At 38.1% G+C, this 121,896-nt stretch overlaps 9 protein-coding genes across 11 annotated transcripts; 2 read left to right on the top strand and 7 right to left on the bottom strand.

Moving 5' to 3' along the window:
* Nucleotides 1–4,495: 4,495 nt before the first annotated feature.
* LOC123878646 (protein ANTAGONIST OF LIKE HETEROCHROMATIN PROTEIN 1-like) lies at nucleotides 4,496–21,340 on the top strand. Its single transcript, XM_045925960.1, has 4 exons — nucleotides 4,496–4,908; nucleotides 17,266–18,970; nucleotides 19,812–20,210; nucleotides 20,381–21,340. The coding sequence occupies exons 2-4, from the start codon at nucleotides 18,681–18,683 to the stop codon at nucleotides 20,691–20,693; spliced, it is 1,002 nt and encodes a 333-aa protein (XP_045781916.1). The 5' UTR covers nucleotides 4,496–4,908; nucleotides 17,266–18,680; the 3' UTR covers nucleotides 20,694–21,340.
* Nucleotides 4,951–14,198, bottom strand: LOC123878728. Its single transcript, XM_045926041.1, has 2 exons — nucleotides 11,879–14,198; nucleotides 4,951–6,489 (listed from the first exon to the last, which is right to left on the bottom strand). Exons 1-2 carry the CDS (start codon nucleotides 13,718–13,720, stop codon nucleotides 6,196–6,198), a joined length of 2,136 nt encoding a protein of 711 aa, XP_045781997.1. The 5' UTR covers nucleotides 13,721–14,198; the 3' UTR covers nucleotides 4,951–6,195.
* A 3,151-nt stretch (nucleotides 21,341–24,491) lies between the features above and the next one.
* LOC123878417 lies at nucleotides 24,492–59,860 on the bottom strand. The gene is made up of 3 exons (XM_045925598.1): nucleotides 59,849–59,860; nucleotides 41,408–42,360; nucleotides 24,492–24,650 (listed from the first exon to the last, which is right to left on the bottom strand). Exons 2-3 carry the CDS (start codon nucleotides 42,164–42,166, stop codon nucleotides 24,492–24,494), a joined length of 918 nt encoding a protein of 305 aa, XP_045781554.1. The 5' UTR covers nucleotides 42,167–42,360; nucleotides 59,849–59,860.
* On the bottom strand, nucleotides 49,076–50,898 carry LOC123878416 (protein ANTAGONIST OF LIKE HETEROCHROMATIN PROTEIN 1-like). Its single transcript, XM_045925597.1, has 2 exons — nucleotides 50,138–50,898; nucleotides 49,076–49,424 (listed from the first exon to the last, which is right to left on the bottom strand). Exons 1-2 carry the CDS (start codon nucleotides 50,422–50,424, stop codon nucleotides 49,076–49,078), a joined length of 636 nt encoding a protein of 211 aa, XP_045781553.1. The 5' UTR covers nucleotides 50,425–50,898.
* On the bottom strand, nucleotides 55,162–57,733 carry LOC123878628 (protein ALP1-like). Of its 3 annotated transcripts, none has more exons than XM_045925937.1 (3): nucleotides 57,278–57,733; nucleotides 55,902–56,678; nucleotides 55,162–55,547 (listed from the first exon to the last, which is right to left on the bottom strand). In XM_045925937.1, the coding sequence occupies exons 1-2, from the start codon at nucleotides 57,731–57,733 to the stop codon at nucleotides 55,905–55,907; spliced, it is 1,230 nt and encodes a 409-aa protein (XP_045781893.1). In that variant the 3' UTR covers nucleotides 55,162–55,547; nucleotides 55,902–55,904. The 3 variants fall into 3 exon arrangements, with proteins under 3 accessions (XP_045781893.1, XP_045781895.1, XP_045781892.1); XM_045925939.1 differs by lacking the exon at nucleotides 55,162–55,547 and having other exon boundaries at nucleotides 55,768–56,274; nucleotides 56,373–56,678; XM_045925936.1 differs by lacking the exon at nucleotides 55,162–55,547 and having other exon boundaries at nucleotides 55,768–56,678.
* Nucleotides 55,434–57,278, top strand: LOC123878655. The gene is made up of 2 exons (XM_045925968.1): nucleotides 55,434–55,766; nucleotides 56,708–57,278. The coding sequence occupies exons 1-2, from the start codon at nucleotides 55,434–55,436 to the stop codon at nucleotides 57,224–57,226; spliced, it is 852 nt and encodes a 283-aa protein (XP_045781924.1). The 3' UTR covers nucleotides 57,227–57,278.
* A 10,944-nt stretch (nucleotides 59,861–70,804) lies between the features above and the next one.
* On the bottom strand, nucleotides 70,805–73,373 carry LOC123878606. The gene has a single exon (XM_045925905.1). It carries the CDS (start codon nucleotides 73,117–73,119, stop codon nucleotides 71,143–71,145), a length of 1,977 nt encoding a protein of 658 aa, XP_045781861.1. The 5' UTR covers nucleotides 73,120–73,373; the 3' UTR covers nucleotides 70,805–71,142.
* A 17,325-nt stretch (nucleotides 73,374–90,698) lies between these two features.
* LOC123878647 lies at nucleotides 90,699–97,496 on the bottom strand. Its single transcript, XM_045925961.1, has 11 exons — nucleotides 96,871–97,496; nucleotides 95,198–96,604; nucleotides 94,031–94,087; nucleotides 93,580–93,663; nucleotides 93,355–93,507; nucleotides 92,963–93,105; nucleotides 92,641–92,724; nucleotides 92,492–92,570; nucleotides 92,037–92,140; nucleotides 91,909–91,965; nucleotides 90,699–91,834 (listed from the first exon to the last, which is right to left on the bottom strand). Exons 3-11 carry the CDS (start codon nucleotides 94,078–94,080, stop codon nucleotides 91,671–91,673), a joined length of 918 nt encoding a protein of 305 aa, XP_045781917.1. The 5' UTR covers nucleotides 94,081–94,087; nucleotides 95,198–96,604; nucleotides 96,871–97,496; the 3' UTR covers nucleotides 90,699–91,670.
* A 12,818-nt stretch (nucleotides 97,497–110,314) lies between these two features.
* LOC123878414 lies at nucleotides 110,315–113,831 on the bottom strand. The gene is given in 3 exon segments (XM_045925596.1): nucleotides 110,315–110,338; nucleotides 112,622–113,288; nucleotides 113,290–113,831. Coding segments are annotated over 3 exon segments (981 nt in total). The 5' UTR covers nucleotides 113,580–113,831.
* Nucleotides 113,832–121,896: the final 8,065 nt, after the last annotated feature.

The following is a 121,896-nucleotide window of genomic DNA, read 5'->3' as shown; positions in this document are numbered from 1 at the left end:
ATACCTACTAATTTATGTATTGATAATTTTGGAATATTACTTATTTACCTCACATTGCCTTATTTTTAATGATATTATCTAAATGTATTTTAATTTCTTGCGTTTTTTTTACTACGTCCATGTTCAAATTCGTATCTAAATTTTTTATAAAATGGCGCCGGCGGAGAAAAATTTTATTTTTCGGCGGCAAAGTTTTTTTTTTCTGAATATAAGGAACTTTCCAGCAAACGTGCCTTTTCACGAGTGTCTTTTCGCTTAAGTCACCAGATAAAAAAAATCAAAAGAAAAAACCGACTTAAAAAACAACAAGCACTACAAAGTAAAAAATATTTTTTGTTTCTACACGTGTAATGTATGTATGAAGTCGAGCGAGCATAATAAAAGAAACTAGATATTAGTCATAGTTAGAGTAGTATTTCTGGCCTTGATTTTTCTGACACAACTCGGTATAAATGAGATATTAATCATTTTTGGGTTCAAAGTCAACTCGTAAGCGTTTCTCGAACTTTTTTTTTTTTTTTTTTTATTCACTATAGGTAAGCGCTTGACCACAATCACACCTGATGGAAAGTGATGATGTGGTCTAAGATGGGACGCGTTTACCTAGAAGGTGCCTATTCACTCTTGTTTTAAAGATACCCGGATTGTAATTGGTAGGAAACACAGATCGCGGAAGAGTATTCCAAACCTTAGCCATGCGTATGAGGAATGAAGACGCAAAACGTTTCGTGCGTGTAGATGGAATGTCAACGACATAAGGATGGAAACTCGCCCGACGTCTTGCGGTTCGGTGGTAAAATGGTGAAGGGGGGACAAGATCGAAAAATTCCTGTGCACACTCTCCGAAATATATCCTATACCTCTTCCCAACTTTGCACCGTTGTCTTGATTCCTTGCCACCAGACGCCTGCCTCTTTTAGTAGCAGAGGGATTTGATCTAAGGCTGTCTGATCGTTGATATTTTCGGAACGTTTGAAAATATCAATGGCGGACAAGAAGGCTTCTACGACTTCTGAGCCTTTATTGCAATTGTGCGAGTACTTGCAGTGCAGTACCTAATTATTTAATCTAATTAAGTTATTGTGTAAGATTAAGTTATTGTGCCCGGCAGTATTAAGCCGGGAAGAGCTGTGCTGCGGAGCGGTGGTACGTCGAATAGCCCGCGGTGGTGGCGATCGTGTATCGCGATCCGATACTCGAGGGCTTGCATAAACAGATGGAGCGTCCTGCGCGATCTGTCGAGCGGTGGCGTTATTACGCCAGACGGCATTGAAAAAAGATAGACTTAAAAAAAAAAAAATTGCATGATTAATCAAAAACTATTATGTATAAAAATCTTTTTTAGAATATACAGGTAAAGCCCTTTCATATGATATACCACTTGGTATAGTTATCTTACTCTGAAAATTGAAAATAGTAATTATTTGTTCATGAAAACATTTTTTTTTTGTCATAATATAACCACAAATTCACGGTTTTCGGATTTTTCCCTTTCCTTGTGCTATAAGACATACCTAACTGCCAAACAGATTCAAAAGTAAGATTGAACCAAGGGCTAGTGCTTATTTAGTACAATGGTTCAGCCTGGCAATTCACATGTTTGGCATCATGCCCATGAATGATCACTTGGACGGTGATATTTATTTTGTAATTATTATAAATATAAATTTTTCTGGTATGTATGTGTACATAAGGCAGGTAAGGTATTTTGCATGTTAATGTTTCAATAAATCATATGTTATTTACCTCTATACCAACTTCTGGCACATCTATCAGACCTGTAGCAGACTGAGATCCTATAATAGTAAGGACCCGCTGCTCCAGCTCTGATAAAAATTGCCTAGAGCCTGGTCCACCACTAGGGTTGCCAACTCAGTTGATCAGAAATCCGGGAGGTGAAAAAACTTAATGAAAAAAAAATGTTTTATTTAAAGTTATATTTTCTTTTTCGTTATAATATTTGACGTTCAACCAGTTCACATCAAAGCTACTATGCTTTCTCTCTTTTTCGGCAGTGTTTTCTGCGTTGAGCTTTCCGAATCCAACAATACGCTTTATTTAGATTAACAGGAAAACAGTATCCGGATTCGCATACAAAATTTACAATACAAAATGCGTACGGAAATCTGGCTGTGATTACGCAACTTAAAGGCGCGAAATTGCCGACCGGTCCGTGCGTACCTATGTGTCTGGACTGACTGTTTTTTATATTTACAAAGTATTTTGTGACTGACTGACACTGACGGACAAGCTGTGCGTGCAGCGCCAGCGGGTAGGTAGCGGGGGCGGGCGAAGTGGAGCACAGTGTGGCGCTCGCGCCCCACCCGCCTCGCCACACACTGGTCATTCGCCAGTCCGGGAGATTTTAGCTGCGTTCCTGGAGCTGGGAGATTTTAAAATCTAATGCCTTCTATCCGGAAGTATCCCGGAATTCCGGGAGAGTTGGCAACCCTATCCACCACCCGTACCTATGGCTGCTTGGTGTATTTTCGCAGCCTTGCGTTTAGTATTGTTTTAGAAGTCACTCTACACCTATTTACATGCAAAGCACATGAAACATAAACGCAAACATATACAAATCGTGCATAAAATAGTAGCTGTAAATTAAAATGGTTAAGATTAGGTACGTATGTTGCATCATGCATGGATTGAAAACAATATGAAGTATAAGACGTCTGAACTAAGAGTAGAAAAGCTAAGTCTATTTTTTCTATCTGTTACTTGAAAACAACTAAATCTTAGTCCTACAAAATCCACTACAATATAACTAACTTATAATACCATATTTCTATAAGGGCCGAAAAGGGCTCGCAAAAAGGAAGGTTGCGTAGGTCAGTCTCGAGAAGCTGGCCCCGCAGTGGTCACCAGAACGGAGGCGCTTGGTTGCCTGTTCGTACTCAGAAGTGTACCTCACGGCTACTTGTACGTAATGAACGGCAATTTCAGTCGGCTATAGCCGTCATTGGCGTGTGGGGCACGTTTTGGTTTGTCGGCTATAGCCGTCGGTGGCGTTGAAAAGGTTAAACTTATAGAACTCTAAACTTATGTCACTTAACAAGGAATTTTAAGGCTTATCCTATGTACATATTGTTTTAACATATACTAATATACTTATTTATTTAATTACGATATATTTAAACTAACTATGCGCGCGGGCACAACTTGATGGAGAAAGAGAGCAGGCTGTTCCGCACCAACAGTTGCCCCCCGCGACGCTGCTCCGCGCGGGCTGCGGGGGGCGGCTCCGCCTTCCCCGCTGTCTTCACGTTGTCCCGAACATCTACATTATACGTTGAATCGATTAATGATCAAATACAAATCGCTATAAGGGCCTCGACGCATATTACTATTGTTTTAAATAAATATAAAATTCTTTATTTCACATTTCCTTTGAACAAGTTGTGTTCACTTGTCATCGTTGTTGGCAAACAATTGAGGGGTACAAAAGCAGCATCTTGTACAACTTTTGGCTTGACTCTCCACACTCAAACTCCTGCCCACAATTCAAACTATTGCTCTCAAACTCTTCTACAATCATAAAACTTCCATTATTCGTATTTGGCTCTATCAAAAGAGCTGAACTTTACATTTTTGTCGCATTAATGTAGGTATATCAAAAAACTTTACCACGGCACGTGCGCTCACCAGACACTACCAGTATTTTCAATTTATGGATTTTTCCATGCATCATAGGACACTAGTCAAGGCCTGATGGGAACCATGTGAATTTCCATCAGATCCTCACGTAGATTGCGCTAACCAAAGACGATACAAGAACATGTCTAATTGCGTCTCCGTCAACATTTTCTGGCGTAGGATTGTTAACTTCTTGTGGCATATTGTATGTAGCCATTGTATCTTCACACATCATATACATGTTGATTATATTGTGCAGGACTGCACAAGCATTTACCAATTTCCCGGCTTTTATGGGCTGATAATGTAACTTTGTCATCAAGCAGCGCCACCTTGATTTTAAAAAAACAAAACACCGTTCAATGGTGTTGCGTGCACTGCAGTGGATTCTAGTATACAATTCTTCTGGGGTTCCATTATGTAGCCATTGTACCTTCACACAACATATACATGTTGATTATATTGTGCAGGACCGCACAAGCATTCACCAATTTTCCGGCTTTTATGGGCTGATAATGTAACTTTGTCATCAAGCAGCGCCACCTTGATTTTAAAACTACAAAACACCGTTCAATAGCGTTGCGTGCACTGCAGTGGATTCTAGTATACAATTCTTCTGGGGTTCCATCAGCTATATGGGCAATTAAAATAATAGAATAGAATTATTATTTATAAAAATAAACTTTTACAAGTGCTTTTGAATCGTCGATGAATCTACCACTGGTTTGAAATGCCCTTCCTGCTGAGAAGAACCAGCAAGAAACTCGGCGGTTGCCATTTTCAAAAATTGCTTACAATAAATAAAACTGTGCTATGTATGCAGTGTGTCCACAATATAATAGGCCTTTATTTCCCAATAAGTACTTGTTCACGTTGGAAAGCGCGGGCGCGGCGGCGGGTGCGGGCCCGGAGAAGTGGCGAGTTCGTGTTCACATTAGCCGCCAGGCGTTTGCGCGAGTGTGACGTGTTGTCAGAGATTGTAAACATGGACGACGATCTTTTATTTTTAACCGAAAATTCATATCTAAAGTGGGAGATGTTAAAAATTAGAATTGGTGTGCACGAAATTAATAAAGAAAGAGAACAGTATGGTGAATTTCATACTTTATATAGTAATTTGAGAGAACATCCTTCAAGATTTTTTGGATATACCAGGATGACAGTCAACTGTTTTGATTACATATTGGATTCAATAAGGAGTGAGATTTCAAAAGTAGACACAAATTTTCATAAAAGCATAAAACCCGAAGAAAGACTATTTGTAACTATAAGGTGAGTTTAAAAAAAAAAGAATTTTCGTAGTTAATTATATTTAAAGTTTAATTTTCATAATTTGATGTGTTATATTCGTAACTATTGTAACTATGGTAAGCCTGGGACGTGAAACTATTCATTTCATTCATAACAACTTCTGTAATTTTGTTTCTCGTACGTAATTTTTGCATAGGAGTAAACTCCTTCATGTACGGCAACAGACTTTTAAAAAATAACAGGTCTTCGCAATCTTGTTCTTGCCTTTCGCTGCTTTGCGACAGTTTAATTTGTAATAATTCCAACTTTTTCTTCTCTAATTCCATGAATTCCTGTCTTACATCTTGTGCACATTTACGTTTGGTGCTCGTATATTGTGTACTTGTAGATGAACCAGCTATTGACTGGGGAGTTGGGGACCGTTCATTATTATCACTACAGTTTCCATCAGCAGTTTCATCTAAATTGCCTTCATTTAATTCTGGGGTAGGGGAGACCGGGGATGGTTGACTAACTTTTGACTTAAGCTCGTATATCTCTGATGTTAAAGTGAATATAACAAAAATAGCAGTTGATACAGATAGAAGAACTATTCAGGTACCTAAAATACTAATCTATAACCTATATATTTATCATTATAATATTTATTTAGTCGATTTTCTAAACCCCTGACGCTTGGTCAACCTACCCCATGTTCGGGGTAAGTTGACCATAGGCATGGGGTAGGTTGACCTAGGCAGTAATTAGTGTAAATAAAGAGGATTAGTATACAATAAAACATTAAAATGTACTAAATGATAGAAACTTTTTATTTAATTATAAACAAACTTAAATTTGAGATCCATTCTCGGTTAATAAAGAACTTTACTAAAGGTGACTTTTTAAACTATTAAAAAAACTAAAATTAACAATTCTTGAGGGATTAATTTTTGTACTTTCTGTTTCAACCATAATTGTAACTTGAATTATTCTAATAAATCGCTAATCACAGATAAAATTGCTTTTATAAAAATATTATTCAACATACATAAACTTGTGAGTATCTAATATTATAAACTAATAATAAAACAGAAAACTTCTTTTCTAAATTAACTTATTTATGAAAATAGAACAATCAGTCTCATATTAGAGTTTTTAAGTATATCTGCTAACAAAATATTATAATCTTTAAAATAGTGATTATCATTAGCCACTTTAATATTTACCAAAATATAAGATTTATTTTCTAAAACTTAACCTAACTATGAATAGAACCTGTCTCATGTTATCTAGTTTTAGTAAAGATCTATCTAAAATCAGACCGTCATATCAGTCTTCTAAATCAGAATTACAATTCTTACATTCATACAATATCAAATTACCTTTTGCACATTTAGAATGAGCCCATAATTTACACGTAATGCACTGAATCCACTCTTCACCAGGTTTACTGGCTGAATAGGATTCGGTACATTCTAGACAAATCGCGTCATCATCGTCGCTTATTTCTGAAAGATCATCGTTATTCTTAGTTTTCTTTCCCTTCCCCTTTCCTTTACCTTTGCCCTTGCCTGTTCCCTTGTTTTTTCCTTTTATTTTTGGGGTATTTTTTTCTTTTTTCATCTTTGTTGGGTCACTTATTACTGATTCAATTAAACTCAGACTTCACCGTAGATCATGTATTTAATTTACATAGCAACAACAGAGCTTATCTACTTATAAACTATGTACATGACCAACCGAGTTGGTAGGCGCCAACCAACTGCCCGACTCTGCCGCGCGCAGGCGGCTCATTCCATTTTACTTACATCAGCCCTTTTAGTCCCCCACAATATTCCCCCCTTTTAAAAAAAAAAAAAAAAAAATTTTTGTTTCTACAACACACAAAAAATTTTTATATAGTGATTTCAAACATTACTACTGAGCTCACAGGTCGCTTTGTTGCTGACTACGCGCCACTTGGAATGTAGATCGCTATAATTGTAAACAAAGGCTTCACATTACGGTCACTTGATGTGGGACTAAAAGTTACACGCGCCTAACCGACTTGGCACAATAAGTGGTACTCAACACTATTAACACATAACAATAAATTTTCTTCAAAACTTGTAACGTTCTTTTATTTCCTAGATACCTGTAAGGGCCATGCTAGGGTTTTATATTTTACGACACATTCCTACATCTACAACACATTACGAAATACGAGCTCCGCTTATTACACATATTCCACTAATACGTTTGGTTCTGCGTGACACCCGGTAGGGTGGATTGGATTCTTACTGTCGGGACCTCCAATCCGACACTAGCAGCCTCTTTACGTAGCCACTTCCCAATCTTTTTCCTGATTTGGTTCCTTACACCATAGCAGTAGATTATACATAAAAATATCGTTACAGTGCCCAGCAATGCAAACAGCAAGTTAATTTTTGATTCTAAGTTTCCGTTATTCGACACGGTCTGTTCAATAGCCACATTATTCTGGTTCCTTTCCTCTTTACTCTGACCGTAACCCATTGTTGCTCTCGCTAATAGATACGTATATGTACTGTAACTACTTAACAAATGATTTCTATATTATTTAATTAATTAATATATACTACTTGTTACATATTCTGCTCACGTTCGACCTAATTACTGTGTTGCATCTGCTTTACGTTACTGCGTAATATAAAAATATACAATAAAAATACACCATTATTTTTCTGTATTGCCTAACTCATTACTCAGCAAACCGCACTGGTCTAATTATTCTACGGCCGCTACGTGAGGTCTTTGGCGGCATGCAGTTTTCTACCTTATCACTTGGCGTTATAATCGGTTCCTTATACTCACAACGCTCGTCAACCTCGTCGTTTAATATGAATGCAGGCTTCAGTCTGTCTATTGATATATATAACTCCCTATTAGGTAGCTGAATTAAAAAACATTTTTTGTTCCTCTTGATTAACTGGTACGGACCTTGGTACGTGGGTGTTAATGGCTTCCGTACCGCATCATTCCTTACAAACACATGCGTACACTTGTGTAACTCGGGGTGGCAAAACGTCTCTTTAGGATCGGTGCCTTTCCGAGTTACGGGGTTAAAACTATGCAACGTCTTGCGTAATCTGTCCACGAATGTGTACGGGTCATTACCTTTGTACGACGAACTTTCCGCGAAAAAATCGCCAGGTAACCTGATATCATGCCCGTACACCATTTGCGCCGCACTTACCCCTGAATCACTCCTGCATGCTGCTCGGAGACCTAGTAAAACTGTTGGCAACTCCTGTACCCAACACTCGCTACGAATCATTCTTGCTGTAATTGCTGTTTTGAGAGACCTATGCCACCTCTCAACCAACCCATTACTTTGTGGGTGATACGGGGTTGTCCTGATACGTTGCACCCCCATTAATTTCATGAGATTCTGGAACACTTCCGCTTCAAACTGCCTGCCCTGGTCCGAAGTCAGCCATTTTGTTCCCCCGAACCTGCTGCACCACCCTGTATATATTACCTCGGCTACCGTCTCCGCTGTAATGTCCTTGATGGGCAACGCTTCCGGCCATCGTGTGTACCTGTCGACGATGGTAAGTAGGTATCTGTATCCATCTTGTGATGTCGGTAGGGGCCCAACTATATCGACATGTATATGATCGAACCTCTGGCATGGTGGAAAAGACTCTAATTTTGAAAGTGTGTGCCGACTCACCTTGACCTTCTGGCATTCAATGCACGCTTTTGCCCAAGACCTGACATCCCTATTCATATCTTTCCACACGAACCGTTGTGCTACCATCTTGAGGGTTGCCTTAACTCCGGGGTGACTTATATTATGAACCGCTTCAAAAACATGCCTCCTGAACTTCCCTGTTATGTATGGCCTAATACGGTTCCCTGTTACATCACAATAAATGCCTTTACTAACGTTAGGTATGCTAACACGTTCCAACTTAAGACTGCTTACATTGCAATCGTTTCGTAACCGCATGACCTCATCGCTTACCTCCTGGTCCCTAGCTAATTCCTCGTAATCGATTACCGTTGGGAAAACAATGGTCTCTATTCTCGATAATGCGTCCGCGACCGGGTTCTGATTTCCGGTGATATGTTGTATATCGCTGGTAAATTCGCTAATATACAACAATTGCCTGACTCTCCTTGGGGTCTCTTTTTCTGAACTTACTTTAGTTAGTGCAAAAGTTAACGGTTTATGATCCGTAAATACTGTCAGTTGCCGTCCCTCGATCATATTCTTAAAATGTGTGATAGCCATGTAGATCGCTAGTAACTCTCGATCGTACGTGCTATACTTGCGTTGCGCATCGGATAGTCGCTTGGAAAAATAGCCTAAGGGCTTCCACACACTGTTGACTTTCTGTTGCAACACCGCGCCTACACACGTATCTGACGCGTCTGTCATGAGCGCTAAAGGAACGTTAGAAATTGGGTGCGACAATGTAACGGCGCTTTTGAGGCTTAACTTACATTGTTCGAATGCTTTCTCTGCCTCGCTGTTCCAATTGATTTTTGTCTTATCGTGCTTTTTCGCGTTATGCAGAAAACTATTAAGATGCGCATGGTGTTGAGCTGCATTTGGTAAATGAGACCTGTAGAAATTTACCATTCCTAAAAATCGTCGGAGCTGTTCAATATTTTCGGGCTTAGGGTAGTCTGCGATCGCCTTAATTTTATCGGGCAACGGACTGATGCCCTCTCGGGTTACCGCGTATCCTAAGAATTCTATTTCGTTGCGACCAAACGAACACTTGCTCGCGTTTATTGTAATGCCTACTCTATCGAAACGCTCACAAATTAACCTAACATGCTCTCTATGAATTTCTTCCGTTTCACTCGCTATAATGACGTCATCGATGTAACAAAACAACGCCGATTTTTCGCCGGCTGTTCCCTTGATGTATTCGATCCCTTGCAAAACTGTATGGTCCATGAATCTCTGAAACGTCTGTGCCGCATTTCTTAAGCCAAAGGTCATGCGAGGGAATTCGAATAAACCAAATGGGGTAATGATCGCCGTTTTCTCTATATCTTCCGGGTTAACTAAAATATTGTGGAAGGCTCTATTAACATCAATTTTAGAAAAAAAATTCTTACCTGTTAAACAGTACGTGAAGTCCTGTAGTCTCGGTACTGGGTAGCGGTCTGGTTTCGTTATCGCGTTGAGGCGTCTGTAGTCACCGCAAGGACGGATTTGCCCGTCTTTCTTCGGAACCACGTGTAGCGGACTGGCCCACTCGCTCTTTGATGGGCGGCATATACCTATTTCCTGCATTTTTCTAAACTCTTCTTTAACTAACCTATATCTATCTGGGGGCAACGGTCTCGCTTTAGCATAAACAGGCGGGCCGGAGGTCTCTATATAATGGTACACATTATGCTCAGCCTGGTCTAAGTTCTCCTTAAAATTAAGTGGTTTAGTAATGTTGGGGAAAGTGGACAGAATATCATGATATTGCATTTTACTATCGAATGTACTAATCGACGCATCGTTACACTTAACTAGCGGTCCTGCTACCGTTAACCCTGTGACTTTGTCAATTATTTTCTTTGAGCTAAGGTCTACTATAAGCTGGAAATGGCTCAAGAAATCTGCACCCAATATTGGTTGACTTACGTTCGCAATTACAAAACTCCACTTAAATGCTCTTCTTAAACACAAATTTAACTCTAAAGTTATTGTCCCAAATGTTTTTATCTCTGAGCCGTTCGCAGCGAACAACTTATATGACTCACTGTTTTTAATATATTGTTTACTCACTTTTGAGGCTGGAATCACACTAATATTAGCCCCTGTGTCCACCAAAAAACGTAAAGCATTTTTCACATCAAATACACTGAGACGGTGATTGTCCAAAACAGCGACAGAACTCTGCGTCTCACCTGAGCCTGCCGCGCCTAGTTTTCCGACCTGCCCTTCCAACTGCACGGCTGCTCGCACCTTTTCGCTCTGGATCCGAACTTGTAGTGGAAGTGACATAACCAATCCGGACTAGCTGGGCTCCGCCTTGGCGAGCCTGCCCTGGTCGGTCTGCCTCTTGAGCTGGATCGACCTCTGGGAAATCCTCGATTACCCCTGCTCCTACCGACTTCCTCACGTAGCGCCGCTATCTCTGTCATCATTTTGTTTATCTGTTGCATCACCTCACTGCCCGTCCTTTCCGGTGTCTCGCTGCTTACCGCTGCCGTCTCTCCTGTGATTGGCTGCATATTCTCCATCACTTTGTCTGCGATGGCGGCTAGGTTGTCTACTTGTTGGTCTTGACTAGCTGCGAGCACTGTCTTCACGGGTACCGGCAGTCTTGTTATCCATAGATTCTTCACCGTCTCATCGCTAGCCTTGCTGTTTCTTGCCAGCTCCTTCATCCTGCGCAGGAGCTGTGATGGTTTTTGAGTGCCCAAATCTAACTCTCCAACCAGTCTCTGGAATTGTCGCTCCGGTGACTCCTCATAAACTTGTAAAAGCCGTTCTTTTAACACTTGGTATTTATTTGTTTCAGGTGGGCTGTAAATGATATCAGCTACCTGCTGAAGCGCCTCGCGATTTAATTTCGATACAACCAACTGGAAACGGCACTCGTCTCCCTGCTTCTGAGGGGCTATGGTCGCCTCAAATTGGGCGAACCAAAGTCTAGGCATCTCTCTCCAAAACTCGGGTATTCTTGCCGACACAGAGATACTTGCCATACCTTCTTCCACTTTCATAACCTGCGGCGCACCCTTCTGAGGCGAGCCTATCGGGTTCATTGTGCTTGAATTACCGTACGACGACCAGGTTGCGCTTTGTTCAGCTGCGGGGTCACCACTGTTGGGTCACTTATTACTGATTCAATTAAACTCAGACTTCACCGTAGATCATGTATTTAATTTACATAGCAACAACAGAGCTTATCTACTTATAAACTATGTACATGACCAACCGAGTTGGTAGGCGCCAACCAACTGCCCGACTCTGCCGCGCGCAGGCGGCTCATTCCATTTTACTTACATCAGCCCTTTTAGTCCCCCACATCTTTTTTAAAGTATCCTTCCGTATTTGCTTCATTTTGTTTTCAAGAAGATTTTCTTTCTCAGGAGTGTCTGTATATATGGTGCTTCTACGTTTTCGTATGTTTATTCTACTTCCTAATCGTGGTGCTGCTTTCGGAAAAGGTCTAATCTCTTCAGGTGAAAGAAAACTTTGATTGGATTCAGGTGGAGGTGGTGTTACACATGGGTGTGGTTCGATATGTGGAAGTATATCTTGATTAAATCCAGGTGGTGGTGGAGTTTCAAATGGGCATGCATCAATATCTGACTGATGTATGTTCTCTATTTCTGGTTCTTCTTGTACGTGTTCTTCATCGAGAATAGAAGGTGATTCGCAAACGGTACTAGATGACCTTGATCTTTCGGGCAATATAGGAACCATTAGATTAGCAGAACCACTGCCTGAATTTGATGGAAGTTCTACAACTTGAGGTAAAGTAACCGATGAATTTGTTTGAGAGGTTTGTGGAACAGTATTTCCAATGTCTAAATTATTTTGCGAATTTGATGGACCTGCTACCGCACTACCAGCGGTTGAGGATCTAGCGTCATGTGCGTCTGGTAATGGCCTATCAGTAACAAAGGCTCCACTAAATTCAGACTCAGGAAATATATTTTCATTAAGCGGCGAAATACCGGTGACTCTGAATCCAGACTGTATATTGTCGATTGTAGCCGCCATTGGCAGAGATATTTTTAACAATTCCGGAATATCGTAAATTGTGATGGTTTTTCCAGGGTGAGTAGCTAGCCAGTTGTCGCTGGCTTTATTGTAATATTTCTTGAGAGGTCCGTAAACGCTTCTGTCCAGTGGTTGTAGTTTGTGGCTACAATGAGGGGGGAATGACAAAACTGTAATCCCATTGTTTTTGAAATAATCCAGCACCTCGATTGATAAATGTGAGTCGTGGTTGTCCAAGAGCAGAAGAATAGGCTTTTCTTTACTGGGTTTCACGTGTTTCACAAAATGCTTTGCGTATTTTATGAAATTTTCTTCTTTCATCCACCCAGATGGGTTAGCGTCACCTTCTGAACCTATAGGACCCGCATTAAGAAAATGCTCCTTGAAATGTACTCTTGGAAAAACAAAAAACGGGGGAACCATGTTGCCGAGAGCTGAAATTGCTACTGCAATTGTCACTAAAGTGCCTCTTTCAGCCGAAGTCATTTTACCCAAATTTTTAATACCCCGGCGAGCTATGACTCTATTAGGCACATGGACTGTTGTAAGTCCCGTCTCATCAACATTCCAAATATCACCTGGGCTTAGATTTAATCGTTCGTAAACTGTTTTCAAGTTAACAAAGAACTCACTTACATTTTGTTTGTTGAACGACGTAGCTCTAGACAGGCTTGTAGGTTGAGGTGATCTTATTGATAACGAGGGATGACGTTTTAAGAAATTACCAAGCCAATCTTCGCCAGCCATTAATTTTGTATTCCAAGATTCAGGTACAGTTTTATTATTCTTTTTTGCGTATTCAAATGCAAACTTGCGTGTCTCATACGGTGTTAATCCATAGTAAATGTCAGCAGCCGTCTTCAAATAAGCTACCAGTTTATTTTCTTCGTCATCGCTAAATACCTGCCTATTTTTTATGTACCCCGCCGTGTCCAGGGTCAAATCAGCTTTCCCGAGGTTCGGACAACTTTCTAGTTTTTGTTTAAGTTTAGTCACATAACGATGCAACGTTTTGTATGGAATTTGGTATTTCTTTGATGTGGCGTTGATGCTATTATTATCGAAGATTACTGCGTGGCAAGCTCTTTCTATGATATCTTTTGGTACATCACCCCTTTCAGATTTTCTTTTGTACGTCCTCATTTTCTGTAAAAATACAACTGAAATTTAGTATGTGAAAGAAGACTATGATAGTGTTTACATTGATGATGCACATTAACCATTAGCCCACACAATTCTTTAAATAAATGATAAAATGTTATACTTATTATAAAGGGGTTGGTTGACCAATTAGTCTACCTACCCCGAACAAAATTAGTCAACCAACCCCTGACGCCATTTTGAATTTCACCTGCGTATCATATGCAAACTGTGGCACTAACATGGAAGCAATACTGTGTAATATAGAATAAAATTATCATATTTACATTTGGCATAACAACAGCATTGTTTCTAACAGATCCAAAGACACAATAACAAAAAAAGTACGAACGAAAAAAGTTACTTACCGAGACCAAAAATACAACATGTGATGCCACTCACGAACGCCACGCGACTGCGGCGGCTCACTTCACACAAGTTAGCGGGTCGTAGGGAGGCAGCGTCGCTCGTGATTGGTTGATGAAAAACACGTGATGGTGGCGAGTTATTGTTGTTTAGTCTACCTGCCCCTATAGCCAACCATCCCCGGTCTCCCCTAACGTCATCTTTTATAAACTGCATCATTTGAAAATATGGCCACATTGAAGTGTTTTGATCAGTTCCAGCATCTCCAGAACGAGAAACCGGAATTTTTTTAAACTCTTTCATAAATTGGTCCCGAATATTCTTCCATTTTTTAACCCCCGACCCAAAAAGAGGGGTGTTATAAGTTTGACGTGTGTATCTGTGTATCTGTGTATCTGTGTGTCTGTGTATCTGTGTATCTGTGTATCTGTGTATCTGTGTATCTGTGTATCTGTGTATCTGTCTGTGGCCTCGTAGCGCCTAAACGAATGAACCGATTTTAATTTAGTTTTTTTTGTTTGAAAGGTGGCTTGATCGAGAGTGTTCTTAGCTATAATCCAAAAAAATTGGTTCAGCCATTTGGAAGTTATCAGCTCTTTTCTGGTTTTCTTATTACTTTTATCCCAGGACCACCAGAGGTTACGTATTTTCTGACACAGGAAATATGTACGATTGAGTAGTGTTAGTAAGTACTAAGAAAGCATGCCTAGCCTACGTGCTAGCTTGCTTAGACGGCCAATTTTCAGGTATCTGATAATCAAGGTACATAAAAACATTACTTATCTCACGTAAATTCGCCAAACTGATTTTTACGTATATTTTAGGCAATATCCTTAAAAATATGTCGCCAATACTCCCAGACACTTCCTGCGTCGGCCGTATTGCTTTGCAGACGCTTTAAAGCTCCCAAAATAAGTAATTACTTAACTGCACGTAAATTCTGATGCTCCATTTTTATATATGTCCACCAGACAACTATTTTAAAACCTTTTACAAGAAGACAGACCGATCCAGAGGGCCAATCATCCCCTAAATTCAATTTTAATGCCTCAGCTGTGGGTTTGAGCGCGAGGGCATCATTATCTACGCGCATGAGACTGAGTAAGACATGTATTAGGATATATTGACTTCTCTCTCACTCTCTTATAGTTTACTTATGTCAATTAATTATTAATATTAAAAAAAATCTGCTAAAAATTTAAAAAATTGGAGAATTTACGTGAGGTAAGTAATGTTTTTATGTACCTTGATTACCTGATACCTAAAAATTGGCCGTCTAAGCAAGCTAGCAGGTCTGTAGGCATGCGTTCTTAGTACATACTAACACTACTCAATCGTCCACATTTCGTTCGTCAGAAAATACGTGACGGCTGGTGGCCCTGGGATCTTTCACTATTGTAACAGAGGTTCATAATATTATGTCAATTGGCAAATGTCAAGTTGTCAAGATGGACGTTGCCTAGATACATAATTATTTATTTGAAAATAATGTTTTGGAAAACTCCGATACTTTGGATCGTAGGCGCGGAGTTTCTAATTTATAAAATATTATAATCACAGTTAAACGAGAAAACATCAATTCAATTATAATATCCAACAGTCAACCAAAGGCCACGAACAATCAACCCAAACCCAAACCATAGTCAAACTATTTTTAGGGTTCAGTAGGTATCTGTAGAAAAAAAAGATGTTGTAGGTAGCCTCGACTGTTGTAGTCGCGTAGGTGTGCATGGCACCATTAAATATCGTAGGAGGCGATGACCCTCCGCGCGGCTGAGTTTCCCGCATCGTAGTCGCTTTGTCGCGCAGGTTTGGATGATGCATTAGGCGCACCTTCTTTTTATTTTATCTGCTTGAACTCAGCTTATTTACTTTGACAAAATACGTTTAAAATTCATCATCATCAGGATCAACCCATCGCCGGCTCACTACTGAGCACAAGTCTCCTCTCAGAATGAGAAGCTACCACACTGGCCAAGCACGTATTGGCACACCTCACGCACCTTTGAGGGAGCATTATGGCCAACTCTCAAGCATGCAGGTTTCCTGACGGTGTTTTCCTTCACCACTTCGTTGTCTGTCTGTGTGTCATCTTTCAAGAGAATCAAAACTTATAAATTGGGTACTTCCCGTTTACGTAGAATCATGAAAGGCAGGTAGCAATATCTTATAGCCCAAGCACTCTACTCCTGTGGCCCAAGTAAAGAGAAAAATCCGACAACTGAATTGTCATTACATTAAAAAAAAACTTGTACGGAACTCTTCATGTGTGAGGCAGACTCGCACTTGACCGGTTTTTGATAGTTATCTCAAATAAAAATTTGACATGCAATAACAAATAAAATGAAATACAAGCCACTTTATTCCTTATTTCATCGGGTGAAAGTTGATTTCAATTTAATCGTAGGTATATCTTGAAAAGCGAACTATTATACGACTACGTAAAATGGGTACATTTTTAAAGCAACGATATGTTAGAAACAGATATTTCGTTTTGGTCGTGTTAAACTATGTGAGTCATTCAGATAATTCTTGATTTAGTGATGTTCGGTCAAAAATATTTCATGGAACGTATAATTAACATAACATTGATGTTATTTTTGAAGAGATATTAGCTGCCTTATTGGATTTATATTATTATAGAAATTGGGTTTTAGAATGGCACAAATAAACGGTAATTTATGAATAAAGTTTAAAAAGCGTGAAATAAAAATTAAATTAAAAATTTAAAAAACCCCCGACACATAAACCTCTAAAAAGTAAAAAAATAATAGGTAAATATGTATGGGCCCTTTAAGAATAGTATAAATAGTAAAGTTTAATCCAAGCGCTCGTTGCGTCGGGGGACCGCTAAAGACTATTCTTTCTACAACAGATGACTTTCATAGTTTATGATAGGTAGCGGTCCCCTGGCGCAACGAGCGCTTGGATAAAACTTTACTATTTATACTATTCTTAAAGGGCCCATACATATTTACCTATTATTTTTTTACTTTTTAGAGGTTTATGTGTCGGGGGTTTTTTAAATTTTTAATTTAATTTTTATTTCTTAAAGCCTTTTCTATAAAAATTAAATATTGTTTAGTGTTGATGCCTTATATAATTTTAGTAGGTATATAAAGTAATTAGTATAGACATATTTAAATTTTACGTAATAATTGTATTTTTTTTATATGTTTCAGATATCTTTCCACTGGGTTGGCATTTCGATCTTTGGCTTATAGCTTTCGTTTGGGTGTTAGTACAGTGTCTGAGATTGTTTATAGTACCTGTGAAGCTATTTGGAAAAAAAATTTGAATGTCCACATGCCACTGCCATCTGAAGACCAGCTTAAGCATATTTCTTCAGATTTTGAGAAAATGTGGAACTTTCCTAACTGCATTGGCAGCTTAGATGGTAAACATTGTAGAATTAAACGACCTAAACGATCAGGATCGGCATTTTTTAACTACAAGCATTATTTCTCTATTGTTTTGCAAGCTGTGGCTGATGCGAACAAAAGATTTTTAACTATTGAAGTGGGAGGTAGAGGAAAGCAAAGCGACGGCGGTACATTCAACGCCTCGTCCCTGAACCGGTTACTCGAAAGAGGCGCATTCAATATTCCAGAACCAAGAACATTACCCAATTCTAATATTACAGCTCCATATGTTATAGTAGCCGATGAAGCTTATCCTCTTAAAGAGTATCTTATGCGTCCATATCCACAAAGAACATTGAATCAAGAGAGAGAACATTTTAATAATAGATTGTCAAGAGCGAGAAAAACCGTGGAGTGTGCATTTGGAATTTTATGCAATAAATGGCGAGTTTTGTTAAAACCTATTGAAACTGATGTTAAACATGCACGCCTGATTATCAAAACCGCTTGCTTATTGCATAATATTGTAATTGATATAGATGGTTACAATTTCAATGATGAGTTAACAACTGAAACTCAGCACCAAAGGCGACAAACTGGAAGAAACAACAATCCATCAAATCGAGCTAAACAAATTCGGAGTTTATTCACGAAATATTTTTGGGAGAACAATCGTTTAATATATACGTCGCCATCTTTGTAATATATTTTTGTATCTTTTGTAGTCTGTCATAATATTCCTTTAGAAAAATAAAAAGTTAAAAATAGGTACCCACAATATTTCATTTACTCACCCTCCATTTCAGGAAACAATTCCGCAATTTCCTTCCATAGCTTATTGAGAATATTTCTGTTCATATGATGCCTGTGTTTGCTTTGCCAAATCGGAGTTCTAGCCTGAACAGCACTAATAAACTCTTCTGTATTGAAAGACATGATGGAGACGTGCTACCGTTTCTAGCGACAAGTTCATACTGGTTGAACTTACCTGACGTCGCGAGTGAATCGCGCGCTCCGCCGCTAGTTCGACGTAAACACACACAAACATCTCACGCGTTTGATATTGCCGCGAGCGGCGCGCGCGCGCCAGTCGCTAGCTTGCCCGCTACTTAGAGCTAGTTCAGACATGGCGGATTCCGCGCGGATGCAAATCGCGCGGTTCTAAACGCAAGTGTTCAGACAGGCGCGGATGTACATGCGGAGTGCCGTTATTCGCATAGGGTGACAGTCCAATCATGGAAGTCGAAGAAGCAATATGTGTGTACTTGTTGCTCCGTAAAAAAGAAAGAAAGAAGAAACGGCAGTATTGGGTGCATCCAATATTACGCGATCGGTTTACTCATGGTCAGTTTCAGACTTTATATCCAAAATTAAGAAGTTTTGAACCAAAATTCTTCAATTATTTGAGAATGTCGATAAATTCATTTGATGAATTATTAGAAATGATGAGTAAACAAATTGAATCTAATGATACCCATATGAGGTCAAGCGTGTCCCCAGAAGAAAAACTCGTGATCACATTAAGGTAAGATATTTATTTTATACGTCAGAATATATATTTTGTACTATAGAAGACTGTGAATCGTCAGTGCTATTGCATGATAAAGGCGATGGAGACTCTCCTGGTACTATTGTAGAATATCCAGTGAAATATCCTTGTGGGTTTGAATATTGTTGGTTTTGCCAAAATACTGCATTAGGCGTGTTTTGCTGGCTCGTGATATGAATAGGCGATGGTAATTTCTGCCCTTTCTGTATTACCTGGAGCAATTCAATTTTAGTAGCCAATCGTTTATTTTCTGGAACTTTCTTTAACTCTTTATACAATGACATGCAAAAAAGTTTATCATCATCATCTTGCTTTGACATACTTTCTTGTATTTGTCTTTGTATTTTATCTCTTGATTCAATACTATTTTCTAATATGTTAGCCAATCGCTCTTCTGAAGTAATTTTAGTTTTCTTCCTTTTATTGGGTACCGGTTGTATTTCACGTGCATTTACAAAATTATCTAGCTTTTGGTCAATGTTCCGAATTTCTTCATTTTTGGCTTCATCTATGTTTGTGATAGTTTCTTTGTTTTCTATCGTCTTCTGAAGAAAAGAAAGCCGGTCGAAATACATGTATTTTGAACCTTTACATGCACCAGAACCAGAAGGAATTGATTTGCCTTTCTTGAATTCCTTATTATAAGCATCACGGATGTTCTTCCATTTTTTTTGTAATGATACACCTGGAACAGAAATCACTATCTTTAACAAATATAAATACAGTAGCGGTTAGGTAATTCAAGACACTCATTATGCTTTAACTAGCGGACCCGGCAGACTTTCAAAACGATACAGATTAATATTTTATTTTTCAGATATCTGGGTACTGGTTGTTCCTTTGGAGAACTACATTACAACTTTCGTCTTGGCAAATCTACAATCACAGGAATTGTCCGTGAAGTATGTGAAACTCTGTGGGAAAAAGTCACAAAAAACGTCATGCCTGAACCCAGCGAAGATATATGGAAGAAAATAGCTAAAGATTTTGAAAAATATGCAAATTTTCCCAATTGCATAGGCGCCATAGATGGCAAGCATATAAGGATTACAAAACCCAAAGATTCGGGTTCTTTGTATTATAATTACAAAACTTTTTTTTCCATAGTACTGTTGGCACTTTGTGATAGTAACTATTGTTTTACTTTCATAGATATCGGATCTTACGGAAAAAGTAGTGATTCTGCAATTTTTAAAAATTCAGCATTTTATAAAAGGTTAATAGAAAAGTCATTACACATACCAAAACCTAAACCAATATCTGAAACAGATCCTAAACCATTGCCATACGTCATAGTTGGCGATGAAGCGTTTGGTTTATCCGAAAATGTAATGCGACCCTATGCAGGTAAAGGGCTATCATATGAAAAAAAATATTTAATTACAGGTTATCAAGAGCTCGACGTTTTATTGAATGCACTTTCGGAATTCTGGCAAACAAGTGGCGCATTTTTCATAGGCCTATAAACGTGAATATAGACTTTGCCGAAGACATAATAAAGGCCTGTTGCGTGCTACACAATTTTGTTAGAACTAGAGATGGTATACAGTATGAAGATACTTTACATACTGCGCCAATGAGTAATCTTATTACATTACATGCAGGAAGGGGTACACCATCATCATTAAACATTAGAGACAAATATGCTAATTACTTTGTGAATGAGGGTCGTGTAGAATGGCAAGACACGAAAATATGAAATTAAAATTGTTACAGTTCGCGCCAAATAACTAAACTCAAGATGGCGCGTCGCGTTGGTGGGTTGTACATATTACAGTTAATAGCTATACGTTACTGTGGTAACGTGATAGTTTTCCCGCGCTCGTTACGTACCGCCAAACAACGTTATACACATTTCAGTTATTTGGGGTGGACTGTCTATTACAAAACATGTAAACTACCCTGGTAAAATGTATAATTAAATGTCTACTGACCAAAAAGAACCTTCTTTTCCAAAGAATCCTCATTTTCTCCAAAAATCTCCACCAGCTCCTGCCAAGCTCCGTTTTTAATCGTTTTGTTAGAATATTCTGCACATTGGATGTTCCACAAAGCAGGTCTTTTTTCCACCTCATCGATGAATAGCTCGGTGTCGAAGCGATCCATTGTCACCGTCCGATACGCGCGGCTTCCGCGGAGCAACTGAACGCCCTCTAGGTACGTCAAGTAAATAAAACCGAGCGGCGACCGCGCGAATTCATTTTCTCGGTTGAGCCGCGCGGATTGTCAATCCGTGCGGACAGGTATGAACGATTTGTAAGGCGCTAATGTAATTAGGATCCGCGCGGTTCAACCGCGCGATTTGCATCCGCGCGGAATCCGCCATGTCTGAACTAGCTCTTAGACCGCACGTGCGTTTCGTATGTGAACACTTGGATATTACGCCATATTATGTTTGATATTTCGTGACCGCGCCCGCCACCGCGCCCGCGAGTCAACGTGAATGACTACTAAGACACTTACACTTTTTCTTATACATAGTTGTTAGTTAAAAAAATGCCTTTATCGTCTAATAATTTTTCCAAATACATTGATGATTATTTCATGTTACAATTTATTTATTTTACGTCATTTTATTTATAAATTCTTAATAATCAAAACAATATCAATTCACAGTATCAGTTCATTTATCGTCATAGTGAAAAATAATATTTAATGTCAAAATTTATGTTTAAATATTTTAGTCACTTTTATAATAGTACATAGTAATTCACGTATTAGTCGCCTCAATGGCGTCGGCCTCCTCCAAATCTCTCCAAAATCCAAATAATCTATAATAGTAATAATTAATTATAAGCTAGTTACATTAGGGCGGCTGCAGGGGGTGCGAAAGGAAACACCAGTTCCTTATCCTAATTTTATTACTAATTTAAACTATTATAAACTAACTATTACATAAAATAATCCTAATTGCTCCGCCGATTAGTGGCGGAGGCTTCTAAAGCTAATTGTGATGTGTTCGTGCCCAGTCCTCGCGCATGGTGACCGTCAATTTTGCTGCGTCAGGCGTCAGGTTACGCGGCGACTGTGGGAACGGTTTTAGCAGGCACGTCTAACGTTGCGGCCTGACTATGCCTGCGTAACAAGCTTTGCATTGTGATCAAAACAACAGTAAAAAAATACATATTGTGTCATTATTTCCTCTCTTTTATGTATATTTGATAGAAATTGTATATATTTTTGGATAACAGTCCTGGAGTTAAGGGCATTTGTCACCTCCTCTAAGCACATGCTTAATGAGGATTGGCCCATATAATTATAATGAGACACTGCTCCATTAGCGTAGGAAGCTAAAGTCTTATTAACTAATACAGAGTAAATAATAGAAATTAATTTAAACATTAATAAATAATAATTGATATAATTTAGATCAACATTTGCTTCAAAGTTTACGGCTGTACTCTCTGACTTGGCAGAAATAGTGGAGCCAAGTCATTGTAAAATAATTCGAAACATTATTTATTTAAACGAAATGTTTACAAATTCTGCATCTGGTAGAGATCTCAGATTCTAGTTTTCTCTAATTTCTCTTCTGCTCTGTATAAGGGCACGCTTTTTCAACCTTTACGGCTTTACTCCTCTGACTTGGCACAAATAGTGGTGCCAAGTAAAGTAATTCGAAACATTATTTATTTAACCGAAAAATGTTTACAAATTCTGCATCTGGTAGAGATCTCAGATTCAAGTTTTCTCTCTCTCGGTTCTCTTCTGCTCTGTACTAGTGGTGTCAAAAAATAATTTATCTATAATACATATTCAATATAAAAAAATATTCAGGATATTAGATTTTCAATAAACCCCATATTTAATACAAAATATAGTAATTTTTAAAGCCTCGTGAAATTTAAAAGCAATTTCTAATAGAAAATGTATTCATTTTCTATTAGAAATTGCTTTTAAATTTCACGAGGCGTTTGCCAAAGATAGACCGTCTACCGATCTACGTCACACGATATCAATATGGTTGCGAATATCATACTCATTCGCGATAAAATGCGTGATAATCGCTACGCGTTAGTTTTTTATTCGTTTGGAATATTGCCCCTCGGTAGTTTTACTTATCAAATAGATTCTTTCGATTTTGCTATTCAATCAGGACAGTAGATTTATTTATTTGTGAACTTGGTTGTGGGTAATACTGAATGTAAATAATATCATATTTCGTTATCGGAGTTGATTTTATCACAGATTAGGTTAGTTACTTCATATATTTCGCGCGTTTGTTATTATAGGTTAAGTACGTAAATTGTATTGGTCTTTTTGGAAATGTGTGTGTTTGTGTGGTCTCATGATGGAACCGGGTGGGCATAGTGATTATATCCAGGGTCTCATGATGGAACTGGGAGGTAGCCATAGGAACCGAGTGTCTGTTATAGCTCCGGCGTGCTTGGGTTATTGGATTTTTGTATTAGTTTTAGCCGTGATGAAGGCTAAAATAAAAGCTCGTTATTTAAACGATTTTTAAATAGGTAACTGGGTAAACTTATCTACTTTTTGTACCTTCTTGACATTTCTTTATCATTCCAATTGTTTTTAATTTTACATAATTAGGTAGGTAGATATAGATAGGTACCTAGGTATTTAGAGTAAAATTATTACCATATACTATACGTCTTTCGGGATTTCTTTATTGTCATGCTTTTTAGGGTTCCGTATCTGAACCTGAAGGGTGCTAACAAGGAATACAGAATCTTTTATTTATTTTTGTGAAGCTTGTAGGTACTTATTGAAGTAAAGATTTACAAGTGCCTTTGAAATTTGTATATATGTTGTGTATTTGTATATGTGTTGTGTATATGTTGTTTGTTTGTTGTGTTGTTTTTGTTTGTATTTGTAATTTGTTGTTTTGTTGTGTTTGGGTGTTAGGTACATACTATTTTTATTACTTGAGTGTTATTGAAATAGAGACCCGTGCTCAGTAGTGCGCCGGCGATGAGTTCTCACTTCTTTTTGATGATTCTTATAAAAAAATTAATGAAAAGAAATAATTTAAGTATAAAAATACAAAATAAAAAAAAAATTATTATTTGTTTTTTTAAAGTGATATAATATATTATTTCTACAGAACCTCCTCCGACACCTCCCAGACGTCGCTTTTAAGGTGGTAATCTGTATAATGGTTCGCTAGGGGTGAAAGCAACAGAAAAACAGGTGCAAGCGATTCTCGACCTTATTGACGGTAACGAGAAAGTTGTTATTTTGTCATATTCTTGCTCAGTATCATTCATAGAGTGCTAATATGTGGATTTCTGAAATATGTCAATAAGGTTGAAAATCGTTTGCATGCAAGTTTCTGCTTGCGGCTTTTTTTTTGATAGTTAATATATTTTAACGTAAAAAATATTCAATATTTTTCTGTAACAAACATTAATATTATGATATAGGAATCTAACCATATTTGACACCTCTACTCTGTACGCACCTAGGGTGGGCGAAGCAATTCCTTGCTGACTGACCATATAACTGGCAGCGGTGGCATTGGCCCAATCTGCCGCGGTTATGAGGGGACTATTTTGAGCCCAGTCAGGCGACACATCGATGTTATGTTGTGGACTTTCTTGCCCTCGGAGGTAAGGTCGAGAGTAACCAGCACCATCTCATAGAGAACTTTGGTCCTAGGATGGTACATCCTATGGACTTCTTGGACTGGCAGCCCCTGGAAAAGGAGGTCTGCCTTAATGAGCTCCTTGGGAAGGCCGCGGATGACGTGCCCGTGAACTTAGCAGAGCATATGCCAGCAGATCAAAAATAAAAAGGAGTTCCCTTCGCATGCAGAAGAGTTCTATAGTTCCTGATACTTTTTAAAGATAGTTCTGGCGTTTTTACTAAAAAAATCGCAGTTGAAATAATGCTCTGCTAACTTCCGGTAGCAGATCATTTTCGAGCAAAGCGAAAAAAAAAGAGTTCTCTGTACGCACGTATCTCAGTTCTATAGTTCCTCATACTTTATAATGATAGTTCTGGCATATAAACCTAAAAAAAGTCAAATGAAAAAATCAATAAATTTTCAAATTTAGTCATCATAAGTAATTTTAAAAAATTCTAGCAGCTAGAACTCTAATCTCAGAACCTAAAACTCTACGATTTCTTATAGCTCATTAACTAAGCTATAAAATAAAGCTATTAATTAGCCCAGAACTCACAAAGAAGTCCCAGCAGAGCATAGAAGAATAGTTATAAACAATAAATTTTCAAACTTCACACCAAAAGTTGTTAAAAAATTTCCAGCTGCTAGAACTCTCATCTCAGGGGCTAGAACTCCTCGATTTATTAAAGATTATTAACATAGCTATAAAATAAAGCTATAAACTAGCCCAGAACTCTCAAAAAAGTGCCAGCAGAGCATACAAGAAGAGTCATGATACACTAATTTTCAAACTTATTATCATACGCCATAAAAAAAATCTAGCTACTAGAACTCTGATCTCAGAGGCTAGAACTCCTCGATTTCTTAAATACTATTGACAAAGCTATAAAACAAAGCCATTGAATAGCCCAGAACTCTCAAAAAAGTGCCAGCAGAGCATACAAGAAGAGTCATAAACGATAAATTTTCAAACTAAAAAATCAAAAGTTACTAAAAAATTTTCAGCTGCTAGAACTCTCATCTCAGGGGCTAGAACTCCTCGATTTCTTAAATATTATTGACAAAGCTATAAAACAAAGCCATTAACTTGCCCAGAACTCTCAAAAAACAGCCAGCAGAGCATACAAGAAGAGTCATAAACGATAAATTTTCAAACTTAAAAATCACAAGTTACTAAAAAATTTCCAGCTGCTAGAACTCTCTTCTCAGGGGCTAGAACTCCTCGATTTATTAAAGATTATTAACATAGCTATAAAATAAAGCTATAAACTAGCCCAGAACTCTCAAAAAAGTGCCAGCAGAGCATACAAGAAGAGTCATGATACACTAATTTTCAAACTTATTATCATACGCCATAAAAAAAATCTAGCTACTAGAACTCTGATCTCAGAGGCTAGAACTCCTCGATTTCTTAAATATTATTGACAAAGCTATAAAACAAAGCCATTAACTTGCCCAGAACTCTCAAAAAACAGCCAGCAGAGCATACAAGAAGAGTCACAAATGATAAATTTTCAAACTTAAAAATCACAAGTTACTAAAAAATTTCCAGCTGCTAGAACTCTCATCTCAGGGGCTAGAACTCCTCGATTTCTTTAAGATTATTAACAAAGCTATCAAACAAAGCCATTAACTAGACCAGAACTCTCAAAAAAGTGCCAGCAGAGCATACAAGAATAGTCATGATACACTAATTTTCAAACTTATTATCATACGCCATGAAAAAAATTCCAGCTGCTAGAACTCTGATCTCAGAGGCTAGAACTCCTCGATTTCTTAAATATTATTGACAAAGCTATAAAACGAAGCCAACAACTAAACCAGAACTCTCAAAAAAGTGGCAGCAGAGCATATAAGAAGAGTCATAAACGATAAATTTTCAAACTTAAAAGTCAAGAGTTACTAAAAAATTTCCAGCTGCTAGAACTCTCATCTCAGGGGCTAGAACTCCTCGATTTCTTAAAGATTATTAACATACCTATTGAACAAAGCAATTAACTAGAACAGAACTCTCAAAAAAGTGCCAGCAGAGCATACAAGAAGAGTCATGATGCACTAATTTCCAAACTTATTATCATACGCCATGAAAAAAATTATAGCTGCTAGAACTCTGATCTCAGAGGCTAGAACTCCTCGATTTCTTAAATATTATTGACAAAGCTATAAAACGAAGCCATCAACTAAACCAGAACTCTCAAAAAAGTGCCAGCAGAGCATACAAGAAGAGTCATAAACGATAAATTTTCAAACTTAAAAATCACAAGTTACTAAAAAATTTCCAGCTGCTAGAACTCTCATCTCAGGGGCTAGAACTCCTCGATTTCTTTAATATTATTAACATACCTATTGAACAAAGCCATTAACTAGAACAGAACTCTCAAAAAAGTGCCAGCAGAGCATACAAGAAGAGTCATGATGCACTAATTTTCAAACTTATTATCATACGCCATGAAAAAAATTCCAGCTGCTAGAACTCTGATCTCAGAGGCTAGAACTCCTCGATTTCTTAAATATTATTGACAAAGCTATAAAACGAAGCCAACAACTAAACCAGAACTCTCAAAAAAGTGGCAGCAGAGCATATAAGAAGAGTCATAAACGATAAATTTTCAAACTTAAAAGTCAAGAGTTACTAAAAAATTTCCAGCTGCTAGAACTCTCATCTCAGGGGCTAGAACTCCTCGATTTCTTAAAGATTATTAACATACCTATTGAACAAAGCCATTAACTAGAACAGAACTCTCAAAAAAGTGCCAGCAGAGCATACAAGAAGAGTCATGATGCACTAATTTCCAAACTTATTATCATACGCCTTGAAAAAAATTATAGCTGCTAGAACTCTGATCTCAGAGGCTAGAACTCCTCGATTTCTTAAATATTATTAACAAAGCTATTAAACGAAGCCATCAACTAAACCAGAACTCTCAAAAAAGTGCCAGCAGAGCATACAAGAAGAGTCATAAACGATAAATTTTCAAACTTAAAAATCACAAGTTACTAAAAAATTTCCAGCTGCTAGAACTCTCATCTCAGGGGCTAGAACTCCTCGATTTCTTTAATATTATTAACATACCTATTGAACAAAGCCATTAACTAGAACAGAACTCTCAAAAAAGTGCCAGCAGAGCATACAAGAAGAGTCATGATGCACTAATTTTCAAACTTATTATCATACGCCATGAAAAAAATTCCAGCTGCTAGAACTCTGATGTCAGAGGCTAGAACTCCTCGATTTCTTAAATATTATTGACAAAGCTATAAAACAAAGCCATCAACTAAACCAGAACTCTCAAAAAAGTGCCAGCAGAGCATACAAGAAGAGTCATAAACGATAAATTTTCAAACTTAAAAATCACAAGTTACTAAAAAATTTCCAGCTGCTAGAAATCTCATCTCAGGGGCTAGAACTCCTCGATTTATTAAAGATTATTAACATAGCTATAAAATAAAGCTATAAACTAGCCCAGAACTCTCAAAAAAGTGCCAGCAGAGCATACAAGAAGAGTCATGATGCACTAATTTTCAAACTTATTATCATACGCCATGAAAAAAATTCCAGCTGCTAGAACTCTGATCTCAGAGGCTAGAACTCCTCGATTTCTTAAATATTATTGACAAAGCTATAAAACGAAGCCAACAACTAAACCAGAACTCTCAAAAAAGTGCCAGCAGAGCATACAAGAAGAGTCATAAACGATAAATTTTCAAACTTAAAAGTCAAGAGTTACTAAAAAATTTCCAGCTGCTAGAACTCTCATCTCAGGGGCTAGAACTCCTCGATTTCTTAAAGATTATTAACATACCTATTGAACAAAGCCATTAACTAGAACAGAACTCTCAAAAAAGTGCCAGCAGAGCATACAAGAAGAGTCATGATGCACTAATTTCCAAACTTATTATCATACGCCATGAAAAAAATTCCAGCTGCTAGAACTCTGATCTCAGAGGCTAGAACTCCTCGATTTCTTAAATATTATTGACAAAGCTATAAAACGAAGCCATTATCTAGACCAGAACTCTCAAAAAAGTGCCAGCAGAGCATACAAGAAGAGTCATAAACGATAAATTTTCAAACTTAAAAATCACAAGTTACTAAAAAATTTCCAGCTGCTAGAACTCTCATCTCAGGGGCTAGAACTCCTCGATTTCTTTAAGATTATTAACGTACCTATTGAACAAAGCCATTAACTAGAACAGAACTCTCAAAAAAGTGCCAGCAGAGCATACAAGAAGAGTCATGTTGCACTAATTTTCAAACTTATTATCATACGCCATGAAAAAAATTCCAGCTGCTAGAACTCTGATCTCAGAGGCTAGAACTCCTCGATTTCTTAAATATTATTGACAAAGCTATAAAACGAAGCCAACAACTAAACCAGAACTCTCAAAAAAGTGCCAGCAGAGCATACAAGAAGAGTCATAAACGATAAATTTTCAAACTTAAAAGTCAAGAGTTACTAAAAAATTTCCAGCTGCTAGAACTCTCATCTCAGGGGCTAGAACTCCTCGATTTCTTAAAGATTATTAACATACCTATTGAACAAAGCCATTAACTAGAACAGAACTCTCAAAAAAGTGCCAGCAGAGCATACAAGAAGAGTCATGTTGCACTAATTTTCAAACTTATTATCATACGCCATGAAAAAAATTCCAGCTGCTAGAACTCTGATCTCAGAGGCTAGAACTCCTCGATTTCTTAAATATTATTGACAAAGCTATAAAACGAAGCCATTATCTAGACCAGAACTCTCAAAAAGTGCCAGCAGAGCATACAAGAAGAGTCATAAACGATAAATTTTCAAACTTAAAAGTCACAAGTTACTAAAAAATTTCCAGCTGCTAGAACTCTCATCTCAGGGGCTAGAACTCCTCGATTTCTTAAAGATTATTAACATACCTATTGAACAAAGCCATTAACTAGAACAGAACTCTCAAAAAAGTGCCAGCAGAGCATACAAGAAGAGTCATGATGCACTAATTTCCAAACTTATTATCATACGCCATGAAAAAAATTATAGCTGCTTGAACTCTGATCTCAGAGGCTAGAACTCCTCGATTTCTTAAATATTATTGACAAAGCTATAAAACGAAGCCATTATCTAGACCAGAACTCTCAAAAAAGTGCCAGCAGAGCATACAAGAAGAGTCATAAACGATAAATTTTCAAACTTAAAAATCACAAGTTACTAAAAAATTTCCAGCTGCTAGAACTCTCATCTCAGGGGCTAGAACTCCTCGATTTCTTTAATATTATTAACATACCTATTGAACAAAGCCATTAACTAGAACAGAACTCTCAAAAAAGTGCCAGCAGAGCATACAAGAAGAGTCATGTTGCACTAATTTTCAAACTTATTATCATACGCCATGAAAAAAATTCCAGCTGCTAGAACTCTGATCTCAGAGGCTAGAACTCCTCGATTTCTTAAATATTATTGACAAAGCTATAAAACGAAGCCATTATCTAGACCAGAACTCTCAAAAAGTGCCAGCAGAGCATACAAGAAGAGTCATAAACGATAAATTTTCAAACTTAAAAGTCACAAGTTACTAAAAAATTTCCAGCTGCTAGAACTCTCATCTCAGGGGCTAGAACTCCTCGATTTCTTAAAGATTATTAACATACCTATTGAACAAAGCCATAAACTAGACCAGAACTCTCAAAAAAGTGCCAGCAGAGCATACAAGAAGAGTCATGATGCACTAATTTTCAAACTTATTATCATACGCCATGAAAAAAATTCCAGCTGCTAGAACTCTGATCTCAGAGGCTAGAACTCCTCGATTTCTTAAATATTATTGACAAAGCTATAAAACAAAGCCATTGACTAGTCCAGAACTCTCAAAAAAGTGCCAGCAGAGCATACAAGAAGAGTCATAAACGATAAATTTTCAAACTTAAAAGTCAAGAGTTACTAAAAAAATTCCAGCTGCTAGAACTCTCATCTCAGGGGCTAGAACTCCTCGATTTCTTAAAGATTATTAACATACCTATTGAACAAAGCCATTAACTAGAACAGAACTCTCAAAAAAGTGCCAGCAGAGCATACAAGAAGAGTCATGATGCACTAATTTCCAAACTTATTATCATACGCCATGAAAAAAATTATAGCTGCTAGAACTCTGATCTCAGAGGCTAGAACTCCTCGATTTCTTAAATATTATTGACAAAGCTATAAAACGAAGCCATTAACTAGACCAGAACTCTCAAAAAAGTGCCAGCAGAGCATACAAGAAGAGTCATAAACGATAAATTTTCAAACTTAAAAATCACAAGTTACTAAAAAATTTCCAGCTGCTAGAACTCTCATCTCAGGGGCTAGAACTCCTCGATTTCTTAAAGATTATTAACATAGCTATTGAACAAAGCCATTACCTAGACAAGAACTCTCAAAAAAGTGCCAGCAGAGCATACAAGAAGAGTCATGATGCACTAATTTTCAAACTTATTATCATACGCCATGAAAAAAATTCCAGCTGCTAGAACTCTGATGTCAGAGGCTAGAACTCCTCGATTTCTTAATATTATTGACAAAGCTATAAAACGAAGCCATCAACTAAACCAGAACTCTCAAAAAAGTGCCAGCAGAGCATACAAGAAGAGTCACAAATGATAAATTTTCAAACTTAAAAATCACAAGTTACTAAAAAATTTCCAGCTGCTAGAACTCTCATCTCAGGAGCTAGAACTCCTCGATTTCTTTAAGATTATTAACATACCTATTGAACAAAGCCATTAACTAGAACAGAACTCTCAAAAAAGTGCCAGCAGAGCATACAAGAAGAGTCATGATGCACTAATTTTCAAACTTATTATCATACGCAATGAAAAAACTCCAGCTGCTAGAACTTTGATGTCAGAGGCTAGAACTCCTCGATTTCTTAAATATTATTAACAAAGCTATAAAACGAAGCCATCAACTAAACCAGAACTCTCAAAAAAGTGCCAGCAGAGCATACAAGAAGAGTCATAAACGATAAATTTTCAAACTTAAAAATCACAAGTTACTAAAAAATTTCCAGCTGCTAGAACTCTCATCTCAGGGGCTAGAACTCCTCGATTTCTTTAAGATTATTAACATACCTATTGAACAAAGCCATTAACTAGAACAGAACTCTCAAAAAAGTGCCAGCAGAGCATACAAGAAGAGTCATGATGCACTAATTTTCAAACTTATTATCATACGCCATGAAAAAAATTCCAGCTGCTAGAACTCTGATCTCAGAGGCTAGAACTCCTCGATTTCTTAAATATTATTGACAAAGCTATAAAACGAAGCCATTAACTAGACCAGAACTCTCAAAAAAGTGCCAGCAGAGCATACAAGAAGAGTCATAAACGATAAATTTTCAAACTTAAAAGTCACAAGTTACTAAAAAATTTCCAGCTGCAAGAACTCTCATCTCAGGGGCTAGAACTCCTCGATTTCTTTAAGATTATTAACATACCTATTGAACAAAGCCATTAACTAGACCAGAACTCTCAAAAAAGTGCCAGCAGAGCATACAAGAAGAGTCATGATGCACTAACTTTCAAACTTATTATCATACGCCATGAAAAAAATTCCAGCTGCTAGAACTCTGATCTCAGAGGCTAGAACTCCTCGATTTCTTAAATATTATTGATAAAGCTATAAAATAAAGCCATTAACTAGACCAGAACTCTCAAAAAAGTGCCAGCAGAGCATACAAGAAGAGTCATGATGCACTAATTTTCAAACTTATTATCATACGCCATGAAAAAAATTCCAGCTGCTAGAACTCTGATCTCAGAGGCTAGAACTCCTCGATTTCTTAAATATTATTGACAAAGCTATAAAACGAAGCCATTAACTAGACCAGAACTCTCAAAAAAGTGCCAGCAGAGCATACAAGAAGAGTCATAAACGATAAATTTTCAAACTTAAAAGTCACAAGTTACTAAAAAATTTCCAGCTGCTAGAACTCTCATCTCAGGGGCTAGAACTCCTCGATTTCTTAAAGATTATTGACAAAGCTATAAAACGAAGCCATCAACTAGACCAGAACTCTCAAAAAAGTGCCAGCAGAGCATACAAGAAGAGCCATAAACGATAAATTTTCAAACTTAAAAGTCACAAGTTACTAAAAAATTTCCAGCTGCTAGAACTCTCATCTCAGGGGCTAGAACTCCTTTATTTCTTAAATATTATTGACAAAGCTATAAAACGAAGCCATCAACTAAACCAGAACTCTCAAAAAAGTGGCAGCAGAGCATATAAGAAGAGTCATAAACGATAAATTTTCAAACTTAAAAATCACAAGTTACTAAAAAATTTCCAGCTGCTAGAACTCTCATGTCAGGGGCAAGAACTCCTCGATTTCTTAAAGATTGTTAACATACCTATTGAACAAAGCCATTAACTAGAACAGAACTCTCAAAAAAGTGCCAGCAGAGCATACAAGAAGAGTCATAAACGATATGTTTATGACTCTTTTTGTATGCTCTGCTATTATTATGTTGTATTCTGCTATTATTATGTTATTATGTTGTAAAAAAGTGCCAGCAGCTCTTTCTCTCTCTGCTGCACTCTCTCTCTCTCTCTCTCTCTGCTCTCTTCTCTGCTGGCACTTTTTTGAGAGTTCTGGGCAAGTTAATGGCTTTGTTTTATAGCTTTGTCAATAATATTTAAGAAATCGAGGAGTTCTAGCCTCTGAGATCAGAGTTCTAGTAGCTAGATTTTTTTTATGGCGTATGACAATAAGTTTGAAAATTAGTGTATCATGACTCTTCTTGTATGCTCTACTGGCACTTTTTTGAGAGTTCTGGTCTAGTTTATGGCTTTGTTTAATAGCTATGTTAATAATCTTAAAGAAATCGAGGAGTTCTAGCCCCTGAGATGAGAGTTCTAGCAGCTGGAAATTTTTTAGTAACTTGTGACTTTTAAGTTTGAAAATTTATCGTTTATGACTCTTCTTGTATGCTCTGCTGGCACTTTTTTGAGAGTTCTGGTCTAGTTAATGGCTTCGTTTTATAGCTTTGTCAATAATATTTAAGAAATCGAGGAGTTCTAGCCTCTGAGATCAGAGTTCTAGCAGCTGGAATTTTTTCCATGGCGTATGATAATAAGTTTGAAAATTAGTGCATCATGACTCTTCTTGTATGCTCTGCTGGCACTTTTTTGAAAGTTCTTGTCTAGTAAATGGCTTTGCTCAATAGGTATCATAATAATCTTTAAGAAATCGAGGAGTTCTAGCCCCTGAGATGAGAGTTCTAGCAGCTGGAAATTTTTTAGTTACTTTTGATTTTTAAGTTTGAAAATTTATCGTTTATGACTCTTCTTGTATGCTCTGCTGGCACTTTTTTGAGAGTTCTGGTCTAGTTAATGGCTTTATTTTATAGCTTTGTCAATAATATTTAAGAAATCGAGGAGTTCTAGCCTCTGACATCAGAGTTCTAGCAGCTGGAATTTTTTTCATGGCGTATGATAATAAGTTTGAAAATTAGTGCATCATGACTCTTCTTGTATGCTCTACTGGCACTTTTTTGAGAGTTCTGGTCTAGTTTATGGCTTTGTTTAATAGCTATGTTAATAATCTTAAAGAAATCGAGGAGTTCTAGCCCCTGAGATGAGAGTTCTAGCAGCTGGAAATTTTTTAGTAACTTGTGACTTTTAAGTTTGAAAATTTATCGTTTATGACTCTTCTTGTATGCTCTGCTGGCACTTTTTTGAGAGTTCTGGTCTAGTTAATGGCTTCGTTTTATAGCTTTGTCAATCATATTTAAGAAATCGAGGAGTTCTAGCCTCTGAGATCAGAGTTCTAGCAGCTGGAATTTTTTTCATGGCGTATGATAATAAGTTTGAAAATTAGTGCATCATGACTCTTCTTGTATGCTCTGCTGGCACTTTTTTGAGAGTTCTGGTCTAGTTTATGGCTTTGTTTAATAGCTATGTTAATCATCTTAAAGAAATCGAGGAGTTCTAGCCCCTGAGATGAGAGTTCTAGCAGCTGAAATTTTTTTAGTAACTTTTGATTTTTAAGTTTGAAAATTTATCGTTTATGACTCTTCTTGTATGCTCTGCTGGCACTTTTTTGAGAGTTCTGGTCTAGTTAATGGCTTTATTTTATAGCTTTGTCAATAATATTTAAGAAATCGAGGAGTTCTAGCCTCTGACATCAGAGTTCTAGCAGCTGGAATTTTTTTCATGGCGTATGATAATAAGTTTGAAAATTAGTGCATCATGACTCTTCTTGTATGCTCTGCTGGCACTTTTTTGAGAGTTCTTGTCTAGTTAATGGCTTTGTTCAATAGGTATGTTAATAATCTTTAAGAAATCGAGGAGTTCTAGCCCCTGAGATGAGAGTTCTAGCAGCTGGAAATTTTTTAGTAACTTGTGATTTTTAAGTTTGAAAATTTATCGTTTATGACTCTTCTTATATGCTCTGCTGCCTTTTTTTGAGAGTTCTGGTTTAGTTGATGGCTTCGTTTTATAGCTTTGTCAATAATATTTAAGAAATCGAGGAGTTCTAGCCCCTGAGATGAGAGTTCTAGCAGCTGGAAATTTTTTAGTAACTTGTGACTTTTAAGTTTGAAAATTTATCGTTTATGACTCTTCTTGTATGCTCTGCTGGCACTTTTTTGAGAGTTCTGGTCGAGTTAATGGCTTTGTTTTATAGCTTTGTCAATAATCTTAAAGAAATCGAGGAGTTCTAGCCCCTGAGATGAGAGTTCTAGCAGCTGGAAATTTTTTAGTAACTTGTGACTTTTAAGTTTGAAAATTTATCGTTTATGGCTCTTCTTGTATGCTCTGCTGGCACTTTTTTGAGAGTTCTGGTCTAGTTGATGGCTTCGTTTTATAGCTTTGTCAATAATCTTTAAGAAATCGAGGAGTTCTAGCCCCTGAGATGAGAGTTCTAGCAGCTGGAAATTTTTTAGTAACTTGTGACTTTTAAGTTTGAAAATTTATCGTTTATGACTCTTCTTGTATGCTCTGCTGGCACTTTTTTGAGAGTTCTGGTCTAGTTAATGGCTTCGTTTTATAGCTTTGTCAATAATATTTAAGAAATCGAGGAGTTCTAGCCTCTGAGATCAGAGTTCTAGCAGCTGGAATTTTTTTCATGGCGTATGATAATAAGTTTGAAAATTAGTGCATCATGACTCTTCTTGTATGCTCTGCTGGCACTTTTTTGAGAGTTCTGGTCTAGTTTATGGCTTTGTTTAATAGCTATGTTAATAATCTTAAAGAAATCGAGGAGTTCTAGCCCCTGAGATTAGAGTTCTAGCAGCTGGAATTTTTTTAGTAACTTGTGATTTTTAAGTTTGAAAATTTATCGTGTATGACTCTTCTTGTATGCTCTGCTGGCACTTTTTTGAGAGTTCTGGTTTAGTTGATGGCTTCGTTTTATAGCTTTGTCAATAATATTAAGAAATCGATGAGTTCTAGCCTCTGACATCAAAGTTCTAGCAGCTGGAGTTTTTTCATGGCGTATGATAATAAGTTTGAAAATTAGTGCATCATGACTCTTCTTGTATGCTCTGCTGGCACTTTTTTGAGAGTTCTTGTCTAGTCAATGGCTTTGTTCAATAGGTATGTTAATAATCTTAAAGAAATCGAGGAGTTCTAGTCCCTGAGATGAGAGTTCTAGCAGCTGGAATTTTTTTAGTAACTTGTGACTTTTAAGTTTGAAAATTTATCGTTTATGGCTCTTCTTGTATGCTCTGCTGGCACTTTTTTGAGAGTTCTGGTCTAGTTGATGGCTTCGTTTTATAGCTTTGTCAATAATCTTTAAGAAATCGAGGAGTTCTAGCCCCTGAGATGAGAGTTCTAGCAGCTGGAAATTTTTTAGTAACTTGTGACTTTTAAGTTTGAAAATTTATCGTTTATGACTCTTCTTGTATGCTCTGCTGGCACTTTTTTGAGAGTTCTGGTCTAGTTAATGGCTTCGTTTTATAGCTTTGTCAATAATATTTAAGAAATCGAGGAGTTCTAGCCTCTGAGATCAGAGTTCTAGCAGCTGGAATTTTTTTCATGGCGTATGATAATAAGTTTGAAAATTAGTGCATCATGACTCTTCTTGTATGCTCTGCTGGCACTTTTTTGAGAGTTCTGTTCTAGTTAATGGCTTTGTTCAATAGGTATGTTAATAATCTTAAAGAAATCGAGGAGTTCTAGCCCCTGAGATGAGAGTTCTAGCAGCTGGAAATTTTTTAGTAACTTGTGATTTTTAAGTTTGAAAATTTATCGTTTATGACTCTTCTTGTATGCTCTGCTGGCACTTTTTTGAGAGTTCTGGTTTAGTTGATGGCTTCGTTTTATAGCTTTGTTAATAATATTTAAGAAATCGAGGAGTTCTAGCCTCTGACATCAAAGTTCTAGCAGCTGGAGTTTTTTCATGGCGTATGATAATAAGTTTGAAAATTAGTGCATCATGACTCTTCTTGTATGCTCTGCTGGCTGTTTTTTGAGAGTTCTGGGCAAGTTTATGGCTTTGTTCAATAGGTATGTTAATAATCTTAAAGAAATCGAGGAGTTCTAGCCCCTGAGATGAGAGTTCTAGCAGCTGGAAATTTTTTAGTAACTTGTGTTTTTTAAGTTTGAAAATTTATCGTTTATGGCTCTTCTTGTATGCTCTGCTGGCACTTTTTTGAGAGTTCTGGTCTAGTTGATGGCTTCGTTTTATAGCTTTGTCAATAATCTTTAAGAAATCGAGGAGTTCTAGCCCCTGAGATGAGAGTTCTAGCAGCTGGAAATTTTTTAGTAACTTGTGACTTTTAAGTTTGAAAATTTATCGTTTATGACTCTTCTTGTATGCTCTGCTGGCACTTTTTTGAGAGTTCTGGTCTAGTTAATGGCTTCGTTTTATAGCTTTGTCAATAATATTTAAGAAATCGAGGAGTTCTAGCCTCTGAGATCAGAGTTCTAGCAGCTGGAATTTTTTTCATGGCGTATGATAATAAGTTTGAAAATTAGTGCATCATGACTCTTCTTGTATGCTCTGCTGGCACTTTTTTGAGAGTTCTGGTCTAGTTTATGGCTTTGTTTAATAGCTATGTTAATAATCTTAAAGAAATCGAGGAGTTCTAGCCCCTGAGATTAGAGTTCTAGCAGCTGGAATTTTTTTAGTAACTTGTGATTTTTAAGTTTGAAAATTTATCGTGTATGACTCTTCTTGTATGCTCTGCTGGCACTTTTTTGAGAGTTCTGTTCTAGTTAATGGCTTTGTTCAATAGGTATGTTAACAATCTTTAAGAAATCGAGGAGTTCTTGCCCCTGACATGAGAGTTCTAGCAGCTGGAAATTTTTTAGTAACTTGTGATTTTTAAGTTTGAAAATTTATCGTTTATGACTCTTCTTATATGCTCTGCTGCCACTTTTTTGAGAGTTCTGGTTTAGTTGATGGCTTCGTTTTATAGCTTTGTCAATAATATTTAAGAAATAAAGGAGTTCTAGCCCCTGAGATGAGAGTTCTAGCAGCTGGAAATTTTTTAGTAACTTGTGACTTTTAAGTTTGAAAATTTATCGTTTATGGCTCTTCTTGTATGCTCTGCTGGCACTTTTTTGAGAGTTCTGGTCTAGTTGATGGCTTCGTTTTATAGCTTTGTCAATAATCTTTAAGAAATCGAGGAGTTCTAGCCCCTGAGATGAGAGTTCTAGCAGCTGGAAATTTTTTAGTAACTTGTGACTTTTAAGTTTGAAAATTTATCGTTTATGACTCTTCTTGTATGCTCTGCTGGCACTTTTTTGAGAGTTCTGGTCTAGTTAATGGCTTCGTTTTATAGCTTTGTCAATAATATTTAAGAAATCGAGGAGTTCTAGCCTCTGAGATCAGAGTTCTAGCAGCTGGAATTTTTTTCATGGCGTATGATAATAAGTTTGAAAATTAGTGCATCATGACTCTTCTTGTATGCTCTGCTGGCACTTTTTTGAGAGTTCTGTTCTAGTTAATGGCTTTGTTCAATAGGTATGTTAATAATCTTAAAGAAATCGAGGAGTTCTAGCCCCTGAGATGAGAGTTCTAGCAGCTGGAAATTTTTTAGTAACTTGTGATTTTTAAGTTTGAAAATTTATCGTTTATGACTCTTCTTGTATGCTCTGCTGGCACTTTTTTGAGAGTTCTGGTTTAGTTGATGGCTTCGTTTTATAGCTTTGTTAATAATATTTAAGAAATCGAGGAGTTCTAGCCTCTGACATCAAAGTTCTAGCAGCTGGAGTTTTTTCATGGCGTATGATAATAAGTTTGAAAATTAGTGCATCATGACTCTTCTTGTATGCTCTGCTGGCTGTTTTTTGAGAGTTCTGGGCAAGTTTATGGCTTTGTTCAATAGGTATGTTAATAATCTTAAAGAAATCGAGGAGTTCTAGCCCCTGAGATGAGAGTTCTAGCAGCTGGAAATTTTTTAGTAACTTGTGTTTTTTAAGTTTGAAAATTTATCGTTTATGACTCTTCTTGTATGCTCTGCTGGCACTTTTTTGAGAGTTCTGGGCTAGTCAATGGCTTTGTTTTATAGCTTTGTCAATAATATTTAAGAAATCGAGGAGTTCTAGCCTCTGAGATCAGAGCTCTAGCAGCTAGAATTTTTACATGGCTTCTGATAATAAGTTTGAGAATTAGTGTATCATGACTCTTCTTGTATGCTCTGCTGGCACTTTTTTGAGAGTTCTGGGCTAGTTTATGCCTTTATTTCTTAGCTTTGTTTATAATCTTTAAGAAATCGAGGAGTTCTAGCCCCTGAGAAGAGAGTTCTAGCAGCTGGAAATTTTTTAGTAACTTGTGATTTTTAAGTTTGAAAATTTATCATTTATGACTCTTCTTGTATGCTCTGCTGGCTGTTTTTTGAGAGTTCTGGGCAAGTTAATGGCTTTGTTTTATAGCTTTGTCAATAATATTTAAGAAATCGAGGAGTTCTAGCCTCTGAGATCAGAGTTCTAGTAGCTAGATTTTTTTTATGGCGTATGATAATAAGTTTGAAAATTAGTGTATCATGACTCTTCTTGTATGCTCTGCTGGCACTTTTTTGAGAGTACTGGGCTAGTTTATAGCTTTTTTTTATAGCTATGTTAATAATCTTTAATGAAATGAGGAGATCCGCAGGAGAACCAAGGTCACTGACATAGCCCAAACTATTAGCAAGCTGAAGTGGCAGTGGGCAGGCCATGCTTGTCGTAGAGGCGATGGCCGTTGGAGCCGGAAAGTCCTCGAGTGGAGACCGCGTTTAAGCAAACGTAGTGTGGGACGCCCTCCAGCACGATGGACCGATGATATTAAGCGGCTGGCGGGAAGTGGCTGGATGAGGAAGGCTGAGGACCGGGTGTGGTGGCGCTCTTTAGGGAAGGCCTATGTCCAGCAGTGGACGTCCACAGGCTGATGATGATGATGATGATGAATAATCTTTAATAAATCGAGGAGTTCTAATCCCTGAGAAGAGAGTTCTAGCAGCTGGAAATTTTTTAGTAACTTGTGATTTTTAAGTTTGAAAATTTATCGTTTATGACTCTTCTTGTATGCTCTGCTGGCTGTTTTTTGAGAGTTCTGGGCAAGTTAATGGCTTTGTTTTATAGCTTTGTCAATAATATTTAAGAAATCGAGGAGTTCTAGCCCCTGAGATGAGAGTTCTAGCAGCTGAAAATTTTTTAGTAACTTTTGATTTTTTAGTTTGAAAATTTATCGTTTATGACTCTTCTTGTATGCTCTGCTGGCACTTTTTTGAGAGTTCTGGGCTAGTCAATGGCTTTGTTTTATAGCTTTGTCAATAATATTTAAGAAATCGAGGAGTTCTAGCCTCTGAGATCAGAGCTCTAGCAGCTAGAATTTTTTTCATGGCTTTTGATAATAAGTTTGAGAATTAGTGTATCATGACTCTTCTTGTATGCTCTGCTGGCACTTTTTTGAGAGTTCTGGGCTAGTTTATGCCTTTATTTCTTAGCTTTGTTTATAATCTTTAAGAAATCGAGGAGTTTTAGCCCCTGAGAAGAGAGTTCTAGCAGCTGGAAATTTTTTAGTAACTTGTGATTTTTAAGTTTGAAAATTTATCATTTGTGACTCTTCTTGTATGCTCTGCTGGCTGTTTTTTGAGAGTTCTGGGCAAGTTAATGGCTTTGTTTTATAGCTTTGTCAATAATATTTAAGAAATCGAGGAGTTCTAGCCTCTGAGATCAGAGTTCTAGTAGCTAGATTTTTTTTATGGCGTATGATAATAAGTTTGAAAATTAGTGTATCATGACTCTTCTTGTATGCTCTGCTGGCACTTTTTTGAGAATTCTGGGCTAGTTTATAGCTTTATTTTATAGCTATGTTAATAATCTTTAATAAATCGAGGAGTTCTAGCCCCTGAGATGAGAGTTCTAGCAGCTGGAAATTTTTTAACAACTTTTGGTGTGAAGTTTGAAAATTTATTATTTATAACTATTCTTCTATGCTCTGCTGGGACTTCTTTGTGAGTTCTGGGCTAATTAATAGCTTTATTTTATAGCTTAGTTAATGAGCTATAAGAAATCGTAGAGTTCTAGGTTCTGAGATTAGAGTTCTAGCTGCTAGAATTTTTTAAAATTACTTATGATGACTAAATTTGAAAATTTATTGATTTTTTCATTTGACTTTTTTTAGGTTTATATGCCAGAACTATCATTATAAAGTATGAGGAACTATAGAACTGAGATACGTGCGTACAGAGAACTCTTTTTTTTTCGCTTTGCTCGAAAATGATCTGCTACCGGAAGTTAGCAGAGCATTATTTCAACTGCGATTTTTTTAGCAAAAACGCCAGAACTATCTTTAAAAAGTATCAGGAACTATAGAACTCTTCTGCATGCGAAGGGAACTCCTTTTTATTTTTGATCTGCTGGCATATGCTCTGCTAAGTTCACGGGCACGCGGATGACTACGCGCAGCACGCGTTCATCGGGAAGAGCGTAGGTATGAAAACCTACATTCTCTTGCCGGAGAGTCTTAGTCAGTAGGCGATGGTCGCCTGACGTTGGGATTTGACTTAAATGCATATAGCGGTCGAGCGGGCACTCGTGAAGGAGATGCCCTGCTGGTCTAATAAAGGCAGTATACACTGCCAGCTGAGTTATTCTCTTATGAAGAGAAGGAGGAACCTTCTCCCTTGGCGGGTCCCCCATGGGTGAGTCTTCCGACTCTTCTTCGGGGGTCGCCTGAGAGGTGGAGGGCTGGGACACAGAGTCTGGGGCTGCAATGCCTACCTTTTTGGGTGGGTTTGCGTGGGACTTAGAGGCCTTTAGCTTACGCTTCTGGACCTTGGATTGGACGGTGGTAAATTCCTCTGTTTCTGATGAGGCTGGTAAAGTCTCGGAGTGAGGCTCCATGGTGATAGTTGGGACAGGTTTAGGGGCTGAAGGCCCGGCTGGGGTCTTGGAGAGAGGCTCCTTAACATGGGGTTTTAACGTAACATTAATTTCTTCCTCCATAGCCATAGCCGGGGGAGAAGCTGGGGATTGACCGAAGCGCATAGGCTTCCGCGTCGGGTCTACCTTGAATTTGTTTAGGTAGTTGGGGTTGTATTTAATTAAGTCGTTAATGTCGACGTCATTGAATATGGTTTGGGGCAGCCCCGGGCCCTGATGGGGCCCGGGAGTAGGTTGGTCGGGGTTAATGGGGCCCATGGTGGGCCCGGTAGCTAAGCAGTTCCCCCTGCCAAGGCAGGGAGGTGAGTACCTAAAGTGTGGCCCTAGTTGGGTCCCCGTCCTTGGGTGACGGGGGTTTGGACCTAAGTTGCGCTAAGCCTAGTGTACTCACGGAACCTGGACCCTGGAACTTACACTTCACTACACACAACGCAGGAACAAATCCGATTAACCTGACAAATCACAACAGTGTCTCTCTTTTAGCGATCCAATCACAAATCCAAACCCTCTGTTCGATTTATTGCTTTTTTATACATGGCAATACCTGTCAGTGTCATCTCTCTTAGGCTACGTTCAGATGACAAGCGTTCAACGCGCGTTTTGATAACGCGCGTTTTTCGCAACAAAGTTTTTCGGTTTGGTATTTCATAATTAAGATTCAGTGCATGCGTGTACGCACGAAAACCTACGTCATTTACAATTGAAAATAGTTGAAAATCATATACAATCAATTTCAAAAGGCTTATATCAATTTTGTTCCTTTTCTCTGGTTTGAGCTTTTTTTTGTATATACGCTTGCATAACTCTCTGAACTTTTTTAGGAGGTTTATCAACAGTACCGTCACCGTTATTGTTAACGCGCCTCCCCGTCTCTCCACCGTCACTGCATGCAGCGTTCCTCTTCCTATTCCCACCAACATTTTCCACATGCAGACCTTCGATTTCAGTCAAGGGAATGTTACTCACTGTTTCAGGTGCTGTTGACTCGAGGGTTCTGAAGAAATTCATTAAACTATTGTACACCGATATGTGTTTTTGCTTTAAATGTTGTTTCAAATTTGTTTTAAACGAAAACTCTCGACGACAATAATTACATGTAGCAGTTTTACTGCCATCAATGGGCTTTTCAAAAAAGTTCCATATTAGCAAATCACAATGAAACTCAGTAAGCGTTTCAGTTTCTTTTATTTTTAACGCGGCGTCGAGCGCACGCGCAAGCGACCCGAATTACACTGAATGTGCGCAACATAGTAATACCTCTAGATACGTTTCCTTAAGACCCCCTACATCCTTGTAGTCATTCTCGTTCGTTAAATACACTCAAAACAACAACACAATATCTCACTCAGTCAATCGTCCTTAGTTACACAAATTATAGCTTAATAGGTAATCAATATTAATTGTCACTATTTTTTTAAACTAAAAAAGCAATCATATTAAAAAGTACGAAGTAAAATAGCATTTATGTGCTTAAAACGATCCTGCAGTAAAATAGCATTTACCTCAAAACTTGGCAATTCAAAATAATTTTGTTTCCGGAAATAACTCTCCTCGGCTCAACCACTTGTTCGAAGCTTCTTTGTCGACATGTGCATGACTGAGATCAGCTCTGTGTCTACCATGCAGACTTTTGTGTCCACATATGAATTTTCTGTTCTTTGTTTATGATTTGCTCATTAGATTGCAGATTCTTATCTTGTAGATTAAGAGGAGTAAAATTCTTGTCTATTTGTCTGTTTGTTAGCTTTAAAATGAAAATATTTTCTCAATTTTATGATTAGGTTATTATGTAAATTTTGCACGTCTATTAAGCCTCTTCCATCTTCTCGGCGTGGTAGTGTAAGTCGTTGGGTACATGTTTTGAGATGGTGTTTTCTATAAGCTGTCATCTGTGTATTATTTATTCGCTGTAATAACTCCGTTTTGGACCATTTTATTATTCCAAACGAATACGTAAGGATTGGTATTGCATAAGTGTTTAAATATAATAATAATGATAATAAATAATGATAATAAATGGGCTTTATTGTTTTCTTATTGCTAGTTCCATAAACATGTAACTTAATTAATGTGTTTAATGTATACTTATATCCTTATTTACTTAATTACAATGAATTTTAGACTAAGCAGAGAGCATGCTGGCCTGCTCCAACAGTTGCCCCGCGTGACGTTGACTTGTGCGGGTTGCGGGGAGCGGCTCCGCCTCCCCCGCTGCCTTGTGACGTTGTCCCGAACAAAAAGATCAGGGCCCCAAGTCTGCTATTTTACATGATTTGTCATTGAAGTTCAATGCAATTTTAATTCAATTACCATTGGTTCATAATTTCGTAGTCTACTAAATTCACAATGGCCGATCGATGGTCTTATAATTGGATTGTAGTTGTATTGTAGTTGGTATTGCCATTTGCTCAAAAAGCGTTTGCCGAAATGAGTCCAAAAAAAAAATACATATTAAAAACGTATATTTAAGCTAGATTCGATTATAAATGTTATCTATTTGTGTTTTAAAGATTAAGCCTTAAGTAAAATGATCATAAAAAGCCAAAAAGATAAATTTTAAGTGCAATCTAAAAAATAAAATGTCAAAAATAATTATATAATAATTATATTTCATCTGTAAATGTCGAATTGACATTAAATGTCAATGTCATTTGATAGTTCTTGCAATAAGCAATTTGAATTTTGATTTTTGATTTTTGAGGCGACTGGCGAATACCTGCCTAGGGCGTTGTCCACACTGCCAGCCTAACGCGGTTGCGATGACGGGCGCGAATTATCTAACATACGAAACCGCCGTTTGCGTCCATAGTGTAGAGACTAAGGCGGGCGCCTAGCGCGACGGGCTTGAGCGAGATAGCGCGCGTTGTTTTCAAACGTTCTTTTCCCCGCGTTATGGCCACACTACGGGCCTAATCAGCAAGCGATCTAAAGCGCGGGTAGCGGGGGTATCAAACCAGTTCAGTCTTGTCGCTCGGCGTCTGCGCGTGTGCATAACTACATTTCAAACATATTACATATATATTCAAATATATTTACATTTTAAATGGCGGTAAACACAGAACTATTTATAAGTGTGATTCAAGCTAAAACACCTATATGGCAAAGTAAGCATCCACACCACAGTAATCGCACAGTAATAAGAAAGTTATGGAACGAAATAAAAGAACAATTTCCTGGAAGTGAAGGTAAATTTAATATACTTATACCTAAATAATTACAATCTTTGATATTGTTCCCAGAAATAGTTTGTGAATTTTATACGAACATTTTTGGCTCTTCGTGATGGATTATTATTATTTACTCCGAGGTTTCTGTGATGATTTTCATATATTGGTGGGTTAGATAGCACACTTTGGACATCCAGATCACAATCACTGTTAAAATCCATGATGACATTATGCAGTATGCACGCAGCTTTTATTATAGACAAGGCATTCTTTCTGTTAGTTTCGATAGGTTTCAGTAGTATTCTCCATTTACATGTTAAAATACCAAATGCGCATTCGATTGTTTGCCTAGCTGTAGATAATCTGATGTTAAAACATTTTCTCTCATTGAGTACCCTCTCGGGATAAGGACGCATTAAATAATGTTTTAACGGATATGCTTCATCACCCACTAGGACGTAGGGTGCAATGACGTCAGAATTTGAAAGTCTCTCTGGCATAGGAATTTTGTATTTTTTTTTTTCTATAAGCTTATACAGTGTTGATGCAATAAAAGTACCACCATCACTTTGCTTGCCTCGACCGCCTACTTCGATTGCAACAAATTTCCTTTTTGCATCAGCCACAGCTTGCATGACGATGCTATTAAGTGATCAAACGAACTTCCAAGTGAAGTTCGATCATTATTATATGAGTTGCTTCATTAGAATATATGATTTTATACACTGTAGTTTCCCTATTTACTCGGTAACCTCGCACAATTTTTAAAGATTTTTTAAAACAATTCAAAACTAGTTTCCGATACATTCTCCCCCACTCCGCCATCTTGGCCTGCGCTCATTATTTTAGAGTATGTAGTGTAACATGTACAAAACTTTCTATTATTTGGGATAAGCCATGCACGGGAGGGAGGGAGATCATATATTCTAATGAAGCAACTCATATAATAATGATCGAACTTCACTTGGAAGTTCGTTTGATCACTTATTATATATTCTTTGCTTCATTATTCATATATGATTTTATACACTGTAGATGTTCAGAGGAGAAAGTATTGGAATTAAAAGTAGGTATAATCTGTTATTGTTATTGTTTTATTTATGATACAAATCAACTTAGTATGTAAGTATTTTAATAATCACATGTAATTACCCACCTAGTTCTTATTAATCTAAGTAACTAGTTCACTGTTCTAATCAACCATTAATCAATTAATTAATTCGTATATTAGTTTATTGATTGCGTAAACAAACTGATCGGGCGAATTCTCCTTCGTCCAGGATAATTCTGTTGTAGAATCGAGCAAATGAGTCAGAGGAGCTAGTCCAGCCTGCGGTTTTACGGATAGTTTCGATATTGACGCCAGCAGAGCTCGCGGCCGAAGTAGACGCGTGGCGCGTACTGTGCGCACCGAATACCCCGACGTCTACACCACTCTCTGACAGCACTTGCTTTATCCACCTGCTGATGGATTGCGTCGTAGCAGGTTTATGTGGCCGCTTATGTGTCAACAGTAGCGTATCTGTTCCCTCAGGTCTTATATTTCTAGTTTTAGAAATGTAATCTGAGAGAACGGTAGCTGGGCAAATACTTACATTTTCTCTGAAGTATGGCAGGCACAAAACTGGTTGATTCCTACCAGGAGCAGACGTTTTTATAAGGTCTGTTATCATTATCTTGACGCCGTTCTCGGAAAACTTGATATTGTCGAGCTTAATGAGAGACAGCGTTTGTACCCTGTGAGCGGTACACAGTGCTAAACAGACTACGAGTTTTTTCGTGATTTTTTCGAGGGAAAGCTCGGTATTAGGAAACCATGTTGAAATAAGGTTTAACACAACTTGAGGATCCCAAGTGCTCGAATATTTGGATTGCACAGGCCTCGATTTGTATGCACCTTTAAGAAGGCGCTTCACACACTCATCAGAGCCGATGTTATTACCTATAAATGCTGACAAAGCAGAACGGTGAGAATTTAAACTGCCATACGCACAACCATTATTAAATTGTGTTGTTAGGAATGTAAGTATGAATTTTTTCGAGGGTTCGAACACGTCAACGTTGTTCTCGACGCAATATTGCCACCACAGCTTAAGCGAAGTGTTATACTGTTTTACAGTACTGTCAGAGAGCGAAGCTAACATCAGTGTAGACGATGCAGGACAGGCGCCTTTTCGGATGAATGACTGCCGCAGAGCCTCGCGACAGCCAGGGTAAGGCGCTTGTGCAAGGGATGATGATCTCTGAAATGAGATTGCAAGAGGTTTTTATTGGGATTTAAATAATGCACATCTGAAACTATTAAGCTTTGCAGTAGTGGGAACCACGGCTGCGAAGGCCAGTGAGGATATACCAGTATACCGTCTGCTTTATCATCAATGATTTTCCTAAGGCATTTAAGTATTAGCGAAAATGGTGGAAAGGCGTAAAAATATTCTGCATGCCAGTTCACCGTGAATGCGTCGACGGATACCGCATCAGGGTCTGGTTTCCATGAGACAAATCTGGAACACTTCGCATTGTCACGTGACGCGAATAAATCTATTTCTGGTTGGCCAAAATATTGTGTGATATCATGGAAAGCCTCGTCAGAAAGTGACCATTCGGTATCCGGATTGATTACTCTGGAGGCGGCGTCTGCGCAGTTTTCTTTGGTATTCACATACGATGCGAATATCCAAAGTCCGCGTTGTTCACACCATTTCCAAAGCACTCTAGCTAAATCGTTGAGGTGGGGATATTGTATGCCCCCCCATACGGTTCACATAGCTTATTGCGGTTGTGTTATCTATGCGTAGTAATATTGCACAGTCAGTTACATCGCTAGCAAACGACTTCAAGCCCAGAAAAGCGGCCATTAATTCCAGGTAATTGATATGGTTCGCTTTCTCTGTGGCTTTCCATCTGCCACTAACTTGGTTATTTTTACATACAGCCCCCCAGCCTGTTCTAGACGCATCGGAATAGATTTCGAGTTTGAAGTTAGGTTGCCTTATAAAATTGGATGTAGTATCAATATTTAAAGACCACCAGTTTAAATCATCTAATATAACATTCGACAGCTTGATTTTCGCTTCGTAATTTGTTCTTGTTTTCCTTGGGCATACCTTTCCGAAGTAAAGGTAGCCACAATTTTGATAAACTGTCGTGAATTTTTTCTCCGTAGTCGGGTGAGTCGGACGTGGACTCCCCAAGGGCATCCAGTAATTCTGGGTCCAAATCTGGCAAATCACTAGCGGGGGCTTCCTCGTGAAGGTCAGGCCCAGCCCCGCCCTCATTTTGGTCGGGGTTATCGTTAGATAACGGCTCCGCCTCTTGTGTGATTTCTGGGGCAGCTAATGCTGACTCCGGGATCGCGTCACAGTTTTGTCCATGATCTCCGGTATCTAAAATTACAATTAGCAATTTTATTTATGAAAATAAAAACTTGTGGGTAGAATGAAAAAGATAAAACTTCGAAAAAGAATTATCTTTTAGGAGGTCGCAGAGGAACGTTACATCTATTTTAGAATGTACGTATTTTCTGCTTAGGTCATCGTTGGAGACTCGCAGTCAACCCCGATGCCTCATTGGTCATAACGATTTGATAATATCTAGTTTTGGGGTATGTCAAAGTTATTGACTCGCAGTCAATCCCAGTGCATTCCAAAACTTATGTTTACTTTCACTTCACTAAAAGGTACTTAGTACTTTTGTAAAGGTACTTTTGACACAATAATAACAAAAAAACACTTTACTAACCTTCTTCGTCCGACGACGATTCAATCGGAGAAATAATTCTCCGCCTTCTTTTCTCTTTTTCTTCGATTTTCCTTATTTTTCTTTCGTATTTCTCAATTTGAGACTGCGCACTTCTTTTCGGCATGATGCTCGGAAGGCGCGTGCAATCGTTACCGCGCACAAAAAAGGAATGAGCGCAGGCCAAGATGGCGGAGTGGGGGAGAATGTATCGGAAACTAGTTTTGAATTGTTTTAAAAAATCTTTAAAAATTGTGCGAGGTTACCGAGTAAATAGGGAAACTACAGTGTATAAAATCATATATGAATAATGAAGCAAAGAATATATAATTCTTTTTTTATAGCACCAATGTGCTGAACCTGATTTTGGTGGTTTTTTTATTTCGCAATGTTTCCCATCAATTGCTCCAATGCAGTGTGGGAAGTTCCAGGTGGCTTCAAAATCTTCGGCGATAGTTTTCAGACGTTGTTCTGTTGGTATCGGCATATGTAGAGGAACTAACTCAGTCCATAAAACACGGCAAGTTTCGTGAACGATGGACGCAATGGTGCTTTTTCCCATGCGAAAACTATAAGCCAATGCTCTAAACCCTGTTCCTGTTGACAAAAACCTGAAAGAAAACAGTAGATAAAAATATAAAGTTATTGTTACAGAAAAACAATTGCGTAAGAAGTGGAAGAATCTGCGTGATCAGTATAGAAAAGAAAAAAAAAAATTCCCTACACCGCGCTCTGGTGACGGTGGCGACGAAATAGAGAGTACGTGGCCATACTTTCAACTTATGCAATTTATAAACGATGACATTACCCCAGAAGTCATGACGGGAAATCTAAATGAAAGTGATTCAGAATCCCTCAACGAGCAACATAACACCGCTGAAGTATTGAGTCCGGGTACTTCAACCTGCAGTAGTCACACAACCGCATCAAAACGTAAGAAAACTACATCCGATTATAGGGGTGAGCTTATAGAATTAGAAAGAAAAAAAATTTCATTAATTGAACAGAAAATGGCGTCAAATAGTGACCAATCGGAGAAATGTGACGATTTTCATTTTTTTATGAGTCTCCTGCCACAAATGAAACAATTTAATGAATTACAAAAGTTACGCATTCGAAATAAAATTACCCAAGTCATAATAGACGAAGCAGAAAGGATGCAGTTTTCCCATCGTCAAAGTTACGTGGACAATAATAATTATGGAGGATACTCTTCTGGCAACTACGCTAATTATTAATTTTTTTTTGTGATTACATAACTTTTCTTAACTACTTGATTATTTACATAAATACTACTTATTAAAAAATCTCGTTTTATTCTTACCTTAGAGTTAAAAACAATTTCTCCGCAGGACTAATACTTTTGCGAAAGTTTGTATCTTCTTTCGTGATTTTAGGTGCTATTTTACTCAAGATGTAGTCAAATGTTGAGATTGACATTCGAGTGTACTCGAAGAATTTTGTGGGGTACAATCTCAATTTTTCGAACAAATTAAAAAATTCCCCATTTAATTCTCTGTTTTTATTTATTTCGTGTACACCATCTCTTGTGTTCAATACTTCCCATCTCAAGATCGGACTCTCTAGTAAAAATACCAAATCCTCGTCCATGGTTTGCAACACCTGAAATACGTCTGATCGCTACAACAGCTCGCACGTCACTGTGGCCACCGCAACGCCCCCGCCGTCGCACCCGCCACAGGCCCTAGTCACCGCGCATTCACTGTGGACGCACACTAGGTAGACAGAATATTTAAATCTGTGAAGTGTGAATATTATAAGGGACTGCGAAAATGGCAGTAGTGGAGCAGATTTCATCGCTGCTAGACTATTTGGAGAGCCATCCCGGTGACTGCAACCGCACCCGCGACGGGGCAAAGCCTGGCTAAGCGGTGTTCGCAGGCTAAAATGCAGACGCAATTTTGGCTCAAGCCCAGGCGACGGAAAACTTGGCTGCAGCAATTGTCAGACTGGGGACTGCAACAAACCAAGCTGCTGCTAGGCTGGCTGCAGCAATTTAAAAGTTTGCTGCTGCATTTAGCAGGACAGCAGGAGGAGCAGGAGATGCAACGAGTGTTGCATTTCCCTCGAAAAAGGTTGCCTTTTTATTCATTTAATATTTAAAAACAATTTAGTCATTAGGTATATTATATTGAATAAACAGTAGTTTATTGTTTTCAGAAATGTCGCACAAAACAGCTATCAGGATTAGAATCTGATGACTACATTCAAGGTACAATTTAGTGTCTGTTCAAAGAAATTAAATGGAAAATACTCTGGTAATGGTGTCAGATCAGCAAATTATTATTATTATCAATTATGTACTATGCTTGGAGTTTCCAATATTAATCTAATCAAATATTGAATAGAAACAGACATTACATTGTGGAATTCCATGATATTTAAAGAAAAATTAATATTCTTATGTTTCGCTATAATCGCTAAACAGTTATGCGGATTATATGTAGGAAAGAAATATTCTTTTTCTTTAAAAATCTAATCAAAGTCTAGTCAAAATTCAAAATCATTTATTTCAATTATTTATTATTAACTTCATGCATTTCTCCACAGCCTGTTGATGAGAGCCTGCTGCAGCACCCTACCTTCAAGCAGACCTTGGTTAACTCGATGGCTTTGTGAATGCTGTCCTGCAATAGCACTTTCCAACTCGGCCCTTGAATTGTGTTCATCCTAAAATATACAATAATGTTGTTTAATTCATAATAATATTACTCTTATACACGGTGAAAATTTAGTGGTTTTGGAGCCGTGGCGAAGTGAATTGCATCAAGCAATACTATCCATTTCGACCATTCATATTAACCCTAGTATTAAAATAAAAAAAATTGAATCGAGAAATTGTTGTCTGGAAAAATTCGCGAACCAGTAGTAGTAGGTCGCTTTGTCTCGGAGTGGCGCGGGCGCTTGCACTCGGAGCGACGCGGGCACTTGTACCGAGAGCGGCGCGGGCCCCGGCACTCAGAGCGGCGCGGGCACCTGCACTCAGAGCGCATGCGTATTCGCCGCCTACTACTAATGTTTCTCACAGATTCGAGTTTGTGTCGAAATATTTTTTTATCAAATAATTAAAGTGCTTAGTTTTCCAAAACAAACAATTTTAGTTGATAGTATAGCCTAAGGGTAGTTCATATTGCCCTGGCTCTAAAACCACTAAATCACCGTGTATATTAAGGATATTTTACTCTTTTTTATGTTAAATGAATAAACATATTTGAATCGGTCCATGTTAAAAGGGCGTCAGTCACCATTTTCTATGAATTCAGTTAGTGATGCCATTCGTTAGATAATTCCCCGATCCATCTATTCAAATCGGTTTTTCAACAAAAAGACTTCAGTCCACATAAATACAAGCAAAAACTTCTGCCCCGATTTAAGTTTCCATGTAAAAACGGCATCAGTCCAGTGACTGATGCCTTTTTTACAAGGAACCTTTCACTGGCAACACTGCAACCGTCAAACTGTCACTGGTGTTTGTTATTTTCTATGTGTTGGAGGTCAAATTTTACGAAAATTAATTTTGTTTTTATTAATAATAATGGACGAAGAAACAAGATCGAGAAAACGGAAAGTAAATTCGGCTAACTATAAAAGAAATGTGATACAAGTGTAAATTAAAAATTTTCAACACCCCCGACAAATCATTTTCAAATAAATAATTATGTATATCTAGGCAACGTCCATCTTGACAGCTTGACATTTGTCAATTGACACTTGAATATTATGAACCTAAGGGTTATTTAACCTTCTTTTCTACAAGAAAACTAGAAAATAGCTGATAACTTTTAAACGGCTGAACCAATTTTTTTGGATTATAGCTAAGAACACTCTCGATCAAGCCACCTTTCAAACAAAAAAAAGTAAATTAAAATCGGTTAAAAAGTAAATTAAATGCCACAGACAGATACACAGATACACAGACACACAGATACACACGTCAAACTTATAACACCCCTCTTTTTGGGTCGGGGGTTAAAAACGAGCAAGGATCGAGGGCAAAAGTTATGTCAATCATAAAGGAGTTATACGACCATCTCGAGCTACAAGCTCTCAGTGCAATTGCAAGAAACGTTGCTTTGAAGGATTTACAGAACAAGAACAAAGCTCTATTTTACCACGTTTACTCAGTATAGATTCTAAGAACGCACAGGACATATTTTTGCAAGGTCTTATTACTGTCTGTCCTGTTAAAAGACGTCGCCCACGTAAAGAAGAGCCCAGACATAACTCGGCTGTTTTCAAATACCATGTAATGATTAACGAAAGCAAGAAAGAAGTTTGCTGAAGGCTTTCCTATCCCTGTATGATTTGAAAGAAAAACAAGTCAGCCGATTGCGTTTTCTTTTACTCAAATGTGAAGTACCAAAGGATATGCGTGGTACGCATGATAATCATAGAACTTTACCATCAGACGTGCGAATGCAAGTTATAAGTCATATAAAGTCATTTCCACAGAAAGAAAGCCACTACACAGGACGTTCTATAACATACTTAGATGCAAAATTAAATGTTAAAATGATGTTTGAACTATTCAAGAAAGAGCATCCAGGGGCCACATTAAGCTACCAGTCATACTATGATATATTTTGTACTAATTTTAAGTTGGGATTTGGTCAGCCACAAGTGGATACATGTTGTACATGTGAAGAGTTAAAAGTCAAGCTAAAAAACCCACACCTCAATGAAGTAGCTAAAAGATGTGCACAAGCTGAATTACAGGTTCATGAAAATAAAAGCAAGAAATTTTATTCTAAAATCAGGCAAGAAAAGGAAGGCCTTCTATGAATATATTGGGAATATATTTATCCCTTACCTGAAAGATAAAAATATAGAACTGCCTATAATCTTATTTCTAGATGGTCACAAATCGCACCTGACCATGCAACTCAGCACATTGTGTCGTGAAAATGGAATAATCGTGGTTGCACTAGTTCCAAACACGACACACATGTTACAACCCTTGGATGTAGCAGTATTTTATCCTTTAAAACAGAACTGGCGTAATCTCGTTAGGAAGTGGCGTATGGAAAACGATGGTCAAGAAATCACAAAATTTAACCTTCCTTCAGCTCTCAACACTTTACTAATCAACAACGAAACTTTTGGAAACAATATAAAAGCAGGATTTAAGACGTGTGGTTTGTATCCATTCGGACCCGATTTTGTAAATTACAAAAGAATTGTAAAACAAAGAAAAGAGAACGGAGCGGAAGTAAGAGACAAGCTTACCATTTCTGAGTCTTTGATGTCAAAAAAAAAACTTAATGACTTCAGTCTGTTTATGCTAAAATTTTCACAACATTTTTAAGGATTTAGTATGTAGTAAGTTGCAAAAATTCCCTTTAGTTTTAAAGCAAAATTATAGTTTTGAAAATATTACATAATAATTCGTTTTATTTTTATTCAATTGTGTTGATATAATTTTTATGTCATATGTATCATTATTTTGATAAAACTGAACATGGAAATCGTCTCATTTTTAAAAATAAAACAATTTTTTTATTAATTTGCAATTTTAATTTTTTTCAAAAGACAGACAAAATATTGTCATGGGATCTAAAAAACAAAGATTTTTTGTCAAAATTAAAGAGATATTCATATTTATTATTTTTACTTGAATAATCAGTCTATAGAAACACTTAATAATCAAAAAACAAGAATAATAATCTAACTGAAACATAAACAAAAAGTAAACTTATTTATTAAAAATAAACATAAATAAAAATTATAATAATATCTTTTAGTTTCAGTGTTTTACTAATACTATAGCAAAATCAGCCTCTATGTCTCACAAAAACAAAATAATTATTGTCTAATATCAATGATGGTAAGGATACAGAATAAACTTATTTAGCAAAAGTAAACATTTTTAAAATAGGTGTAGATGCATAATAAAAGGAAATATTATATTCCATTACATTACTGAATAATAAAAATGAGCATAAAAGGAAGGAATCAACCCCTTTGTAATCAACTCTTTTAAATCTTTTTTTTTATTACTACTTAGTTGTTGTTTTTGACTATAAGCGTTACTTAAGCACACCTCTGATATTGGAGTCATTTTTTTCCTTTTATTTCTAATGTTAACTTCTTTAAGAGTAGTATCGGTGTATGACGTTTTATAATAGAAGCTCAATGGTTCCGATTTCACAATTTTTAAAACCTTAATCTCATTCCAGTTTACATTTCTTCCATCTTTATCAATATTAAAATTGTATCCCCATTTTTCTTGAAGAGCTTTTAAGTCCAGAAAAGATTCAAATGTTAATTCATGCACATTCAATGTGTACCATCTTGTTTCATTGTATACCACATAACATCATGTACCTAATGGTCGGTTCACATTATTCCAGTAGCATTCCAGTCCAGCATTCCAGTCCAGTGCTGGAATGCTACTGGAACAATGTGAACCTGCACTGGAATGTACCCATTCCAGTGATCAATCCAGTCCAGTGACTGGAATGACGGTCTATTTTTCATTCCAGCTCGCCCATTCCAGCGCCACTGGAATAGTGTGAACGGCCAATCCAGTGCTTGATTACACGTTTTACAGTGAACACGCATTGTTGTTTTTTGTGGAGTTCTATAGCTAATTCCTAACAATGAAATTAACTGAAAACCAAACTCTTCTGTTTGTTTCTTTGTATAGAGAACATGTGTGTCTGTGGGATATCACTTCAGAATTTTATAAACACAAAGGCATGCGCCAATCCGCCCTGCAAAAAATTTGTGAGGGTATGCAAATAGAAGGTTTTACTGTAGAAGATGTAAAAAATAAAATAAAAAGTATGCGATCTACATACTACCTTGAACTGGACAAGATTAAAAAATCCTCCACTTCTGGTGCTAGTGGTGATGTTTACCAGCCGAAGATAAAATGGTTCGCCGAGTTCAATTCATTTATAAGAAATGCAATGGTGAAAAGAAAAGTACAGGTTTGTTTGTTAAGAAATTAAATTATTCAGAATTTATTAATGAAATTATATAATTCTAAGATTATTTAGAATGAATGATAAATTGAAATGAATTTTCGTCTACAACCAGTGACTATAAAATTTACAGTTACCTACTTTTTAAAAAATCATATTATTTTGCCACGGTACTTTCCCTTCGTTCACAAAATAATTAGTATACTGTGTTCTTTTCTCTCTTGCACTTAACGATGAATGGTTACTGCCTTGCTGTGTGATACTGTTTAAACCGCGTACGTCAGTTCTCCACATACCTTCAATCAAACTGTGGGTATCAATATCATCGCGGTCAATAGAACAAGTAGTTAGATAAGCGCTCGACTTTTTTCGTAACCAGTTGTGTAGAGAACAAGCTGCAAATACAATGTGATCCACAGTATCTATCTTTGTCGAAATAGCCTTTTCGAAAACTCGAAATCGGTTTGCTAATATTCCAAAAGCATTTTCGACAATGCGTCTGGCACGTGATAATCTGTAATTAAATATTTTTTCTTCAAAACTTAAATTGGGCCCAGGATATGGTTTCATCATGTATGTTTTTAATGGAAAGGCAGCATCAGCTACAATTACCCCTCCTTCTGGTATAAAGCCGCTAGTTTCCAATTGATTATAGATAGAACAGTTTTTGAAAATACCACCATCAGATGCACTTCCATTTGCTCCTACGTTGATATAGGTAAAGCAATAATCGTGGTCTACAAGTGCCATTAAAACAATGCTATTATCTTTTTTATAATTAAAATTCACACTTCCATACTCCTTGGAGCCCGTAATTTTAATATGTTTTCCATCAATCGCTCCGTAGCAAAGGGGAAAGTTCCACTTATTCCGAAATCCTTTCTCGATTTGTCCCCATTCGAGTGGCGTACTTGGTACCTGTAATAAAATAATAATTTTATTTTCAGGAAAATACAGAATCTCAATCTAGAGTGCGGGCTGATGACGATCCCTCCGCTTTTGCACCAGAAACTCCTACACCAGAAACTCCTACACCGGAAACTCCTACACCGGAAACTTCTGCACCGGAACCACGAAAGAAGAAGTCTAGATTAACAGAGTTATCTGCAATTGTCAAAAACATGAAGGAGATCAAAAATGACTTCTCCAACTCAGAAAGAGAGGAAGATGAATTTGATATCTTTGGAAAATACATTGCAACGCAATTAAGAAAACTTTCCACAGAACAGGCTATCCTAGGCCAAGAAGAAATACAAAAAGTGGTAACAAAATGTAGACTGAACGATTTGAGATTTAGTAATACGAGTTATTCTCACATACTACAAGCGCCTGGTCCAAGTTCTAATACATTTTCAATGAGTCCAGCATCTACTACAGACACCCAAGCCACTGATGATTCACTTAATTTATTGTGTGAAGATACAGAATACGCCAATATTATTATGAATGCTTTCAATCAAGCTTAAATGTGAAATAGTGTTAAGTATGAGGAAATTATAATAAAGAAAATTAGTTACCTTGATGTGATCTTTTAATGCCCTTTTTATTTCTTGACAAACTTCTGATATGATTTGCGATATAGATGATTTTGGCAACCGAAACAGATGACTGAGGCTTCTGTAACTATTTCCAGTAGATAAAAAGGATAGAGTGACTTCTAGTTTTAATTTTGCAGGTATGGCATCTCTTAATAATGTATCGTTACGTTGAATATTGTTTGAAATTAATGATAACAACTCCTCAAAATTTTCTGCTGTCATTCTCATTGCCAATCTATATTCATAGGCATCTTCTGATTTCAGCTGTTGCAAAAGCATTGTTGAGCCTCCTTTTACATTTCTTTCGCTTATCCAGTTTCTCACCCAAATCCGCTTTTTTCTTTTTAGTTCTTCTTCAACTACATCAGTTACTTCTTCTAACAGTAATAATTGAACAGTTTTAAAACAATTTCTAAACTCCTTTCTTGAAAGCATTGTCACTATAGTGTTACCGATCTAACAGCTTTTGAATGACTGGAATAATGTGGACGATATAATCCAGTCCAGCACTGGACTGGATTAAGTCGCTGGATTACTGGACTGGAATAATGTGAACTGACCATAAGTTCCGGGCAAATTAATAATTTTTGTGGTTACAAACATTTGAATAACATTTAACATTTGATGTTTATTTTTCTTTTAAGATGGCGCGTACTAAAACTCTCAAAAGAAAGAAAGGCGATCATACAGGGGAAAATATGCTTCGAGCTATTCAAATGCACAGACAAGGAAGGAGCTTGAGAAAAGCTGCACAAGAGTGCAATGTATGTTATCCTACGCTGTTTCGATACATAAAGAAATATAAGAATTTGGATGATGCATCTTTACCAGGTCAAAGGTTTACTCCCAACTACGAAGTTAATAAAACGTTTACAGTCAAACAAGAAACAGCGCTTAAAGAATATATCAGAGAATGTGCGTTAAAATTTTACGGATTGTGCTGTTAAGCTCTGGTTTCCTCCAAAAGCGGTGCCATCATGTAGCGCCCATAATACAGCGGTGAATGACGTCACTAGAACGTTGTCTATGTAAACAATATGGCGCGGTTTCCTAGATAACGGTAATTTACGCCGTAACGTCAAAAAGCGGTACCGCCATTTGCATGACGGCCGTCTTGTCGGTGTCGAAGTGTCTGTCAACGTTTTTTCATGTAGCGGTGAAGGTATTTTCAAGCGTAATATTAATTGCGTGTCATTTTAAAATATTTATTGTTCAAAATGAGTTTCATCAACTGGACCAGCGAGGATAATGAAATTTTAATTGATTTTGTGCGGGTTCATGATGTGCTATATATGTGTGTGTGTGGTCTGTTCACCGTAATAAAACGGTCAATGCAGTCTCGAGCATACCACATGTTTATGGCCGTCTTTTAGAGGTTATCATATTGCGTCCGTTTAAAAACGGCACCGCTTTTGGAGGAAACCATAGCTTAAGGATGTGCGCCGTATTGCTTATCAAATGGCGAAAGTAAATAATATCCAATGTCCTGCTAGTTGGGAAAAAGACCAAATGGCAGGTATTGAATGGCTTCGGTCTTTCAAATCAAGGCATCCAGAATTGACATTGAAGAAACCTGAAGCATGTAGCATGGCGCAAGCAGTAGCAAGCCTGAAGCAAGCAGTAGCGACTCCGCCAGGTGGCGCCGTAACGTAAACATAATCCAGTGCAATGTGCTATTAACTTTTCAAAAAAATGTGTGTAAGTCATTGATACTATCATAAATCGACAGTATGAGTGTTATCCGCGGAAATAAATAAGTGATTAACAAAATATCAACATAAAAGTGGCGTACATTTGAACTGTGAATTACAAGTAAATATTTCTCAATTTCTTGACAAGACTTACTAAAATACAATCAAATTATGTTCCTGTGACAATTCATGTAAAAATGAACTATTTAATACCTACTACAAATACATATTGTGAAAATAAAATTATCAAATTATCATAATAACCGTTACATATCAGAATACTACAAGTCTGCAAGAGATGGCGCTACGGTTCTATTCATAAAGATAAATCCCCTTACTGTTGAACTGAAAATAATCGAGATCAGTCACAGATTTTGCCTGTCAATATGTTATAATAGCTACTACTACAGAAGTACGCTATTCCATTTCTACGCGTAGTAGTGCTACTACTACGCGTAGAAATGGAACCCAGAGCACGGGCTAGTGGTGAGCAGTTTTCGGCTCTTTTAGAATACATGGAAAGGTAAAATATTTTTTCAATACGTCATATTGTTTATGAAAGTTGAAATCCTATACACTGACTGAGTCTTTGTAACTTATATTTCAGCCACGGAGATTTGTCGAAACCTCAGCCTGGTGCTCAAGGCCGGTTAAGAGCCGACCGGTCATGGCAAGAGCTGGCAAACCTCCTTAACTCGATTGGCGGTGGGTTAAATAAGACTCCAGAAAAATGGAAAAAGGTATTTATTGATATACTGTGCTTTGTACATATTTTACATAAACTTCAATTTAAAATAGCTGTTATTACTTATTATCACACTGTGCTAAACTATAACTTTAATTTAAGGTTTGGGCAGACTGAAAATCCAAAACAAAAAAAAGGCACTAATGATTCGCCGTCATGCTAGCGGCACTGGTGGTGGCCCTAGTAGAGGTCAAAATCTAACAGCTTTGGAGACAAGGCTGTTAGGAATTATTGGAGCATTGGCGGTGGAGGGGCATGAGGAGATAGATGAACAAGGATTTGATGTTAGTAAATATAATTTTAATTTTATTGACTAGTTACCATATAATATAAAAAATAATATGTAGATGGATGTGGGGTTGCTCCACAAGTCTGTACTTAATAGATCTCACTCTCTCATTAATACCAACTATTACAGTTAATATACATATATCTGGTATTATATACGTAACTTATAATATTATTAGAAAGAAAATGCATTTATTTGTTGTTGGTGTCACATATAAAAACAGCATACAAATGTACATTTTCATCTGTGACACCACCCCAAATGGGTGTATAGCTCAGCGTTAGCTTATTATCTTTATATTTTTCAGGTTGTGCTGGTGTTGAAGATGGTATGTGTTAATAGTGTTAGTTTTATAGTATAACAAAATAAATTAATGCACATTGTTCTCTGTGTGACTGACTGACTGACTGATTGATGACATCTGCTAGAAAATTTTGTATGAAAACACTAGCTATTATATTTTCAGTTGATATCATATAAGCAGTCGGGTTTTTATTCTATTTTAATAATTTGCTTGTTTTTATAAGTGCACATTGTTGAAACACATACATTTGATTTGCAGGAAGGGATATTATCTCACAACCGCCATCATCACCGCCACTACCATTATTAGTGATTCCCTCGCCCACACGTTCTCACATTAACCAAGACCAGCCAACAGCTCCTGACACATCACACACCTACACGCCGAGCCTCACCCCACCTCCATCACCGCAGCCATCTCCTCACCGACGACGTGAGGGTGCGCGTCGAAGGCGGACGCTAACGCCGTTCGATCGAGCAGCTAGGGAGTTCGCGGCTATTGAACAGGCCGTCTTCAATTGGAGGAAAGACGGGTGGCAAATGAAGGCAGAAGAATAGAGGCGGATAACAACAGAACCAATGTACTGAATCGCTTAGCAGATATTGCTGAATCATTCCTTCAGCACTATCTGCAAAGTAGAGGTCAGACTCAATAGTGTTAAGGATGCAATCTAAGATGGATGCTAACTAACTTGGAAGGGGATAATAAGTTTATCCTCAAATTATTACCGGAACACTAAATTGCTTGGCAGTAGGCCTTTGTCGATCAAGCGGTCACTAGCCACAGCCGACTTGTACAAAAACTTTATGTTGATTCCTTGTGTTATACTTACTATTTTATGATACTTAAAATATTGCTAATTTTAGGACAAAAAAGTTTCACTCAAGTTTTAATTTTTTTTAAATAACACTGCTCCCTACTTTGATTTAAATTGGTCATTTGATTGTTGCCAAATTTATTATTGACATTCATTATTATATGTAGCATGTATGCTACTTGGTTGTATCTTTCTTAAACCAATTTTTTTATGAAAATTGTATGTAGCTACTGTCTTGTGATGTCACACTTCATTAGCGCTCTCTTTGTCTAACAGAAAACTATAAAGCTATATATTTCCAAGACTAGTTAGTTAGTATAATATTGAAAAAAGATAGCCATGTGTTGTAATATTTAAAAACTTTATTTTAAGAAGTATTGTGTTATATAAAATATCAGGCTATAATACTTATTTCTGTTTTTTTAGTTAACTTCATTTTTATTCTTAAAAGAAATAAAAGTATTTAAACCGAGAGATCCCTATTGCGATCTGGGGCGCACACAGTAGCAATACGCGTTCTAAAATCTTGCCAAGACAGGAAGAAGCGTGATCGGACGATACGCTTTCGGGTCGGTCAGCGGTTTATCGTTCCCCTTGGGTAGTACGATAAGTCTGCCGTCCTTCCAAACCCCCTCCACGACGCACTTACCGTACACCGCTCCGCGGAGGCCGCAGCCCACACGTGCTTGACCATTCTCGCCGTGATGCCGTCGATTCCCGGAGCCGTGTTAGGCAGGGACCTAACTATGGCCTGCAGCCCGTCTCGAGTGAGTGGAGGCGCGTCGCAGCCAGTCGGGAAAATGGAGGCCGCTAGCCGGACCTCTCTGTGATACGCCGTATCCTTAGACGGGTCGTCGTCCGGACACAGGGCATGCAACAGATTATCCACGGCCTCACCGACACTCTCCGAGTGGCCGTCGGCATACTTAATGCCGTTGATGACGTTTGCGGGAGGTCGGTACCTCCCACAGGCAACCCGATACGCCTGACCATAGGGGTCGACGTTACCCGACTCAGCCTCTCGGAGGTGATAGCTGTTCTGCGTCTCCACCATAAGCTGTCGGTACCTCCTGCGTTCTGCATGGAATGCGTCCCTAGCTCTCTCTTCTCTGTCACCACCCACTCTCCTGGCGCTCTGCCATGCGCAGCGAAGTCTGCCTACTTTCCTGCGCATGGCATCCAGCCTCGGGCTCCACCACTCATAGCCGGTATCCCGGCTCCGTCCACGCACACCCAGACATTCATGCGCAGTGCGCACCACAACACCCGTGAGCTCACTGGCCAGGGCGGAAGCATTCCTTTGCTCGTCCAGGAGCCCCACTCTTGCACTGATCGTCGCTTGGAATCGGCTCCAATTGACCCCATTTTCCCGGAACCTCGGCGGTCCACCATCGACAAGCTCGGCGCACTGTACAGCTCGTCGCGCGCGATCGCAGACAATGGTGTAAGTGATGAGGCGGTGGTCGCTTGACGAAGCTCCGTCGCGCACTCGCCAGTCCTGGACTGCGACGCTGCGTGTTGTTAGCGTGACATCGATATTAGACTCTCCGTTTGGGCCGCTGAAGGTTGCGGGTTGGCCCATGGCGTTGTGGAGGACGAGCCCTCTAGATGAGATGAAATCCTTCACCGATCTCCGTCTGTACTCCGTTTCCTGGCCCCGCCCGGTGTAGTGGCGGGGTTCGCTGTGCCACATAGGCGAGTGCGCGTTGACGCCAGCACCGATGACGACGCTTCTGTGCCCTAGGGAGTTCATAATCTTCTCTAGGTGGTGTAGGTGCGGGTCGATGGCCTCTGAGTATTGGAAGTATGCGGAAACGATAGTAAACTCCGCGCTACCCTTACTGATCGACGCGACGAAGCAATGCGACGTGGAGAGAAGGTTGAGGGCCACCACTGCGACGTCCGCCGACACGACGAGTGCTCCAGCCTTGGCTGAGGCGCCGTGCTGGATGAGGCCGGGCGGAGGCTGTATTGTTCTTGCACAAGAACAACGTCCAGCCCCAGCGCCCGGGCGAGCGATGGTAGCTCACTCGTCGCAACAGCAGCGCCGCCGAGGTTGAGCTGCCCGATACAAAGAGTTTGAGGCCCCCTAGGGGCAGCCATAATTCGTTGTAGCGATGGCTCTTTGTTCAGCGTACTGGCGGGCGGGGCGGGACCGTGCGTTTGTGGTGTGAGAGTCCGACTCCCTACCGAAACGGTGGCAGGTGGCGCACCGGGACTTTTCCGCCTTGCAGTCGTCCTTCTTGTGCCCGGTGCAGCCGCATTTTCCGCATACCACCTCCTTGGACTTGCAATATTTCTCCGGGTGACCGAAGGTTTGACACTTGTTGCAGAGGAGAGAAGACCACGGCCCTCACCCCGCCGAACATGCCGGCTCTGTCGCCCGACGAGCCGATGGAGACTGCGCCGGCGAGTGAGTCCGACCCCTCCTACGCAGCTGGGGCTGCAAACAAGAAACCGAAGACGGCCTCAGCGGGCACCGCTCTTGCGCCCGCACGCGCCGCCGTCGTCGACACCAGCAAGGCGCCGAAGGCCTCCGCTGATCGTGGAGGTGCTGCCGGACTGGCCCACTCACTTCAGGGAGCTGAAAAGGCCCCTCGGTCACGCTCCAAACGGACGCACATTTGGCAAGGGCGTCCGCTTCATCCCAAAGTCGGACCAGGAGTTCCGCGTAACCCAGCGCTACCTTACGCAGCTGGAGAGCGCTAACGGAATCTCCTGGTTCTGTTACTCGCTGCCGGTCAAGAGGAGGCTCAAGGTTGCGATACGCGGCCTGCCGGCGAACACTGAGCCGGAGCTGGTCGAGGCGGAGCTGCGCGAACTCGGGTACGTCCCCGAACATGTGAGGACGATACCCGCGCGTCCAGGCAGGCCTGGGATGCCTTATGTTCACGCAGTTGCAGCGAACGCCGGACATCACACCGGGCATATACGAGGTGCGCGAGTTTCTCTGCATGCCTGGTGTCACGATCGAGGCCTGGCGTGGCAGAAAGGGACCAGCCCAGTGCCACAGATGCCAGCAGTGGCGGCACAGCTCCGTAAACTGCCACCGCCCGATCGTCTGCGTGGTCTGTGCGGAGAATCACGCAGCCAGGGACTGCCCACGCCCCCAGGAGGAGCCGCCGACATGCGCCAACTGTGGCGACGCGCACACGGCGAATAACGCAAACTACCCCGTGTTCCGCAAGGAGCTGCGTAACCGTAGGGCGGGCACCGGCGCGCGCCGCCACTGCCGCCGTCGCCTCGACGACGGAGGCCGACGCGCCCGGCTCGCTGCATGAGTCATGTTTTTTCGTGCGTGCAGGCGGCTCTATCGAATTATAAGACGTTGTCACGTCAATAAAATCAAACTCCATCCTGCAAAAAAACCTCCAAAAGCTAAAGTAACAATGGTGATTATAAACAAAAATTGTTTATAATCATCATAATCATCAAAGCGAGGACTGTAGTATGTGACCCACGGCACTTCAAGCACCTGGGTAATGTCACGCAGCTTAGAATAAGAGATCATACAGTATCATTAAAGCACGTGTTAGCAACACTGGCTAAAATACTTTTTATTATCAGCAACACTGACCAAATTACTATTTTTATTTAACTTTTGTGTAATGAAACAAATGTAGCCACGTCAATACACCTTATTAAATATGTCATTATACCTTTGTCAATATACGTTTCATGACAAGACGTATATTGACAAAGGCAATTATTATTGTCCGGAAGTAGTTGGGGTTTCCTTCGAGAGTCGGGCCAGCAGGGTTATGCTGTATCTCAGTGGCACACTAATTTCGTGAAAATTTCTAATAATTAAATGTCAAACTCAAATTTTCTATTCGCTAACGTCAGTTTTTAACCAAGATGACGTCATAGACAATGACTCTCGATCATAGCCATTAATGGGATGGAATAGAAACCGGAAATGCTTTTTCACGTATGTTTTCGTATCGATAGTTTTTAAAACTCTATTCACTAAGCAAAAATGACAGTTTGTAGTTAGAAACTTTATTAGGTGGCTACGATCGTTTTAACAACTAGTCGGGACCAGTGTTTTGCGACTCGCCACTATAATCCGTCCGTTTTATAGAGGTAATAATTTTTTAGCAATCTCAACGAATGTAGAGATGTTTTAATTTCGAAGGATTTTTATTAATTACAAATCGGCTGAATTCCGCTCGGTTTTTCAGGAAAATATATTATAATAAAAAATTGATACCTAGTACCTAGGTACTTACCTATTAGTTGTAAAAAGGTAAGTAATATAAAGTAAGGTTGGTTCGTCGGAGTTAAATTATTGTTATTTTGTAAGCAAGATAATAATTTAAAAAAAATATGGCTCGTGCCGTATTGATGGGGCATGCTGAAGAGCAGCGCCAACAAAAGGCGCTACGGGTCCACAGGCGCAGGCTGCGCGATATGTATAACCCAATGGAGCTGCCAGAAACAGAGTTCATTGCGAACTTTCGTTTGAGCAAGGCTGGCTACCAGCAGGTGTTAGAGGAACTCGGGCCTCACCTCCAAGCCGCTCGACGAAGGACAGCTGTTCGCATTGAACTTAATGTAAGTCTCATGTTACCTACATGAGACTTACCTTAAGTTCAATGCGAACTAAAGTACCTATTTCCTATCTTTGTACCTATTCTACTCCCTTTACAACCTCTCGCACTGCCAAGGGTCACTGGTAGAGATCTCTTATAGAGAGATAAGTGCTTCCCTGTCCACTTTTACTTTCTTTGTCTCTTAATTGTTACAACTTTCTGGTACAAAATAAAATAACAAATAAAAATAAAATTCTGATATTTATATTGAGGAAGAAAATATTGAGATTAATTTAACACAAAAATTGGATTTTATATTTATTGCAGATCCTAGCAGCTCTGCATTTTTATGCCACGGGTACATATCAGCGCCCAATGGGGACATCACATCGTGCAGCCTGGTTTCCTAGAGGCCCTCCAGCGTATCGACCCATCGCAATATCGCGATGGGTCTCTGCAAACTCGACCAAGAGTTCGAATTGGCGCACAGAGACTTTTCTTCTTGGAGGCATCTAAATAGACAAAATATGCTTCATGATTTCGTTCAAATTGTGTACTGAAGGAATAATTAGATAGGTACACAATAAAAGCACTCAAGAATACTGTAATTCTATAGTCATTCTATAGTCATAATTCAAAGTTAGGTACTACAAAACACTAATCTATGCAAAACACAAAACCGTTTAAATTCAAGTCAAAGTTCAAACTGATGTAATGTCAATGTCAAATGTCCATAGATAATAATTAAAAACTAGTCGAAGTCGTACAATTTAAAAAGTCTTACATTTCTACTACGCTACCTGTCAGGCAGAGATATTTAATTTGGCCATATTATAAAGTCGATAAAATACGCTACTATGTTAATGTTGGCCAACTGCCAAGTGTTAGATACTCTTAATTAGTTAGCCACGCATTCGATACGGAATAGAAAAACACGTGACCTAAATTTCATGGATTTCTAACTGGACTCAATGTCTAACGAAAACTTTCAAAGATACAGAATAGCCTTGCAGCGCGCTCAGGCAGTGAATTTTTGTACTCCAATCGAGAAAGTGTGAAGTGGAATATTGTCGAGTGTTAAAGTGGCAAATTGCAAAGACAAGTGGTAAAGTATAAGAAATATAGCATTAATTATGAGTAAGTTATGTTTTATTTCACTACTATTAATAATAATAAAATTAAATCCTGAGTAATAATAATAAAATTAAATCCTGAGATCACAAAATGTAGATATTTGTTGGCGCAATCTGCAAGTCTTTGATTGGACATTATATGGTGACGTGCCGGGCCGCGCCCTCCAGCGTGAGTATCCGATAACCGAATAGCGCTAACTCGAAGCATTCCTGTGTGCCTTATGGCACCTTTGTTTAAAACTCAACTTAAAATAACAACAAGAAGAAGGGAACGAAGTGCAGCAAGTGCCAGTGTGAAAATAAAGAATTGATAGTAGTCTGAGGGCATCGATGTATATGGATTAGCCTTTCCCATACAATTCCGTCCGCAAAAATACGCTTGAATCTTACGTCATTGACAAAGTCAATAGACTTTTGCAAATTCTATTGACTTTTGAGCGCGTTTTTTATCTTCGTAGGGCCCATCCATATACATCGATGTCTGAGGGTAGTTTCCATTTCATAAAGATCTTGTTGCACTTAGTTGAAACACCTAGTAATATAATGAAAATAATAAAATAGGTAAACAACATAATACGTATTCAACCATATTTTCATAGAATGACAAAACAACAACATTTAAACATAACTTCTTTTTAACCCCCGACCAAAAAAGAGGGGTGTTATAAGTTTGACATGTGTAATCTGTGTACCTGTCTGTGGCATCGTAGCTCCTAAATGAATGAACCGATTTCCCACCTATAATACACATACCCGCAAACATATAAGCGATAATAGATATCTGCTCATGAAAAGCATTATTGAAATTGATTTTCTTCTCCGATTGAAGCATGAAAACAAATGATTGAAAAATCGGCAAACTTTCAAGAATCCATTTAAATAAGACTTATAACTTACTATGATATACAGTATCTTTTTATTATTTCGAGTGGTAATAATATTAAGATACAATATAGTTTTTAAAGTAGATAATATACAGGGTGTTTGGTAATTAGTATAATATAATGACGACACGTACCCATGCTACTTTGATCTGATTATTAGGTTGGGGAAAAGTCTTTTCGCATTATAGTATGTATGAACTTATAATAAAACTTCTTTGGCTATACTATTTGTATCTAGCTGGTTTTGGTATAGTTGGCTCCGCGTATTTAAAGATGGCCACGATAACGGCTGTTAGAGAGAACGTTCAGACAGATTAGTATGCGGAGTATATGATACAGAATTGCAGGAAAGCCTGTTAAAAAAGACAGGGTTAACATATGAATTGGCAGTCGACATGGCATTACAGGATGAGAAACGCGAAAGAGACCTAAAAATCATCAATATAGGTGAAGTAAAGGCCACAGAGCCGGAGGCAAGGACAAGTAAAACCAACAACGAAGAAGAACCGATGGATGTGAGCGATGTGAAAGGGATGAAGCCTCTGCTTCCGTTGTGTCCGTGTTGTTTATAACTTTAGATTTCATGGTTTTCCTTTCATTTAATTTATCAAGTTTCGAAAAGAGATTTGATCCTTGTAATTGATCCTAACGATCTATGCAATAAAAGTACAGGTTGTAATTTTTACAGATTTTAGTCTATTCGATTCCCGGGTGTGGCAAGCGAATTTTCGAAAATCTTTGAATGCAGTTTTCTTTCTATTCTCAAAAAAAAGGAATGTTTTTTTAATAAAGTTTTTTAAGAGTGTTTTCCCTTCAGGGAACGAACCGCATGGTAAGGAAGGCTGCCCTGAAACCTGGCATCAATGAAAATTTCTAAAAAAATATAAAATAGAGATGTCAAATGAGTTGAGTCCTGTGGTTAATTCATTACAAACCCAAAACGCCAGCTGCTGCATGACCTGTGGACCTAGGAAACCACCCATTCCACCACACTACTAAAATTATTCAGCGCTAACTCGCCAACAAACTGCGACGCAGTTTGGCGAGATATATTCTATAAGGATTTTTTTGTGTCTTTAAATTAATAAATTAAAAAAAAAGCGTGTAAACTCTAACTACAATGAACTAGGGTACAAAGCACGGTCACAAGTGATCCAGAACCTTTAGACATCCATTGGCCACAAGCTGATCATGAAATCGAGATGCATGAACTAACTGAATTTGGAAGTCGATACTAACGATGGTTTATCACACTAATATTATAAAGGAGAAAGTTTGTATGTGTGTGTGTGTGTGTGTGTATGTTTGTTACTCCTTCACGCAAAAACTACTGGACGGATTGGGCTGTTTAGAATGGAGATAGATTATAGCCTGGATTAGCACATAGGCTACTTTTTATCCCGGAAAATCAAACAGTTCCCACGGGAATTTAAAAAACCTACATCCACGCGAACGAAGTCGCGGGTATCAGCTAGTCTGGAATAAATGGCTGTCGCATTGCAGACGTTAAACAATTAATTCAGTGGACCTTTAATTTGGAAAGACATCACAGCGCGTGCGATTCGGCAATCAAATTCGTGCATGAAAAAAAAGGCGGATTATTAAGTGAATTGGAAATTAAATGCAGCATGTGCAGTAAAACTTGGAAATGTAAGACGAGTGACAGTAATGAAATTAATACCTCATTTTTATCAATTGTAACATCAGGCAGCTTTTACACATAAGCTGCACAAAAAATGAGCATCACAGATAAACCTCAGACGACAGAGCAGCTGGCTGCCATCGAGGTGGCGCTGAAAGACCTCGCTGATCCGCCATACCCCCGGCTCAGAGAACCAAAATTCAATCCACCTGATGTTGGATATGTGGTTATGAAAGTGCCACATGGACTACTTAAAAAGAAGACTTATCAAGGCCACATCCACCCCAGTGTAGTCTATTACTGCCCATCCTATGCACACCACAATTTTAAAATACAAGCTTTTTTTGATGACATTTAATATTATGACATAGCATGGATCGACACAGCATTGGCCCACTGGAGAACGTAGTTGAGATAGGTATTAGTTTCGAGTTACCTTGATTTTATATAAGATGATAATATAATTTTTTTGTTGCAGTCGGAGGTCGCCAGCTGCTCGGTCTCCCCTTCAGGTGGAGGTGGAAGTCCACGCTGAAAAACCTTGGTGACTTCGTCAAGATCACGTAATGAATTTTTTGAATTAAACAATTAATTCAGTGGACCTTTGATTAGGAAAGACATCATAGCGCGTACGAATCGGCAATAATCAAATTCGTGCATGGAAAAAAAGGAGCATTATTAAGTGAATTGGAATTTAAATGCAGCATGTGCAGTAAACTTGTAAATATAAGACGCGTGACAGTAATGAAATTAATACCTCATTTGTATGCGCAATTGTTACTTTTTACCCGATTGCGGCAAAGCCAAAAGGAAGGGTTATGATTTTAGCAGTCTACGTATGTATGTATGTAGGTATGTATGTATGTATGTGTGTATGTTTGTATCCAGATTCTGTGTGTTCCACCGTAGCGCCTAAACTACTGGGCTGATTTTGATGGATGAGGTGTCAATCGATTCGCCGTAAAGGCCCGGGTGACATAGGCTACATTTTATACAAAAAAAATTAACCTAACGGATGTTACATGAAAACAAGTGGAGGCCCCCAAAAAATTTTTTTTTTGCTATTGTATCGAGTGGGGTGTCAAATGAAAGAGGAGAAAATTCTGAGTTCATAAATATAAATGGGCTTATGTTTAACTTACCACCAGGTATAGTAACATATAACAGACAAAAATAGTAAATGATTACCAAAATTAAACCCGCATTTTAATGTAAAATTACAACCTAAGTTTTAACATCTCGCTATCCTATTTAAGCAAAATGACTCCAAATAAATCATTGTTAACCCAAAAGTAGTAAATGATCACCAAAATTAAAACAGCATTTTAATGTAAAATTATAACCAAAGTTTTTACATCTTGCTATCCTATTTAAGCAAACTGGCTCCAAAAAACTCATTGTTAGCCCAAAAATAGTTAATGAAAACCAAATTATTAACCATATTTTAATTTAAAATGAAATGCAAAAAAATAAAATCTCGTTATCCGATTAAAGTAAATTACCCTCGGCAAAAAAAATATTTTGCCAAACACAGTAAAGTAAATTTACTCCTAACCTTTTTGTCTCCAAATTGATTAACCACTACAAAAAAAAATTATCTTGAGCGTTTCGTTTACAACCAAATGCTATACCTAAAATAAAAAATAAAACTCTTACAATTTCAATAATCCCTTTTTTAATTATTGAAACAATCATTAAAAAGATAGTCCTCTTAAAACTAATAATAAACAGTTCAAAGATCTTAAAACTAAACTAATAATAAGCATTTAAAAAATCTTAAGAAGAATCAGTCTTCTGTATTAATTCACTGCACAATTAATGCTTTCTTAGCTTTGGCTGGTCGTCCTCTTTTGCGCTTCATGCCAATCGGAATAGCTCTGGCCTCTGAAGGTGGCTGGACGTGCTTAAGCCGAATCGCCAATCCAACGAGATGCTTGCAAATGTAATCTTTGAGAAACTTTGGGCAATTGCATGTGCCGTGTAACCAATTTTCCTTTTCTCGGGGCATTATAACTTCCCACTCTCTAAAATGTTGCTCTTTGTATTCGTCAAAGGTCTCCCATGGCTTTTCATAATTTTTGCAATCTAAATCCGACCCAGCTGGAATTCTGTATGAGCAAACTAGCTCAGTACTATTCTTTAATGGCACCTGCTTCGACAGTTTTGCCCATTGGTAACTTTCTGTCCACATCTTTAAAGATACTGTCGGCAGTTGAGCGAACCGTCTCTCAGTATTATTAATCACGTATTCATTAGACCAGTCCTTGACTATATCAGAAGCAATTACTAAGAACCGCGCCAAAGGATGACGCTCACGAAGCGTGCCACCATCTTTTATTGTTTTATTGAAAGATTCCAGAGCATTGTTTGTAGCAGGAGTCCCCAGAGATGCGCCCAAATACCAGAAACGATTTAGTATTAGCCATTCATTTTCAAAGTATGTAACAAAATCTTTTTCGGCTTTCCACTTGTCCAAAAATTTTTCGCTGGCTCGATCAAATATTTCCTGAGTTGAGGCACACTGTAAAGCATCAATATCTTGTAAGATCTCTTTTTGGGATTTCTTTTGCACACTTTGCTCTACTCTTGTTTGCATCTTCTTTTTCGCATGCGCCCAGCACATTCTTATGACTGTATCTGTTCCAAATGTGCACGCAAAGGCAGTTTGTATAGCCTTCGCTGCATCACAGACCAAAACTTTACAACTTAAAGTGTATGAAAATATTGAGAAAACTGCTTTTTTTAATGCGGAAAATAAAAATATGAAGTCTTCCGTTCGTTCAGCTGTTGTCACAGCTAATCCAAATGGGTGAAAATGTTTATCTCTGTCTGTAGTTCCAATCACAAGTACTGGAAACCCTTGCCAAATGAGCTTATATGTGGCATCCGCGTGAAGAACAGAACATTGGCGTGATAGACCAATTAAATATTTCGTCGTTAACATGAACCGGAAGTTCTGATCTAAATCATCTTCAGAAATTTCATACGCCAAAACAAAAACTTCGTGACCGTCATCAGGTATTTCAGAGTTTTCTTTTAACCATAATTCAAGCTGTCCCAAGCTTATTACCGATGGCCCGTATTTTTTCTTACGTATGATTTTAAGATAATTGTTTAACTGTAACTTAGTCGGCAGAACTAGTCCATTAATTTTACTTAAGTTCTTCATAATAGATTTAGGTTTCAAACGCAGTTCGAATAGTTTTTCTATTTCCTTTTTCGTTGCCTCATTTATTCCCCTAGTCGACTGACAGTCAGAATTTTCATGGTCGTGACATGTTTCAGTACGAAATAATAATATATCATCACACGATGCGTCAAATAAAAGATAAATCGCGGCAGAACACTGAATTTCAGCCCGAAGCTTCACTTTGTTACAACGATAGTAACGTTTTACTCCTTCTTCAGTCGTATGAATTTTTTGTATTGACCAGGTCTTCTCATTTTTGATAAATTCCTCAGCGCTCCGCACAGTTATAAATTTTCTTTCAAAAACCCAAACTTTATTTTGCCTTCGACGTTTTTTCGTATGCTCTGTGATTTTATATTCGTCTTCATCTGATTCCGATGAAGTACTCAACAGCGGAGCACACGAACTCGGTCCCGCTAAGTTTTCATTCGCCATTGCAAAGAAGATAGATATCAAAACACACCCAATAAAAGCAAGTGCTCGCACGCGACTAAATTGGCGATCGTGTCCGGGCGTGCGCGGCGCTTGCGGTGTGGTGGGAGAGGATCGTAAGCCGCAGACATAACTTAATATGGCATCATAATGCTTCATTTGGTAATAAGCCTACATTTTATGTCAATCATAGTGGTTTATTTAGGCAGAAATAGCGCATTAATTTGCTCGCTAAGATTTGGTGATCATTTACTACATTTGGTGTTCGAATACAATTTGAAGTGCAGTCGTGACTAAAATAGCTAGTACTATTGTAATTTTAGACGTTATTTATCTGGTGTTAAGTATATATTTTTGGTAAAAGAACTAAGGGTATCAAAGCATTTTATGGTGATCATTATATTTAACCCCATATAAATGTACTACAACATTAAAATATACCAAGCGACAGAAAAACAATTTGACTATAATATTTAGCGTTTATTAAGACGATGGCAGTCGGGTTTTAGTTTTCAACTTTATCTTGTTACAACACGCAGCTTTTACAGACAAGCTGCACAAATAATGAGCATTATGGATATACCTACAATGTCATCGCGAAAATTCAAAAGAATCGAAAATCATTTGGGGGAAGATTGGTCGGAACATAGAAAAAAGGCGGATAATTAAGTGAATTGAAATTTAAATGCAGCGTATGCACTAAAACTTGGAAATATAATGAAATTAATACCTCATTTGTATACGCGATTGTTACTTCTTACATCAGGCAGCAGCTTTTAGGCAATTGGGAGAGGTTTAGTCAGAACATTTGACCGATGAAATTGCAAAAGCAGATGAACAAGAACGAGCGATTGCCATAGCCATTGTCTAATGAGACACCCTAGAAAACAACGAATTTGATGTCCTTTTTAACTGACTTCAAAAAAGGAGGTTATCAATTCGATATGTATACGTGTGTAATATAATTAGGACTGGGAGATATTTACATAGTACAATCATAGTAAAGATACAAAGGTACCTACGTGGTGTGAATGTGTGCGCGGCGTCATCACGCCGAACACACATTCACACCACGGATATTAGGATATACGGTAAATGATTTAAAACCATGTGAATTAAGGGCTCAATCATTTTGTGGAAATTATTTGCCTATCGTAGGCGCACTGGAAATGCTGCGGTCGTATAAACAGAATAAATATGTTATTAACTTTGCGAAATCCAGAGAGAGAGAGAACTTTCGCACCCTCTACAGTCGTCCCCAATATGGCGTATTTAATACTGACGTATTATGAGTGCAGAAACCTGGAAAAATCAGTCAGATCCAAATCGAGGCTCAACATACATTATTCTTCTTTACTACGCAAAGTGGAATAAATGGCAGCAAGTGTTCGACGCTCTCAATAATCAGTATCGTAGGTATCACCTCCTACCCTCATTTAGCTCGATAAGTTGTAGTTTTTTTTGCTTGTAGTAATGATTGATTAATTTTGTATGTATTTATATTATTTAGTACCTATTTGGGAAATGTAAATGTAGGTTTCTAGTTTAATTATGTGTGTTTGCGATTAATTACTTTGGAATTGTAACTTTGAATATTGTGTGCCTTATGTCGTCGGCACTAAGGTGTACAGGAAAACTCAAGCAAGTTTATGTTTACACCGCAATCTCAAATACCCTGTTGTGTTTTATTAACATATAAACAAATAAATAAATAAATCATCTCCTCCTTACTTGAAGGAGATATTTGAATTAGTAGCTCGTCCGGGAGACGAGCTACTAATTCAAATTCGACTATTCGAGTTCCTGATGGAACACCTGTTGCAAAATGAAGAATCGAAACAAGGTAGGTTCAAGTGAGAGACTCACGCAAATAAGTCAAACTGGAAAATATTGGTATGATTGCGGCTATGACAGCCGTGTACGCAGTATGCTGCATCCCATTTAACGTATTACAATGCTTGTGAGGGCACACGAGGACGTTGTAATGGAACAAATGACCCTGGCTGCGCTACGTGTGGTTCGGACCCGTAGTCCCTAGCAGCTGGAATCCGATTAAAATGGAAAATGTTGAAATGATTGCGGCTATGACAGCCGTGTACGCAGTATGCTGCATCCCATTTAACGTATTACAATGCTTGTGAGGGCACACGAGGACGTTGTAATGGAACAAATGACCCTGGCTGCGCTACGTGTGGTTCGGACCCGTAGTCCCTAGCAGCTGGAATCCGATTAAAATGGAAAATGTTGAAATGATTGCGGCTATGACAGCCGTGTACGCAGTATGCTGCATCCCATTTAACGTATTACAATGCTTATGAGGGCACACGAGGACTTTGTAATGGAACAAATGACCCCAGGGTGCACTATGTGTGGTTCGGACCCGTAGTCCCTAGCAGTTGGTTCGGTATCCACTGGCTTGGCAGAAATAATGGGCGACAATAACCACAAGAGACAAAGCGTCACCTAAGATGCAAATGCAATACTATCAACATCATAACCTACTGCAACATGAACATTCAATTCCGTAACGGATTCATAGAGGTAATAGGGAAAAATAGAGGAAATGGTCTAGCCAACCACCAATCAAATCAAAGTCAAATGTGGGCGAAGAAGTACCCTTGGCAGAAATAACCGGCGTCAACTACTTTACTTGTCCTAATAATTTCGTTATACCCTACCTCTGCTGGTGTTTTAATAATGTGCAGTATGCATCCTATTTAACGTATTACAATGCTTGTGAGGGCACACGAGGACGTTGTAATGGAAAAAGTACACTATATATGGTTCGGACCCGTAGTCCCTAGCAGTTGGTTCGGTATCCACTGGCTTGGCAGAAATAATGGGCGACAATAACCACAAGAGACAAAAAGTCACCGAAGATGCAAATGCAATACTATCAACATCATAACCTACTGCAACATGAACATTCAATTCCGTAACGGATTCATAGAGGTAATAGGGAAAAATAGAGAAAATGGTCGAGCCAACCACCAATCAAATCAAAGTCAAATGTGGGCGAAGAAGTACCCTTGGCAGAAATAACCGGCGTCAACTACTTTACTTGTCCTAATAATTTCGTTATACCCTACCTCTGCTGGTGTTTTAATAATGTGCAGTATGCTGCATCCCATTTAACGTATTACAATGCTTGTGAGGGCACACGAGGACGTTGTAATGGAAAAAGTACACTATATATGGTTCGGACCCGTAGTCCCTAGCAGTTGGTTCGGTATCCACTGGCTTGGCAGAAATAATGGGCGACAATAACCACAAGAGACAAAGAGTCACCTAAGATGCAAATGCAATACTATCAACATCATAACCTACTGCAACATGAACATTCAATTCCGTAACGGATTCATAGAGGTAATAGGGAAAAATAGAGGAAATGGTCGAGCCAACCACCAATCAAATCAAAGTCAAATGTGGGCGAAGAAGTGCCCTTGGCAGAAATAACCGGCGTCAACTACTTTACTTGTCCTAATAATTTCGTTATACCCTACCTCTGCTGGTGTTTTAATAATGTGCAGTATGCTGCATCCCATTTAACGTATTACAATGCTTGTGAGGGCACACGAGGACGTTGTAATGGAAAAAGTACACTATATATGGTTCGGACCCGTAGTCCCTAGCAGTTGGTTCGGTATCCACTGGCTTGGCAGAAATAATGGGCGACAATAACCACAAGAGACAAAGAGTCACCTAAGATGCAAATGCAATACTATCAACATCATAACCTACTGCAACATGAACATTCAATTCCGTAACGGATTCATAGAGGTAATAGGGAAAAATAGAGGAAATGGTCGAGCCAACCACCAATCAAATCAAAGTCAAATGTGGGCGAAGAAGTGCCCTTGGCAGAAATAACCGGCGTCAACTACTTTACTTGTCCTAATAATTTCGTTATACCCTACCTCTGCTGGTGTTTTAATAATGTACCTTCATTTTCATATTATTAGTCTTTTTTTTTTTAATATTTTGTTTAATCCTTGCCTGCATACTTTATCTTACAATATAGTAGTATTCTTTAAACTAAATTAGTATAAGCATCTCGTAGTCCGTGACCTTACTTTTTAAGGCTCCCAGCCTGAAAACCAGCGCTGAAACATTATGCTGAATGGGAGACCTATGTATATTTGATCACAAATGACATTTTATTTAGTACAAACATTAAGCGGAGTTTGGGCCCTTTCGTTGGCACGACACTTAATACACAATACACTGTTTAAGTTAAGTTAGTTTTTAAGTTTTATATTTTTTTATTCTTAGTTTTATATTTTAAGCGTCATTATTTTTAATATTATATTTATATTATGTGTTGGTTCAACAAATAAATTTCATTATATTCTAGTATATTCTAGTATTAATTCAATTACTTTTAAGATATTTTATAGGTTCCTAGTGTTATAGTGATCAAATAAAAAAAGTTTTCTTTCTTTCTTTCAACCCTACCCTATTGCAGGAATAGAGACCCTGCACAGTTCTGCCATGACGGGTCTACTTGATTATTTCGATATGTGAGATGGAATATTAACACTGAAAACAGTAATAGCCCAGAGGTTAGGGCTTCTGGAGGTTGTAGGCTCCAGGCACAAACCTCTTGACTTTTTGGGAGTTACTTATGTCGACTAAGCCGATCTGACAGAAGAAACTGGAAACTGACTTAATAGGAACTTTCCAACAAAGATCCTTCTGGGTCGCTGAACACATAGCAAATGACTTCCAAACTTAGTCATTAAGAAATGACAACCGTTAACTTTATATAGCATAGTAACAACTAACTATTTTATCCCGTTAGTTCAACTCTTAAAAGTATTTAGATGCAGTTGAACTACTGGGACAGTCACACTATTTCAACCATTTAGTTAAGAATCATTGGGTGATATGAGGCCTTAAAGAATTTGTATGAAACTTTAATGTAACAATTTAACAAACAGCCCATCCCAGAAATGAACTTGCAAAAACTTTCAAAGGGCCATTTGAACATTTGTCTAGTAGCTCTATGACACTAGGGGCCTATTGCACAACTTCCAGATAAACTTTCTAACAAATAAAATCATTATGACAGTTTCTGGTATCGGGAATCTGTCAAAATGGCTTTATTCATTGGATAAAGTTTAGGCCATTGTGAAACAGGACATATTTCATTCATACCTCATTCGTCATGTTACATGATTTGTCAAACATCAGGTACACACAACTAGCTCTTATGACAAATTTCTGATGAAAGTCTACTAACTAACAATAATTCAGAGAACAGAACTAACAGAAGAAACTGAAAACCAACTTAATAGGAACTTTTTTCCATAAATAACACAAGATCCTTCTGGGCCCCTGAGTGAACACAATGCAAATCACTTCCCTACCTAAACTTAGTCATTAAGAAATGACAACAGCCAACTTTATACAACCATAGTAACGAGTTGGACTATTTTGTCCCATTAATTCAACTCTTAAAAGGACTGAGATGCAGTTGAACTACTGGGACAGTCAAACTAGATCAACTAATCCATTGAACTAGTAGGACAGCAATATGATCTAGTAGACAAGGTAGAAAGAATTCCATTTTAGCTTTTACACAATATCATGTGGAATGCTGATTTTAATTCATACAAAAGACATAGTAATGTTTTACAAGTTTGAATTTTGTTGTTCCATAATAATTTTCATAAGATGTGGTTCTTGTTACAATGGTTAACTTAAGACTAAAGACGCCAAAGAAACAGGCGTACCCTGGTATGAGAAGCCCACAACAAACTCAAAATGTGAGAATTCACTTCAGTATTAACGGTATTAAAACCAAAAATATGAACTAAGCTCAAGTATGGGCGGCGGGCGTTTCCGCACGGTCTCACGAGGAAATTTTAACTAAAATAAAATATGTACTTATGATTGGTAACAGAAACGACACAACCACGAAAAAGTACACAACTTTTCAATCAACACTTAACAGGGTTTAGAAAAAAACGTAAAAGTTAACGAAGAAAGGCCACGAAAATTCGACGAGATTACTACGATTAGGGCTATGTCGGTTTCAGTTCCGAACCTGACGGTTTTACATTTTGTAGAATCTGATTTGCACTCTTTGATTCATATTCGTTTCATGGCAGATCAACCACACCTCACACAACCACGGCCGAAGTTCGCCCGTCCGCTGAACAAAACAAGTAACAACGCCCATCATATAATTGCAAGAAAAAAAAGATAGCTGAAAATTGTAATGAAATTGAAAAATCAATAATGATTAATGAACAATGTAACCAGTAACCACAGATAAACAACGATAAACTGTGCTAATAGTCTGTGGTGTTTTGGTGTTGCCAGGTCTTAATTTCACTTTACTCATGCTTATATGCTTTTAGATTTTGCGAGTAATGGAAAAATCAATTAATAAATTAATTTAAGACTTTCGTATTACATTAGGTATTATAACAGACTTTTTTTGCTGAAATATCTTGTACTTGCACTTGACGATAAGCATGCCAATACGGAAAGCAATGATGAGATCTGGATGAGCTCCTCACAGTTTAGAATCTGAAAATAAATCTTGAATAAAAATATCTGTGACAGGAAATCCGAATGCCAGAAGGACTGTTCAAACTTTAGCGGTTCGTCTTCGTAACCGAAACGTTAACAAAAACGATTCGTGCGAGTTTTATTACCTTATATTACACGATTTATGAAAATTCTGGGTAAATTGTATTTCAAACTAATTTTATTGTATTTTGGACTAGCAACCACCCGCGGCTTCACTTGGTGAAAATATTAATTCTCTACAGATATTCTCTATCCCGTGAGAACATTGGAAAATCCAGCTTTAGTACATTATAAAGAGAACCACTGCAACATTTTAGTTTTCTAAGTCCAAAGGTTTGGGCTAGGTGTTGACAATGACGAGTCAGTCAATGAATCAGGACTTTTCTTTTTCTATATTTAGATCATAGGTAAGGATAATCTATTTATGAGTTAAAATAGCATTTGTGAGTTTCAAACATTTTAGAAAAGTCCTTTATTTTTAATTCAAAATAATAACTTGTTTAAATTATTTACACAACAAGTGTAAATTAAAAATTTATAACACCCCCGACGATCCAAAGTATTTGAGTTTTCCAAAACATCATTTTCAAATAAATAATTATGTATTTAGGCAACGTCCATCTTGACAGCTTGACATTTGTCAATTGACATAATATTAAGAACCTAACGGTTATGTAACCTTCTTTTCTACAAGAAAACTAGAAAAGAGCTGATAACTCTTAAACGGCTGAACCAATTTTTTTGGATTATAGCTAAGAACACTCTCGATCAAGCCACCTTTCAAACAAAAAAAACTAAATTAAAATCGGTTCATTCGTTTAGGCGCTACGATGCCACAGACAGATACACAGATACACAGATACACAGATACACAGATACACAGATACACAGATACACAGATACACAGATACACAGATACACACGTCAAACTTATAACACCCCTCTTTTTGGGTCGGGGGTTAAAAAATTACCTTGCAAGTTTTGATTTTCCCTAAATTTAAGGTAAAATACCATATAATGGCACCACTGATAGTTGTTTTTTTTTTTGTCCACAGATGTTATATCAACGAATTTAGGAACTTAACTAACACCATCTATACACGAACCAATTTGCAATTTTGATCCAACTTGTAGAGCCAACTCCTGTGGGACACAAAGTCGCCTCCGTTCCCGAATAGGTACCGATCCACTCACTTGACCATTTGACACATTTCTAGTCTGTGAAGTATTAATAATTAAAAAAAAAAAAATTGAAAAATGCAATGCAAAATGGCACGGGTCAACACCGTTACCGGTGGGCAAAGGCAAAGCAAAAGTGAGCAGTTTTGTGGTGTTCAGTGGTACTCTTCATGGAAAAACATCATCCAGGATTCATCAATCCGATTATTCTGATATTCTATTCGAAGTTACAGATAATTTTGTATCGGTTTCCGTGGAAAGTGTGATTTTGGTGATTTTTTCTTGTTGCTTTGTAGCACGTTTCAGTGCATGAATATAATATTCGTTCGTGTTATTCCGTTATTCTTTATCAGTTTGTAATATTTAGAATTAGGGAATAATAACTACAAGTCGTAGTGCTTTCTTTTGGTTGATAGGAGGTAGCAGTTTTCGATTCTTCTGCTTTACAGTTTGACTTGGTTAGCCGCCATGTTACTGGCATAACTAAACTATTAATTATTATACTGCCGAATGAAATATTACAGTACAATTCCGCACAGAAAACAGTATTGGAAAAAAGAAATGGGTGCAGTAATAGAGTAGAAAGCCTAAAGGAATGTGGCAGATCAATAATTTCTCATATTTTTCAGTTTAGTGTGGTGGTTGTGTTTGTCTTGAGCCCTAAAAAATAAAATTGAGGATCTGTTGGCTGGTTTCTAGATGTGTCGTTTGTAATGTCTGCTAATTGGTTATTAGTAGTTCACTAGTCCGATCTTTCTGTAGAGAGTTCCTTCATTCATAGGACTTAAACATGAACTTTACCAAGTAATTTTTAGTAAGTAGTTGAGATTTTAATCAACTGAATTTACCTCAGGTTTGGAATTCCCTTCCTATCGATAAAAGTTAATGAAAGAGTTGGTTAAAGCTGTTTTAATAAATTCATACAATAACTCTGGTGCTCTGTTGGAAAGTTTTGTGAAATCCCAGTTTTGTGTGCAGTGAGAGTGGATTTTTAGTATAGGGCATAACAGAATAGTGGTTGCTCTGGTTTTATTAACTACAGCTTGGGTGTGAGCCTTCACCCAAATGTCTTTTTCCCCCAATATATCTATCAGCCAACAGCTTTTTAGCCATAATCAGATTTTGGGTAAGTGGGAGTTAAAATTTCATGAAATGAAACGAAATATGTTTCATTGTGTTAGGTATACTACAGACTTTTAGGAGAAAAACACGTCAACATTCTAAGGAAACTGTTTAATATTCTTAAAATAAATTTCACATTCTATAGTGTTAGGTTGACAAGTTGACTACCGACTGACAAGAAGACATTCTGGGTTGCCATAACTTCACTCTGTTCATCACATTGTACTCCAAAAGAGATATGCAAGTATGCAAAATAAAAAATAGGTACATTTGTCAACCTTATCGCTTTGAAACCTCATTTTGAGGTGTCTATCAAGAATGAAATTAATAAAAAAAATGTTCTATTCATTATTACATTTTGATAAGACTAAATATCAAAGTACACAGTTGTCTGTTCATAATAATTAATTATTATTGTTGTTTAGGAAGATATATCCTCAGCAAGTGCATACTAAAATGGATTCCTACATGCTCAGTGTTTTTTGACATTTGAAATGGGCACTTGAAGAAATGGGCACTCTTTCTTTGTTTTCGATCAAATATGATTTAAGTCCTGCGAATGCCAGTCTGCCCGGCTAGCATGGGCAGTAGATAAAAATTATATCCACTGATTTCTATGACATCAGTGGATATAATCGGGGATACAATTTTTATCTACTGCCCATGCTATCCGGGCTGGGTCAGTAAAAGAGAATAAAAAAAACTATTACTGGCTCCTATTGCTATACATAAATAAAATTTTATAGATACTAAAGGGAGTAAAGTTTTCCAAAGAAAAAAAGAATTGCTATGTGAATTTACAATTAGTTTGGTAATCGGTATTTTCTTACTGAGAATTGAGATTTCTTATTTCTGTTCTTGACAATCCAAACCTTTATCTTTTGTATTTAGCTATGGTGGTGCGCAACTGCTTTTATCGGTTAAAAATTCTATATAAGATTCATAAGTACATTGGTCAAGAGGTTCATACTCGGCTAGCCTAAAGTTTAGTTCTATGGAAACTGAACTATGCTGATGTAGTCTATGGGCCTCGACTATTAGCCAGGACAAGCAAACTCATCCAAAGGGTTGTAACAAAGAAAATTTTTCACCACCCAATAGGTGAAAAATTTAAAATAAAATTTATTTAAAAAAAACAAAACAATAGAATTAATTCCTTACTTTTACTTCCAGCTGACAAAATATATATATATATAGAATGAATATAGGGAAAACCTTCGGGCGCCAGCCAGCTGGATAGAAATCTCCACAGATAGACTTGCCGAGGCTTGGACTTTTAATCGCAAGTCAGAGATTCGGTCCACCTAGCCGTGCTCTCTATTCCGGGACGCCAAATGTCCTCAAGAAATAAATATTGGTGAATAAAAATCAAAGAATTTAAAATTTATTATTAAAAATTAATTTATTAAATTTCTAAAGTTTTATACAAATTTTATTTATTAAAGAGGAAAAAAAAATATGACAATTTATAATAGGTATCGCCCCTTTGTTCTTGTCTTAATTTTATATGTCATATATATAGATACAATGATCAAAAATAAACAAACTTATAGTACCTGGGCCACATGGCCACACACTAGGTTATAAAAAAAATAAAGTCCAAATTATCACAAAATTTGTTAAAATAGAGAATAAGCTAGGCACATGTCGAATATCTAACTAATTCCACAGGCCGAAAACTGCATTCCATCACACCAATTCCGGGATGGAATCCGATATAAAACGTAACATGTACGATCCAAAATGAAATTTACGGGAAAATCCTCATGATAAATGCTCAAATGAGGCGTTAAATGATAACAATCTAGGATCAACGATCTAGGATCAACGATCTAGGATCAACGGCTGTAACAAGGAAATGTTAGGTTAAAATTTTCATTCATTTTCTTGTTGGAAAATTCAATGTTCTAATGGCGAAATTGGGTAGAAAAATGAACACTTACCGCTAAAAGCGCCGTGTCCTACCACTCTATAGCCCTCTGGCCCATAAATATGTATTATACTTATTTAGTTTAACTTTCACATTTTAAAAAATTAATAATTGACGAGCAAATGTTTGCGTGTCTATGTAGGAAGAAAAAGTGAACCTTCAAAATGGCCACCGAAAGATGCCAACTTCATTCGGTAAACGAGCTGTCAAAAATGTTACTAGTTTTTTTTTTCCAATATGAAAGAAGGTTTGACAGATCGTTGAATTACATTCCCAAACGTCACGCCTTAGAAACGTCATGGTGAAGTTTGGGACACTGACATATGACGTATAAAAGGTCTACTAACAGATTTCAGGTTATGTTAATAAAAATTTGCGATCTAAATAAAGGATGTAACGGGACCGCTAAGGTACACGTTACAATTTCCCCTTTCTAGAGAAAAGAAAAAAAAACCTTTTTTTTTTCTTTACCCTAAACAATTCTATAAGACAAAACAAAGGGAACTACCAAACAAAAGGAAAGTTAAATATCTAAATTTATGTAAGCCAAAACAACCAAATAATCATTAATAAATACAGATTGAGAAGCAATCCATTAAAACAAAATTCCTAAACTAGAATTGCATAGTATTGGTATACTACTGTCCAAGACACTAGCATCAACGCTGTGAAATGGCAAACCAAACTAGCTAAGAAGGGAAGAAAACTTTCTAAAGAGTGTGTGATTAGGATTGGTATACTACTGACCAAGACACTAAGCATCAACGCCGTGAAATGGCAAACCAACCTAACACAACATAAGCCAAAATAAAAAGAGTCTAGAGTTAGTATGCAACTGATCAATCCACTGAGGCACCCTCGCCGCGTATTGACGAACTAACCTAGCTAAGGGGTTTTCGGAATGGTATGCAACCGAACAAAGCACTCAGGCACCCTCGCCGCGCATTGTCGAACCATCCAAAATAAAGATGCGCTACAAAAGAGCAACACCTAAAACATCGTCCTGCCTAAAGCAAGGACCTAGCGAACATGTCCACATGTGTGAGACAAGGCCAAGGATGAGTACTAAAGACCCACATAGAAAAAAATATATACATCTACTTGCCGATAAAACAGACACAAGCAGGAGGATAACATGGAGCATGTGCCAACCATGATCCCACAAAAGATCTGTACATATTTACAAAACTACCTGACTGACTATAGCAGAACAAGCAGGAGGATAATACGGGGCATGTGCTAAACCGTAATCCCTTAAAAGAAAACTATACATATTTACAACAAAATTAGGTAATACGGTGCAAACAAAGGCAAAACCGCAACCAAAAATGAGTTCTTCAAGAGCCTGGTAAAACGAAGCAACTGCATAACCGCTACCAAAAGATCTCTTATAAACAGAACTATAAAATCAAAAATATACAATATATACAAAAAAAAGGAGGTAATGCGGAGCAACTGCATAGCCGCAACCTACAAATCGGTAGGACTGACAAAGGAGCCAAAAATCCTACACAAAATAATAATGAGTCCTTATTGTGTTAGCTTCTGCTAGATTCTTTTCCTGTTAAAATTAATTTTAAGTTTTAATTTTGTCAAATTTTAAGAATATCTTTTATATGGTATCTACCTGTACTATTTTTTTCCAAATCTTTTAATAAATATACATTATCTGAAATTTTCTTTATTATTTTACATTTAACAAATTTAGGGGCTAATTTTGCGGAAAAGAAAGAAGCAGCATTGGATTGCACAAAGTTGCGCCTCCAAACTGTGTCTCCAACACAATAAGAAATGCTTTTTCTTCCTTCATTGTAGTATTTGGCATTTCGTCTATATGACTTGGCCAGATTACTAACAGTTTTATCAAAAATATTACTCAAAGTAAGAAGTGCGTCCGAATAATCTGAACGACTACCAATAGTTAACTCTGAAGGGTCAGAGATAGAATAAAATTTATGTAAGGATCCATCAAGGAAAACTTCCCTACCAAACATAAGAAAATTAGGTGTGTATCCTGTAACTAAATTAATAGTGCCATTAATAGCTGCCTGAACATGGGGTAAATATTTAGACCACGTTCTATGGTCACTTTCAACATAGCATGCTAAGCAAGTCTCAATAGTTTTGTTAAAGCGTTCTACTGGATTATTCTGAGGGGTATATAAAGTGTTATAAAATACTTTTGGAATATTATATTCTTTAGCAAAACATTTAAAAGCTTTGGATGTCATCTGGACACCATTGTCAACGATGCAAATTTTTGGGACACCGTATTTTAAGAAGACTTCTTTTTGTAGTAAGTTTATTATGGTCCTTGTAGTTGCTCTACGCATGGGTAAGATCCAACAGAATTTTGAAAAAACATCTACCACCGTAAGTATATAAACACATCCAGAATAAGATTTTGGCAATGGACCTACAATATCGATGGACAGCATTGTCATAGGGCGATCGACCAACTTAGGATTAGACATAAGACCTAAAGGAGCTGAAGGGGAATGTTTATATGCTTTGCATTTATCGCATCTATTTATATAATCTTTAACATCTTTAAACATTTTAGGCCAAAAGTAATGCATTCGCAATTTGCCAATAGTTTTATGTATACCAAAATGACCAGAATTCAAATCATCATGATTATTTCTAATAGTTTCCAAAATGTTTTCTCTAGGTATTACTATTTTCCAAGCTAAATTTCTATTCAAAAGGGATTTAGACTTTACATATTTATATAAGGTATCGTTATCTACTTTATAGGTTTTAAATTTAGAAGGATGTTTCTGACATTCTACAAAAATTTTAGAATACCATGGATCATGGATATCCTCTGGACATGATACAATTTCAGCAATTTCTATACGAGATAAAGCATCAGGGACTGTATGACTACTACCTTTTTTATGAATAATATTAAATTTATACTGTGACAAACGAGTGGACCATCTAGCTAACCTACCAGAGGGGTTAGTTAAATTCATCAACCATTTTAAACTAGCATGATCAGTGACTACTGTAAATTCAGTACCTTCTACGTAGGGTCGAAAATGTTCTATGGACAACAAAACAGCTAAAAGTTCTCTTTCAGTAACACTATAATTCTGCTCAGCTTTAGACAATAATTTAGAAAAGTAAGCAATAGGATGTTGTTGACCTGAGTCATCATCTTGCATCAAGACGCTACCAATTGCATAACCACTGGCATCACAATGTATAGAAAAGGGTTTTTCAAAGTTAGGGCATTGTAAAACTGGGGCGGTCACTAAAGCATTTTTAAGATAATCGAAAGACTTTTGTGCATCATCATTCCAAGTAAAGGTAGTTTTAACATTTCTTTTACTGCTAGTCAATTTAGTCAAAGGAGCTACATAGTGAGAAAAGTTTGGAATAAATTTCCTATAGTAAGAACACATACCAATAAAACTTCTAACATTTTTAATAGACTTAGGTTGAGGATAATTTTTAATTATTTCTAATTTTTCAGGATCAGTATGTAAACCATCTTTATCTACAATATATCCAAGATATTTAAGTTTTTCTTTGCAAAATTCAGATTTACTTAGGTTAATTGTAAGTCCAGAATCTTTTAATCTTTGATATACTTTATCCAACAATGCTAAATGACTTTCAAAATCTTTTGAAACTAAAATAATATCATCTAGATAACAGAAAAGTTTGTTATCAAACTCTGGTCCAAACAAACGATCAGAAAGTCTTTGTAATTCGGCGGGCGCATTTGTCACACCAAATGGCATCCTAACGAATTCAAATAGACCACGACCTGGGACTACAAACGCTGTCTTTTCTCTAGAAGATTCTTCTAACATAATTTGATAAAAAGCCTTAGAGAGATCAATAGAGCTAAGGAATTTAGCATCCCTAAGGTTTACTAATATTCTAGAAATATAAGGTAAAGGGTAAGAATCTCGAACAGTTACAGAATTCAACTTCCTGGAATCTAAACAAACTCTAAGACTACCATCTTTTTTAGTCACCATAACCAACGGACTACTCCATGGCGATCTAGAGGGTTGAATAATACCTTCCGCTAACATTTTATCGATTTCTGAATTTAAAGCTTTTAATTTAGCAGGACTTAATGAATAATAACGTTGTTTAATAGGTTCACCAAAAGTTACAATTTTATGTTGGACTAAATCTGTTTTTCCCAAACCTTTTTGTTCATAAGAAATATTTTCAAAGGATTGAGTTACTTTATTTAATCTAAGTTTCTCTTCGACAGATAGACTAGACGCTGGGGTAATTGATGAAATTTCAAAAGGGGAATCATTCTCTATACAATTAATAATAGAAATTTCCTTTTTCAATTTGGACAAAATGTCAAAGTTAATCCAAAAATCAATGCCAAGAATGACGTCACTGGTAAATGAAGGAATGACTGCAAACTTACACTGCCTGATTCTTTTAGCACACCTGATGGGCAATTCCATGCAACCGATTACTTTTTGGTGCTTTCCATCAGCTGTAGCAGCAGAGAAGGATGAAGGTGTCATGTCAAATCCCATTTTTTGAAATAATAAGTGAGAGTTATTACCTAAAACACTTATCTGGGCTCCACTGTCCATTAAGCCTAGGAATTCTCTACCTCTCACAGAGAATGCTAAGTAAGGGCGATTATCAGAATCCTTAAATTGCAATAGGGAAGCTACTTGCATCATTAAATTACAATTATTACTATTTACATGTAGTGGGTTTTTAGAAAAATATTCAAAGTCTTCTGTCGTCGTGCACCTGTCATTTTCTGAAGAAAACCGGCCACGGCGACGCCTATTTAGTTTTTTGGCTCCGTTTCTAACAAAGAAATGGCCTTTTTAGGTGGGTGGCATTTTGGGCAATCTTTTGTGGTCACATCCGGGTATTTGCATTGGAAGCAAAGCTTTCCAGGGTAAACAGGACAATTCAAAAATATGTGATCACTACCGTTACATTTTTTGCATATAATTTTCTGATTTTGAAAAACATTGGGTTTAATTTTTGAATTACTGCCAGACGGTACACTAATTTCCTTTTTTATGCTTGTCGTAGGGGTATTATAATCATGAGAAGATTTTAAACTAGTTTTATATGACTCAATTTCTTTTCCCAATTGAATTAATTCATTCAATGATAAAATTCCTCGTCCAATTAAGTGGTAAGAGTACTGAGGAAGCATGTTATGTTTAACAATGTCCAACAAAGTTGTTTCTAGTAAAGGGTTTTGCAATTTGGCAGACATGTCCATCAACTCTACTATAAACTCTGATAAACTTTCAGATTGTTTCTGTCTACGGGTCCTAATTTGATATTCTAATTGATAATTGAAATCTCTGGGGGTAAAGTGATCTAAAAACTCTAATTTAAAATGAGACCAGTTATTTAAGTATGGTTTTCTGGCACGAAACCATTTAAGAGCAACATCAGTCAATAGAACTGGTAATGCTGAGAGACATTGTTCATCTGTAAAACCTTTCACCGGTTTTAACTCTTCGATGCGTGTTAAAAATTCTATCGGGCAGGTCTTTCCGTTAAATGTTAAGTTAAGCTTCGAGAAGTCAAAACGCTTGTTCACATAGTAATTACTCACAGTTTGATGAGACAAGTGGCTATGATCGTTCCTAGACATGGTCGGTGTATCATGATCTAAAGTTATCATGTGGTCGGGGTCAACGGACACATTTTCAGGTTTATCATCCATTTTTGCTGATATTGTATATAACAAAAATGTATATAAGCCTCAAAATAAACTACGCTTATTAACTTATTGCGAGCACACTTAAATTAGCTATGCTAAAACAAACATCTTAGTATCTAGGCATACAATAAAAAAAATAAGTTACAAGAATACAATACACCTTAAAATATTACAAAAAATACAAATTAAGACAAGAACGAGAACAATTAAAATATTTATTTACCAATACTATGAGAATCAACACAACTAGGTTCCCAAATAAAAATCAGTCCCTGTTCGGGGCTGCCAAATGTAACAGAGATTATTATTAAAAATTAATTTATTAAATTTCTAAAGTTTTATACAAATTTTATTTATTAAAGAGGAAAAAAAAATATGACAATTTATAATAGGTATCGCCCCTTTGTTCTTGTCTTAATTTTATATGTCATATATATAGATACAATGATCAAAAATAAACAAACTTATAGTACCTGGGCCACATGGCCACACACTAGGTTATAAAAAAAATAAAGTCCAAATTATCACAAAATTTGTTAAAATAGAGAATAAGCTAGGCACATGTCGAATATCTAACTAATTCCACAGGCCGAAAACTGCATTCCATCACACCAATTCCGGGATGGAATCCGATATAAAACGTAACATGTACGATCCAAAATGAAATTTACGGGAAAATCCTCATGATAAATGCTCAAATGAGGCGTTAAATGATAACAATCTAGGATCAACGATCTAGGATCAACGATCTAGGATCAACGGCTGTAACAAGGAAATGTTAGGTTAAAATTTTCATTCATTTTCTTGTTGGAAAATTCAATGTTCTAATGGCGAAATTGGGTAGAAAAATGAACACTTACCGCTAAAAGCGCCGTGTCCTACCACTCTATAGCCCTCTGGCCCATAAATATGTATTATACTTATTTAGTTTAACTTTCACATTTTTAAAAATTAATAATTGACGAGCAAATGTTTGCGTGTCTATGTAGGAAGAAAAAGTGAACCTTCAAAATGGCCACCGAAAGATGCCAACTTCATTCGGTAAACGAGCTGTCAAAAATGTTACTAGTTTTTTTTTTCCAATATGAAAGAAGGTTTGACAGATCGTTGAATTACATTCCCAAACGTCACGCCTTAGAAACGTCATGGTGAAGTTTGGGACACTGACATATGACGTATAAAAGGTCTACTAACAGATTTCAGGTTATGTTAATAAAAATTTGCGATCTAAATAAAGGATGTAACGGGACCGCTAAGGTACACGTTACAGGGTCCAGAATGCGTGTGCCCGTTTTTGTTTTAGTAACCCCCTAGAACTCATGTGACATTATTTTTGAATGAGCATGGCTTATTAAAGATGAGATCGAGGAGAAAGGTGCATCTTGCAACCTTACTCTTTGATGTGTTCAAAAAATGGTAAGCCACCATACATTTATGAGAAACTAGGAAGAGCATATGAAGGTAGGGATAATTTTAGAAGCACACGCGTAATTCTCAGTGTCCCCCGTCTATCTATTATCCATTATATGCCTCAATAGCTCAACGGTTATAGGAGTGGACTGAATTCCGAAAGGTCGGCGGTTCAAACCCCAGCCGTTGCACTATTGTCGTACCCACTCCTAGCACAAGCTTTACGCTTAGTTGGAGGGGAAAGGGGAATGTTAGTCATGATTAAAATGGCTAATATTAAAAAAAATGCTTATAAAAGGAGCGACTCGTCAATTGCCACATTTTGCTCAGGTAGGTATAAAGAGCTAAATTTTTGATTGAGATGTTCAATCACCGGCATGACTTTGTGGAGTTTGTTGGTATGTGCGGGCAAGGAGGTGTTGTCTTCAAAGTGCAGATATCTTTTTAGAAGCAAGAAGCGGTTGTAGCCCATGAGCTCCCCGAAATTCCCAACTCTTAGCTCTTCCAATTTGGGATACCAGTATTCTCGCTCACAATTGACCACAACGAGCGATTGCAGCATAATAATACCAAAAAACGTCCAGATCTCGTCTTCTGAGGTGTCTTTCCACCGACTTAATCTGGAGCTGGGTTTTGAGGCATTGTTAAGCTGCAATTGGCGTCCATACCTGTTGGTTTCGCGGACAATGAGAGCAATAATATTGGTATCCCAAATTTTCTCAAATATCTCCAAAGGAGTTAGCCCAGAGATATCAAATGTTGGGCCAGAAGGCCCGATAAACTCTTCGAAGTTATCTGGATTGCTCCGCCAATCAAAGTTGATAAGGTGTTCGGACTCCGTCAGAGTCCGAAGACGAACGTCGTTCTCAACGTCAAGCTGGTGTACCGCTTCCGCAAGGCCGTCCGTCGGGAATTCGAACACGTTCCGCTGCCGCACTGAATGTCTTCGTCAATGTCGCTTCCAACGTTGACGTCAATTTCCTCATCGACATCACTGTCGACTCCTGCAATTATATATTTTTTTATTTACATAATAGAGGGCACATAAAACAATCAAATTTTAAATTTTGTAACTAACCCATCTCGTATGATGCGGCACTTCTTCCGGAACCTGGCATTGCCGAAGTGGTAGACTCTGAAACAATTTAAAAATGTTAGTTCAATGTCCATAACCACTTCAAAAAAACTTAAAAATATAATACTAACCAGGTGTAAATCCCACGAATTCTATCTCCACCGCCACAGGGTTAACAGGCGCCTCCAATGCCGGAATTATCCCTGTGGACGGTGTGAAGAGTAACTTTCTTTTCCTGTCAATAACAAAAAAGTAAACATGTATTTTGTTTCTCTAAAAAGTGTGACTCGTCCGACTGTGTCGATCATGAAATCTTGCTCTCCAAGTTAGAACATCAAGTTTATTGAAATATTAGTGGCAGAAAAGTATCCAAAAAGAAAATATTAACGGTACAGATTCTTCTGGCGCTTTTCCTTACTAATGGGTGTGCCCCAGGTCTCGATACCAATACCTCTTTTATTTTTAATTTATTTATATGATCTTTCTTACTAATATAAATACTAATATTAATATAATATATTATTAATTATTATATAACTATATTATTATTATAATAAATTATTGTTTAATGCAAGAAAACACTTACTTTGGTTGAGGCGGCGTTCCAGATTCTGGACGAGGTGGGTGAGGTTGAGGTGACTCTGGATCTTGATCTTTCGGGATGCCTTAAAATAATAATAGTCATAAGTCTTACGACTTTTGTGTTAAACGAAGCACAATAATTAACTTTCTTACCTAACAAATCCGGCTTTATGGGTGACATATGGATGGATGGAGGCGTGCCCTCAATGAATTCTTGGTTGTCGGCCTCGGCCGTTTCTGGAAGAAAGTACAATGTAAAGTACTGCGTGAGTTAAAGCAAAATATAATTTCAGTCTATCCGTCATAGGCTCGGAAACAGTTATGAGGAAAGAAATTGTAACTGCCTTAGTCTTTTCTGAAATAAAGCCATGCCAGCCACAGCTTCCGTTTCTGGGTTTAAGAAGTCAATGATAATTTACTAATATGAATGATGAATGATATGATAATCTATAAAATAAAAAAGTTTAGAACAGACCATGATGAACACATTCCCATGGTTGGGGAAGTTTGGCAGGTGGGGTAAGCGGCACGCCAGGTAACAGCGGGCAGGGCAACCATGGCTTTGTGTCCGCTATACCCTTGCCCTTCCCCTTCCCCTTCCCTTTTCCTTTTCCCTTCCTGAAAGAAAAACATTGTTCAAAAATAAAGCTTAGTTAGGCTATATTTAAATGTCACCGGAAAATAATACGAACCGTAAATTGATCAACTTTCTAGTTAGTATAAGCTATTTTAAGGGTTTGAAATTTTTGAATTATTGTTATTATTTTCAATCCCTTAAAAAAATCTGTTTATCATCTGACTAGGAAGTTAATCAACTTACGGTTACGTATTATTTTCTGGTGACATAGACTTATACAAAAGTCTTACTTTGACTCCGGAGCGTCGGGTAGCCTGAAGTGCCCCACTTCCTTCAGGTCTTTCATATTAGACAACCTTGTGCGCTCCTCCAGGGACAACTTGGCGACTGCCTTTTTGTAGAGCGTGCGCCCTGCCCGCGCACGCTTAAGGTCATCCGCCAAGCTGAAAAAATATATAAAATTCGATAAAAATGCCGTGTGTTCAATATTTAAAGCATTTTTGTGTTGATTTTACCGTTTTGATGTCCCTGGCTCCGAGCTAGGTGGCAAACTTAGACCTGAAGTACTGGGCGTGGGCTCTGCACTTGCGGCTTCCGAACTGAACACAAAAGTTGCTCTATAAGAACCGCAAAAAAAATCCAACAACCCTTTTGAGTTCAAAGGCATGCTAAAGAAACTTAAAAAGTTAACCCTTCTTCTCGTGCATTTCGTTCTAAAGTTAATTCAAAAAATCTAAAGTTAATTATTATTATTTTCAATAAATAAGCTTGAAACATGGAGTACAAAATTGAACTAGGCAACTATTACTAGCCGAGGCCTCGCTGGGAACGGAAATATCGTTTTTTTTTAAATATAAATAAGTTTTTAAGTAAATGCAAAGATTAAAAAATTATAAGGGTCAAAATTTCTCAAAATTGGACTCAAGGGGAGTCACAAAAAAACCAAAATATATAATTTGTACATACTCATTGGGATAGGTCAGCTTCCGGGCACTTGCTGGTTTCTTCGGCGGCATTTCCAAGCTGTAAACCAGTCGCACCATCACCACTTCGGTTGCGCTGAACACTGGGCTTGCATATTTTATTTTCATTTTTGCTTTTTTTTTGGGAAGGCCGTTAATTTGGATACAAGCCTCACTAATTTTTTTTTTGCTCCTTCAATAATTTTTTTTATTATTGCAGAAGGTAGGAGTACAAAGTTTAAAGTTTTCTTAATTAATTTCTAATATTCAAACTAGGCTAAAATTATAACTTAACTAGGCTAAAATTATTTGTAGCCAGAATTTTCCTTATGGAATAATTACTTGGCTTGCATATTTTACTTTCTTTTTTTTTGGGGAACAATATGGTTGTCCGTTTATTTGGGTACAAGCCTCACTCATTTGTAGCCAGGATTTTCCTTATGGAGTAATTACTTGGCTTGCATATTTTACTTTTTCTCTTTTTTTGGGGAACAATATGGTTGTCCGTTAATTTGGATACAAGCCTCACTCATTTGTAGCCAGGATTTTCCTTATGGAATAATTACTTGGCTTGCATATTTTACTTTTTCTTTTTTTTTGGGGAACAATATGGTTGTCCGTTAATTTGGGTACAAGCCGCCAGACGAGAGAGAAAAAAAAAAGGGTACAAGCCTCACTCATTTGTAGCCAGGATTTTCCTTATGGAATAATTACTTGGCTTGCATATTTTACTTTTTCTGTTTTTTATATATAACTGTATAACTGTACCTACTTATCTCAATTTTGATTTGATTGTGGATTGGAAATTTAACAAAAAATATGTTCAATTATACGAGTATCTGTGCATTCTTGGAGATCAATTCTATTTTCAAGCGCGTGGCTTCCCACTTCGTAACGATCATAGCGGAGTTTGAATCCGTTTGGGCGCGTTTCGAGATCGCTCAACTCAAGTGGGAGGTCGATGCACGGGTTCAACAAATTTTGGGGTCCTGGGGGGTCGGGGAGGTCCGATACTTGTGAATTTTGACAGTTGTCTATGAATTTTTTTTGAAAAAAGGGGGTCTGGCAAAGTGGGCCGACGTCACACACGTACACGAGTCGCACCATGAAAATCTAGGTCGATTGAAATTTTCCACGCTGTAACCACGTGTTTTCTTAAATTTCGCGGTACCTTTTCTGGTGATCCAGGCGTCCGATCTCCGAGCGGATTTCACTTATCGCTTGGTCTCCTTCCGGGCTCCTAGCTGGTGTTAGTGGCTTCCTCCTGCACGTTGGGCTGCGGTAATATAAGCGTTCAAAGTTCGTTGCAGGTGAAGCTGCAAACGATAATCCTGGTGAATCACGACACTATGAGACACTGCACAAAAAATCACACGCGCAGCACTACAACTCCCGAAGTTATTAATTATTATTTATTGGGAGTGTGCGAGCTTCATGACCTGCCACTAAACTGCAACTTTGATTTTAATGTTATGTAACTGTCTAATTCTTATACATGTATTTTATTTATTAATGAACCTCTCTGTGAATGAAGGCCCTGACAGCTGGTATAAATTCGGAAAAATCGAGCTAGATTTCGGACCAGTCTGTCTCACAGTAATGGCCTGGCGCTGTCTATTGGTGGGGATGGGTATTTTCGATTTCGTTGCAGTTATAAATTTTTAGTTCTATGTAATGAGTTTCATTTTTTTGGTTCCATAATTCATCTCGTGCGTCCATCGGCCACATGGTGTGGTGGCGTGACGGTTGGTTAAATAAAATTCCAGATTCACTATCCACCAATTTTATAATTCATTATATACGCGGATACAACGAAATACTTATTACAAGATATTATGCACGACAACTTATGGAAGATACTAGACTTAATCGATAACGTGCGGCCGCGAGCATGCGTGGAATATTACTGTCTCTGGGGCGCGGGGTCGCAGCTCACTGTCTGAATAGCAATTTTGCTTCGACGCCGCAGCGCGCGCGTCTGCTCCTGCAGTTAGTTTTTGTGAAGTTGAGTATCATGTACAGATTATTTTTTTACATTAGCGTAGTCATGATTCATAGTTAGTTTAATTGATACGATAATTAGTTTCAGAAAACAAATTGAGGTTCAATTCTTGCAAAGGTTGCCGTGCTTGATTTCTTGCCTTGGTTATTGAGTAGGTGGAGACGTTGGGAAACAGGTACAGTACTATACATACATATTAATGTCTGTAGTTATTGTGATGTCCTCCTATCACTGGGTAAGTGCTGGGGATAATAGTATGGATAACATTATAATAATTACGCGGCAATGGATAACATGTTTCTTAAAAAATAATTGGATGCCATGTATGAAGAAAAGTATAGAACTTATCATAAATATTGTAATTTTCTTCCTCACCGTTGCTGCGGCCGTCCGGCCCGTGGCATCGTTTTGCGTGGGCGACTGGACGGATTGCGTCCGGACGTATCTTTGGTCATACGCTCGGCACAAGAGCGCCAGATTAATCATAAAGGGGGTACAACCCGCCAACCACCCATGGCCCCACCAACCTCGCGGTTATATGGGCCGAAACGCGGGAGGGCGCCCGTTCGGTACTTCCTTTCCCGGGGCGCCTGCTTGACTCCCTACAAATTATTTTCTCTTTTACCTCCTTGTCCCTATCAGTCACTCTCCCCTTTCTGGGGCAGACGGCACAAACACAGCGGATTCCCGTCGCCGATCGTGGTGTCTCCTGTTCTCCACTTCCTCTCTAGTATTCGCGAGTTCATCGTCCATGCTGTTGTCGCTCCCCTCCTCGATGCTAGTAGAGTCCTCCTCGTCGGCACGCTCCTGGATTTCCTCCCCTCCGCGTCTCCCTCTTTGACCTCGCCGCTGCACTTCCGAGCAGCTCCTTCGCTTGTGCCACGCGTGCGCGAGCTCCCGCAGTCCTCGAAAGTTCACCTCCGAAGAGACCAGGTCCCGGTAGTACACCGGACCCGCCTCCGCATGCACCATCCCATTCAGCATCTTGCTCCGGAGATCCTCGTACAAACTGCTTTCCCACAGAACGTTGTGCGCATCCTCATCACTCTCGCCACATTCACACAAGCTACTCGCACACAGCCGAAACCCATGTAGGTTAGTTTTTATGGGTGAGTTCATATTTGAGTTGACTCGCAAGTTGTAGTCGTAGTCAAGTTTCAACTTAGACAACACAACAACAACAAGTTTAAAACTTTAGGATGTTCAAGTTTATTACGTGTTTGCCAGCTTAATTTCTGTACTGACTGTTGGTTTGAGCAGTAAAACATTGGCCTGCAGCCCGCTTGCAGCAATGCAAGAGCTTTCGAGGAATTAGCAAAATGTGTGTTTATTAAGAATTTGTGATAGATAAAGAACTTTTAGGCCGAAGCATGGGAGAGCTCGAGTTCCAACGCAAATTAACAGAAGGCTCTAGAACAATCCTGGCGGAAAGAGAACGTGCAGACGAGGAAAGTGCGGGTGCCTTAGATCCTTCTCATTTTTTATTTCACAATTTTAAGTGGCCCCACTGTACTATAACATGCTATGCCCAGTTAAAACCCTACTGGTTTTTAAAAAAAAAAAAAAAAATATTAGCCTTGCTTATCATGACTAATACTCCCCCTCTCCCCTCTAATTAAGCGTAAAGCTTGTGCCAGGAGTGGGTACGACAATAGTGCAACGGTTTTGAACCGCCGACCTTTCGGATTTCAGTAGCTTTTACTAAGCTATTACTCTGATCGCGAGCAATTTACTGCTATCCATTGAGGAGTTATGTTCTCCATCTCCGAAGATATTCATCAGATCTTCACCAAATTTATATGGGACCAACTGCAAAGTATACCCTTTCAAACAAAAAAACGTATTTCCAAATCGGTCCAGGCGTCTTAAGAGTAATCGGGTATATACATAAAATTTAAAAAAAAAAAAAAAGATTGAGAACCTCCTCCTTTTTTCGAAGTCGGTCAAAAAGATGTAGCTCTTCCTAATGATGTACTTTCAGTTTAGGTTAGGTACTCGGCATTAACTGGATTTTCCACAAGTTTGTGAAATCTGTTTATTAAAGCAGCAGCCATCTTATAATCTGCCATCATGTGTGCAGAAGCTTCATTAAAAAATGTGTTCCTAAACAGTTTATAATCATGCTTAAAACTGCCATTAATTCATGGCATTCCATAACCCATCTACAAAGAGTCACACATCTACTTTTGCTGACTTGTAGGGTTGTGAGTAGTCTATTTCCTTGAGCTCTGGTTTCAGGTTCATGTACTCTGTAACCAAGAGCTTCTAAGTTTGAAACAGTCCCTATAAAGCCAAGGTCCAAAATAAATCATTTCTTCGGAAGTATTGATGCAAACTGCCATTGCTAGAAACTAAAAAGTTCATAATTTCTGCATCTGTTTGAGTTGCAGCAAAAGGTCCAAACGCGTCAACAATATGGCCATCACAACAGACTACTATAAATGGTTTTGTTAAATTGTGGTGCTAATGAATACTGTATGTCATTTTTTGATATTTATAATTAGAACTTTTTGGTATACTAAGATAGGTACCATCACACTGTACAATAGCCCACCTATCAAATATATTAGACTGAGGATTTCCGAACAACTTTTCAGTTATAATTGTATTCTTTTCCGTTATCTGTTGTCGAGATATTTTATTTTTAACCCCCGACCCAAAAAGAGGGGTGTTATAAGTTTGACGTGTGTATCTGTGTGTCTGTGTATCTGTCTGTGGCATCGTAGCGCCTAAACGAATGAACTGATTTTAATTTAGTTTTTTTTGTTTGAAAGGTGGCTTGATCGAGAGTGTTCTTAGCTATAATTCAAGAAAATCAGTTCAGCCGTTTGAAAGTTATCAGCTCTTTTCTAGTTACTGTAACCTTCACTTGTCGGGGGTGTTATAAATTTTTAATTTACACTTGTGATATGTGCACTTATCGGAATAGATAACTATGGGGTTTTTTAGAGACAAGCAATGACGTTCTATATGATCAGAAACGAAACGAAAATAAACGAAGTCAACTCGGTGGCAGTTTCGTCGAACCAATAGCAAGTGCAATGCTTAGAAATTAAATTATAAATAGAAAAGTTGTGATACGTTAGGGGAAGGGAGGGCAAGAAGGGTCCGTTAAGAAAGGTGGTGGAGGCGTTACGAGTGCTATGTGCACTAAATATTGAGATATCAACGCCGCTCTCCGCCAGAGTCTGTTTTATCCACCTACTTATTGTTTGCGACGTTACCATCTCAAAAGGTTTCTTATAGCTTAAGAACAAATTAGTAGTACCCTCTGTTCGTAACTTTGATGTTGCCTGAAGATAATCTTCTAGGGTCTTTGCTGGGTATATGCTTGGGTTGTTAACGAAATAGGGTAAAAAAACTTTAGTAGGCACGTGCGAACGTTGGCCGCTCGGAAAAAGAATGAGGGAGCGACCCGTCCACACGGTCACACGGTGGGGATGGACGGTGAACAAATTAAAAAGAATGGATAGATCGATTACAAATCGATGCTCTAAACGTGCGAATGATGCCTGTAGGCTAAAAGGACTACCTTGTTAATTGTATCTGAAAGATGAAGCGACGAACATATAATCTATCTCATACCCATTTAATTTTGCGACGAAGCCACCATCAGCCGGAGATCTCCGATATTTGGGATAGCCATCTTCTCCTGTCTGTGTTCCCTTTAATAATGCGCGAGGGTATTTTTTAGAGCATGAGCTATCGACCATGCAGGGTGAATTCCTATTAAGACCTCCGCAAGGTCCGTGAATCATTGTGGTCGTTACGATTTCGTACGATTTTCTGGAATGTTTGTTTGGCGTCCCTCCCAGGTAGGCGAATCTTTCATGCTATGCAGGGTTATTTTTCATCCGACAAAGCTGAACCCGCTATGGAGCGTAAATGTCTCAAGAACTGCGATGGCTTGCAGTCGCCAAGGGCCTCATCTGAGATCAACTGCCAGACTCATTCTTCCTCAGACATGGATAAACGTCGTATTAGCTCTTCCTTTAGTCGAGTATATCTTTGACCAACAGGGGGAGGCTGTGTGATTTTATCCTCAACCTCCTGAGAATACTTCTGGTCCAAATGACCTAAGACATAACTATATTTTGCGCTGCCAGAGAAATTTCAAATTTTGAATCACCAAATGTAGAAACTGTTTCCAGAAGTGCTTTAGCTTGTTCTTCCAATTCCATAACTTTACGTACCTTAGACGAACGAACTCATGCTAGAAATGTATGGGTCTGTGCTATACATAAGAGCGTGCAGTTCTCATTCGTCGATGATCGGGAGCACTTTCTCGCATGGTGTAAGCAGAAAGATTTGTAATCTTTGTTCCTCGCTTTGGGCATCTTCTGAAAGCTGTCCCAGTGGTGAGAAAGAATGATATTTTATAATATTTTGTCCATGAATTAGAACTTTATGCACAGAAGAAGGCATGTAGTACCACCCACATTCTCTTGTACATAAAATTCTGCGGTTGCTCTTGCATAATCCCCAAAGTTTGAATCTATTGATTTTCCGCTAGAAAGTGTCTGCAAAATAATGTAAAATCTCTTGATAAGTTCTTCTTTATTTCCAGTTATAGTAGCAGCACATGCATATTTAGCAAAAATTCTTCTAACTGTGTTTCATCATTGGAATTTCCGCTTCCTTGACGGGAAGTGTCTAAAGGGCCCCACACATTAACAGTTCCTCCTGCAGTATTTAGTCCTATCGGGCGGCCTGCCGACAAAAACTACATAGCCCACTCACTAAAGCGATATTTACCTGCCGGCCATGGACGGGTACTGGGCTTTGAGTCCACACTAGCAGGCGGTAGACGACAGTTACCAACCGCCGCAACGCTTGTCGGCAAAAGTCGTACCGGCTCGGGATCTACACACTAGCAGACGACGGTCGACAGTTCATACCGCAGCCGCGCGCAGTTGTCAACAACAGTTTTTCGGAGGGTATTACAATTTTTTTTTTTTTATAAAAGAATATTAGACATGCTAATCATGACTAATACTCCCCTTTCCCCTCCAATTAAGCGTAAAGCTTGTGCCAGGAGTGGGTACGACAATAGTGCAACGGGGGTGGGGTTTGAACCGCCGACCTTTCGGAATTCAGTCCGCTCTTCAACCGTTGAGCTATCGAGGCTATATTATGGTTTGATAATACTCTAATAAATTATCGTAAGGCCTCATATCTTTCAGTCGCTTATTATGTTAACAATCGTCCTTCACCTTCCATAAACACGGGAAGCTTCTATATAACTCTATGAACGTAGATACAAATTGAGGTTTGTTATGCATTTTAGAAAAAATATTGCAATGTTGAAAATTATTCTCAGTTTTTTTTTTTGAATTTCTTTTTTTTCTGTTTCTTATCTTCTTCAGTGCGCGCTGACAATTTATTGAACTGTAAATGGTTCGATATGTTTAAAATGCACTCCATAAATCGTATCCAACAATGGAGTGTCGACAAGCCAAATCTATAGGTATCCTGCCTGTCAAGTTTATTTTGTTCATTTTTAACCCCCGACCCAAAAAGATGGGTGTTATAAGTTTGACGTGTGTATCTGTTTATCAGTCTGTGGCACCTTAGCGCCTAAACTAATGAACAGATTTTAATTTAGTTTTTTTGTTTGAAAGGTGGCTTGATCGAGAGTGTTCTTAGCTATAATCCAAGAAAATCAGCCGTTTGAAAGTTATCAGCTCTTTTCTAGTTACTGTAACCTTCACTTGTCGGGGGTGATATAAATTTTTAATTTACACTTGTCACTGGCCTTACTAGTAACTAGGCATATTGTACACATAGATGGAGATGGAGTATCTGTCAACACTTGTGCAACCTTCCCGTCTATCATTGTCAAACTCATATTGTGTTTCACCGAAATGGTTAAATGTTCAGATATAACTACTTGACTAGGTTGTAGCAAAGAAACACTCTCTATTCCTGAAATAACTTCCCTTGTTTTTGCCGGGGTTTCTTTAGCAAATTCAGTAGATATTGGACGACAAAAGCATTTAGATGATGTAGTTTTTTCCCATATCACTATTATTTTGAGATTCGACTAATTTTTTAGGAACCAAAGAAGCAATAAATAAATTACTATCTGAAATAAGTTATCCCGATGATCCATCACACCCCCATTTCACATAATGTCATTTCAAAGGTGTTTAAAACATCAAGTGAGTCTATTTTAAAAAAATTTACCGTGTGGTCGAAACGATCCTGAAGTTTGACACTTGCTTTTGTATCGGAAACCTATCCCGTTAGGATAAAATTGAGTTTTAGCTGCAAATATTTTTTTGTAGGATGGAAGTACGTTGCAGTTTTTCCCATCTAAAATATTTTTTAGTAGTTGGTAACCATCCCTTGATATGTTTAAATCATTATACATAGTTAAAGCTTCATCTTCTGAAAAATTTAATAGTTTGTCTGTCATTATTTATCCATGTCAACAAACTATTCTTCAATTCTGGTGACCAATACCTCAATGTGGTGGAGGAAACACCCAAGCTAGAGTATAATCCCACGGCCGGCTGAACGCATTTATGAATAGCGCCTGAGAATCCTGCGCGTCTATAGAAATATACTCCGAGACCACCTTTGACTGAGCTGTAGCGAACAAATCTATCTGGGGAACCCCCCATTTCGAGAAAACTTTTTCCACTATTTCGTTGTCGAGGTGCCAGTCTGGGAGGCGTTTCCCTCTGGAAAGGCAATCGGCGATCGTGTTGAACCGACCCGGCAAGTAAAAGGCCTGAAGAGTCACCCTCAGATCTGCAGCTAGAGCCAACAGATCCCTTGTCGCCTCCAACAGCAGCACCGATCTGGTCCCTCCTTGATTTCTGATATACGAAACGACAGTCCTGTTGTCCGACTGTATCATCACCGCTCTTCCTTTTACGCAGTCCTTGAACTCTGAGAGGGCAATGTAGACTGTAAAAAGTTCTTTCTTGTTTATCTGTTAGTTCAATCGGCTGCCTTTCCACAGGCCCGAGCGGCAAAAGTTCCCCAGCTGGACACCCCAGCCCCCATCGGAGGCGTCGGTGGTGATAAACACAGTCGGTTCCTGAGCAAAAAGGTGCCCGGATTTCTTACATTTTGCACCCACCACGTGCAGTCGTCTAGTGCGTTCGCGGGCAATCTGACCATCATGCGAGGCCGATCCTCTGTGAGCTTTCGACTTGCCCTTTGCAACCGCCTGGTGTTCAAACGACCCATTGGAGTTACCAGCGATGCAAACCCCAGTTGTCCTATTAGGGACATACCGGACTGCCAAGACCACTTGCCCCGTGCTTGAATCACCCCTATCTCTCTTAGCAGTCTCACTTCTCCGGCCATGCGAGCCGAGAACTCTGTTGCAAATGCCCTTACCAAAACCAGACTGTTCAGGGGGACAGATGGTGGCTTCTTTACAAACGGTATTGCGTACCCCGATATCACCCTTACCACTGGTGCCGGAGCACCCAGCCTCTCCCATTCCGGTAGAAATTCCTTTAACTGTCCCCCCCCCGGAAATAGTCAATATTTTCGGCCCCTTCGATCTTGTCCGTCCGTCCGCTTGCCCGGCTTATTACCTGCGAGACGCTGTCTCGTCTGAATCCCAGCGGACGTGGGCTTACGTCCCACCGTCCGCGGAGAGGAAGACTGGTACGAGCCCGCATTTGCCCGCGTCCGCCAGGTGGGTTGCCTTGCCCTCGCAGCCCTAGAAGTAGCCGTGAGCTTCCGAAATGCATCTCTCCCCCCTTCCTTTCTTTCTGGCCATTTCCCAAACCGTGATGGGAAAATCCGACTCACCCCCCGTTATCTATTATAAATGCCGATAGCGCCTTTTTCTCGAACAAATGAGATTCTGAAGGGGGAATCTGCTGGAGCGCCATGTTGAGAGCCTCATTTTTCGCTCTGAAGACCTTTCGTCTTATCTCAATGGCCTCCGCCCGATGCGCACAGACAAACTGGAGCAAGTTATCTGACACCACCCTGAATGGCGATTCCTCCGCCAGTACTTTGTGGATCTCTTCCGCTGCCGCAGGGCAATTCTTTACGGCCCTCTTCAAATCTCCCGCTAGCGCATTCCTTTGGAGCAACATTCATCAACATTTGTGTCGTCTAGTATAGAAACCAGCCAGATCCAAAAAGGTCAATTTTACAATAAATTACTTTTTTTCTCTATAACAGTTACAACTGACATACCATTTTACACATTTAAGTAAAATTATTTTCAGATTTTAGAATACTGTTGGATTGTCCGTAATTTGCTGCCATATATTTATAAAATAATAATAATAATAAATCTTTTTATTCAGCCAAAACAAACACAGACACAAACAGGTAGGGCGCCATAGTCCCTGGGGAACTAAGGAGCCGATCAATGTCCATGCTCCCTGGCTCCCCAAGACCCAGGCACCCACTTCTTAGAACTAGGCTTAATCTATCTCGGCTGAACGGGGCGCTGCCTCAGCTTGTTGCTGCAGTCAGTGGACTGCCGCGCTGATTTTCGGGCATGGCCTCCGGTGAGATTACGGGCCGATCGGGAGCGCGACCAAACCGTGTTTATTTATATTGATGATAGCCGAGTTTCCTGCTGGTGCTCTTTTGGTAGGAAAGCGATACCAAACCAATACATCTAGGCTTTAACGAATTAAATCTCTATCTATTTAATACATTCTATTGAATATTTTACTTTATATCTAATATGCCTATCTATCTAGCTACCTAACTATCTACTTATCTTTCTACCTATCTATATAACTACATAATTATCTATCTATTTAGAAGTCGCTTAGCGTTTTCCTGTAAAATTTGAATACATTTAGACGTAAGAAAATGTTGTGTTACTCTTACAATTGTTTTTGTCTTTCTAATAAAATACCGGAGTCTACCCGCATGTGGTATTACCTCGGTTAGTATTTGTAGGCCTTGGTGTTGTCTCTGGTTGTCCGTGGTGCTTGGTTGGTCGGTGGTGGTGGCCGCCGGTTCTGTTGAGGCGGATAGCGACCTTTCGACCCACCCTGTTTGGTCGTTCGTTGATTTTGCACCCGGGGTGGGCCCCGCCAGTTTCCCTGTTGTGCGAATCTTCTTGTAGTAGAAGGCGCAGATGTATCCTTGCGCTTTATTTGTAATCCGGATCTTTCAGCTGTTTTTGACGCTTTTATTTTATCTCCTAAGTCAGCCCCAAAAAGATAGGAATCCCTCTTCACATCCGTGACCATATACAAAAACTTTATGTCCAGAGATGCTGTCACCAGTTTTCTCCTTCTTTTTGTGTCTTCATAATGGAGGTCTAGAAAAATTTGGCTGGCATCTGAAATTTTCTTGAGCATTTCCGTTTTACTCAAGTCTTCTTTGATAACCGTGGTGGCTAAATACGTCAGTTCCGAGATGCCTCGGCCAAGTTGGTTTTGCGCCTTTTCCATTAGTTTGTCGCGACTTCTAGCCGACTCGCTTAGAACGTGCGTAATCTCTGGGTTTAACATGGGTGCTTTAGCTAGGCGAAAGTTGTCAGGTATTAAATATTTCTCGTTGATCTGCTTCTTTTGCTCTTTGGTAAGGCCGTCCACCAACACACGCTGCTAACGTTTGGCTATTTCTTCGGGTATTGCAGGGCCAAAAACTGTTCGAAAAAAAAACTTGTCTGTCATTATTTATCCATGTTAACAAACTATTCTTCAATTCTGGTGACAAGTACCTTAATATTTCTACGATATTTGCTTGTGTCGTTTCGCCGATCGACCTCAATGCTTGCAAGAGAGAAAAACCAATTTGATCAATTCCAGAATCTCTGATCAGTTTTGCTGCCTTCCTTGCCTAATAAAGGAATTTCCACTTAAATGGAACTTACAGGCTATGCTATAAATTACAGGTTCGGTTCGTCCCTTCCATGAAAGAAATTCAAATATGCCATAACCAAACCATTTTGGCTTGTATATGTTTGATATACCAGAACCTGAAGATTTTGATTCCGCGATTTTCTTCTTTTCTCTTCGATAATGAGCCAAAATAATTTTCCATTTTCTCATTATCTCAATCGAGTCACAATTGAAACTTTGAGCCAACTATTGAGTGGCGTCGTGTTTTTTGTTTCTATTTTTATAATCATTGTGACTGGAATCCCGTAGTAGACGATAAATTTCAATCGCTTGAATAAATTTTATAATTTTATCATTCGTCCAATCCATACTTAACTTAATTAAACAATGTGCGCGTACACATAAATGTTTTCGCTCTTTATTATAGCAAATTAAGCTTTTAGTTCCTTGTATAAAATGAAAAGTAACCCCTGAAAGGAACATTTTTTTCTAAAGAACGAATGAATCGGTCAAGTGAGAAGAAAGTTATTACATTTTTGATTTATTTGGGGTGACTTTGATCAAGATAATAAAAATACTTTTTCAAGAATCAACTTCGTTCATTATATTTTACTTTAACTTATAAACAAATAAAACTTCTAGAAAGATAAAACAAACATTTAAATATTAATCAAAGCTTTTTTGAGATCTGCAGTTTTCATTGTAGTATTATTATATTAAAAAAAAAAAACATGTACTTATTAGGTAAAAGTGTGTATTAGGTACAGTACCTGGACATTCATAGAATAAAATCCTTTTCTGTTTATGTAGTACTGAGCTGCATCACCGCCATATTTCTTTATTTTAATATGAGTACAGTCAATGCAGCCTAGCACAGAAGGAAAATTCCTAATTTCTTGAAATTCTTGAATAACTTTTTGTTGTTCTTAAAATCAGACATTATCTTTGTACGGGTCTCGTACACTAGCTGTTGCTGGGTTGGTTGGAATGAAAATCTTCAGGGAAAATTCTCTGCACTATTTATTCTTCATTGTAGGTACCGCTACTTCTTAGTTCTTATTAGAGAGAACTGGTTGAGAGCTGTCGGAGAACTGTGTCACTGTCGGCATACAATTTCTGCCCGGTATTTATACGAAAAGTCAGTAAAAAATGTAGGCCCTCTGATTGGCTCAATTTTGTAGCCAATCAGAGTACATTAAAATCGACCAATCACGATTAAGTGGGCTTAGAAGGCGGTCCTTAGAAACAGGTGTCTTTTTGCTTCCGGGCTGTACCGTTGGTAGAGCTGCGGCCTGTTTCTGAGAACCGCCGAGGAGCCACGACAAAACTATTTTATTTCTTGCTCTACCGGTTCTCTCTTTCTATCGTATCTACATTGTATCTACCTGTCCTTATCTAAAAACATGTGATATCAATTTACAACTGTTTTACATGAGATCGTTAAAACTAAATACTTAAGCTATCTTATGCTATTCACACACATATCACATATTGTTCGTTTTCGCATATCGTCCCGCACATTATGCTACACATATAATTACAGTGTCCGTTTTCACATATCGTCCCGCACAATCTTAACCTATAATCCTTGAATATTGTTAGCTATTCCAGCTAACACTGAAGACCCGATAGGCAGATCTATATTTCAGGATCGCAGGAAGGAACAATAAAACTAGTTATCTTCAGCGGAGTGTGTCCGTTCAATGGTTTATTTTCAAGTGAGAGTTCTTATATTTGACAATTGACCATAGATTAACTTAGGCCCAATATACATTACGTCGCAAATAGGACAGGAATGCACTATCAACTTTACTGTAAACAAATTCCCCTTCTTCTACAGGTTTTGGTAGAAAAGATACAATATCATTGTAATCTACTTCAGAAATGTCATCTTTAATTCTTTTGAATTTTTGTCTGTTTGCTGGAGTGTCAGGGATGTTCTCGTTGTCTACATTTGCAGCTCTGACTTGAAATAGACCAGGTTCAATTGTTCGAGTTTCTATTTCTTGGTGATCGGATTCTGCTGTGTCATCACTCTGTTTATGCCCTTGATTATGACTTGGCTGGTCTGCAGATTGGGACGTTTCATCTCGCGTTGCAATACTTTTGCCGGTAGCTACATCCAAACGTATTTTTTTTCTTGCAGGGTGGTTTGAAGTGTTTCTGATATGTAGGTACGTGCGAGTGCAATGAAACGACCGTATGCCTCCGAAGCTAGTTTATTACTGGCTACCGTGATCCGAGTGCAATCGGATATACATCATCCCTCCAACATTAGTTTGGGAACCTGGGAACAATTTATCAAACCTACTTGTCATTAATCTAAATACACAATACAACATTTTATACCTACTTAAAATAATGATTATAATTTTCAGGCTTTCTAGGCCTTTTTGCCCGATCGGCCGGACTGTTGCCCGCACTATTAGGATTACTCGATTTATCATCATCAACGTTTAGCGCATCCTTACAACGTTCAGCCGGTCGGGTTTCGCCGTCCTTCACATCCTCCGCGCTCTCCGCACTAGGTTCCTATCGTTATCAGCAACGTTCACTACACTGGGTACATTCTCGTCCGTTGCTACCTGCACTTCCTCCTCTTTCACCACAGTGGCCGGCGGGGGAGACGGAGGGCTGTGTGTGCGACGGAGAACCCGGTGGCTGTGTTGACGGCTGTGATGGTTGCGCGGTGCTCGGTAGTGAGTCATGCGGCATTCCTTATCTTGATTCCTTCAAAAAATTGTTAATTGCTTATTTTACGCCACAGAAATCGTGCACTGTTAACGATGATGATGAAGATATGCCAAAGAGGAAGCCAAAAAAAGTTATAACACCGGTAAAGAATCGTCTGTTCGTTGAAGGAAGTTCTGATGAAGAAAAAGAAAACTACACAGTTCACGACAGTTGCAGTTCACGTGGATCAAACTTTATTGAAGATGACAGAGAACAGCGATGGTGAACAGAAAACAGAATTCATCGAAATAGATATAATGTTATTTTATTCTTGAGTGAATTCGGGAAATGAAACCAAGACTTAATTGCGTTTCTATACAATTACAGAAATTACATTTAAAGCCTTTATTTACGGTTTAAACAAATCTTTTCTAATTATAAAAACAAAAACTACGTTAACTTCTTCTTCTTTTATTCTCTATGGCTCTTTGTACTGCGGCTTTGTATTCCGCAAATGTCGATTCAGTGAAGAAAACAACGTGGTAATTGCTTGATGGTTTTTGGATTCCTTTCTTGAGAGACTTTTCCTATCCTTTGTTAGACCTAGACATCACAAGACATATACAATGTATTAGTACAAATCATAGCGGTATAAATATTGGGGGGTTAGTATTATTTAGTATACTTTTTTTTTTAGTTTATTTTGCGGCCCTGGATAACAGTCCTTTAAGGCCTTTCAAAAATTTACAAATACTAAAAATACAAAATTGCTTATAATTAATTAGTCTAACGTTTTTACAATTTATTTATAGTATTGCATATATAATTAAAAATAGACTTAAAATATGACGTTTTACACAACAAGTCCTTTACATGGCGGGGAAAATCAATGTTTTGTTTTTGTTCCATATTTATAGTGTTTAGATCACTGGTTAATATAAGTCTTTGTATGCCAAAAGCTGGACATTTGAGTATCATATGATTAACATCAGCCTCCTCATATTCACAATAGTTGCATTTTTTACTGTTTAGTATTTTTATTTTATTCAGGTGTGTTGGCACCAGACAGTGACCAAATCTCAGTCTATTAGCAGAGCTATTTGCATTAGGTCTTTGTATTGTAGTAGATACACCTGTGTTTAACAGGCATAGGTCATGTTCATCAAAAATTTCAAACAATGTTTTGCCTCTTGAATTTGTACAATTGCACCCAAAAGCAATATGATGCGCGTTAAAATCTCCTGAGACTATACAAGGTTTTGGTAAGCTAGCAATACTATTTTTAAGTTTATTAATTCTACAATAATTGTTATTTTTATTTTTAGGTGGACAATAAACACATAGAATCGACACGGAACCAATATTAGTTTCTAGAGAAATCGCTATGGACTGGACATCTTGATAAAATTGTGTTGGCAATATTCTGTATTTTAATGTATTTTTTAATAAAATGCCTACTCCACCATGTTCATTATTTGCATTTTTTTCCTACAAAATTATATCCTGAAAATCTAATAGGATTATGTACTTGTATTTTTTTTTGCCAGGTCCATAATATTACCACAATCTTATGTCACTCGCCCTCGTGAATTACAAGAACCGTATTTAAGAATCTTGTGTGAGATCCAAGAATGTTTGCGAGTAATTATGACATTTATGTGGACCACCTTACGCGATCCTTATGCGCCTATGTATAATGTCATTTGTAATCTTATATATTTTTTTACCTATCCTCTGTTTACGTGTTTTTTACAGTTTGATGGAGAGGATCGAATATGTCGGCCATGTTTTCTACGAGCTCAGCGTTATGCTGCCAATACTCAGTCTACAGAAGACGTACCAGACCAATCTGGAGAAAATACATCAGGTCAACCTGCTCAATTGATCCAAGACGTACCAATGGAAGTAGTTATTGAGGAAAATCCTGTACTAGGACAACCTAATGTTGTTGATCAAGAAGTACAAGTTAACAGACCACAGTTGATAGAGATACCTGGATATAAGCGAGCGCCATTCAATTCGCAATTATGTGTTTTTGCTGATTGCATCAATACTGATTTACAAAGAATCCACATCGACGTAAGGGCTACAGTTCTTCAAGAAAAATGTTTTTATCTCCCAAGAGGGACACGTGTTTGTCAACAGCACTCAGAGTTGCTATGGCAAAGTATCGATACAAGTACACGCAGCGTATTTAATACTTTTTCAGCCGTACAAGTTAAAGACATGATGGATATTTTACGGACACGTAAGGTTTTTTTAGATTTTGAAAAACTAACTTCAATAAATAATGACGTTTTTCATTATTACATAGGCTTTTCAAAAGAAAAATTCTTACAAATCCTTCAAAGAACACCAAATATCATGCAGCGGTTCAGGAAAAAACCAAAAACAAGTCTTGCGACTTTTCTTGCCAAACTACATACTGGAGAGTCCAATGAAAGGCTATCTACCATATTTAATATGACCAGAAAGACTTTTGAAAAGACGATGCGGCTGGTGAGGCAAGATTTAATAACAGAATTTGTGCCACAGCATTTGGGCTACGACCATATAACACGTGAAGAAGTTATATCCCGATGTCTATCCATTCCAAATGAACTATTTGGAAATCCTGATGCCCCGTTACGTGATCGTAGAGCCATAATTATTTTAGATGGCACGTATATTTATTTGCAAAAAAGTAGTAATTATTATTTTCAAAGAAAATCCTATAGTCTCCACAAATTCCGCCACCTAGTGAAACCATTTTTACTAGTTTGCCCTGATGGTCATATAATTGACGTATGTGGATTATACGAAGCCACTAAATCGGATGCAGCTATTTTATCAGATATAATGAAAAGCCCAGAGGATCCTTTCCATTGGTTCTTCCATGAAGATGATGTGTTGATATTAGATAGAGGCTTCAGAGACTGTATTGAAGAAGTGGAGACCTGTGGGTACCGTGCATATATGCCCGCTACAAAAGATGATGCAGAACACCAGCTAAGTGTTCAAAAAGCCAATGAGTCTAGAAAAGTCACCATGTGTCGCTGGGTCGTAGAAACAATAAACGGTAGATTAAAAAATCAATTTCGTCAATTACGATCCCAAAACTTTAATGTAGCTGCAAGACACTTGTTTGAAGAGATAAAAATTGCGTCGGCACTACTGAATGCATTTGGTGCACCTTTAACCGATCACCGATTAGTTCATGACATAATAAGTAGAATATCAAGAAGTGATAATAATCGGAATTCGCTTAGTGAATATGTATTGCACAATAATCTTAATAGAAGACGAGCTCACTTTCAGCCTATAAATGCTGCGATTCCTGATGGCGATGAGTTTCCGGTTTTAAGTGCCGACGACCTAATAATATACGCATTGGGTACGTACCAAATTCAACAAGCACGCAGTTATTATGGAGAGCATATTAAAAACGGATCGTATTTAATAGAAATATATAAAGAACCTCATTTGGAAGACTTAAGGAGGCAAAATCCTGAATATTGTGACCCTTGGCTGCTGAGAGGCAAAATACAATCGCGTCATGTTTCGCGTAGAATATATTATGTAGGTATATATTTTAATAGAACGAGGGCGTCAAGGCATGGACGCAATAAGAGGCCACTATTGCTCCTGCATTGTGGGGAAAAGGACCCTAGGTTGTTGTTCCCACATTATGGCCATAATATGGTATTTAGGGTGGGGGCGATATCAAGAAAACCTTCACCCTCCAGCGCAGTTTTTAGATTTAATAATAAGGCACGATTTAGAAAATGAAGAATTCGAAGAAACATGAAGCGCTCGTCAAAATAGTTTCGTACCTGTTGTTTCGTTCGCGTCACTTTTATTGGTCTTGTATAAGTAAAGAACTTCGAGTATTTTTGTTTTTTAATTAATATTCTATCAATAACGCCACAAACAAAGTAGTATTAATAATTGTCTAAATGAGAATTATGTCTTTATATTGAAGAAAAAGCTCCCATAATTCTACAACTTCAACAACAGATATTCCAGCTCCGATATCACTTTCGGCAAAATTCTTTTTTGATTCTTTATTACTATTTATTACCCTATACGTTAGCAACAATTACATTAGTGGTCGCTGAAAAAAAAAATCATGCCAAGGCCCATACAAAATTACCCAAACCCTTTTCTGTCTTTGTCTGTGTAATTTGCTTAGGCTGTGAGTATGTAGTTTGGTTTTTTGATATGTCTGAGGGCTCTGAGGCTTTGGGAGTGGAGGGAAACTCGCACTACTTATTTGAGCTACTTTTGAGTAGGTTTCTTTTTTGTTCCTCTCCATTCTCGCTGCCTTTACAGGACACGTTTTTGATATTGCAAGATGCGCACCCCCACAATTGCTGCACTTCAGTGTATCTGTCGTGCAGTCCTTGTAATGGTGCTCGCCAGCGCACCGTGAGCATATTTGCTGATTTTTACAAATTTTCCCATAATGGTTAAATTTCATACATTTAAAACATTGCATCAAAGGAGGAACATAAGTGAAAACTTTGTATCTCCAGTTGTCCAAATAAATATACTGCGGTAGACTAGTACCGCTGAAAATTACACTGATAGTGGACAGAGGAATTAGCTCCTCTCCCACTTTTTTCAAAAATCTCTTTACACCTATTACTTCACTTTCCGAGGAGAGTTTATTGAATAGTTCCTGATTGCTAGATTCTTTTGGAATAAACCTAACCACCCCCACCCTTTCCACAGAGGACGCCGGGATGAACGCTCGAAGTTTATGAACTGAAAGGCACTCGTGCTTCAAAAAGTCATTAGCCGCTGTCGCTTATTTGAAGCATAATTTTAGTAGCGTTTATGCGCCTACTTTCACTTACACCTTTTACTTGTTTAAAATATTTGGATACCACCAGGGGATTTTTGTTTTCTAGTTTGATATCTTCTGTGCTTTCTACGTATACAGGGAATTCTGAATTGGTACTAGTATCGCCGTACGCCCGGCGATACCCTGGTTTTGTAAATGGTTTGTATTTTGCACCATCACTTTCAGAGGGTTTCTCCTTTTGCATTTTCTTCCTCTTTTTGCCCGCTGCTGGCTCTAAATCACCGCCGTCACTATCTGACGGCATTGTACCACAGTTTAACGAAAACTATTTACAAAATGTACTATTTACACTCAAGAACTATATTTTTTAACAATTTTCAATTAAAAAGCGCACTTTGCCTTTCCCGCCAAAAACGCAAGTCCTAGTAATATTTGACAAGCTAAGTCCACAGACTGACAGCCTTCAGGATATGTCTTTTATGCACCAAAGACAAAGTAATAAATAAAGGAAAGCACTGAATAGGTGTCCATCGGTAAAGTGGTTTTCTTTACATAGATAATAATACATATTAGGCTTATCTTTTTTTCTTTTTTGTCAGCCCTAGCACAGACTACGGTCTATTTGGGCTGCAAAATTCCAAACACCAGTCTGTTTTTTATCTAGTGCTTTGGTCTATATAAAATGGTGAAAAATGTTTCTCTTTAAATTAAGTCTATTACTAAATAAATAAATAAAATAAATATTATAGATGAAAACAAAACAAAACAAAATTGATGAAAACTCTTACCTTTTAGTAAAGTTTAATGTACAGAAGGGAGAAAAATACTTGGAAAAGTACTGGATATTGAGTTAAATAGTTTTAAGGTAAAGTTTTTACGTTACAAAGGTGCTGGAAAATTTGCATGGCCGATTAATGATGGCATATGTTCAATTTATAAAACGGATATTTAAAATGCATGGACAATTTGGTACAATGCATTAGTGATACCCACTTGGAAATAATCCTCTAAGTTAACCTAACAATGTACTTCATAATAAAAGTTTACCTCATGTTGCATCATTGGCTTATGGTATTGAGCACGGAAAATAAGCCTTACAAAAAAAAATTTCATTTGAAAATTTTTTATTTCACAATTTTCAGTGGCCCCACTGTACTATAATATGCTATACCCAGTTAAAACCCTACTGTTTACTAAGCTATCACACTGATCGCGAGCAATTTGCTCTTATCCATTGAGGAGTCCTGTTCTCCATCTCCAAAGATATTCATTTGTGTTGACAAAAAAAAAAACCAATTCTAGATCAATTAACCAAAATCGTACTATCAAATACAAGCTCCACGTAACGGGTAGAACCGAGTGTATTTTTGGGATTTGGACGGGAGAAAATAAACTGTTACATAAGGTATTGTATTAATCTGTGTATATTGTCACTCTATAGTAATATCCTAATGTCAACGTCTTGTCATGTGAATTGCGAATAAAGTCGAATCCAAAAGCATCCATCTTTTATTACAACTATACCAATGAAATATGGTGCCAGAACAGGGATCATAATAAAGAAAAACAATGCAGGACGAAGATTTTGTGAACACAAAGCCTAGAAGACCGCTAGGTCACAGCGAGTCGTCAACCAGCCACGCCATGACGCCATTGCCAGTAGGCATGACCCTGCCGCCGTTCATCGTTGAATAACGTGCCATTGCTATGGAAAAAATGGCTCACACGACTAAAAGTTTATTTAAAGGCAAATAATTTAGATGCACGTAAAACAGCCATTCTCTTGCAATTCATCGGATCAGATTGTCTGGAATCTTTTACTCATTTGACCTAGATATCGAAAAAGTTAGTTTTGGCGATCTCTGTAACTTTATATAGTATTTCACTCCGAAAATAAACGTCACGGTAGAAAGGCATAAATTATTTAGCAGGAAACAACTACCAAATGAATCTATAGACACCTATGTCACAGATCTAAATGTCATCAACAGGTGATCAGCAGGGCGATTCAGAACACTTCGATAACATAACGAATCGATTCGATTCGGTATCGATCTCGAATCGAACAAATTTTATCGTGCAATTCAGAACGTTCGACAAAAGGATTCGATTCGATTTCGATTACGGTACCGTTTTCGATAAGAAACATTGCGATTACATGTGCATTTATAAAGTATGTTATGTTACCAAAATTTTACTTGTTTTTAAATTCAAGTTAAACATTAAAAAATAACTTTTATTAATCTTGAAGGTAATTTAAGTCATTACTTAAAATCATAGCTTATTAAATTATTGATTTCGAGAGAAAAACATCGAAATGTACTAGTGAAGTTTTATTAAAGCTATCCTCGTAAATACAACACAAATGTCAAACATCAATTACGTCTGTCAATCAATGGCAAGTTTGGTTTTTTTTTATTAACTGGTTTTACGGCTCTGGGTTCTAGCCCTTTTAAGCTCGGTATTGTGATTTTTGTCCGCTGGTTTTAGGGTTTTGTACCCGAAGGGCACCAACGGGACCCTATTACTAAGACTCCGCTGTCCGTCTGTCTGTCAACGGGCTGTATCTCGTGATGCGTAATAGGTAGAGAGTTGAAATTTTCACAAAATGTGTATTTCTTGCCGCTATAACAACAAATAATATTAAATTTCAAAGTTTCAAAACTGTTGTTTCTTGTACGATGGTACGAAACTAGGTGAACAAAAAGATATCGAATGCCCTATAGCTTTCGATAAGTAAACATCAAAAATTATCGGACGTTCGACAAATATTATTCGGTTAGGTTGTTGTGAATAGCGTTTGATAGTCGTAATCGAACGATATCTACGTCTGTTCGATTCGTTTTCGGTTTCGACAATTTCACTGTCGATTCGGTTATTCTGAATTGAAAATACATTTTATCGAACGACAACTTGCCGAATCGATCGACAATTATGCTATCGAAGGGTTCTGAATCGGCCTGCAGGTAAGGTGATCTTAAAAATCTAGTCTTGCCGGAGCTTAGTATTTTTCAACATTAGCTGATGCGAATAAAGGCTATTGGATGCTCAAGTTGTCAGAAGCTTCTTCCAAGCTCTGTAGATTTATTACACGATATAGATTCATTAGGTTACCCTTTGGTATTAATGCAGCTCCAGAAATATTTCATAGAGAAATGATAAAAAGATTTGGTGATATTGAAGGTGTTTAAATTATGATGGATGATTTTCTTATTTATGGTGACCACTCTAACCACTAACAGTGGTGATTCTAACCACTCGTGATAGAGCATATTTATAAAGATGACGAGTTCTGGAAAGCACAAATGGAGCAGAAAATTGTGAAATTTTGCTCGAAATGCTTATTACCAGAAATTATTGATTCACGAAAAATTCGTGGTATGGTCTGTTTTTAACCAGTTCCTCAAGCAATCTAAAAGCTTTGGAGACTAAACAAATAATATTTTTGATACCCGCACACACGTACACGCCCGTAGATTCAATGCATGCAACAATTGAAAAGGAAGTTCAAAAGCTCACAATATGGAACCCCTCACAGTGGCTACCATATATTCCCTCTGCAGGAAAACATCCTCGACCCTACCAAGTCAATATTTTCATCAACTGGGAAGCACTTGCATTCACAAAATAAACACAAAAGAAAAGAAAAACCACGAAATCGGGCATGTGACGTTTAAAAAAAGAGTACAAATAAAGTAGAAATTAAGTACTCAATGTGTGAAGACGCACTCGAAGAAACAGAACAGCTGTAGCTGTTTTTGATTTTAAAACGGCTAGAATCCAGCGCCGTCAAATAGTTAAAAAAAAAATCAATTTAATGCGTAGTATTGTGTCATTGACACATATGCGTAGCATTGTGGAAAACATCGTGAGGAAACCTGCATGTCTGAGAGTTCTCCATGTTCTCAAAGGTGTGTGAAGTCTGCCGATCCGCAATGGGCCAGCGTGGCAGACTATGGCCTAAACCCTTCTCATTCTGAGAGGAGACCCGTACTCAGTAGTGGGGCGGAAATGGGTTGATCATGATGATTGTGTCATTAAAATTAGGTACTTACTAAGCGGGGTTTAGATTAGCAACAAAACTTGCAGAAGTTGACTTCCGCAAGCTATTCCTACCGTGTAAACAATCACGTCAAGCTCACTTCCGCAACTTTTGTAACTTGCTGGACTTGCCGCAAGTCACTAGTGTAACTGAGGAGTGCCATGAGTGTGGCAGTGCCATGGATACTGTAACGTTGTAACTTGTTCCTTAAAAATTAAATAAATATTTAACGCGGAACCCGCAAGCTTCTCTCGCGCCGGTCGGGTTTTTCATGCTTCAAACTGCAGTGCGCACGCGGCTACCGAACCCTACTACTAGAAACTGGTTTTGCACACGGGCCGCGACGCGCGGCTGCCGGCGCGGCGCGCGCGCTTGACTCGCTACACGGACTCGGCACGGACGGTTCGTTGTTCTGGACATAGAAATTAAAATAAACGCACTGCACGTCCTTAAATTAACCTCTGACTAAAATACAAGTGTGCTTGTGCTCCATAAGGACCCGCTGGGGTCCACTGTATAGACTGAACGCAACGGCCGTCTTTCTGCCTGGCGGAACGCGCATACGCCGAGGAGCTGCCTCTGGAAGCACGTCGATAACCTGCCTGACGGAACCCCAGAAGGCCACGGAATTCCTCCTGGAGCAGGCCAGTCTCGTTCAGTTCTAACTCATCTGCAGGGTGCGTGCGGTGGAAAAGACGAGTAAAGGCAGGATCGACCCACACCCGGGACTTTTATTTACCTACTCCTGTGACGGCCTACCCCGTCACAATACGGCGCAGCACACTGGCAAAGTGCCCAGCATGGGATGAGTCGCGAGAGACGCTCGTGACAGCAGTGGGGCAAGACCTCTCCCTGCCAGCCGTGGTCAGAGCCATGGCGAACAGCGATAGGTCTTGGAAAGCGGTAGAGTCCTTCTGCGAGGAGGTAATGTCGCAGAAGGAGGCGGCGGAGCGCATGAGAGAAGATGATTTGAGCTCTCATGCCATCCGTCGTAGGAGGGTTGGGCGTAGGCGAGTCGCCCACGACCACCGCCTACCCCCTTGAGAAGGGCTCTCGGGCGATGGACACGGGGAGTCTATCGCCCGAAAAGAAACCAGTCCTCGAGTCGGGAGGCGCACTATTGTGTTCCTGGTGTGCCTCAGACGGTGGGTAGGGACTATATTGGTCCCCCGAGGAGGGTCCTTAGTAGGCGCTGCTGGCCAGGTTGCGCGAACGTGTTTGGCCCCGTAACCTGGCCATCAGGCGATGCGTGGAACGCCGTGGGGTTTTAGTCGGTAAAAGTCCGACATAACCTCCGTGCCTCCCCGGGCGCGGTGGTATCCATGAGGATTTCCCCACGTTAAAAAAAAAAAAAGTCACTAGTGTAAACGCCATTTTGAAACTTTTGGCAACAACTTGGCAATTATTCTGCTTGTAAATAGTTTTTACTTGCTGAGCAAGATGTCAGATAAGAAACATTGGACGCGAAATGAAACAATACAGCTGATAGAAAAATTAGAACAGTGCAGAGACACTAAATCAAAGGATTACCGCAACAAAATATAAAGAAATTCTACGCTGCAAAATTTGTGGGTTCAATTTTGCTCCATGTATCAATTAACCAATTTCATACTTTTTAACCTGATTTTTAACCCCCGACCCAAAAAGAGGGGTGTTATAAGTTTGACGTGTGTATCTGTGTGTCTGTGTATCTGTCTGTGGCACCGTAGCGCCTAAACGAATGAACAGATTTTAATTTAGTTTTTTTTGTTTGAAAGGTGGCTTGATCGAGAGTGTTCTTAGCTATAATTCAAGAAAATCAGTTCAGCCGTTTGAAAGTTATCAGCTCTTTTCTAGTTACTGTAACCTTTACTGGTCGGGGGTGTTGAAAATTTTTAATTTACACTTGTTAGATGAACAATATGAAATACTCAACTATTCTGTGACAATTGTGGTGGTCAAAATAAAAACCATGCCATGATAAAATTCCTGATGGCACTGGTTGAGAAGAAAATATTGAAAAAAATTAACTTGTACTTTCCATTTCGTGGACGCTCTTTTCTCCCGTGTGACCGCAGTTTTAGGCTTATCAAGAGAAACTTGAGAAAAGATGACAGAGTGTATACTGGGGTATCAATATGTCCATGGTCTAGTCTGTTATTATGGAGTGTTCGCAAATAAAAGACAAGTTTACTGTATACTTAATAGAAAAGGAAGATATTTTCAATTTCCAAGATTGGTTTCCAAAGTTTTATTATAAAACTAAATTATCAAAGACTGTACAGCGGAGAGAATTAAAAGAGTAATTTATGATTTCTAAATATCATGAGGTCCAGTTGAATGCAGAAAAAGCAGAAAGTGTAGTTGTAAAAGAATTGGTTGATGGCCTTATATCCTATACTTTCGATCTTTGAAAAAATAACCGGTTGGATCTTCATATACCTTTGCAAAAATTGTCCTATAGCACAGAACCTCCTATTCCTTACCCACTTCACAGAAGAGTAGAACAATTTATATTCCTAAATGAAATTACAAGTACTCATAAAGTTGCCACGTTGGCGACGTTAGCAGATGAACGCACGTATAATTTGATGTGTGATTTCCGTGCACCAAATAAACCGGAGGATAAAATCTTTGAAGAATTGGTAAAGATAGTTAAAAATCATTTAGAACCTCAACGTTCCTTACGCGTAGAGCGGGATTTGAATGATAAATGAAAATTCTTTACTATACATAAATAACGTCAAAAAACTACGCAATTATTACAAATTAGTGTGTAAAGGCGGCTTTATCATTTGGTTCTTTAACATTGGAATGATCAGCAAATGGTTTAGCAGCAATGCTCCTCAGACACTAAAAAAAATTGAGCTAATTTTTCCTGTCACAGGACATTATACCCCCAGATCGGGTATTTTGGTGTAGCAAATACGTACAGTACATTACGTAAGTAATACACTAGTACAACCAGAGGAGTATAGTACCATATTCAAAAGGAAAGCTGCTGTTTTTCTTCTTAATGAAATGTGTATATTACCATATTCAAAGGGCAAGCTACTGTTTTTCATCTTAATGAAATGTGTATATTACCATATTCAAAGGGCAAGCTACTGTTTTTCTTCTTAATGAAATGTGTATATTACCATATTCAAAGAGCAAGCTACTGTTTTTATTCTTAATGAAATGTGTATATTACCATATTCAAAGGGCAAGCTACTGTTTTTCTTCTTAATGAAATGTGTATATTACCATATTCAAAGGGCAAGCTACTGTTTTTCTTCTTAATGAAATGTGTATATTACCATATTCAAAGGGCAAGCTACTGTTTTTCTTCTTAATGAAATGTGTATATTACCATATTCAAAGGGAAAGCTACTGGTTTTCTTCTTAATGAAATTTGTATATTACCATATTCAAAGGGCAAGCTGTTTTTCTTCTTAATGAAATGTGTAACGTGAACTAGAACGTCGTCGCGTGACTTCACCGCTCTCGTTCTGACAGGTCTATGGCCGTCAACTACTATCTATGGCTAAGTTAACACTCAACGTACCAACGTAGTAATATATTCTCTTTGCAACGTACATTGTTTTCTAATTTTTGTGTATCGGTCTCTCTGTGTGTCTGTGCGCTCTTTACAAAGGTGTTTGAAAGGCGCATTTGGAACCCTAGTCCCTTTTAAGTTTACAAATCAACTTACAGTGGCGCCCAACGTGGGGCCTATCGAAAAACGATAATTCAAGAGACCGACGCGAACGTGAGTCCCCGCCGCCATTTTCCCGTGGCGAACTTACCACGCAATTTACCAAAAAATTTTTTACCCAAATACATCGCTATGTCGCAAGACACTGATGACGAAATCGGCGTATTTTAGGTATCAATATATCTGTAACCATAAAAGCTAGATATTTGATACTTGGTATATGTGGTAAATTTGCCGAGGACACCTTATATTGAAAATTTCAGCTTTCTAGCGTCATCCAGACCGAAGTTATGACGGGTCGAAAATACGGCGAAACACTTCGAGAAAAAGGTACGTAGCGCCCCGGCCGCCGTTTGGCTCGTCTTGGCGGAGGCACTGCCGTGCCCCCTGATATTCAAAGGGCAAGCTACTATTTTTTTTCTTAATGAAATTGAAGTGTGTTTGTAAGAATACCATTTAAAAAGTCCAGAAAGGAACACAGGCATTGCATTTTAAAATAATGAGTTGCAAAAGATTCATTTTTACTAGAATGAAAGGAAACAGGCGCGGAGTAATGAGAGGGGAAATTTATTATCACAACGATACCTGTGCCCGCCTTTCACTCACTAAGGCAGGCTTTGCTTTAGTTAGACATATGTCCGGTGCACAGATTAGGTATTCGTTACTACATAACAGATGCGTCAGTGACCTTTTCCGTGTAGTTCGGCGTCCGCCATTGCCGCAATTATTGGACGGAAAACAAGGAAAGTTTTATTCATGGCTGTAAAGTCTGCACTCGAGATGAAAACAAAGGAATTTCACCAAATGAACATATGTTTTAAAAATTACAAGGGATCCTCAAGTTCCATGGAGGCGGAAATTATTGTAGAAGGCTTTAAAAATTCCATACCGATGTATGGTATT

Source organism: Maniola jurtina, chromosome 26 (assembly GCF_905333055.1).
Source record: "Maniola jurtina chromosome 26, ilManJurt1.1, whole genome shotgun sequence".
Taxonomy (NCBI): domain Eukaryota; kingdom Metazoa; phylum Arthropoda; class Insecta; order Lepidoptera; family Nymphalidae; genus Maniola; species Maniola jurtina.
Note: the sequence above shows the minus strand (reverse complement) of the source record. Positions and strands in the feature narration are given on the sequence as shown.

Coding starts and splice junctions, on each gene's coding strand:
- LOC123878646 (XM_045925960.1), top strand. CDS start 18,681: ATGGAAGTCGAAGAAGCAATATGTGTGTACTTGTTGCTCCGTAAAAAA. Junction 18,971..19,811: donor AAACTCGTGATCACATTAAG/GTAAGATATTTA, acceptor TTTATTTTTCAG/ATATCTGGGTACTGGTTGTT. Junction 20,211..20,380: donor AATTCAGCATTTTATAAAAG/GTTAATAGAAAA, acceptor ATTTAATTACAG/GTTATCAAGAGCTCGACGTT.
- LOC123878655 (XM_045925968.1), top strand. CDS start 55,434: ATGAAATTAACTGAAAACCAAACTCTTCTGTTTGTTTCTTTGTATAGA. Junction 55,767..56,707: donor TGGTGAAAAGAAAAGTACAG/GTTTGTTTGTTA, acceptor TTTTATTTTCAG/GAAAATACAGAATCTCAATC.
- LOC123878606 (XM_045925905.1), bottom strand. CDS start 73,119: ATGAAGCATTATGATGCCATATTAAGTTATGTCTGCGGCTTACGATCC.
- LOC123878628 (XM_045925937.1), bottom strand. CDS start 57,733: ATGCTTTCAAGAAAGGAGTTTAGAAATTGTTTTAAAACTGTTCAATTA. Junction 56,679..57,277: donor CATTAAAAGATCACATCAAG/GTAACTAATTTT, acceptor ATTTTATTACAG/GTACCAAGTACGCCACTCGA.
- LOC123878416 (XM_045925597.1), bottom strand. CDS start 50,424: ATGGACGAGGATTTGGTATTTTTACTAGAGAGTCCGATCTTGAGATGG. Junction 49,425..50,137: donor AAATTGTTTTTAACTCTAAG/GTAAGAATAAAA, acceptor GTTTTCTTTCAG/GTTTTTGTCAACAGGAACAG.
- LOC123878728 (XM_045926041.1), bottom strand. CDS start 13,720: ATGAGGACGTACAAAAGAAAATCTGAAAGGGGTGATGTACCAAAAGAT. Junction 6,490..11,878: donor GGAAGGATACTTTAAAAAAG/ATGTGGGGGACT, acceptor GACCCAACAAAG/ATGAAAAAAGAAAAAAATAC.
- LOC123878647 (XM_045925961.1), bottom strand. CDS start 94,080: ATGCCGCCGAAGAAACCAGCAAGTGCCCGGAAGCTGACCTATCCCAAT. Junction 93,664..94,030: donor AAGCTGACCTATCCCAATGA/GTATGTACAAAT, acceptor TTTTGTGTTCAG/TTCGGAAGCCGCAAGTGCAG. Junction 93,106..93,354: donor CCCGACGCTCCGGAGTCAAA/GTAAGACTTTTG, acceptor TTTTTCTTTCAG/GAAGGGAAAAGGAAAAGGGA.
- LOC123878417 (XM_045925598.1), bottom strand. CDS start 42,166: ATGGGCCCCATTAACCCCGACCAACCTACTCCCGGGCCCCATCAGGGC. Junction 24,651..41,407: donor GCGTAGTCATCCGCGTGCCC/GTGAACTTAGCA, acceptor CTCCTTTTCCAG/GGGCTGCCAGTCCAAGAAGT.